Raw genomic sequence first — 144179 nt, 5'->3', positions numbered from 1 at the left:
ACATTCAGAAAAGGAAAATCTGGTGGTTGTTATAAGAGAAGCTTTGCACACCATGTACAGTAACGAGGGCAAGCAGATTGCAAAAGCAGAAGCATGTGGTACAAAGCCAAAGCTTTTATGACCAACTGTAAAGAAGTGGTGAAATGCATTCCATCTGGAATGGATTATGACCCAGAAACTACTAAAAGCTGGACAGCCATGAGGACCTGACCATGTCTGACCTCTAAGTTTTTTGCAGAAATATTCAACTGATTCACTGTAAGAAAAAAGTTAAATACTTGAACTATAGACTTGTTTTGAGTCTTTGTATCCATACAGAAGTTTGTCAGGGGATCAACTGAAGGATTGTGCAGTAAAGAAAAAATTTCACTCCAACAGTGGCTAATCTCAGAATCTAAAATATATATTTTGAAGTGTTTTTTTAAAATCTTATTCCCATTATTAACATTATTATTGATCATGACACTGGGAGCTTTGTTGGATGAAAGACTTTGTCCTGAAATAACTGGATGGAAGGGAAAATATCTCTCTTCCAGTACCACTTCTTAACAATATATCACTGAGATATTTATAGATGTTTCCACCACAGGCATCACAGAGAAGACCTTTAATGATTTTCTTTAGAAGATGTTCTTCAAAAATAGTCATTCTGGGGAGAGCAACTGACCTCTTGCCTAGCGTGAGAGCTCCCCCTCATATGTCTAATGGGTTTATTGTCTTCAAGGCTGGTCAGAGAAATGTATCTGTGGCTGGGTATAATAAAAATTTCCAACATTAAATCCCAAGAAACAGAACCAAGGCATAATATCTTGGATGTTGTATGTAGTAGGTCCATTCAATTTCCTGAAGGTTTTCAGTTTCAGGGCAATTTCCTTATAGCTTTAAGCTTTAACACTTTCAGGTACGGTTTTTCTTATGAAAAAAAAAAAAAAAGGAAGGAATAAAAAGCCTTGAAAGCAAAGAAAAATAGTACTTTTTCACCAGGGAATGGTAGGTTATAACCCAACAGTCTATCATGAAACAATATTGTTTGATTGCATCATAATCTGTTTCAGTATGATTTATGTGTTCCCAAACCATTCAGTACTATGCTGTAGGAAATATAATATATTAATTCCAGAATAAAACACTTTATTAACCTGCAATTAAGGTACAAAACAACTAGTATACATTTGATCAAGGATCTCTTTTCAAAACACTGAAATACATCCAGGAGAAAGTCTAGGCTTTAAAATTTAGGTTCCATTTCTGAGGAACAAAATACTAAAATAATGCAAAGTACTAGTACACAACAGCTCAGCTTTTACAGTTTATTTATTGTGGTCTTGATCCTCTTCTTCAAATAAATGTAAAAGATAATTTATTTGGGGGAACTAATTCTTTGAAAGCAGGAGAAAACTTACAGTGTCACTTAGCTCAGCTTAGATTCATCTCACACTGGAATTTAAAGTGTAGAATGTTTTGTTCTTATAAAGCTTCATTGTTCTACAACCTCCACAGTCTCCTGTAATCCTTTCTCATACCTAGAAATCAATGTTCTGTCTTGGAATAGAACATCTATCTCCACCAAAAGTTCTATTTTGTACATGAAATGTTGTATATGAACAGATCTTGTCAGTGCTGTTGTGAACTTGTAAGTCAGGTCTGATGGTGAACTCCATCTTGAGGGGCTTGTGTGTGGGAGGTGAGCAGATTACAAATTGCTATTGATGAACACAATAAATTATGAATGTACAACTCCCAAGTCATTTTTCAGTGATAAAACAGACACCTCCCCCCTCCTGTCTCTTCACTCCCCAATATGTTTAAGTTTAAAATCCTTTTTGTTCTAAATGCATCTCCAATTACAAAAAAAAAAAAGAAAAAAAAAAAACTCATTTGGTCTATGAAATGTTGGGTATTTTACTTCAGTTTAGATCAAGTTATTGGGTAGTGAGGAAAAAAAGGTCAGAATGCAAAAGAATCTGCCTTCATGCAAAAGCTGGAGTCTTTCCACAATGTAATATTTCATTGTCCTATGTACCACACTTTGTGGTACACAGGATTCTGCAGTGAAGTAAGGTAGTTCAATTTCTTTAGAGAGAATTCATTATTTATTGACCAAAAGGTCAAAGGGGACCATGTGGTGCAGGGAATTTTCGGGAGGAATGGTGATCATTTGTCAAGAGAGAAGAAATGTACATTGATATGCGAAGTTATTATCCCTTTCCTGATCACAATTTGACCTTTGTCTTGCTAGGACTATATATCACCCTAAGGGAAAGGAAAGCAGGACACAACCCACAAACAGACAGGAGACTGAAGATTATTAGAAGAGCTAAAATGAATGGATAAGCAAGAAAAATGGGCCATTTGTACACACAAACATTACATGTGTTTTAAAGGATACAAGACAGTTTTATCACAGAGGTGATATGTAGTCCTTTCAAAATCTGAAGGTTTATACTAAAAATTAAAGAACACTTCTCTTTTTCTTTTTTTTTTTTTTAATTATAAGTCAAACACTTCAAAATATTGCAATTCATAGACCGCTTCATAAAATTAACTTTTCTACTAAACCCAGTTTATTCTGTTTTAATTTTTTTTCCTTTTTACCTCTTTCAGGATGTGCTATTCACAGGTATATGATAAGAATAGAGGGGGAAAAAGGACAAGAAATGGGAAGTGTGTGAAAGGTTGAATAATCCACACATGGAAAAAAGCAATTATGTTTTGTGACCTATTGGAATACAGAGATTGTACATGTGGCAAGGGTAAGAACAAAATACATCTTCTGTTATGATTAAACTCGCAGCACACAATTCAAATGACAGGTTGTAAGGCACATAAAAACATGGGGCAGCTGTGCAGAAAGACAGGTAGAATTTGTCACTTTGGAACTTGTATTTCTTTCTCTTTCCTATCATTTTCAAAACACTTAGGATATGCCCAAAATATTAATTGTTGAGAAAAAAATATATTTAAGGGTAATTTTTAAAACCTCCCTTTAAGCTATGCAATTTTGTAGTAACAGGAGTCATGGGAGGCAGAGATCAATGATACCTCTACCAGTGTGTACTTAGATAGATAGTTATTTCATAAAAGTTTTACATTCTTCTAGTGGGTTTGCCCTGGCTCCAGCTAAGCCTCACACAGCTTCTCACTTGCCTCCACCCCTCAGCCCAGAAGTTTTACCTTAATACCCTCAAACATGTATTTCCATTTCAGCAGCATAGATGGAGCTTATCCAACTCTAATTTTGCAGTTCTTTGTCTCCTGCTCAGGTGCTTTAGCAAAGTGCAGGAAAATAGAAATTAGTAAAATACAACATCATGGAATATTCAAATGCATCATTAAAGTAGAACAACTGGGATCGTTGAGTTATTTTTCCCATTAGTTGGTTCTATTTCCAGAGTCCTTAGGAAACCAGTCTTTTCCACCAAGCATTTTATTTCTAATCCTAAAATCCTAACCCTAGTCAGTAGACAGTGTATCTTTTGTCTAATGTATTCAAATTACAACTTAGAACCTTATCACACACAAAAAAATGCTACCTATGTAAAAAGAATTGTCTTCACACTCAGACTGAAGAGCAGTTTTTCTGTTTAATATATTGCCAAGCATATTGGTGATTAAATGCTGATAACTGTACAGAATCCCTTATTTTACTGGAGTTACTGATGATCAGACTTCTTTCTGGCAAAGTATAGTAATAATAATTTTCAATGTTGATTTAAATTTCATTACAAAGCCCTCTGAGGAAAAAAGGAGAGAAATGCCTTAAGCATTTTATAGTGAAAGAAAGGCAACAAATTTAGTTTACGGAACCTCTTAGCACCAGCCATTGCTGAGGATGCCATTCTAAGACAACCTGTGTAGTAACCCACTACTTAGTCAAATCTTTGGATGGAAACTTCCACAATGCAGGCCTGAGAGAAGCTAAGCTTTTCTAAAAGAGGTAAGTCAAAGCAGATATTCAGCTTCACATTCATAATCATTTTGCCTATGCTGAGTCAAACAAGTAAACTTTTTGTTTGCAAAATTATAGTTCACAGAAGCTTGGGACGGGCAGTCTGTAGAGCAGATCAATCTTTTCTGTCAAAAATATGGTTTTCATTTATGATAGCTGAAGTTTCAGTTAATATTTTATTATTAAAGCCTTAGGCCCAGGTAAGCTTAAAAAATCAGCAGTGCTGAGCCTGCACTCTATGAGAGCAAGAAACCGTTTTTTTCCCATTCTTTCAGCATTTTTTCTCCAGATTTCAAGAAAATTTTGGCAATAAAGACAAAATTTTACTGGTTGGATCAGGATACACAAAATTCAGAAAGGACAGTGAATGAAGAGACTGAAACTAGGTGGAGGTTGGTCAAGGGTTATCCCTGGCATCCACCAGAAACTATGACCAGATGAGTAACTGGCAGAAGGATTACTAGTCCTGGGAGTTGTTTGTGAGTGAAATGAGAAGTCTGAACAATCGTATTAGAAAATACCATACTTAAGCCAATTCACTGAATAATTCCCAAATAAACAGAACTTTTCCTAAGGTTGAGAAGTAACCCTAAAGTCTCATCATTTTTATGCTATATGAGTGGTGAATTTTATGGGTTTTTGCTTTTTGGATATTCTCTGACAAAATGTCTCACCCATTAAATTGGCCTCTAGAGACTTAAACAAAGGAGCCCTCCAAAGAGTCCAAAAGCTGCAGGAGAAAGAATTTTGTGAGGTAGATTCCATCACTTTGGAATAATCTCCTAGGAGGATGTAATATTTCAAATAAGAACAGCAATCCATCTACGAAGACACTGTAAGTTTGAGTTTGTGTAAAACATTTAAGACCAGAAATTGTAAAAAAAATGTTTCTGACATGGCAAAAAAGAGATAAGCAGTATAATAGGTACCATAAAACTCTGAAAAGTGTCATATGGTATCTGTATTATGATGCATACATACCTCCTCCTTCACTGCTTTGCAGTCATTCTGCAATTTCACATTTGTTTCATATCCCTGCCAAACACTTCCAAGATTTGCCAGTATTCAGGAAAGACTAGAAGAACTTGGCAACATCTGGACTCAAGTGGCAACTTCGACGAAGTTAATATCTGTACACACTATCTCAAACTTTCATGGTGAATGAGGTAGAGAGAACAGAATTCAGCAGGAGTAGCTATCTATTTTTTTCTTAATACAAAAGTCAGAATTACCTGAATTAAGATCAACTCCAAAGCTATCATTTTCCCCATTTTCAAATGATTGATGTATCAGTCACAGAGGACTCCTGCCTCAATCAGGAAACTGATTGTAAGAACTGAAACACTGTTGATGATACATTTATACTGCAAAGGTTACAAAGGAAATATCTGTAGGTTTCAAGATGAAATTTTAAAAGAGATTCAGACATAACAGAGGCAAAAAGGAGAAAATTTCATCCTGAATAATTTATTAATTATTCAAGATTTTTAATGAAATAATATGAATTGACTTTTTTTCCCTTTAATAAATTAATTTTTAAAATTATAGATTAATTGATCTAGAATGGATGGAGGTTTAGAAAAAGTTGAAATTATATGTTTTGGCATTTCCAAATAGAAAATGAAGAAGAATTCAGTTTTTTTAATTAGCTGGCTTCACTTAGTTTCATTTTCTGTTAAATTTTCAGTGAAAAATTATGTATTTGTAATACTGCCCCAAAACATTAGAGCTTTATGGCTGCCTGACTATATATATCCTAGAAACCATCTTGAATGGTTGTATTCCCCTCACCCTTTTCTAAAGAACAGGTATCCAAATATAATATTTTAAAAATAGGTTGATGGGAAATTCAGTTAAATTTTAGTTTTGAGGACAATTAGCACAAAATATTTTAAAATATTCTAAATTGACAAGCTGATAGAAAGTAATTTAGAGGCTGTGTTGTGGGTTTTTTTCCATAAGCCATGGCTGTAATAAATTATAATAATGAAAAATTTCTATCCAGCATATTGTTCTATGTAAGATAGTAAATGTAGTATGTATTGGTTGACTACATTCTAATGTGAAAAATTAAAAATAGTTGAGCCAAGAAAGAAAGGAGATAGCACAGATTCTCCAAAGAGAAGTGTCCACTATATTAATGAGGTTGTCTGGGAGGACTGAACACAAGGTTCCAGTATTTTGGTGGAAATTTGTGCCTTTTCCCCATGGGTGCATGATATAGTCAATGGCATCATAGGTCTTTAGAAGTGTGTAGTACTGATGTACATAACTTTTATCAGTGAAGAAAAAAGTAGCAAATAAGTAAGAGAAATTAAACAAGGAATATTAGTAAGGAAGTATTCAATAATAGTTTTAATCCCAGACTATGAAAAGTTAAAATTCCAGTTTGAGGAATTCCTGGCCACTTCTTCCTAATCCTACTTACATGTCTGTTGTGGTCTAATTTTGTTCTTTACTTACTATTGTTTTTTGTTGACAAATGGTTCATTCCATGTTCCCCTGTACAGTTCCTTAATGGTTATACCCTGAAGTTGTGTACACCCTTTTCCCTGTCAATCTCCCTGGTACCTCCCTTCTTTCTGGACCCTTCGTTGCCAATCCTCTAAACCCTGCCCCTGCAGTATGCCTGTCATGGTTTGCTACACCCTTTCACCCAGAAGCTTCTATGTCATTTATGTTATCATAATTCTCCCATTGGTAGGTTATGTATGCACTCCTCCCTTTTCCTCCCTCACTGGTTATATTACAATATAATCCCTCCTCATGCTTCTCCCTGCTAGCTGGCAGTTGGTTGTGAGGCAGACTCCTCCCTGGAGGCTGGTCCCATCTTTAAGTTGATGTAACCCTCTCATTTTGGTGCTTTTCTGTGTTTTCTTGTTCCTGGCTTGTTACTTTGTACCCTCTGTGTTCTTCTGCCCTCAGGGAAAGAATAAATGGCCTGGAACTTACAGCCAGAGAGCCCGTATCTTTCTCATTTGCTGCTCTACCACAATGACAAACTTCTCTGGGTGCATGCTTGGCCCAGGTCAACTAAGGGAGGGGTGTCCTGCCAGCAGCAGAAATGCTACCTTTGGCCCCAGCCTGTGGCTAGAGGCAGGGAGTGGCCACTCGGCATCACGCCAAGGTCCAGGAGTGGAAGCTAGGCGGCACCAGTGTCTCTCCTGGCACCTGTGATTGGCATCAGTGGTGTCACATGTCTTAGTCACGTCTGTACCATTTGGGACACTGTGCCATGCATTGGATAGTTCTAATGAATCACATCTAGTTGCAAAAAGTTAGATTCAATGCTGTTGTGCTGGGGATATATAAAGATGGTACCACCTCTAAATTTTTTTCAGACATAGAAGTGCAGATTCTGTAATTCAATTAAGTAAAGATGGAATTCATGCAGAATTTTTAAGAATTCACAAATTGAATGGGTAGGAAATAAAATGCAGAACTGATGAATGCCACATTTGACAAAGCACTGTAATAAGAGTCCTTCTGTTTTCTCTGTGGGTGAAGAATGACTCTATGAGAAAAGATAAAGGGTGCCTAGTAAAAAAAGTTAACCATATGTTCCTGCAGCCCTCCTACATCACTTGCAATTTGTATAAAATATGAGCCTGGTCAGATGCAGCAAATGGATAAAGTGACTGCAGCAGGGTACTCCCACCCAAGAGTGGGTACCATTAAAAACCTGAGCTCTCAGAATCACAGGTGTGGCTTTACAGCCATTTACACATTTATGTGTGATAGATAACTGTGCATAAGATCCTGCATGGAAAAAGAAGCAAGAGAAGATTTTTACAAAGGATCAAGGCAGCAATGTCACCAGTGGAAACATTCTAGGTTTGGTTCATCTGTGGTGTCCTATGCTGTCATGTCATTTAATGTATCTACTCTACTGATTTTTATATAAAATGGGATAGTGTTTGATAGCTTTATGGAAGTTGAGTTTAGAAAAAAAAAAATAAAGAATTTGGTCTTGTTGATTGTTACAGATACAAGTCATAAAACTGGAAAAAAGGAGTCTTTCTAAATGGAGAGATACAATGCATATAGAACATTAATTCAAATTTCATAAATTGCTTTGGCTTTATTCGCTTTCACTTACATATTTTCCCTTATTCAGAATGAGAAAGAATCAAGAAAACCCTGTAGGTCATGGAGCTGTTTCTGTTACCAGTGTAGTATTCAGAAAAGTAAAAGGATGCAAGTATAGCATTCCTGACCATATAAGTTGGAAAAACTAAAATGCTCACTATGCTACAGAAAAATGTTTAATTTTAATCCACTTAGGCTTGCTTAAAGCTCTTGAATCATAGTTTCATAATGCTCACAAAGTTTAGAGTATTAGATTGTGAATTTGGGTGAGGGGGCATAGTTACATTGACCTAGTAGTTACAGCAAAACATGGGGGTAGGGCTTTCTTTGTTATTTTTATGGTTTCCTACGTTCACAACATAAAAGTCCTCCAAGGAATACTGAGGAAAGCATGACACATTGAGGTCTTTATGACCACCTGATGTATGTGTAAGACCTAAGTTTGTACTCATCCTGCTATGAGAGCCCTAATATCAGCTTTGAGAGAGCAAGATGCATCTGAGGAATTAATTTAGCCATTTTGGAGTTTGGGCATGTAGATATCAAAATGATTCAATGAATTTAAATACTAAGTCCACCCAACTTCATTCAGATGTCATAGGTTCACCGTCTGAGAACTGTGACTTTTGCCTTACTGCTAATAATTTCAGGAAGTTTAGACAGGGAAAAAAAAATGAAGATCTTGATACAAAGAAGATCTGGGGCATCAAAAAGGATGAGAAACATGGGAAGCATAGGTGATATAAGCTTTTTCTGAGAGTAAAATTTTTGTGTCCTTAAATTTTGTTACATTTGTGTTTTCTCCATTTATTATTATTATCCTGTGAAAAGATCACATGAAAACCTTGAGTTGTGAGTTATGCAACTCATCTTTTCTTTTTAATTACTATACACTTGTTAAATGAATTTCTTTTTTCTTTGTCTCTCTTTTGGTCTTACTATGCTACTATTCAAATGTGGATTTTGAAAATAACTTTATTTTCAAATATGTATATTTTGACTGAAATATGTTCAAATTCAAGTCCATCAATTTGTAAAGTTAAATCAAAGCAAGAACAATGAGCAGTTTCTACTTTTCACCATTTGCATGCTTTTTATCCCTTTTTGCAGGACTGTGTAATGACAGGAAGATTGCTGTTCTACATATTTACATTAAGGACGGAACAGTAGAGTAGTTTGGGTTCAAAAAGACGTGTAAAGCTCATCTAGTCCAATGTTCCACATTTTTTACTAGATCAGGTTGGTCAGAGCCCAATCCAACCTGACCTTGAATGTTTCTAGGAATGGGGCATCTACCACTTTTCTAAACAAGCTCTGCCAGTGTTTGACCACCATCATCATAAAAATCTTCTTCCTTATTTCTGATCTAAATGGACCTTCTCTTATAGTTTTAAATCGCTACCCCTTGTCCTATCCCAACAGGCCCAGCACAAGAGAGACCTTGACCTGTTGGAATGAGTACAGCCAAGGATCATTAGGTTGTTCACAGGTTTGGAGCCCCTATCCCACGAAGACAGGCTGACAGAGCTGCAGCTGTCCAACCTGGAGAAGAGAAGGCTCCAGGGACACCTACTAGAAGCCTTCCAGCACTTGAAGAGAGTTTACAAGGGAGCCAGAGAATTTTCACAAGGGTATGGAGGGATAGGACGAAGGGAAATGGCCTTAAGCTGAAGGAGAGTAGATTTCAATTAGATCCTAGGGATAAATTGTTTACTGTGAGAGTGGTGAGGCACTGGAACAGGTTGCCCAGGGAAGCTGTGGACTCTCCATCCCTGGAGGTGTTCAAGCCCAGGGTGAATGGGGCTCTGAGTAACCTGGTCTTGTGCAAGGTGGCCCTGTCCATAGCAGGTGGATTGGAATTAGATGATGTTTGAGATCTCTTCCAACATTAACCATTTTATGGTTCTATGATCTTTCCTATAGCCCCCTTTAAATACTGAAAGGCCACCTAGGTGTTCCCTAGAGGTTTCTCTTTTGCAGGCTGAACAACTCATGTCATGCTTGAGTATATTGAGCTAGGCTTCTTTGCAGAAATCTCTCATCTGGGGCAAATACCTGCATTATTTTCAAAAAGCACAATAAGGAATTTTTGTGTTATGTGTTTATATTACAGAAGTTAAAGTAACTCTGCTATTAAGATTTGAGCACTATATCTGAGGCTGGTGCAGAAGCAAAGAAGTCATCTGGCAAAACTATTTTAAGCAAGAAAAATGTGGGTATAAATATGTTATATGTATTATATTATAGTTCAGTTGCCTGCTTCTCACACTACACAAGAAAGAATACTAATGAATATGAGCATAAATAATCAGTACACTCATCAAGCTATAGTTCAGTAAAAACCTGAATTAATGAATTAATGCAAACCTAAAATAATGACTTTCTATTTAGTTGTTATCCCATGCAGATTAATGCATATATGATTAGCAAGTATTTATGAACATCAGTTATTTTTTCTCCTCCACAGGAACAACTCTGTAAGTAAAATGATTTTCTATATTCTAGGATTGCTAGAAAAGGGAAAGATGCAATGCTAGCTGAGTGCTGATGTCACCAGCAATACAGGTGTTCTTTCTATCTGTCTTATTTGCAAATAATGATAAATAAATAAAATGCTCTCTTTGGGTAAAGGCTGGAATTCTTTGTATCAGTGTTCAAATGAATACTTCTGTAATGAGGAATGAGTAGAACAAGTTGAATTTCTGTCTGCTGTACAGATGAAAGTAACAGGAAAAGTTTAGTGTGTGAATATAATTTTCCTAAAAGATAGAAAAATGCAGTTAGTTATTTATCTGAATTTCAGATGGAGCATGGAATAGTACCAGAGACTATCTGGAGACTAAAAAGCAACATAATAATGAAAGAGGGTGTTCATTGGTTTCAGTTAAATTGATTAAACTGCTTCTCAGATAGATATTTTGGTCTGTAGCAGAGTAATTGAAATAAAGGGTCTATTGCAAAGAGACCAAAGCACTTACTAAAAGACAAGACATAAATAAATCATAATTTATTATGCTTAATAAAGGGGTAATTAAATAAAATGCAATGGGGTGTCGTGTTATACATAAGAAGTCATGACAGATTGCCTACTGATGCCATCTTAATTTAAACTTCAATGACAGTCTAGAAGGTGAAAATCTGAAGTGTTCTATACCTCTTCTCCATTTCAAATATGACAGAAACATCCTGTAGATGCAAGCACTTAAATAATTTCAGAACTCTTTCTTAATTTTTTTCCAAACTAATCTACTGGTTACCTTGTAACTAAAGCAAAAACATTTAATTTTCCTATAAATAATGCTAGTAAAAGCTGAGATATAATAATGCCTTCAGCAGAATAACAGAATAAGCTGATTTGGAATGCACTTATCAGGATCATCACATCCAACGTTTAGCCCTGCACAGCACACTCCCAACAGTCACAAAACATGTTTTACAGTGTTGTTCCGATGTTTCTTGACCTTTGTTAGGCATGGTGCTGTGACCATTTCCCTGGGGGGTCTGTCCCACTACCCAACTACCCTCTGAGTGAAGAACCTTTTCCTGATATCCAACCTAAAGCTCCCCTGACTCAGCTTCATGCTGAGTTTCCTTGGACTCCTGTCACTGGTCACCAAAGAGATCACAGTGTCTGCCCCTCCTCTTCCCCTCGTAAGGAAGCTCCGACTTGCAATGAGGTGTCCCCTCAGTTTCCTCCAGTCTGAACAGACCAAGTGCCCTCAGTCATTCCTCATGTGGCTTCCCCTCAAGGCCCCTCACCATCTTTGTGGCTCTCCTTTGGACACTCTCTAATAGCCTAATGTCTTTTTTCTATTTTGGCACCCAAAACTGCCCCCCAGCACTTGAGGTAAGGCTGCCCTGGTGCAGAGCAGAGCAGGACAATCTCCTTCCTTGTCTGGCTGGCGATCCTGTGCCTGATGCACCCCAGGACAGGGTTGGCGCTTCTGGCCAGGGCACTGCTGACTCGTGTTCACCTTGCCATTGACGAGATCCCATTCCAAAGCTCTGCTTTCCAGTGTCTGCTTCCCTCGTCTATAAGCACATCCAGGGTTGCCCCATCCCAGGGGCAGATTCGGGTACTTCCCCTTGTTAAATTTCATATGATTAGTTATTGTCCATCTCTAATTTGTCAAGGTCTTTTTGCAGTAGTTGTATTAATGATGGGCAAACATTTTAGCCAGCAGTTAACACCCTACTAAAGGTAAGAGAAAACTTTACACTTCCAAAATTTACCCAGAAAAATAATGTATTCTGTTAGCTATGTAAGGAGTTTAAAGTTAAATTGAAATTGTGGGACTGATAGCATTTCTCAGAAACCGTTGCACATTGCTGGTGTTGCATTTTCATGAGATGAGTGAGATGAGTCTCAGTGACATAGAACTTCATCTCCCTTCCCTTAATACAAATAATGCAGCTGAAATCAGGTTACAAGGCAGATAATCATAGTGTGAGCCAGCAGATTTGTAAAAGCAGAGGGTCATGGAGCCAGCACTAGTGATTTTATGGTGTTGCATTGATCATGACTCCCCAGTTTAAATGACTGGTATTGAACAATGTGAATGGTAGTTGTGAACTTGTGTAATTAATCTGTATTTCTAGAACAGATTAAAAAATTATGTATGTGTATTGCACCACTCAGAGATTTTTATAATGTTGTAGGATAAGAGTATGAATTTTCATGAAAAGTTTAATAAGAATATTAGAATGTTAGAATATTTTAGAATGCCTTTTCATCCAAGAATTCCAAGCTTAAGCCACAATAATAAAAACAAAAAATAATTAGAAAATTTGAATGCATTCTGCTTGCAGATTCGTGTTTGAAGAGGATTACCAGGTGAATTTCATGTGGTTGCAATTGGGATTTTCTTAATTTCTCATTAGAAGTATTAGACTACTTTTTAAACATACACTTAATCCTCATTAAAAGCCTAGAAACAGTTTCTCCAGCATAACTGCAGGTTGATTAGTATTCTGAGAGAGTGTGCATGTATCCTTTTACAAACTACACAAGAGAGTATTAGAGAATATTAGGATCATGGAGTACTGAGCTTTCAGACAGCCAGAGAGGCACTGGGTCAGTATGTCAAACACTTGAACAGCTCCCCAGTGTTTAGACACCACATTTATTTGTCTGCACCCTCATGGTGGGCTCCACCTCCCTCTGCCCAAGCCCTGACAGTGAGGCTCAGGGGAGGTGGGGTGGGCTAGGGGTGATGAGGGTCTGATATGCGGCCACAGCCCTGGGTGTCAAGCTGTCCCCACACAGAAAGGAGTGACAACAGGCCGTCCATGTTGGTCGCTGTCCTCATATGCCTGAGTTACCGTTTGCTCCTCTGCATTCAAGCAAATCTGACAAACAACAGAAGTTTTTCTTGAGAAGCCAGGGGCTGGGCTGGCACCACTCTCGCTCGCCCTGTTATGATAGCAGTTCTGTCACAGCAGGCAGAGCATGGGCAGAGGCTATGTCACCAGGGGCTGGTGACAGGGCCAGCCCAGCAAGGGTGTAAAAAGAACTGCACTGTATAAGAGATTTATTTTATTATTGCAAGGCTCAGTCTGGCCACAGTAGTCATGAACAAGTTGTAGAAGCAGGGAGCTACATTCATCTTCCCCTTTCCCAGCTTCAACTTCACTCCTAACTCCCCTAACATTCCCAATCCCCCATGGTGTAGGGCGGTGAGGAATGGGACTTACGGTCACTAAGTAACAGTGGCTCTGCTGGTCCTTCCCATGCTCCTGTAGTCCACCAGGAACTGCTCCAGTGCATGTCCTTAACAATGACTGCAGTGTGAATCTCTGCTTCACCGTGGCCTCTCTGTGGGCTACCCGGCAGCGCCTGTTTTAGCACCTGGAGCACCTCCTCCCCCTCATCCTGCTCTCTCCTTGGTGCTCACACTGCTGATGCTCACTTTTCACCCCTCACTCCTCTGCTCTTCCAGTTTTTTTTCCATTTCTTAAATACGTTTTCACAGGGGCACCCCACACTTGGCCCAGTTATTTCTTGAGATGGGTCTGCTGGAGCCAGCTGGAGCCAGCCTGCCTCTCCTCACAGAGCCCATGCAGCTCCCCTCGCCAGCGTCTCTCCAGAGACAGCCAGCGTATGTGTCACATGCGTGCAATTTCATGTGGCCCAGCTCTGTGCTCTAGAAACAGTTTTGGGGTTCTGCGTGACTGCATTGGAAAGCTTGAACTGCTCAGTTCCTAACATGAGCAAGAGCAGAAAAAAGTATTATTTCTTGAGTCAGAAAGGATTGTGACAAGAATGATGATGCGGAGTATACCAAAACTTCTGGTTGGACAGGAAGCATCTAGTCAGAAAAGAAATAGCATATCTATCAACTTGCTGCTTTAATACCTCAGTGACAATGTTTCTACACCTCACGGAGGTTTTTATGAAAACATCACCCATGTTTTTTCATCTTAAACTGAAGTGCAGTGAGATTGGTAGTGTAATATAGAGTGGCACACATACCACAGGCTTACAGATGTGCATAGCAATTGAGCAAAGCAAGAGCTAGTTGATGCACTTTTAAATTACTGTTTCAAATCCAGGCAATTAAAATCACTCTTACTGAGATTTACTGTGTTTGCTGGTATTTCCCAGAAGTGTGGGATATGAAAAACATTCAAAAATTATCAAAGTAACTTTTTAAACCACAATTTAAAAAAGACACTAAGCTATTAAAATATTATCCAAAGTAGGGCCAGGAGGATGAAGAGAGGTCTGGAGGGGAAGCCTTATGAGGAGCCCTAATGCCATTTTTTTTCAGCTTAGAGAAGAGGAGCCTGAGGGCTCACCTCATTGTGGTCTTCAGTACCATTACAAGGGGAAGTGGAGGGGCAAGTACCGATCCCTTCACTCTCGTGCCCAGTGACAGGACCTGAGGGAATGCCCTGAAGTTGTATCGGGGAGGTTTGGGTAGGATATCAGGAAAAGGTTCTTCATCCAGAGGGTGGCTGGGCACTGAACAGGCTCCCCAGGGAAGTAACTCACTGCACCAAGCCTGACAGAGTTCAAGAAGTATTTGGACAATGCTCTCAGGCACATGGTGTGACTCTTGGGCTGTCCTTTGCAGGGCCAGGAGTTGCACTTGATGATCCTTGTGGATCCCTTCCAAATTAAGATATTCTATGATTTTATGGTATTGATAATAGTCCTTAAGCATTACTTGAGTTCAAACTTTCTCCTTGCAGCATATCTGCCCTTACAAGATGCTGAATTATGTGGTTTCTTAACAGCAATCTTCTCAGTCTGTGGCATAGGAGAACAAACAGTTCTTCTCACTGAGGTGTTCTTCTCGTAGCAGTCAAGGTAGCTGAATGCATATGTCCAGGCAGCATGTTAATATGGGTAAAGAAAATATTCTTCCTCATCACCTCTGCTAATACCACTTTAAGAGGGTGGTTTTTTACTGCAGATGTTATAGGTGGAAGGTTTTGCTAATATTTCTGAAGGTGAACTAGAGAGCTTCTCAGACAAATCATTTGTGTTCAGCTATCATTCCAGAACAATGACAAAATCTGTCTTAATGGCTGTTGTAAAAAAGGGTGATAGCAATTCTTTAAAAGCAGTGCAAGGCAGCAAAATTTAAAATCCAGTTTTTACAGGGAAAGCAATGTTTTCTAATCTCTGTATTTTCTTTCTTTTTGAAGGTCTGTTAAGCGCAATTGTAGATTGAAGGTTTTTCTACAGAAAAGCTATAATATACTGTAAAATAACAGAACTTCCAGAGCAGCCTGAAAAGAAAAATCCCTAACAGATCTTACATCCAGAAATATTAATTTGATTGTGTGCAACTCCTACCCAGAAAAGTACATACTTGACATATCATGGACCAAAAGAGATGGCCAGTTATATAGAATTCTTGAGTATTAATATGCTAAGAATATATCAAGAAAGCTGATGCAGTTGCAGATGAGAACTACATACGTTCCTAAAATATGCTCATCACCAGAGTTTATTAAAATTTAAACAAAGACAAGGGAATTTAATTTTAAATTGGTCCCACAAATGGTAGTTTTTGGTAAAGGTGGATCAAGTTGTAATGTCACTCAGTTCACACTTAATTTTGAATAATTCTTCACTCCTGGGTTTTTTTTTCAGTTTTGCTTGTTATATGCACTTAATGTGATGACTTTAAAAGATTTTCTAATTAACCTTTGTTACCATGGAAGCAAACAGTTTAACCTGTTCAGTATGTTCAGGAAAAAAGAATGATTTGGTCAGTTTCAAAGAAAGAAACCATCGCTCTGTTCATCTAAAAGCTGGAGACATTCCTCTTCAGCTTAAGCACCGAAAAAACTAATTAACTTCAGTGTTAATATTTATTTTACAAATTCTATAATAGAACTGTTCACTTAACACATAAGAAATATTTGTTTTAATCATAGAATCATGTAGGTTGGACTACATCATTCAGCCCAGCCATTAACCCAGCACTGCCATGTCTGCCACTACACTCTTTTCCAAATTGTCACATATAGGCATGTTTTAAACACCTTTGGGGACAGCAATTCAACCACTTCCCTGGGCAGCCTTTTCTAATGTTTGCAACGCTTTCTGTGAAGAAATTTTTTGTAATACCTCATCCAGACATCCCCTGGTACAAACTTGAGGCCATTTCCTTTTGTCCCACCACCAGTCACTTGGAAGAAGAGACTGACACTTTCCTGTAATCTGTCAAAATACAGTCTTCTTTAAAACAACAAAAAAGAAAAAAAAGCCCACCAATTAATCACCAAAAAAAAAAAAAAAGTGTTTCAATGACTATATCTGTGTATAGCCAATTTTAACACTAACAAAAGTGGCTGTAGTTTTAAATATTTATTTTGGATATTTAGAAGCAGGTATACATATATTGAAATATATATATTAATATGTTTTACATCTGCAACCTGGGGCATTACATTATATTTAAAAGACATGTTTGAATTAACACAAAGTCACAAGACATTGAGGAAACTTCCCTTTAGCCAGGTAAATTCAATCAGAATTGATTCTAGTTTTCTGCATGCTGGACCAGCATACTGTACATATATGAATGAGTATACTCTACAAAAGACATCTAATTCTGGTCTCCTGTTTTTATATTTGTACATTCTGAAGTAAATTTATCTATTTGACTATCAGGCAAGATAAAATAAGCTTTTTTTTTTCTCTCACTAGAAAATGTTCTCTGTTCTATGACCTGAAACAAACACATGCCTTCTAAGAAGTCTCAATTATCCAAACCACATGCCACATTCATCGATATTTTAATAGATTTTTTTTTAGTAGTGTATTTCTTTAATTCAGACTGGTAAATGTTGAACCTAATAGATGGTATGGAACCAGGAACTCTGAATCAGGAAAAGTTAGATTCAGAGCTAGTGTATCTTCAGCTTCAGTGATTCAAACACTTTCAGTTGTGAACTGCATCCTGCCCTTTCTTTTCTCTGGAAGGTATAAAACAAACTGTATAAGGATAAAACCAGTTCAATTAGCTTTACTGCAACACATCTAAAAGTTTTGGGAGCAGTAACTAAGTATGAGAGCCTTGATTAAGGCCAAAGTCACTGCCAAGTAATATTTTCACGTGGCCTACAGTTCATTTTTTGTGTACTCTGCTATTTGTGGTATTATTACGACAATACGGTGGTTAAAACTAATAAAACCCCTATGTATCTCAATAAACTTATTGAGTACTTGATGCTACTTGAAGTGGGCCATATTACTTAATTCTAGTCTTAAGGAGTCACTCTAAAAATGTGACTTACATAGGAATTCAGGCATAGAACAAAATAGATTTAACAGAACACTTTGTTCCAGTGAAGGACATCCCGTATAAAATGAAACAGTGTGGGTAGTGCAGAAGATCAGGGCCCTGATGACCACAGCAATGCTGTAAGGCCTTGAAATTAGCACATTGACAAAAATCAGGAGAAAATTATACACCTCAGATTTAGACTGTTAATATTTTTATATTCTCTGGTCATCAAAATGTCCAGTTTCTTTATATCTGATTTCTGTGTTCAGCATTGACAAGTCTAAGATTAAAACAGAAAATAAAAGTAAAAAGAGAAAAAGAAATTTTTTTTTCATAGTTCTTGGATGCTGCTTTAAAATTGAAGGGAATATGTGTGTCTTTACAGTTCAATTTATAGACTAAAATAAAACCTTTATAACAAGGAAACAGTCTCCTCTGCCTTCTACAAGATGAAATCCTGGCTCCATTATGTCACAGAGGAGCTGTTATAAATACCTTCACTTACATCCAGATTTCCCCACAGATTTTCAAATTAGTTTTAATATTCAGTAGATCACTATGTCATTCCTACTCAGTTCTGTTTTATCTTCATGCACTTCTATGAAAACACTCAGCAGAAAAGGACATGCACTCATATTTTTCTGGCCACAGTTACCATGGAGCTGTCAGTCACAGGAGCAGAGCCATCACAGGTCAGCATCTTAAAATAATTTATCCTTGGCCAGCTGTGATTAGTGAGTTTACTACTCTGTCTCCTGCACATGGAAAAACTTACACGGCTACATGGAGGCAAGAAACAGTTAATAATCTTCCTGTTCCTGAAAATGAGAAAGGTTTTATGCCAAGTCCCTAAGGAAGTATATTGCTTACTAAAGAATTTGAAAACGTCGCTATTTCTATTATGCTATTTTTGCGTTAGCTGCCTAATTGATAGGTTCATTAAAAAGGAAAATAAAAGATGCAGGAGTATGCAGGAAAAAAATTTACATGCAAAAGCAAACACAGTGTATAATGCTTTTGGAAGGTCCCAGTCTCTAAATCCTGGCTTCCCTCTGCCTCCAAGACATGACTGCAGAATAAGCACTTTCAACAAAGCTGTTCAGCCAAAGATGGAAGGAATAATTCAGGATTGTATTCCCTTCCACTGAGGCTGTTGATGACAGTTCCCATGAAATGGAAAGGCTCAAATAAGGACTGTTGTGACTTAGGTGTTTCTTAGTTCAACTGAGTGTTTTAATTACTAATTTCCTAATAGTTGGTGATTAATGCTCCCTTGGATATTTAAGGTGGAAATGGTAATATTTCAGTGACAAATAGAAAACCTCTCAAGGTTATAGTTCTGGAACAGAAAATGCATTGAATTCAGTAGATAACCAAGGATGATGACAGGTTTCCAGTATTAATTCTCATATTCTTCAGAGTGAAACTGTTCTACTTTTTGCTTCAAAATAGGGATTTTCCTTTATAAACTGTTCTAACTTCTAAAAATTCAGCTAAAATTCTTACATCAGTTCAAAAGTAAATAAAAGGGATTTGGGATGCCACTGTGAAATCAAGCGGTGGGTGGGGGGAGGGTTGGTTATTTTTACGAAAAACAAAGGAAAAGTTGCATTTTCGCTCAAGACAAATAACTATCCCCTGGGAACCTTTATGTTGACCCATCAAGTTCTTTGCCAAAATCATGGGACAGTGAATTGGTGCACTATTTTTTCTGCTCCCTATTGCTCCAAAATACTGTTTGGTGTCAGTGGAATCATATTCTACACTCTTGTTCCAATTTTGGAACATCGGAACATTTGGAACAGTGTGCTTATTTAAGTTAGTGAAAAAAAATAATAAAAAATTTTAAGATGGCTTTTACCATCTCCATCAGCATAAAAGTAAGCAGAAAATTTCTAAATACCTAGGACTTTTCTAAGAGAACTGAGAAGTTTTCCATGTTTCACTAAACAAGAGAAAAAAAATATATAGTTATTTCAATGAAAGAAAAATCATCAGTTCTAACCCCTTGCTCTTTCTTTTTTTTTTGTGTTTTGTACTCATACTAAATAAAAACAACCCCAAAACCAACAAACATGGAACTTGAATTTATTGCTTCAGTTACTGCATGAATGGTGTTTATTCCATGTAGACTCTTACATACATGATAAAGTCATGTTAAAAACTGATACCCTAATCTACAGTCAATGTGACATTTCTTCAATATCAGCAATGCTCCTAGTGTTCCCAGCATTATGTCCAATCTGCAAAACTCCTTTTCCCTGGTGTCTGCCTCTGGCAGGTCCCATCTTGCAACTCTAAAAAGATCTCACTTTTTTCTGATATTCTTCCTCTAATTCTAATCTGTGATGTTTTTCAAGTACAGAATATTATGTCTGAATTCTAACCACATTAACCAAGCGATGGTAAACCACTTGGACAGACACCATTTAAAAAAAATTGTTGGCAAATAGGATGCAGCAGGGGTGGACCAATTTCTTGCACTCAGTGTGATGGCTGAAAGATATGATGAAAACTGTAATTTTGCTACAAAAACATTCCTGAAAAGTTTGACTATCCATTAAAAAAAATCCCCAGGTTACAGCTCATATTTTCCTTACCCATACTTGGGGATACAGGTGGAGTATGTAAGAGACAGCAAAAAGGAATGGTGGGAATGTGAAGAGTGTATAATCTATAAGGGTGTGGAATTATGTTTTATTGCAAATGCAGAAGAACAGAAGGCTTGTAAGGTGAGGACAGATTGGGCTAATATGCTGAGTTACACAATGAAAACAGGAAATATTTGGGCTCTTTGTTATCATTATAGAAAGCAAAGGTTTGATCAGTATTAAGAATTTATTTTTATGTACTCCAGATTGTGAAATTGTGGTTGACTGCTAGACAGAGAATGTGATGAAAAGTAATCTACACAGGCGTATCATGTGGGAAGTGAGGGCACAAAAGGAATCTTAGCTACCATTTCAGTACTTGTACTTTCATTAACATGAGGGCTCTTCTTATATCAACTCTAAGGCTGATAATGATACTTTTTGCTCTACTGGTTGCTCTCTGTGGCTGCAGAGGTGCGGCCACAATTTATCACAGACCTGTTACATTTTGAGGGAAAAAAGCAAGCTGAAAAAAAGTCAAGAAATGCCAGGACTGCTTAGGGGATGCTGGGAAGTGCAGGGCTATGGACCAAAGTGTTCCACACTGATCCCCATTGAAATCTTGCAAAACAGAAAAGGCCCACAAACAATCTGGAAAGGAGATATGATCAAGTGAAAAGCAATTGAGAAAAATAAAAAAAAAAAAAAAAAAGGAAAATTGGGAAATGCAGTGACCACAAGAAAATGATCTGGGAGGGAATGAGGTGCAGTGGAAAGGAGCAAAAAATGCCAAAACTAACCACAGAGATACTGAAAAATCAGGGAAAAAATCAAGGAGGAAAAGAGAACACTGAGGGGAAGACAGACGTGAAATGACATTGATGCTGAAAAAAAAAACCAATCTTATCCAAATTGAAAACCATCAAAGGGCATGGGATGCCAGCAAGTGCGGGGCTATGGACCAAAGCTTGCCAAACTGATCATCCTTGAAATCCTGGAAACAGAAAAGGAGGACTTACTCTCGGCAGGAGATATAATCAAATGAAATTCAAGTCAAAAAAAAAGAGGTGAATTGGGAAATTTAGTGACTACAAGAAATGAACAAGGATTAAATCAGTTGCAGTGAATAGGAGCAAAACATGGCCTTGGACAGAAAGTTCTTCTGTTTAGGAAAGGAAATGAAAGAAAACAGAAAAGAAAGCCTTACAAACAGTTTGGACAGGAGATATTATCAAATGAAATGCAATTAAAAAAAAAAAAAAAAGAAAATTTGGCAGTTTTTTGACTACAAAGAATTGGTCTGGGAGGAAATGAGGTGCAATGAAAAGGACCCAAACATGGCAAAACTAACCTTAGCAATGTTTCAAAATCAGGGGAAAAACGTCAAGAAGGAATATTGTGTACCACATCCCTGATGCTGTAGCTTTGACTCCATGATTCCAGAAGGCCGATCAATTGCTTAATTGTACTATACTATACAATACTTATTAAGAAACTCATTGCCCTTACAGACAGTCCAATACAGATAGACCGAATTGGTCCTTGAAATACAACAATATCACCATTGGCCAATTAAGAAATCACCCTTTGTTAAACAAATCTCCATAACACATTCCACATGTTCACAACAGCAGGTGCAGCAAGTGAAGACAAGAATTGTTTATCATTCTTTTCTCTGATCTTCTCACAGCCTTCCACAGGCCAATGCCTGGGAAAGTTGTGCCTGCTCTCTGTGGCCAGAGAGCTGTGGCCACAGAGGAAGACAGAACATTGAAGGGAAGATATTAATGAATAGGCATAGATACTGAAAAATTTTTTTTTAAATTTTGCCCAAATGAAAACCATCAAAAGTCATGGGATGCCAGGAAGTGCAGGGCTATTGACCAACACTTGTCAAATTGATCCTTATTGAAATCTTGGAAACAGAAAAGAAGGACTTAGGCTCTGGAAAGGAGATATGATCAAATGAATTGCAATTCAAAAAAACAAGAAAATTGGGAAATTTAGTGACTACAATAAAATGGACCAGGATTAAATCAGTTGCAGTGAAAAGGATCAAAAAATGCCAAAACTAACCTCACGCATGCTGCAAAATCAGGGGAATAATCAAGGAGGAAGACAGAACACGGAGGGGAAAATATGAATGAAATGGCATGGATACTGAAAAAAAAAATCTTCACCGAAGGGAAAACCATCAAAAGGCAGAGTCAGCAGGCAAAAGCTGACTCTCTCTGAGAAATTTAACTTAATTCTAATTGTTAAAGAGAGGAGCAATAACAGACAGCTGCTCCTATGACTGGCCATTCACTTTTATAGAAGAAGAAATGTTTCAGCTTTCACAACACACAAGAAATTCAGACAAGGTTGGATAACAAACATTGGGAAAATTAGCACAACTTCCAGTTTTACTCTCTCTCAGTGAGGAGTTGTGCTATACTTATATCCTCCAAGTATAGTAATGATACTATAGTTACAGTGTCATTAGGTATTGGATTAATTTCTATTCTTTCAAAAATACAATACTTAGAAGGAGACTAAAACTAACGACATGAAGGGTATTCATGATGTCAAAAAGTGTATAAGGACCAGCCCAGAACTCAGCCCAGAACTCCTCATTCTTTTGCTAAGTGACTCAATGAAAATATTTCAGAGTGCAGTAACATGCAGCAAAGTCCTATGACAATCTCCCAGTGTAATAGCAAAATGTAGGGAGAGAATGCCCTGATATCATTAAGCAAGCTGCAAAGTAAGATGAGGCCTGATAATTTCATACATTTGTTTCTTAATAAGAACTGAAGAAACAGACTATTGCACTGAAAATCAGAGTTTTGCCTTCACATAGATAAATCTGACACATTCTTTGCAGAAACACATCAGTACTGCTGCCTAGGGGAGCCAGCATAGAAGCAGAAAACTAGAACTGTCTGTGATCTGTCAAGAAATGAACAGAAAAAAAAAAAAAAAAAAAGATTGGCTCAGAAGTTACAAGATTTCTTTAAAAATAGGAAGTATAAGTTATCTCCATTTGTCTTCTGCTTTCTTAACTTTGATTCTAATTTTATACAATTTTTGCAAGTTATTTTTTCAAAGAAAGCTGAAAATGTAATCACATTTCCCAGATACTGGGCTTTAAGGAAACACAGAGTATTATTATTCACATTAATAAGGTGAAAAAGTACTACAGTGACAAGGTAATCTAACCTCTTACACAGCATAGACTCCTAGGAAATCTTTGACCAAATTCAGCATTTAAATTATAAGCAGTCTTCATTTCAACCATCGCAACAATGAAGTGTTGTTGCAAGTATTAGTCACACTTTGGTTTAAAAATGAGAGCCTAATTCCTATTTTTCTATATTTTAGACACCAGTTTCATCCACTGGACCATGTTATAGCTATACCTGCTGCAGTAAGGCCATTTAGCCTCTGGAAAGAGAGAACTACCAGAAATCCTGTATGAGAGGAGCTGGAGAGAATGGCTGGCATGAAGCAGGGGAAAATACGCATCCATGAGCCTCTCAAAGTCACTGCTTCGAAGGGAAAGTCCCTTCAGAGAAGTGCAGCTTTCCCTCTCCTTGCATTCAGAACTTTCCATCTCCATGTAAAAAGCCTTTACTTATGACCTACTTACTAAAAGAACTCTTCATCTCGTTCATTATTTATTATTTTATCAATCTTTCAGTTTCCTCCATATGGATTGGTAATAATTTCATGGGGTTGTTTGGTTTTGTTTTGGTTTTTTTTTTGCTCATATAAGACATGACTAAAAACACTGGGCTGTGAAAGGGACAAGAACCAAGACTTCTGGACTACTGTGTGGTTCCAAAAGATACGGCACACCCCATCTATTTTCTGTGAGCTATTTATTGAACTTCAATAAGTGCCTCTGTAGAATAAAGTAGAATTCAAAGGAAAATTTGTGTACATTTATTTACTCAAAGTTTATTACATTACAGTACATTGTTATTTGTATCCATCTGAATATTACTTTAACCTAAACAAGTTAGTCAGCAGAAGTCTTTTCTATAATTCTATATTGCTTGCCATTACTTATAATGTCTTCCTTTACTTTCTTATTAGTCAAGCCTCATACCAGCTGTTTCATTGTTTTGCCTAGGCTAAATTTGAGACTGATGAGCCTGTAATTTTTTGTGTCTTTCCCTTTCCCCTCTTTTTACATTTGGCACAGCTTTAGCTTTCTGCCACTTGGTTCCCCACAGCTACTAGGTTTAATGAAAAAAAGCTTAATTTAAAAAGAAAGTTTCTTAGGAGCAAAATTAGAATGTATGCAATTGTTATTTAATTCTTGGAACTGTATTTAATTCCTTCAGATTAAGAATTGAATTACATATAATTCCTCTGTACAAAGAAATTGTCTTTATATAATATTATAAAACAAGTAAACGTACTTTAAAAATGTATTTCACTAACAAAGTATATACATAAATAAATATACCCACAAGTAACTTGATTTTGTGCACTTACATGTATTTTGTCTGCTACAGTATTTCTGAAACAGATGAACTGATTAAAAAAACATGAAGTGTTCATGAAGACACAAAGTGCCTCCATGTTGCTTCATAAAGCAAAAAAGAAATCTAATTTTTTACGAAATAGAAATGTTCTGCAAAGCCTTTAAATGTAAAGCATGGACATGTCAATAGAGATTCATCTGACCAAATGCAACATACTGAGATTTTTGGTTTTTAAATGTTTCTTAAAGTTTTAAATGTTTCATATCAGGCCCTAGAAGGAGAAAAAAAAAAGAGTGAACAGCTGAAGACTAATATTTTAGTCCACTCTCCTAATTTTTTATTATTTTCCCTTTTTTTAAGAAAGAATGAGAATAACACCATCTTCAATGGTGTTGTTACATGTATAAATTATCATACTTGGTTTTGGGCTTAACTCTCCTCATGTACTGCTGTTTCCATAAAAGTTATAATGTCCTTAGATTTCCATGTATATTTGCTGCTAAATTTTGCCCACATGGCTGGTTTTATATATTATTGTTTTGAACCTTCCACCATTGCAACAGGTAGAAATACCTAGAGATAGATAGATTACTGGATGCATTTTTAGCTGTGTGTATGAAAATATTGTATATGTATTCAAATATATGGAGATTAAGGGAAATACACACCATGGTTTTTGTGTATCCCTTAAATAGCAACATTAATAGTAGGTAATAATTCCTTGTCAGCTTGCCCCTGCAATATGAGGGATCAGATCCAATCACATACAAAATTTTGATAAAAAATGAAGTTCTGTAAAAACAATGGAGAGACAAAGCTTGGAGGATATTCTTGGGGAGGAATCACTGAGCAGTGGCTGCAGTTGAAGAATCAGGCTTTGACAGGCAGATATGAGAGAAGATGAGCAATTTAGACCTGATTCATTCAAGGGTGAAGCAGGGATGAGTTACCTGCAGAGTACTCAGAATTACTATAATCAGGATTTGTCCTTGGTTAACCCAAACTTGTTTCTGTCTCCTTCTTAGTAACTATGCTTTCTCATTATTGGTAGCCTTGTACTTGTTCTTCCATTCTTCTCTTTCTAGACATTTGAAAATGGATCTTTTTGAACTTGGACAGCTTTTATGTTGTATGGTCCAGTGTTGACCATTTTTCTTATTTCATTTTAAGTTTTGTGACTTTGGGATTTTTTTTTTTTTTTTAACTGCAGGTCCTCAAAACAGTGTCTATAATTTTTAGTTGAGAAAAAATATGAAAGACCTACAAAGTATCCAACCCTGTTTCAAGTCCAGCTGGGAGAGATGATAAAAATGTGCTCTGAATGTGCAAAAGCTGCAAGACAATAATGAACAGTACAGAAATTTTCGCATTATTTTTAGTCCAAGCTTTTATCTGTAGTCAAATTCATGACATTTGAACTTCTCAACTGGAAACACTGGATTTTTTCAGTGAGAGGACCTGCACTTTTGAAAAGTGTGTGAACAGCTGAAAGCATGGACTAGTGCAGCTATGCATGGGTGGAATCAGGCAAGAAGTTAAAGGAGTTTTAAATTACTTCTTTATCACTCAGCTTCTACCTTCATGTTCTGGTAAATTCCTCTTTCCCATGGCAGGAGACTTGCTTTCCCATGTGGTGAGCTTATGAAACAGATGTCAACATCTCTGCCAGGAAAAAAACTGTAATGTTGCACCTCATACAAAAAGTGAGCACCTCTCCCAGTCTGAAATCTTGTGGATCATGATCTGTCTTACTTAAGCACATCTCCTATGAAAAGTATGTCTTTACACTGGATGCAAGGCAAGAAAAAGGACAAGAATGAGGTGTACAAACAGGTGTTACTTGACCTAAGCAAGCAAACAAAAAATCCCAAACAAAAAAACAAAAAGCATTGAATCATCCATCTCCATTTATAGCATGAGTCTGTCTCTCCTAGTTGTGTAACAATAAAACTGCAAAGACCAAGCTTTATTCATATTAATATTACCCTGCTATTTATACACATGTAGGGTTTATTTTTCTTGCATCCAACATGCACTCGAACTTCCTTATATGTATTGTCATTTTGTCTTCCTCCATAATTACACATACATATTTTTATGTTTTCAATGCTTCCATATATGCACACAGATGGAGGCAGAAGGGCTGGTTCTCTGAATAATCACTGCAAAGAATGTCAGCTGCTAGTTTATGCAGCTTCTGAGCTGGCTGAATGGAAATAGTAGGATGGGTCCTCTATCCATCCACCTCAGGTGAAAAACTAAAACATTGGAGAATTTGTATAATCTCATCAGAATACATTGACAACTTGGTACAGGCTTTATCTGCAGTGCATGTCGGGTGTATCTTAGGAAAAGAATTGTCTTTTCATCCTATAACTGGAGGATGAAGTGGCAGCAATGACGTGGAGCACAGATTTGGATTAGGCTTTATAACCTACAAAGACTGATGTACACAGTTCTAGGAACTGGAGGCTGAAGAGATTGCAGGAATCATAGAATATTTTGTCTTATATAAAACTTTTAAAAGGCATCTAGTTCCAACCCCAATGCAATGGCCAGGGGCATCTTCAATTAGATCAGGATTCTCAGAGTCCTGTCTGCCCTGATTTTGCATATTTGCAGGGATATGGCATCATATTTCACAGTTTCACCACCCTTATAATAAAAAATTGCTTCCTTATATCTGGTCAAAACCAAACTCTTTTAGTTTAAAGCCATTGCCCCTTGTCCTATTGCTAGAGGCCCTGTGGAATTAGTCTGTCCCCATATTTTTGTAGGTTCTCCTTATGTACTGAAAGGCCTCAATAAAAACTGACTGGAGCCTCCTCCAGTCTGAGCAACCCCATCTCAGCTGGTCTCTTAATAGAAGGGAAGTTCGGACCATTGGCCCTCTGACCATTTTTGTGGCACTCCTCTAGACCCACTCCAATAGGTCTTTCCTGTGTTAAATGTGCCAGAGATGGACACAGCACTGCAGGAGGGGCCTCTCCAGAGAGGGATAAAAGGGAAGAACCCCTTCCCTCGCCCTGCTGGCCACACTGCTTTTGATTCAGCCCAGGACAAAGCACACTTTTTTGGCTGCAAGGCCATGTGGTTTTTTGTCAGCCAGCTCCCCTAAGTCTTTTGCCTCAGAGCTGTTCTCATTCCCTTCATCCCCACCTTGTAAATGAAGTAAAAGATGCACCCAGACTCTACTATCTGTAAGCTCACTGTTACCCATGCATGGTACAATGCATCTAGAACTGCTGTTCATGCAGCAATCTAACATCAGTTTTAAAGAAAAGGCAAATCCCTGGTTGCTGAGGTTATTCCACTCATTAGATCATGGAGAAACTCTCATCAGGCTTTTTAAGCACTTCAGCTGCTGTAGTACTTTGGGTTCTGCAGAAATGAGAGATAACAGAGCAGAAGACTCTCAAGCTTATTTCACAGAGCTGCCAAATCACAATCCTTAAAATGGAGACATTTATAAAATAAAATGGTAGCAGCTATTGACACTTGCCAATAGTGCTGAAGCATGACATGAATGAATCTATGCATGCAGGACTTCCAGTATTGCGCATCTAAGAAAAAAATAAACTTCTTATGTTAAACCCCAAATGCAAGATCAACAGATCATTTCCAACCATCGAACCATCAATTTGCATTTTCCCTCACTTTTTCTGCTGACAACAAAACATTTATTAATTATATAAGATGAGCTGTGAGCTGTGGTGCAATTATGCCAAATTTAGTATTTGACAGAATGTATTTGGGACACTAATCATTGAATTTGACTGTAGCTAAAAAGACAGAACATGTTTTTTTCCCTTAATCATTTGTATGTGCACACAAGTATGAGAAATAGGTTCTGCCATCCAACTGGGAAGCTATAAATTCACCCTTTTAATCCTCCCAGCAACAGCATGTGTGGGTCTCCAAAAATAGCTTGTTATGATCAGTGGATTGGCACATCACTGCAAGGAAAAAAGAAAGCAACTGAAGTAAAGCCATATTAAGAATATGGGTGAAGACTATCAGGCCATTTGAATTCCAATTTGTTAAACATGCATTACTGGATAGGTTTAGGGACCTTCAAAATGTAAAAAATTGTAACAGAAATGAAGTAAAATACCACTTATTTAGATAATTTATTATTACTTGAAAAGACTGAGGGAGCTGGAGAACTGCCATAGCAAATGGAAATTGTCTTTGCTAATATAAATTAATTATGATTCCAACTAGGCACTAATGGGAACAAGCAGAAATATCTAACATCACTCTGTAAGACAACAAGCAGAATGACATCCAAGGATCCAGCTTCACTTCAAGTGACAGCATGGACTAATGAGACCGGAGTGGCCAACAGAGCTCAATTTGTCTCAGCTTTTCTTTTCTCTTAGATCTTGCAGACGGCTGATTTCACACATCAGATACTTGCCAATTGTGCATGGTAGCCGTGGTCTAATTTAAGATAAAAACTCATAAAAGATCTTTCAAATTTTAATGCACATGTGTACGTGCATAGTGGTCTGTATGTGGACATGATACTATTCCCAGGCCAGGCTACTTGGGTGTCTTCTATTATTTCTTCCTTTGAAGAATATTTTGTAATGTGTATACACAGATAGAGTTGTGCTGTACATGTTTCTCTTCATCCTTGCAAGACTGACACAATGCCTAAACCCTCCCACCCATTCCATTTTACAATATTGCATTTGTTACAGTCCAAGCTACAGTTTGAACATACTACAGCAGACTAAAAAAAACATGTATGCAGCCTATAGAGCTTTAAAATTTATGTATCCTGGGATAATTATTTCAAACTTACTTGTGAGAAGAACCTATCAGTGTTCTTGCATATGTTCGAGTAATTCCAGGCTAGCTAAGCAGATACTTGCAACATGTGGTGGACCACAGTTCCAAGAGCAGGGCAGAGCAGAAATGCAGAGACCCCTTGACCAGGTTTTGAAAGCAGTATGTCTCCAGTAGCACAACTCTGCTCCTGGCCGCATGTACTCCTCAGCAAAGATAGTCATGCTGGCTACTGTGTCAGGATCACTGGTCCCCCTGACCACCTGGGACATGTTGGCTCTGTTCCTATTATCAGAGCATAAATGTTCTCTTTAATTCCTCCATACCTGTTTCTGCTGAAAACTGGAATAATTATAGAAATGTAAAACTACTTCACCTCCTTTTCAGACATAAGTCATTAATAACAATTTAAGGATGATTCTAAATCCTATATACTTGTATTCTGGGCTATTTTGGGTGATGAAGCAGATAAAGTCTTTTTGGAAAAACTCTGGGAGGTGGTTGGGCTTTTAAAATATTTTCTAGATATGCTATAGCTCCCTACACAACAAGTGAGAATCAGAAAGACAAAACCAAGGGGGAAAAAAAAGATGGATTGAGATAGAGACAGGTCAACGTGTGAAGGTAACAAAAAAAAGTGAAAAAACCTGTCTAAAAATAAAATTAAAAAAAGAAAACTGAAAAAAAAAAAAAAAAGCCAGTAATGCAAAGAGAATTGTGCACTACCTCCCTGTACCACCCAGCAGACTGATGCCCTGCCAGTCTCTGAGAAATGGCTACTTTGAAAAAATGTGGTCCTCACTCCCCCTAAGGTTTATTGCTGAGCATGATGTTAAACTGTATGGAATACATTTTTGGTCAGTTTGAGTCAGTTGTTCCAACCGTGTCCCCTCTCTGTCTCTTGCCCACACCCAACCAACTCACTGAGGGGGCAGAATGGAGTAGAGAAAAGGCATCAGCACTTATCAAATACTGTTCAGCTGCAGCCAGAACACTGGTGTGTTATCAACACTGGTTTGGCATCAGTGAAAAGCGCAGCACTATATGGGCTGCAATAAGGAAAGCTTCATCCTAACCAGACCCAGAGCAGTGGCTTACCACATATGGTACAGCTGTGGAAAAAATAATATACAATCATTTAAAGTCATTAGAGGAGCAGCTAAGGACAATGGTGCTTCACACTGTAATGCACCCTGATGTCTCTTCCAGTGGGACTACCTTCAGGAGTGCCATTTCTCTGGGCTGTCTATCCTACTGACATGCAATAAGTTAAGAAAATAAATATTTCTAAGAATATATGAAACTGAGTATCCTGCCAAACTTTCATACACTACAAGAGACATCACCTCATTTTTCTGTCAGTATTGGGAAGTTTCTTGCCTGAGCCTGTGGTTTCAATGACTGATTATTCTCTTTCCTGAAATAGCTGGATGAAGACTGGTTTTGTCTAGAAATTGATATTTCTTGGAGATTTCCTTTGTCTCATAGTCAAGCAGCAACATGCACAGAACTAGTGAGAACAGCTTTCTATTTTATTAATGCCTTATTGGGTCTCAGCACATCAGGAGACAGTTCAAAGAGCCAAGAGTAAAAAGTACATAAATATGGCGCTTCTTTGCAATCCACAGTGTTGAAGGTACTACATTTGTGGCAATATTTTGAAGTATTTCAGAGGTAAACCCACGAAAGAAGAATCATAGAATAATTGAATGATGTGGAATGGAAGGGAAATTAAAGATCATGATTTTCCTTTCCTAAGCTCCTGTCGTGAGCAGGGACACCCTTCCCTAGACCAGGTTTCTCAAAGTTCCATCCAACCTGGACTTAAACAGTTCTTCCCAGAACTTAGGCATCTAGTGCCATTTTAGAACCTCAAAGATTTTGAGACCTCTACCAAGGAGTAAAGGATATAAAACAAGGTTTAAGGGAGATGCATGAAATAGATGGGACACCCTGCAACATCCACAGTAACTCAGCTAAAATGAGGCAAGTGCTCCAACAGTTTGTGCAATCCAGGCATATATTCAGGTTGAGAAAAATGAAGAGCTTTTATTATAGAACAACTTCAGGTAAGAGGTTGAGATAATTTTAAGAGAAGCCAGAGGGTTTTCAAAAACAATTCTGTAGTTATTAGTCCTAAATACTGTAAAAGAACAGTAAAGAAGACTTTCCAAGTCTTTCCTAAGCCAGACATTTAGTTTCCTTATTCCTCAGTAAGATGATGTATCTGGTTATCCAAGATTACATAACCTGGCCAAAGGTACAGCCTATGAATCAAAATAAAAACACGCAGAAAAAAAATTTCAGCTTCCCTCAAATACCAAAAGTGAATAAGAGTTTTATATTTAGGTCTTTTGTAAAACTTTAACCCCTTCATGGAAAACATCGTGCACAAGGAAGAAAAATAAAAAATTGAAGGCGAATGGAAAGTATACGTAAGAGATTATTTGCTGTGTTTCAACCAAAGAAGTTCCTTTAAGCAAGCTACAATACATTCCTTTTTATCAATGTGATTTATGTTTTATTTCACTGAATTAAATGAGCTCAGGCAGAACTACATGCTTTCATAGTCTCACAAAAAACAAAAGAGGAGAAAGAAATGTTTCTTCAACACTAAAAGTAAATTCCACCCTGGCCTGAGATGTGCACTTATTAACATTAAACAGAGCTAGCTGTATGTCTCGCAAAGTCAGAGTTGTTTTTTGTCTTCAAAATTACTTCAAAAGAGACATGAGGACTATGTAAACAAATCTTCATACAAATTTGCTCTCTAACAGAATCCTATTGTAAAGACCAGAGAGATGGGGAAAGTGTGGTCACCTCTAGGCAGCCCTGAAGAATTAGGAAGGGAGATAGACTACAGAAACTAACCAAATGGAAGAATGCCTGTTTAGGATGTTTATGAACTGATCACTCTTAGCTGTCTCTAAAGTATTAAAAAAGAGAGAGAACTGTCAAGGTGAGGTATCATTCCGTTGAGGGGAAGTCATTTATCATTGTATTTAAGAACTTCTGCTGTCAGCCTTGATAAATGAAATGGTTCATTGATATAACTCAAATCACTGATGTGTGGCTCCAATATATAATGCTTAATTAGGTGTACTAGATTAACTTATTTCTCTGTAAAGTGTTTGTGTTTTATGGAATGAGCCATTTAATTAAAAAGACCCAGATAGAACATTGGCTTTTGTCATAGTCAAGCCCTTTGATTACCAGTAAAATCCTCAAACTGAAAAATCAAGTCAAGGAAACTTCAGCTAAATTAACAGCTGAGAAGGCTTTTGTCTCCCTGATATATATGAAGTTCTTTAATTATTCTATATGACATGTTTGAAACTACTCTTTGAAAGGTGACTCCTTTCTTTGGTCATTTCAGATCAGGAATTTAGTATGTGTAAATGGGCAGAAACTCCTATTATTACCTCAGCTGGTACTGGCTATAGTGAGCTGCGAAACAAACTTCTCTAGTGCCCATCCCATTCTAGAATATGTATCTAAGATAAATGTGAATAGTTGCCCTTTTGGGATGCCTTCTCTTTTCATTTACTCTAGAGTGATTATGGACAACAGATAACTACTAGGTCAGACAAGACATCTCATGTACTGATAAAAAAATTCAAGTTAGATAAATACCAATGATACAAGCCAGTGAAACAAAAGCTTTCAAATAAGTTATAGGAGACAGTGAATAATTACAATTTTTTTTTTTTTGTCGAAAGGGTTGAGCATAATAGCAATAGAATAATCAACATAGGGTACATAAATATGACCACACACATTCATCAGGCTTATGACAAGAAGGAATTTGGAAAGAAGGTTGAAAGGGTAAGCTATATGATATGCCTTTTCTGATAAGAGGATAGAAACATTCCATATGTTTATATATTTCCCTGTGACAGTTTCCTTATAAAAGCCTTTTTGTAACAATATCATGACATCATAATTTTCCTCCTACATCATCCTTATGGTTAATCAGCATAAATTTAAATTAACACTCATTAAAAATTGCACTTGAAGTCAAGAGTCCCTAATGGCTTTTTTTTTATTTAGTGACCCACTATATCTGTTTGTAGTAACTGTGACAAAGTCTTATGATAAACAGAAGGAACTGGGATATAGAAACTATGATATTACACCAGGTTATTTGCCTTTTTAGTATTTCATCTATCTTCAGATTTAGCGACCCTCAGGAAGGCACCTGTATCCACTAGCACCAGTGACAAAACTTCTGGTGATTTTACTGGCTTAGGATATAACTCCTAGAAAACAGTAATATGTATCTCTAGGCAACAGAAAAAAAGCATCTCAAGCCTATTCTAGTGAAGTTTTCAGTCATTTCAAAACCTTCAATATTGGTAACTAGATGGGAAAAATATATAACTAAAGCCAGTAAAAATCAGATGTAAGAGTAATATTTTTTGATTAATGGGTGAGCCTGTAGCAGGTAATTTGCATGGATTAAAGCATTTATTTTCTGAAGATATGTTTAATTAAACTTAGATATAAATTCAAAATAATTTATTTTCTAAAAAAGATCATAAGGTGTATCTTCTTACTCTCATGTTTCTATCCCTATACATACTTACTTTACTTATCAGCTTCAGTAGAAATCTTTAAATTCACAAGTACTCTCTGTTGCTATTACATTTTGCCTGAGAGTTTCCTTGGAATTTTATCATATAATTCTGCCCATGTGAGTGGAACCTAACTACCACAGACCAGAAATTCATCCCCATGGAGCAAGTCAGAAGAGGAATGGAGGCTTTTACTTCTAAAAAAAACATAGATAAGTTTATAAGTATATAATTAAATTAAGTCCTCCTTAGCAAGAGCAAGGTTTTTTAGTGTTTTGTTTTGGTTTTTAGTTTTTTTTAAATTTTAAATTGAAAATTCATTTTCAAAATGACTGAATGACAGGGAAGCTGCTTGGAGGTAATATTTCATCAACTCCCAATTAATTTTCTTTTTGTTTGATTGTTTATTGTTCTAATATTTTTGTAATGGTTCAGTGTAATGTCTTTTTTACTGCTCTCCTCCAAGTATAACTTCCACAGAGGAAATTTTGCAGCCAGGCATCCTCCAGCTATTTTCCATCCAGGATCACAATGTTCTGTAGCTATAAAGCTGTGAGAACACATCTATGGAAACTGTGTTATTTAAATTATTTAGTTGATCAGGAGTATTCTACTGAATATAGGTTAAATATTAAGCAGTCACCTGTTCTTCAAAGAGGGAAGGAAGAGTGAAACACTGGTGTATGAAATGAGTACAAATGTCAATGAAAACAGTTTAACATGAGAAAAGCTAAAACATAACACTGCAGTCATCATGTTAAGTGTTAAAAATGTGTATCTCAAAAACTCAGTTAAAGCTTCCTGCTTAAGATTTAGAATGAACAGATGTATTTTTCAGCTTCTCTGGAACATAGATCATAAACTGAGAAAAATCAAAACTTTCTGTGCTTGCGGAAGTCTCCCTCTTTAAACAAAGAGAAAATCAATAAGAAACCAGTGTTAATCTTAAGGCTTTTCTTTCAGCTTTGTTTTTCTTCTTTCTTAGAATTATTTTACTCTCATCTGCAGGGGAGCTGTGCTCACTTTTCTTATTCAGGTGAGGAAGACAATGCCTCAATCATTGCTCCTCAAACACTTGAATTTACTTCAATGTTTTTTGCAAGACAGAATTGTGTTACCCCCATTTTACAGGTGAAGAACTGAGGCATTGAAAATCTAAGGGAGAGATCAAAACACCTAATTAAGTACTTCTTACTTAAGCATTTTAGTATCTCAGGACTGGGATTCAGATTCATCTTAATTTTAGCAAGCAAGATGAAGCTCCTAATTTAGAAACCTATTTATCTTCACTGGATTTTGTTGTCAGCCATCCGAGATAGGTTTCATCTGACTGAACATTTGAATGACCCCCAGAGGACAGTTAAGCTCCTGTATGTGATTTCCTCACTACAATGCCCAGTGTGCAGTGGGGTGAATCTGTTTGATGTGTCGATCCAGAGCACTCAGAATGGCTATGTAGGTGTCACATGTTTCCTCTCACAAAGAGTATCAGGAAAACCCCTCTGCTGGGTGCCAGGCGCTCTTGAATTCAAGCACTCTGGTCACTGCCAGTGGATGTGAAACCTCCAAATGCCATCTGAATGCCAAATCACTAAACTGCCTGAGAAATGGGAATCAGAGCATGCGGTCTCCAATGCTTGTTAAGTAGTCTGACAACTGAGCCTCTGAATTACATTCATTCTTTTTTTGTCATCCTTCTTGCCTCAGGGTTGTAGCATTTTGCCACTGCTTCCTAAGAAGCTACCAGTGTCCCCATGAAACCTGCTCTGTAGCCTACTGCTTTGAACACTGAGAAGGGACATAAGACCAAGGAGGACTGAGAACCAACTGATGTCTCCTGCTTTGTGAGTGCTCATAAGTAGCTGCCTCTTTTGCAGTAGAGGATTTCTTTCTCAGTAACAAAACAAAACAAAACCAAAAAACAACCAACCAAAACAAAACGAACCAACCAAACAAACAAAACAACCACACAAGAAAGACAAGGATCTGAAATGAAAACAATTGTTCACCACCAATCAACTGATGCCTAGCCAGTCCCAGAAGATCGATCCCCAGAGGACTGACCCCCACAAACCCTTTCCCCTCGTTTATTGGCAAGCATGATGCCATATGGTATGGAATATCCCTTGAGTTAGTCGGTATCAGCTGTCCTGTCTTTTCCCCCTCCCAAGTCCATGTGCACCCCCAGCCTCCTCACTAAAAGGCTGGGAAGGGGTGAGAAGCAGAAAAGGCCTTGACACCGTGCAAGTCCTGCTTAGCAATAAGCAAAACATCCTGAGTCATCAACACTGTTTCCAGCACAAATCCAAAGCACAGCCCCCACACTTGCTACTGTGAAGAAATTTTGCTCCACTCTGGCCAAAACCAGCATATTTTTATTCTAAGTGGATTTTTATGAATGAATGTTTTATGTTCTGTAACATCTCAAATGCTTTTAGTAGAATTCTTTTAACATGTGTGCAAAGTGCATTTATTCAAAGAAAACAGGTTTGCTGCATATGAAGTTTTATTTTTGCAAATGTTATATATTATGGTAATGCTACTGTTATATGTTAAACAAGTATCAGTTTAGTAAGACAGTGAGAAAAATTTTCACTGTATTTTTAATGTTAGAACTATTCTGCTAGCTTTCCATGCATCATGCTGAGTTCCATATTTAATTTGCACTAATGTGTTAATCAGAAATGCAAGAAACAAGTTTATGAATGGAAGATTGTTCTGGAGGTTCTAATTGCTTTTTCCTGTCACTCATAGCAACTAGTGGGAGTATTGCAAAATAGTGAAAATTCTCACTTCTCATATGTTTAAAATTTCACAGACAACTGAAGGTGATATTTTCTATTGTTGAAATATAATCCATTGGAGTCTATCAAACACAAAAACATATGTCTAATTGTCAAATAATCTTTGCTGTTAGATTTTTTTCAGAGTGGCAATTGGGAGACTAGGACAGGACTTAGAAAAAGGAGAAAAGGATTAATTTCATCATTGTCTTCCTAGAGGTGAGAAGAACAATAATTTTCCAAATCCCATGTTTTATGTAGATGACTAATCTGTAATGTTCTTTGATGTTCTTTAAAATGCTCAGAAAAAGTCTATATAGTCACTCAAAATCACTATAAAGACAAATAAAACTCTAGTAGAAACCATTTACACCATGGGCAGGCACAAGGCAGTATCTTTGCTAAGGGTTAGTTCATTTCCAAAAGCTGTGCTCCAGTGGGTCTGAGAGGTCAGTTCTAGCTCATAGCTGAGTAGCAGAGAGCTGCATCTCTATGGAGTGAAGATACAGGGCAGGTTTTGTCTCAAACATAGCCTCAAGCTGGTGCATTAAATCTTTGCCCTCATGTAATTCATTATTCATTACATTTAATCTGAAGACTTCTGGGAAGAGAACTATTATTGTTCCTTAGGGTAAGTGACCAACAGTCTTTCTCATTCAAGGCATGTTTTGGTGTTTAAAAAATCATTCTTGGACACTGCGGAAAGCATCCTGAAACAGAGACCAACTCAGCTGTGTTCTAAGAATCAACAGTGAGAGCAACCAACAGAGATATGAGAGAAGTAGAAGTAATCTTTGGTCTCTCTGATATATTATTTCCCTTTTCTATTTCAGCCTCATGTACAGCCATGTGCAAGACGTTTACTTTTCAAACTTGTTTTTAAATTCTGGAAGGATTTATAGTTTGACCAGAAACCATATCCATTTTTCACGCTGATACTTATATTCTCAAGGGAGATACCTAGTTTCAGCTAGTCAAAATTTTCTGATTATGGAATATATCTGGGAACTTCAAGGCAGTTCTGCTCACAGTATCAGTTTACAGAAGAATTATTAGACAAGTCATCTGGTCAGGTTACTTGTAGTCAAGGAGCAGCAGACTTTTAAGTCAATATTACTCTCTAGCCTCTTGCTGCTGACACATCATCCTAATTAATACTCTTTAGTTCAACTTATTTGCTTTTGTGTGCCCAGTTGTTGATTTTTCCAGCAGATAGCATCCATGAAGTGGGGAGGAGGAGAGAGGGGTGTGTGGACATGGAAGGAATATCAGGGTGGACCTACTTTTTCTTCTCAAACATGTGATGTAGTCTGCTGCCAGTTCCTTTGGGACTCCTCTGAAAATCCCTGACACCCGCTGACACTCAGCGATGCACAGAAGTTACCTGTGTCTGCTTACATTGGCCCTGCGACTGTAGCTGTGAGTAGCAAGTGGAGTCATTCATATCACAGAGACTTCATAAAAAAGCATCAATGTCAACAGTGCTGTCAGCACCCTTCTGATGGTGTCCTGCTCAGTTGGGCTTTAAGGAGTTGCCACAAATGCTTCTCCATTGCACTGTACTTACTGTTACTCAGCAATAAATTGAAGTCTATTGGTATGTTTCATGCACAGCCTAAGCCGTAAATGACTTTGCAAGGCAATGGGAAATCAGGCCTCCTCGGGAAGAATGAAAGTCTCCAAAACTTAATACTCAGTTTTCAACAGAGGCTGTCTGAAAACTTCCCAGCATTTTCATTTTGTACAAAAGGATAATGACCCTTCCTCAGAAAGCACATACCCATAGTTTCTTACTCTGGTATTCTTGGCAGACATCTCTGTCACCCCTACACCTTTAACAGGACAGACTTTGGGCCAAATTCTACCCTGGCTTATTGACAAAACTGATGTACAACTCCACAAAATGCACAGGAACTCTGCAGATTTCCTAATGAATATTGGAATCCCACACTTCTGGTCTGTCAAGCCTTCTGGAATTTCCCCAGTTGTGCTTCTGAAATTGTTTATGGTATAATTATTCTCATGTGTGCTCTCATCATTACCTGCCTTGCACAGCCTGTTGGGAGGCAGTATCTTGCAGATGTTCCTGCTGTCTCCCTGTGGAGCTGAAAAGAACAATGGTCTTCTTGCCATCCAGAATTTTTATAACTTTGTAACTAGCTTCTTGAAATTAAGTAATTAAACAGAGAAAAAACTGACTTCTTAGGTGGACAAGTTTGCATATTTATCCCTGAAATAGACTGTGACTGTTATGGCCTCTCAGTCACTCACTCAAGGTCTCTCTGTGGTTCAGTCATAAATATTTGTTGCATCGCGGTTTGGGGTTTAGGTTAGGGATTCTGATCTGTTAGCTAGCCGTGTTCTGTGTACCCCCGCGCACCCCCTGTGTCTTCCCCACCTCGCGGCTGTTCACTCTGGGTCCCTGACTATTGGAGCTTCCCCTGTCACTCCTGTGACCACTCCCCGTCCTGCCCAGAGGGTTCGGTGCCCGTCACTCCAATCTCCCAACCCTGATCGCCCCAGAGCCCGGGGTCCGCCCTGGCCACGTCCCCATTGGGCACCATGGTCCACGTCATCGCCACGGCGCCTGCCCACATTGGACGGGAGGGTCCCTGCTCTCCTCACCCTGCCCCCAATATAATCCCACGCCTCGGTGTGTTCGCAGCTGTTTTCCTCACGCGCCAGCTGGGAGCAGGTTGCGGCACCTCTGCGCAGCTCCTCGCGGCAATAAAAGACTTTCAGCCTTCCACGCGTGGGGAATACGGACGTTCCTTCACTCTTTACTGGTGTCTCTCACTTGTAGTGGCGAGACTCCAATGCCATCCCTGCGTGGACATTGGCACAGAGCCGAGTCCGGAAACACGCAGCAATCCCGGGTCCCGGAGAGAGGCGGTACCACTCTAGGTGCCGGAGTTCCCCAGAGACCGGGGAAAAACAGCAGGACACCACAAATATTGCTGCTGAAGTATAAAGTATTTCAAGCATTTGCCAACATGTAACTTTCCTAAAGTGTGTTTACAGGTTGCAGGAAAACAACAATCCTTGAAAGCATGAAGTAAAAAAAGATTATTCTCATTATGCACCTGCTTACCTTTTAAAAAACGAGTGAATCTAGGGATTTCATTCAAGTCTTTAAAACAGTATTACCATATAAAGCATTCAGTAGCAGACTGAGGTGCTGAGTTTAGAGCCTAGATTAAAATATTCAGAAGAAAATGGCAGACAGCTGGGAAGGGGAACTCAGAACATGCATGTTAAATTGTAGTTATAACTCTGCTTTTAATGATAATATTAAAGAGAGCACATAAGATAGTTACTTGAAACAGGTCCATTCTACTTACATTTGAAAATTTCTAGGTGTTATATTACAAGACTTCACGTCATTTTTGTCTGTGCAATGGATTCTTGGCACTAAAGAGAGGTAGTCCAAGTCTTCTCCAGTTCCTGCCTTCAAACTCAGTCCTTGAAATTACCGCCAAAAATTCAGGTAAGTGTAAGAAATTCCACTCTAGAAAACCAGAGAAAGGAAGTGATTGATCTTTTGCAATTTTACTGTGTTGATTAAATGTTGCTCCTTACTACCTGTAAACTTTTCCAAATTGAAAATGAAGTATCAGGTTTAATAGGAGATGGAAGTAGCGCAGAGGGACCACAACTGAGGTTTTACATCTGCTGTTAGAAAATAATTACAGTCTTCTCTTAGCCATTTTGGGTTTTACTGCCTACATCAGTTCATTCTTCCTTTCATGCTAGCTTTTTTCATATTTAGAAAATTTTTGTATAAAAGATAACAAATGCCTCTCAGTAGAAATGCCCACACATGGAAAGCAGCTGATGAAACCGCATCTTACAAGCAATGATTGTGTCTGTGTCATTCTAAATGGATTTCAAACCAGGGTGCCCTGAAACAGACCTAGGCTAGTTCTTGTTTCACTCCTTGTCTAACTGTCCTCTGCTTAGCATGCAAGCCCTCAGGGCTTGGAATCGGTCTTCACTGAGTACGTGTAAAATTTTTAGTTTGATAAGGCTCTGGGCCATATTGTGATCAGGCAGTCCCTGCAGACTGCAATCACCAAAGTCATTGTATCTCCGTGGTTCCATTTAAGTGCCTTCCTTGAGTGGGAATCTATGTCTACAGACATAGTCTATATGTTTAAACACAAAGTCTATGTGGTTTTTTGGGCTGTGGGTCTCCAAACAAATTTGACACACATTGCTTTTTCCTATATATAATGTATACACATTAAGGTTTTCAAAGACATTTACAAGCAGCCATAATTCCAGAAATTATTATTTTCTATTTGTTGGGTTACAATATTGAATAAAATGTGCCACATACTCTGCAGGCAGATACCAGTAAGAACATAGCCACTGTCTGGAGATACTATAGTCAATAAAATTCAAGACTGCCAAAGGGGTAAGAGTGGAAAACAGGAGAAAAATAACAGATACATCCTGCTAAAAGCTGTTATAATAATATTAGAGCAATTTTAAAGCCATTTTATATCGCATATAGTTGCGTCCAGACTCTTCTATAACTGAAGCTACAGGTTACATTCACCTTTCGTTACAGTGAATAACTAAGTTCCCATTCATTTTAGATTCCATTAGGTTATTAGGGCAAAGGTTGATTAATGGATGAGTATTTTTTCTTTTTTTTCCTTTTTTTCAGAACAGCACAAAAGTCTGATAGTCCAAGCATCTTCACCCTGCTCTTAAGCTCTGAAGAGTTTTAAAATATTAACTGGACACTTAGGTGCCCACATAGTAGTCATCCATGTACATTTATTGTTTTCTTAAATCTAAATAGTGACTCAGGTTTGAGTATTTGCAATTCCAAATTAAGAAACTCAATGACTATTTTTTGTAAATAAATTTTCCTTTTTTTAAGCATGACTAAGAATTTTAAGATTTTTTTTCTTAAGACACCAAAGGTACTATCTGAGATGGATGGCATCATGAAGTAAGTGAATTCAACTCCAAGGCCACCAAATTTTGCATGCCCTAGCTTACATTTCTTTCTTTCTCATGGGCATACCTAAACTCAGAGCAGTCTCTTCTAGAGAAGTCTCTTCTGGCTGCAGCCATTGCTTCTTTACTGACCTCCAGAGTACTGAGACCACCACCAATTTGTCATCCACAAAGCAATGCAACAGATCCACAGCAAGAGATGAAGCACCTAAATGGAGATAAGTGGGATAAAACCCGTCTTGCTACTTGTGCTTCTCAGGATGGAGGGTGAGAAGGTCTGTGGTGTCAAAAACCAAGGAGGAGATGGGCTTATTGAGGGATGCATCTTAAGAGAAATGTCTTCATCACAAATCTATTATCCCCATATATTGCTTTGCCTGAGCTCATTCACTTTTGTCTATACTACTTTGGAGATTTTCCTTCTGCTCCAGAACAAGAATGGACAATCAAGACAGTTTATCTGTCTTCACTTGTTTTAAAAAGTGCTTCCTACTATTTAGCATAAGTGATTTTAGCGCCTGAATTCCCAAAGCAACCGTCCATTGCCCTCTTTCTCCCCTTGAATCTTCAATTTAAAACTGTATTTATTTCATCAACCTCTTGCCTTATACCAGCAGTAGGTTGTAATATTTTCCATGAAATTGCACATTCTGCAGGTCTGGATCAAAAGATGGGTTTTCTGTTTACCACAGGGAAGATGTTATTAAAACATTGGGGTTCATCCCTGCATGTCAGCTTTCCATGTGTATATTCCAAAAGCATAACTTTCCCTATTCTATTTATTTCTACATAGCAGGTAAAACATTTGCTCCCACAAATTGCTCCCAGCCCACTCCAGACATCACCTTTGCAAGATGGAGACAAAGACCATTATTGTCTTCCTAAGGCGAGGAAAGTGCTCTAGTGGTGCAGGAATAGACAGAGCTGAGACTGTGCAAAGGATCTCAGATTCTTCAAGCTGGGCTCAGACACACAGTTAATGAACATTGCTGTCAATGTAATTCATGGGCTTAGTTTCTCTATGACCAAAAGAACTAGAAAGGTTGGAGTAATGTTTTGAATTCCAATGTCAATTGTAATTTATCTTATTTAAAATAGGAAAGCCTCCTTCCTGGGTGATCTGAAGAAAATTCTCCACTGGAAATCAGACATGATTATAAATCACTTTTTGGTTTTCTCACATGAATAATTTGTGTCTTGTTATGCAAAGCCTGGAAGCTAATTTAAAGTTGAGAGCAGAAATACACTAATAATCAATGTCTCTCATTTCCAGATTTGCTTTTCACAGAGGCAAAGACACTGTGTAAGAAATCAAATAGAATACTGGAAGGGGAAGGAACAGATCTCTGACATGTTAAAACTTAGCAGTTGTAATGCTGCAACACAACAAGTAATGTAGCAAATAATGTGACTGGGGCAATGTCACCTTGAGCTTCAGTTCCTCCTTCTGAATTTATATGTATCTTAAGGAAAAAAGGAATCATAGTATATCTTACCTTTACACTGGAAAGGAACTGACTGCATAACAGACAAGGTCAGGGCACTTTAAACACTGAGTTATAGAAGGGAGAAAATTAACTTTTTTTTTTTTTTTGTGGACAGGTAATTTTTCAGTCTGATCAGCTCCCTGGTCATTTCCATTGCACAACAGTCAAATACATGTGCCAAACACAAGATCAGGAGTGGAAGGTGGAAGGGGGCTACAAATAAGCTGATGCAGTGAGAGCGGCTCAGGACTGATTCTGATGGCTGCTCTGGCTCATGTCAACTGGGAGCATACATCAAACTGCATATGAACCATTGCCTGCCCTCACTTTGGACAAGCTGTGAGAAAGAGTATGACCTTTCGTTGTAAACACAGAAATCTGCCAAGTGATTTTTGCCTCTGGAATATCACATTGTATGGACCACCTTCAGGTGGCCTGTTCCACAGAAATCTTTCCACCAGATGTTTCCCATTGGTCATCGTGATTGCATCCCACTCAGCACCTTACTTAGCCCATCTGAAGGGCTCAAGTGTAGAGTGCCAAAGGTATTACATTCCATTTTCTGACAGGCTCAGAAATACTAGTGAAATAAGCATTGCCTGGGTATGTCTCTATTTCCACTGTCAGCCCTACAGACCATTAAGTTTTCAATGACAGTTTCAGAGACTCTTCTTTGTCACTTGCAGAGAGAAAAGTGTATTTTCTGGTTGGAAAATAAAGTTTTCAGTACATAACTAAGAATTTTTAACTCTCTTTAATATCCAGCAGACAATCAGGATGGCATATGGGGGATAGTGGTGATGTGTTGAATGGCTTAGTATTCCAGTTTCTCTGTTTTATACAGTGTGAAGCCTTTGTGGATTGTATTACTGCATGCTTAAATCTAAAAGTTGAGGAGATGGTACACAATCTGTTAACTATGTGCAGGAGGAAATAGCAGTTTCTGGGGTTTGTTTTGTGTTTCACTTGTTTGTGGGTTTGTTGGGGTTTTTTTTTGTTTTTTTTTTTTTTTCTTTTACCATTGAATAATGAAGGGTTTAAAAATACCCTGACTCTGAAAAGTAGTTGGCAAAAATGCTATTAATAATGTAGAAAGAAAAAAAAATCCTCCTTATCTTTTTGAATCATTAGAAACCTGGGGTCTGACTCAGTAATTTTTCTTTCCTTGTGTTTCTGATTTCAGCTCACTATTAAAAAAATATATACCTTGCTTCTACTAAATAATCTAATTCTGTTCATACAAATCTGAGCTCAGTTCATTAAAAGATTTTATCTACCATATTTCCTTACAAATGTACAAGGCCTGTTTAATTTTAGTAATAAAATTAATTATGAGTGATAACATTGCATACAAAAAGACTTATAATAGAAAGGTAGATAGCCTTGTAGTCCAAACACTCCAGTTCTGTCTAGGCAATATTGGTTCTAATTTAGGTTATGTAACAATTTTATTATTTGTGATTTAGCAAATCCCCTACTCTTGTTGGTTAACATTTATCTTACAAGTTAATTAGGTACTAAAGTAAGATGTTATGAAAATTCGCAAGTGACCCTTGCTGACAGAGGAAGGAGGCTAGGATGAAAAGTACAGATGTACATAGGCACATATTTGTTAATGTGTATCAGGTATCCCAGCCAAATTTAAGCATCTTGATTATAGTTTTAGGTAAGGTTCTTATACACTTCAAATATTTAGGTAAACATGATTTGGCTGATCATTCACATTCATACTACCGGCAATTAATATTGGTAAAACTTTGCAAAGCAACCATATTTCTGCAGCACTTTTGCTGCTTGTCTACAGACCCAGACATCCCTGGAGTCATTCTCTATATAATTACTTGTCCACAATGCCAGATGATGCTGGGAGTTTTTCAAAGACTTGTTAGAGAAACAGCCATAGTGTGGCCAGCAGGACCAGGGCAGTGATCGTTCCCTTGTATTTGGTACTCATGAGGCCACACCTCAAATCCTATGTTCTGTTCTGGGTCCCTCACTGCAAGAAAGACATTGAGGGGCTGGAACATGTCCAGAGAAGGGCGACTGAGCATGGGAAGGGTCTGGAGCAGAAGTGTGATGCGAAGCAGCTGTGGGAGCTGGGGGTGTTTTGCCTGGAAAAAAGGAGGCTTGGAGGAACCTTTTTGCTCTCTATAGCTGCTTGAAAGGAGGGTGTAGCCAAGTGGGGATCAGTCTCTTCTCTGAAGTAACAAGCAATTGGACACAAGGAAAACACCTCAAGTTGTGCCAGGGGAGGTTTAGATTGGATATTAGGAAAAATGTTTTCATGAAAAGTTTTCTCAAGGCTTGGAGCAGGCTGTCCAGGTTAATGGTTGACTCACCATCCCTGAAGGTATTTCTATGACATGGCACTTGGGAATATGGATTAGTAGTGAACTTGGAAGTGCTGGGTTAATGATTGTACTCAAGGGTTTAGAGCTGTTTTCCTGCACCACCTAGAGGAACTATGGTGCTGGTGTTTATCTTGGTTTTCCAGGGGTGTCCTTTATCCTTCATGGGCCTCTATAAGCTTCCAAGAAACAATATCCTTATTTACAGAGTTGGTCTGACCTTTAGGTTTTTTTACTTAAGAATGGACCATATCAAATTTCACTACTTCCTTACAGTGCACTGGGTAATATGGACTAATTTATGTTAGCAAAGTTAATACACTGTCATCCTACAAAGACTGGTTGATAGAGATTTTTCATAAAAAAGGCTGGCACAGATTGCAAAGTCAGTGGAGGAGACAGACTTTCAATGGGTGCTCACATCTCAAATCTTCTGAAGTGACGTATGAAGGTGCCATTTCCTTTCTGTTGACAGCAGAGGATGAATGTGAGTGCGTACCTAATGACAGCACCTTCAAACTGACTGTATACCCTTGAACAGTTCCTATCACAGAGAACCTGAACTGGTTCTTAATGAGAAGAGGTGGCTTTGAATAGGCAGCTCTTTCTGGATGAATCTCCATCCAGTGAACTCCTTCTCTAGCCACCTTTGTGTGTTTTAGGAAGTATTACTTGCCGTGCTCTGTATATGCAATATGTGTATCTTTTTCCATACACCCTTATAGCCACACACATTTTTCTCTCAGGGAGAAAAAGTAAGGTGTGGCCACGAATATTAATTATCATCTAATAAGGCATACAACTTACTCTTCATTCATATTTATCACTACTATATTTCAGTAATGCAGGTTGTTATGCAATTCTATTCATGAATATCAGATAAGAATAAATTAGACAGTGGGATTTATCTGACACAGTATTAAACAACTGCAGTGTTAGCAAGCATGTTGATGTAAATTAATAATTCTCAGCTACTTCCTCTAATACAAGTGAAATTAAAATAGGCTTGGGTGTAGTGAGCCACATGAACTGGTTTAGATGGCTTCTTTTGCACTGTTTGTATTCTACTCAGAAAGTTAATCTTTTCCACTGAACTGGGAGTGATTAGCTCAGGTGTAGATATTTCCAGTATGGATGTCTATATTTAGTGACACTCATGTCTTCCAAAATGAGTGAAATGTTGAGACTGTGGTTCTTTCTTACTCCGATTTTGACAAGTCAGCTCCAATACACATATGCCACACAATATTCCATACTCCATACAGTGTGCTTGTCAGGTCTAATATATCAACCTCACAGTCTTCTATATCACTATCCTTACTCAACATGGTCTGTCTGCTGGTAGGAAAAGGTGATCGTGTCTTTTCTGCCTGATTTCTCTCATGAGACTATCTGTCAAAAAAGCAGTTATGTTTGAAAGCTGAGCAGTTTGGAACATTTCTACCTCCTCAATCATTACCTAAATGTTTTTGAAACAAGAACGACTTCACTGTCTCTCACCTGTTATTAAGCTTTTATCACTTTCTCATGCCTGATGTTTCAAAAGAAGTTTGGAAATCTCTGTAATGTATTTAAACATCAGGGTAATGTAGCAGTTGGTGAACACTTTCCTACCTGGACTACACAGATAAATGGCTTGTGATTCCAAGATGAGATTGATCAGTCTTCACAAGCTGATTTTGGATGGATCTGTGCTGTGCATCATGCTGGACTAGCTGGAACATTTGTATTATATTACCCAGTGCTTGGCAGAGATATCCAATTGAACCTTGCACACAGGACAGCATTAATTCATCACAGCACATAAGTTAATTACCCTGGTCTGCTGGCAATGCTAATTAACCAGGGCACAGAGACACACTGACTTGGTTATTTCTCTTCTGTTTTCAGAGCTAGCTTGCCTGGCATAGCTCATAAATTTATACACCTTTATCTTTAGCCTAAAGGAGATGTGCCCTGGAGTGTCCTGGATCATAATGAGTGTCATTTCCTGGGTAGCCTTGTTAATTTCAGTGTGTTATAAATCCATTAAAAGTATACAAATATACCTGTGCTTGCTCATAACAGAAAAACATTTTGTTCTTACTGCTACCCAAAAAAACTATTTGGCTATGGGCACAATCACCTTTTCCTTGGAGAATCTCATCTTAGAGTAGATAGAAACTTAGAATAGTTGGCCATTTTAGCTCAAATCATTTATGATTTTTTAGTAAAAAAAGCCTTTAGAACAATTTGCATTTTACAGAACTAAACGTTAGCAGTGTGTTAATTTTTTTTTTTTTTTTTAATTTACATTACTAAACATCAAATATATAGCTGGGGACTAAGGCACTGTTGTGCAAGGAGCTGTCTGATTATAATAGAGAGAGACAGTTTTTGTCTTAAGGGAGCCTGTACTTGAATAGCCAGGAAAGATAAAAGAGAAACAGAGACTGAGGATGAAATAACTCACCTAAGCTCATACAGCAGATCAAGGACAGAGCTATATTTTACTTCTCTTTCCAAATGTTCTCTGTCTTTCTTTATGTACTTTTTTTACAAGACACTAAATTAATTCATTGATTTTTAAACTCCATGTGAATTTTTGGCTCAGGAGTCGCTTGACAAACTCAGAGACTAAAATCTTCTCAACAGCTGCAAAGAGAAGTAAATTCAAAGTTGCTTGCCAAATGCAAGCCTGCTGCTGGTAGCTTAAAGCTCTCAGGGGCTGTGTGTAGATTGTCTCCACATCACCATTGTGGGAATCCTTAAAATCAGAGGGTTTTAGGCAAGTTACAAAAGGCAGGCCTCAGGGACAGCAGAACTGCGATTAGAGCTAAGCAGTAGTGATAAGATTTGCCAGCAGAAAAATTATACAAGAAGTAGAAAGTAAGGACAAATAGAACAATGGTCAGTGTATTAACACTTGGCTAGAATAACTCCATAAGTTACAGAAAAGTATATCTAGCAAGATATTAAGAAGTTCTAAGCTTTATAATGGATCTCTTTGCATTGTATCTTATGGCTTACAAGCAGGTATTGTATTCTAAATAAGCGAGCATTGTTTTAACCAAAGCTATGTGTGCTTATAGTGGTTGGATAGAATTACTGTCAATATGCTTTTGCTTTGTGTGATTGGTCAAAAAGTTTTTTAAGTAAGTTGTAACATTAAGTTCTTGGTCTGCTGCTGGGGATGTGAGCTGCTAAAATCTTCCCATTGTCATAACCATGTGATGAGACTGATGCTGGACAATAAACAGCTCAAACACATTCCTCAGCAGTCCCATCCCGTTCGTGATTTGTACATAGTCCCCCAGCCGGCGATAACCCTGACCTGCTGATTAAGCAACACACATGTGGTTGAGTCCATTCAGACTTTGAGACACATAGAAAGCTTGTCATATGGAAAGCTCTAGAAAAGCAGGGAAGAGAAACAGATCCAAAACCCACATTTACTTCATATTTTAGCACCAATTCAACTTACTTCTCTCCAGAGCATGGAAAGTGAGTGCTGGCTTCTCAATGGCTGGCTCAGCATGTACATTGGAAATGCTCCTGAACCTTCTTCCCTTTGGCTCCAGACAACCACAGCAAACAAAGCTGAGCACATTTTCTGTACAGTATTTTAGGAACAGGGAAAGGCAGCATATTCCCTCTTGGTCAGAGTTTCATTCTCTTTGTGATTGATTTAGTTAGAAATGTGTGTTTATAAAGGTGAAGAAATGACTCATGGCAAGGAAAATCCTAAACATCTGACCTTGTCATATAATCTTTCCTATTCCTTAGTTTCATATGGCTGAAGACCAAGGGGAGTTATTAAAGTAGGAGCAAGGAGGCAACCAGTGTCACAATTACAGAATTAAACACAAAACAAAAGTGATTTTTAAAATCCAGGATGATGCCCAACTGCTCAAATGCCCAAATCATGCAGTGGAATAAGTGCTGTACTGTACGGAACAGCTGTTTTGCTATCAGATTATGCCTGTCACAAGCCATCAAATATCATCTACTTACATCCATACAGAAGTCAGTCATGTAGTCTCAGATCACTATCCTGTGTCCCTCCAGAGGAAGAGAGAGAAATTGCAAGGGTATCAATGCTCTCAGCCCAAAATAGTTTGAAACCCTACCTCTTCATCTGTCTTTTTAGTTTACTACAAGATTGATCAGATGAACTGATATAGCATTTCTATTAAACTTATGTAGCATAAAAAAGGGGGAATGTAGAAATACTGAAGAAGGTATATGTGGAAGGTAATAGATTCACATATATTTATGTGTAAGACGTTTATGTACCAGAATTTAAGTAACTTTCATCTCTTGCTTTTGTCCTCAGATTAAAGTGGAGTCTATTTCCAAAAATTTATTCTTTTAATGCACTTTGGGATTCTAAGAGACAAAAGACAGAAATACTGAGACACCTCCTTAGTTTGGGAGCCTTTAAAAAGTAAACAAATCAGCTTGTTAGCAGTTCTTGAATGGTCTAAATTAGACAAGATTTAATGCTGGGAAAAAATTCTGGCTCCTGACAATGCATGATGTCTTATCTTCCATGCTCTTGACTTCCCACTAAGTGAGCCTTCCCTAACCTGGATGACATTAATTGTCTCTTTCCCCTGCCTGACACACTTAGAACATTTCATACTAACAAAGATTCAAGAGCTCATTAACACTCGGGATCATGGGGCCTTAAGTATTAATAGCAACAGAAACCTATAGTACAAGTTTATTCATAGATTTAACATGAATATATATTACTCCACAGTAACTTCTTGTGCATGCCATGCAAACTACTGAAAGCTGCTTTTTTTTTCTACTAAAAATTTAAAGTTCTACTTTTCACTCAGTTCTGTTTATCTAGAGCCCATATTCACACTCCTTTACCCTGAGGACAACTGGCTACAAGCTTAATGCATGAGCTTTGATTTTCACTGCAGTCTTAACAGTAAGCCTGGAGTGTTAGCAGTATTCTGAGGACTTTGTATGTTTTTCTACCCCTCCATGACCAAACCCAGAACTAAGTAGAGTACTCACAGATGTAGATCTTCATTAATTTATTCCAGGGCCAGAAGGGGCCATGAGACCTGTACAAACTGTAGCTAGATTAAGGCATCTGTCTTCTGACTGACACACAATTTAATTTGAAATAGATCAGGAGACAGTAGATCCTTCCCAGATATAGAGATATAGGCTGGATAAAATGTTTCAAGGTTTTAATTATCTTCACTAATAGGTTATTATATCTTAAATTGTATAACTTCTGTTTTCAGGTGATGAATCTTGTTTTTCCTCTGCCAGAAATGTTGTGGGGAGAAAAAAAAAAAAACACCTCCTCCCATCATCATAATTCAGCACAGAATAGAGCTTAATAGAGCACAGAATCTACCTTCATGTTGTAATGTCACTTTCTAATCTGTGGATCATTTTACAGGGATCTTTTTGAGTGCAAGTATATCTGCGCTCTTTTTGACATGGACAATACAAGTTGGCAAGATACAGTGATACAGTATCACTGCCATGTGAATAGAAACCAGTGTTGAAGGGATTCCCTGTTCACACATCTAGAATGGTTTTAATCCTTCAGATGACAGAAATCCACTGAGAGCTCACACCAAGGTAAGTACAACTCCAAAGTCTTTCTTTAATTTATTTCTTTCCAGAGTATTTATTTCTTTCCAGTTTCCGCAGTTCTGCGAGTATAAAGTGCTTTTTCTGTTCCTGTATTTAATCCGGCTGTCTGCATTACTTCTGTGTCACCAATCTGCTGTCAACTGCAAGTTTTACCAATGGATATTTTCTATTCCTTTATGGATCATTCATCCTCACAACACCCTTCTGGAAGAGAGGTGTACCTTTCCCATCCCCGCAAGCTCTTTGAGTAAATAGTAGAAATACTAAGGCTCACAAGCAAAAAATAAACATCCAGGCTTTATGGACTTCTGGTGAAATGACTCTATGTTTTGCTTGGGATTAGCATAGAATTAGGTCTCCTGGATTGTACTGCCTAGGCAAGATGGACAGGATCAAAGACACTTTAGAAGTAACCTGGGCTTGAAATGGCTTACTCCTTTCAGGGCTTATGTGTCTCTCCTTACCTGTCATTGAGACTTATGGAAAATCTTCTAGCAGAAAGGTAAACACTTGGAGAATTTAAGCAGCTGAGTTCAAGTTCTGAAGTCAGTCTGGAAAAAGGCTATTAAAACATGTTCAATATTTATGGATCTACCTTATACATCTGGATCTTATGATGCAGATAGTAATAACTCACGTGACAGCTAACTCTTGTGTGGGGCAGAGTGGCTCAGCTGATAGATACCCAGGGTACATCCACATTCACAAAAAACAGAACCAGGGATGTCAGCACTGGACCCGTGGCTCATTACCTCTGCTTAGTTGCTAGCTCACTCACTGGCTTTTTTTTTAATGTTTCAACCAGCTCTACCAAGGCCATGACAAAAAATGTTCTGAATTAGCTTCCTGGAGAGAACTAATAAACATCAGTAGGAGAGTAACAACTTTCAATTGGCCCTTTCTGCTGTGTCTAGGTCTTAGATATTTATCCCAGCAAACCTTTCTGCCTCAGATACCCCAGCACATGCAAGAGATGCTACCCAACACTGTGCTATGTAACCTCCACTCTGATAGGCTGATACACTGACCTCATATTATTTCAGAAATTTTTTTAAAAAAACCAAACCAAAACAAAAAACCTACTTCTCTGTTTGGGTTACCACCCAGGGTACAGAAGTGCTAGAGAGACTTGGTAAGTAGTATGAATGCAGCTAGGCCACGCAACTTAACCTCAGTGCTTACAAAAAGGTCCTTGCTCCTCTTTTGTTATTGTTACAGGTGTAGCCAAAACTACATCATCCACTGAAGCAATAAAAGCCTATTCTTATCCACTTCCTCTGTTCCCCTGACTGTTCATGTGCTGATACCTCTCAGCAAGAGAGAAATCTCCTGCAGGGAATCTCAGCTTTAGTTTGTAAGCATTTGCTAAATACAGAGATAAGTTATCCACAAAACTTATTGTATTTTCAAGTGCTGTTAACCACTTTTTCTCAGGGGTAGAGATCTTTTCCTGCCTTTTAATTTTTTTTAAAGTAGAAGCAAGGCCAAAAAACCCTGAGGTGATTGTACACTAAAACTGTTGCCTCTTACCCATCATATTATTTCTATGTCCCTTCTAAGACGCTATCAGGACCTTCAGGTGCTCTAGTTATCCTAATTGTCTCCAGGCCTGCAGCACAACCCTCTCTCTCTTCTGGACCCTGTAGGTAGTGAGAATATGCTGCTTGTGTCTTGCCAAGGAAAAAGCAGGAGTGAATTGAAAAAGCACACTGACACTGCCTGTAGCTAAACAGCAAAGGGCTGCTTAATTCATAATTTATCTATCTCTCTCTGTTCACACTGCATTGTCTCTCTTTACAGCAGAATGAGGACTTAGAGAAAACAATAACATAATGGAATTAAGTGGGTGTTTTCTTGAAAGGACTAAAACATGACTATGCTTCTTGCCAAGTTGTAGAGAATAATTTACTGGAAAAGTGACCAGTCTGGGACATCAGAAACTTGAAAATGTTGATGGTGTAGATTCATTCAGCTCTTGGGCTCCCCAGAGTTCTGCTGAACTCCAAGACTACTTGGAGTAGTCCTCAGCTTGTGTCCAGCTTTCCAGGGGAAAGGCTGTCTTGCACTTAATTGAAGCACAGGAAGAGATGTGTTCTCTGTCACCTTCTCTGTCAAGTGACAGATGTGCCAATAATATAATGCAAGCAATCCTTGCATGCATGTATAAAACAGGGGATGAACTGGGACCATCAGTGAGGAAGGTGTCAGGGAATGAACTACAAGGCAGCAAAGGAGCCCTTCCCTCCTTTCTCTGCCCAAGGAATTTGTGGGGACAAGGCACCAGGGATCCCACCACAGCATAGCTGTGTTGCTTTGAGCCCTGATCACCAATCCCAGCCTCAGCTGTGGATCATTCTGTGTGCAAGAATTCAAGTTAACTGGTGTTAGTCCCCAGTTTTCTTGTTCAGTAGAGCTCTAAACATCAGAGCTGTCCCAGACATTAATTTTGTCTCTTCCGCAGTGGAATTCCTACTCACTCGCTAAACCTCTATTCCTATTCTTCTGCTTTTACATCTTCTCACAACAAGTGTCAAATGAGAGAAAAAAGATAAGGTACACAGTATAAAGTATCTGATTTTAATTTTTTTAGCTTTCACACTGTCCTCCATTCACCTGTCTATAAAAACCAGTTTTAAAGAAAACATACAATGTCTTTCTTCTCTCCTTAACATACTTTTAAACTTAGATGTCAAATAAGTCATATTTTTCTTCCCAACAGCAAACTCAGTACTGCTAAAAATATTTGCAACACTTATGTAACCACTCCATGATTATCCATGTGAAGGATTACTGCAGGTCTGAGTACATGCTCTGCTGCAGAGGTCAGTCTCCACAAACCCATTCATCCTGATGATGGCATTGTTCTGACACGTGTTAAGAGCTCCTCATTTGAAAATGCTAGCTGATGCATTTTAATTTCCTTTCAGCTTTCCATTTCTCTCATGAAAGGCAAGAAGGGAAAAGTTGTGGGATTTTTTTAAAATCCATTTCTACCGCCTTCTAAGGCATTTAACAGGCTACAACCATCTCTGTTTTATTCTTAGGAAAAACAAGAGTTAGCTAAACTGATAAATTAATCAATCCTTTTAATCCTTTACCTGCCACCTGTACTCTATGTCCTCTTTCAGATCAAAAGTAACATTAATCTGAATGCTACTTTTGAATGCTAACAATTAAACAATTTGTTTGTTACTAAAAGAGCCAAAGAAACATGATGACAGTGAGGTGTTAACATCAGTACCTAAACTAGGCAACGAAGTTTCCTTCATTGATATTATGCTGATATTAAGAAGGATCATGTATTAAGAAAAGGCATTTTCTTTTCCAAGGTTTGATTTTTCAATCCATTCTTTTGTTGTTGTGGTAAACTATTGATTATGTAAAGCACACATTTTTTTAATGAATATTTTTTCTATGAAAGGAGAATTACAAAGGCAATTCTACAGAGAAAGAGTAGACAGTAACAGCTGATACATTTGCAGAATTTTTCTTTCCTTCCTGCAGCATATAGTCTGATTACAATATGAATTATTGCATTGTGTTACAGTACTGGGAGAAGACAGCTCCAGGGCTGAAGAGGAGTGTCAGGGAGGAAGTAAAGTTAGGTGTCTCCCACCCTAGTTCCAATACCTCAGCTGCTGGAAATGAAAGTTATAGCCATGTCTTTTTGCAGAGTTTGGTCTTGTCAACATGTCTGACTTCGTCTGAAATTCATGGGCAGACTGGGTTACTCAAGCAAGAATTGTTTAAGGTGAGGTTTATCTTCCCTAGCTGGAGATCTTTCCAGTATAGGCATTTGATTCTGAACTCACCCCATGAACTCCTTTTAAAATCAGCTTAAAAAACAGGCACCTTCAAAACATGGTTCACTTGAACCATTTAAAGTAATATTTTTTCATATTGTTTTCTGAGCTAATTCAGCTCACTAATGTGGAAGAAAATGACCCTGTCACTCTTTCTCAGTTACTTCCTAGCCAGGTTAGTGAGTTAAATTAACTCACAAAGGGGTGCCAATAAGAGAGATGAACAGAGAAACAGGTAGATGTTCTTTGGTCTGCAGCCCTTGACACCCAAACTCTGTTACCTTCCAATTTAGATGGGAATTCATGTCATATATTTATGAAACAAAATGCCCAACTGTTTCACTGATGGAGACATAAGCATTCTTGTTTAACATAAACAATGTGGTTTCCAAGTCAAATGAATGTAGAGAAAGCACTGAACATTGCAATTTTAGCAGCTGAGATGAAGGTATGAATGAAAAAGGAGAATGGTATTAAGTTGATTTAATGATAATACATATAAAATGTGGGTTAAATAATGTAGATGCCTATGAAAATGCAGTGATATATTTGGGTTTTTTTAATTTGTGGAAAGAGAGAGGTAAAAGACATTGTAGACTCAAAACCAATCATAGTCAAACTCTCGAAGACAACAGATGAAATTTCTTTAATATAAACTGCAGAACTGATTTTAAAAGATAAATAAAAAAGCACTTCTTAACTGAATTAATATGGATTTGTGTTGGGGTTTAACCCCAGCCAGCAGCAAAGCATCACAGAACTGCTTGTTCAGTCCTCCCACTCCCAGCAGATTAAGGAAGAGAATTGAGTAGGTGCAAGTAAGAAAACTTGTGGGTTGAGATAAGACCAGTATAATAATTAAAATAAACTATTAAGAAGAAGTAATTAAAAGGAAAATAACACAGAGAGAGAGAGAGATAAAACAAGGAAAACAAGAGATGCAACACATAGAGTTGCTCTGACCAATGCCCAGCTTGTTCTTCAGCAGTGAGGCCATCAAATTTCCCCCCATTTTATATGCTGAGTATGTTGACATATGGTGTGGAACACCTCTTAGGTCAGTCAGGGTCACCTGACTCTCAATTGTGTCCCCTCTCAGTCTCTTGTGTCCCTCAAGCTCCTCACTGGCAGGACAACATAAGAAGATGAAATATCCTTGGCTTTGGGTAAGCACTACTAAGCAGCAACTAAAACATCAGTGTGTAATCAAGATTATTCTTGTTCTAAATCCTAAGCACGGCACTGTACCAGCTAATAAACAGGATGAAAATTATTTCTATCCCAGTCAAAACTCGGACAACTTAAAAATCCGTTTATAATATACTGAGTCAGAACAAACAGATCACTTTTCCAACCAAATATATATGGTATAGAGATGTAAAAAATTTACTTTGATTTTAAATAGGAATGTAGCTTTAGGACATAGCCAGAGATACATCTATAGTGTATTTTGCTGATGGCATGTCAAGTTGCATTTATCTCACCTGTATCTGAACTCAAAAAATTAAGCCACAATTCATGCACTTCTGAAAGGCAGGCTGTACTAGCTCCAGCTCTGAAATGCAGCCACATGTTCCTTACAGGCCTCTAGTTTAGTGCTGGCAAGAGCTGCAGTTCAGTAATTTCAAGCACCTGAGGGAAAAAAATAATACTGGAAAATTATCATAGGGATTTATTCTGCGCTAAACTGACTTCAGGATTTTTTTTTCAAGGCTATAAATATATCTGAGTAACTAAACACAAGCCCGGAAGAAAATCAGTCTTTAGGGTATATTTATTCACCTCTCTCACAAGGGTATTAGAAGAACTGATTTGATCTAGACATGTAATATACATCAGAGTTTCTAGACAAAAGGCTGTATAAATTCAGAGTTCTAATGCAATTAACTAGCTGAGTATGCTGAAAGTGCTGTTGCAATTTTAATAAAATTAATTTAATTTGAATTGGTAAGCAGTTGTTGAAAGACAGCAGTTCCCACTCCCACCTGTGAAGAAACCAGACCTTAACAGAACTTTGTAAGATATATAAGTGTGATAATGACTGCATAAAATAAGTGAACAAATGAGTTGCAAGCCGAGCAGAAGAATACTCGAATTACATCTCTTCCCAGGCTTGATTTAAGCTAACTCTAAAAGAAGCTTCCCAAAAGAAAGTACAGTCCTTTTTAGATAGTAACATTAAAGTATGTTAAATACTCATTGTAGGCATTAGTCAGGTTTGCATTCAGCCAGCTCGCCATTAAAGGTATACTTACATGAATGCTCTTTGTCTGGATCTCAAAGCCAAGGCAGTTGTGAAAGGATGGATAGTTTGAATAGTGTGATTTATTGTACTCTGAAAGAAATTGTATTGAACATAATCATCAAGCAAATCTAGACTGTAAAGGGAGGATGGTCTAAGAGATCAGAAAGAAAGGAAGCATTGCCACTCAGTGTAAGAGAAAAAGTAAAAAGGATGAGATGAAAGATCAGGCAGAGGAAGAAGTTTGCAAAAATTACGTGGAAAATGGAAAGAAGTTTTTTTGAGAAACATTAAATTCTACAGATGTAGGAAACAGGAAAAATTCTGTCTTTTTCCTTCCTATGCTATTTGCAAATTGGAATGGCAGCTTTCCAGGAAGTAAAGTTACTCTACAAGAGGCAGAAAGGCCTTGTTTTTCAAGGCCTTAAATGAGGAGAATAAGCTGAGGAGAGTAAGTAGTAATGGAGATAATACAAGAATCAGAAACTGCTTAAAATGGCAGGTCTTTAGGGAAGCACAGAAGTCTTGTGTCCAGCTTCTCCACAGCTGCCAAGAGAATGCTTGATCCAAAAGGTCTCTCTGAAAGGATTAAATATCTCTCCTGTTTGGCAAGGAAGCAATTCAGGGCAAGGAAAAATACAGGGAGAAAGCCACCTGTTATAGAAATGGCCCGAGCTTCACACCTCCTAAGTCCATGAAGCAACCCCGGAGCTACTGAGCCAGATTATCTTCTTCTGCCGAGCTCCCATCCTGTGGAAATTGTGGTGTGTGTTTTTTTTTTTTTTTTTTTTTTTTTTTTTTTTTGTTTGTTTTTTTTTTTACTTCAGCACAATTTCAGCAGAAAAGGTGGAATCTCTGATAACTGTGAAACAGTTTTATGCTTGGTAATTGTGATTCTCCCTAGCAGACAAAAGATGTTGAAATGCACATCAGCTGATCAAGAACCTAGAGGTTCATCTTCCCATCAGCAGACTGCATGGACTGTTGATTTAGTGTAGAAGTCTAGGAAAGCTCCACTGGAAATGCAGCTACTGTGTTATAAAATAAAACCAACAACATCTTTCAGTCGCACAGCTGAGAGCTTGTAGTCTGTGTGCAGTAGTCTGTGCTCTGGCAGCAAATTGTAGCTAAGCTTCATAAGAATTTATCTATCTCTAGAAAACTGCAAAGACCGGGGTCATAGTAGCTGTACAGTTTGACACCAACCTACAGTCTGTGAAGGTTTAGGAAGGTTTAGGAGCTGTTCTGTGACTCAGTACTGAGACACTCTCCATTGTTCTCCACAAACAATTGTCCTTTCCTCATCAGTCCCCACAGTGTAGCTTCAGCTGTTCCTCACACAGCTCTTCTAAAAGTTGGGATTCCCATTCAGAAGGGCTTGTCTCTCCCTCCAATGACAGACAGGCGTTTCTGCTCAAATATTCTCATACCTAAAGGTTAAGTGAATTATCTAAGTCAGTTTGTCTCATAAAGGCATTGTCACAATAGATTTAGTAATGACTCTGAGATGCTTAGATAATTTGGAAGCGAGAACTCTCTTCATGCTGTAATAGGTGTGTTTTAAGGCACAAACTCCATTCCAATTCCTTTAGGACTCGCACTTCCTTCAGACCTCTTCCCAGCCCCGTGTGAGCAAGGGAACAGGCCATGCAGCTGAACAGCCCTGGCATTGTCTCCCCTTGTAAGCTGATGCCATGGCTCCTACTGAACCAGACCAACTCACTTTGGAGGCTTTGGGTCAAAGCCGTGTCTGTTGGAGGACAAAGCCACTGCCCTAATGCTTTTGTCTTAATTGAACAAACCTTCATAAACTCTCTACCAGAGTAACACCTGGACCCACTACATGTTCTCATCTTGTTTCTACATATTGCTGCTGATGCATTTGTTTTAATCTCCTATGACTCCCTGTATTTGCACAGCAACTGGTGCCATTATTGCTGGGCTGTGTAATTGCACAGTGGATCCCTCAGTAGCACTAAATGTATAATTATGAAGTTCTCCAAAGTAGAAGGACAAAACAACTGTTCAGTGTTTGCAGCCAACAGAGTTTTACTGTATGTGGTTTTCATACTGCTTAGTTTGCTGCCTACTTAACTTTCCATAAAGTGTAATTATTTTCTGGGTAGGGTTGGAAGACACATGGGGTATAATATATTAACTGCACTTCTTATTCATAAGGTAACAAAGACTCTGCATCAAGTTAATGCCAACAGTTTCCCTTGGAAATAGCACAAATAATTTGTCACTGTTCATTACTCTCCTGCTACTATACCACTGCTGGCTTTAGGACAGTTTCTAAAATTATCCAGAGGAGCTGATTGCTGGTTTTGGTATTGTAATGTTTAAATGGACCAAAACAATTCAAAATCTATGCAGTTAACCCAAGCAAATAGAATTTTTTTTGCTTTTGCATTTGTCTTTCTGGCATGTATGGATTGTTTTCTTTCTTTCTGAAGGATAAAGAACACCCAGTGGAATACAGAGAGCAGAGAGCCAGCACAAGTGGGGTTCAGACATTTGTCTTTTGAACAGAAAGCAATCTGACCTAAGCCTTTTACCAATGACAGGAATATTGTCTCTCTGAAAACAGGGCCAGCAACAGGGGTATGGCCAAATTTCATGAGAGGCTTTCACAAACCAACTGAGGTTTCTTCTTGAAGGGACAAGCTGGACCAAAATAGATAAAGTCTTCAAGGTCACATATAACAGCTTTGAAGTGAAAAAAGGAATGGAAGTGATATTTCCTAAATGCTGTGGCAGTGCCAGGTCCACTTGTACACACAGTTTAGACCCTGTAGCCCACCCAAAACTCATTAAGACCTCTTGCCAAAAGAAGTGTGTGTTCCAGTGAGTCTAGATTTGTTCAACAGTCACTGGAAATTTTGATGCTTCCTTTGGAAACACAACCATCTATTCTTCATGCCCAGTGTTTGCACTCAGCAGGGCTGGAAGGGGGAGAACTGGTGCAGCCACAGCTTTCACATTCACAGGACTGAGGAAGCTGATTCACATGTCACTTGTGGTTTGTCTGGATTGTAGGAATGTTCCTTACAATTGAAATAGTATTATATCTAAATCCATAAGTCTTCCCTTCCAATAAACATCCCTGTCTGTGATGGCTGGGGATTCACTCCCCTTCTCTTTCACCTTAGTGCATAACAGGCTTCAGATACTGTGCTATTCTGGGAGCAGATCAGAGGCTGTTTGTGGTGGGGAGAGTTATTTCCTGCAATCTTGGAAGGTTCTGTTTAAGACATAAATATTCTCACTCACATTTCCAAGTTTGAAGGGCTGGCTGGAGCCAGGGTTCCCTGGTAGGCTTCCTTTTTCCCCCTCCCTAAATTTGGAGCTACAGACTTCAGTGAGAAGAGAAGCAGGAGGGCTTTCTTGCATATCTGAACAGAGATGGGAATTATTTTCCCAGCGAGCTCACTATATTTATTGTCTTGCAGAGAAAAATGAGTAATAGAAGACTGGATCTGCAGTCTTCAGTCTTGCTCCCATCTGTTTGGTCTTCTGACATGAAGTGGACTGATGAAATCTGGATCTCTATTAGTATAAGTCTAGAAAACCATGGGGAAACTTGAGGAAATGGCAGCTGGGTTTGAAGTGATATTTTATAGTACACAGATAAATGCTTTTTTGGAATATTCTGAGGTAGCTAGTACTGCTCCACTCCAGGTTTCCCCAGCTGTAGTGCCTGCCTTTGCTCTATTAAAGAACTTCACAACAATTCTGGAAGAAACGGCTGTTACATAAAGAGATCCAATTTGAAAATTATTATCCTAAACAGTAAGCTGTAATTTTCAAAGCTGTCAATCTCCTCCATTTCATATGTGTTAGGCACAAGAGAAAAAAAAAAAAACAAAACGGGGTTTAGATTCTGTTTTCTAATTCTTTCCTTCAGAGATGGTATTTTTTATGCAACTCACTTTGCCTCTTCTTTAACTGGTTTTTTTTTTTCCTTTACAGAGTATTTTCATTTTCAGAATCCTCTCTTTTCCCCATTGTTGCTTGTCACTTAAGTGCTCACACAGACTCATTGTGGTACTAGTTCTCTTCAGTAAATTTTTGTTCCACTTTCAGTGAACTACCTTTCTCCTATTTGAAGGGCTAATCTTCAATTTGTTAAGACAAGTTGATGACATGCTAAGCAGAGGCATATTGCAACTCTCTCCAAAACTGCAGGAAATTCAGATAATAGACAGTAACTTCTCATTTCAAAGGCCTGCTAATAATAATTATTTTTCTTGATCCTGATCAAGAGAAAAAGTCATTTAATTAGCTCTCTTGGCTTACCTGCCTTCCATCACACCCCAGTATATTATGTAGAACTCCACAGCTTTATGTACCACAGCACAGCCTCATCAGTAGTGATTACAGTTCCTTACCTGTCTGCAGTATCTTTGTTCAGCAATGGATCTGAAACACAGTCAAAGCTGAAACTGCTACAGCAATGGCACACGAGGACAAAAGACTATGAAAGCCTTGAGAAAGCTTCAATACCATAACAATGCTTCTCAAAAGCATGACATAGCAATATGAGGTCCTTAAAACGTAGTTTAGAATGATAAATAATAGCCTTAACCCCACCAATAATATATATAACAACGCTGAACTGAACAACTGCTAACTTCAATAGCTTCTAATTATAGATGTTTGTCTTTTCCCATTAAAACCAATTTTATTAGAATAGATAATTATCTGTTTTCTTCCAAAAATTATTTTTTCTACATACTCCTTTGCTTTTCAAAATAGTCCTCACTCTATTCCTGAATTTATTATTCTGCCCTGCAAAATAGAATTTTATTTGAAAAGCAAAAAAAAAAAAAAAAAAAAAATTGTCATTTTTAAGTAATAATTTTCTGTAAGAAAGCCATATCCAGATTGTTTTTATGCATTTCTAATTCCTACAAGCAATCCTTGTTCTGAGGCAAGAATTTCTTGTGTCTGGTTGTTATTCTTCCCCAGGCATCTGAATTTCACATACTGTGTTTAATCCTTACTGTTCTTACTGTTGCTTCAAAAAAGTGTACTTGGATCTGTACTGGAAACTCTGGATCTTCTCATAGTTTGGCCTCAGCCCTGAAGGTTTATTTGCTTATATAATTATATGGGATAGGAAAGTTCAAATTCCATAAAATTTCTCAGAAATATTTTCAATACTGTAACCTACGATAGGATTTGACCAGCCTTTGATATCAGACTGTTAAGATAGGCCAAAAGGTAAGGCAGAGGTGATGACAGAATTACAGGAAGAACTTAATAGAAAGTAAGAGAAATCCTGAAGAATGCTAGCCAGGTGATGCTTGAAACAAGAAACTTTTAAAAATAAAGACTAAAAGATGTTTGCGGGGGGAAAGGGCATGCAACAAATTCCCTTTAACTACCCTAGTTTTTAAAACTTTTCTATCAGCACTTAACAACATATATTTTCCCCAGCTGTTTTTTTCCAAGCATTCCATCACACACTCATTGCTAGGATAAATTTTGCAAGGGAAGATTCATCTTCATGTTACATGGCACAAAATAATCCCTGCCAGGCACCAGGAATCAATGGCTCCTATTTTACCTTGAGATGACAGATACACATTCAGTTTCCTTGCTGGCTAGAAAAAGCTTAATGAGAGAACCATGTTTCCTGCTTAGCATGCTGAATAAACTGCTGTCTTGCCATGAGATGCAGAGGAAAACTGCTACCATTGCAGAACTTCAGTGGAAAAAAATGGTAAGCAAACAGAAGCTGAGCCTTGTGAAAGGCAAGGTCATTTGTAGACTGGAAAAATATTTTGTCTTGAAGCCTGACTTACTTTTAATTTAAAAAAATATAATCAAACAGGCATAAGGTTCATTATCTGCTATTTAAAGACTCTAGGTTCAGAAAGGATCTCTGTAGTAGAATTGCTAAATAATTTTAAATTTCATGTGTTCTAGTTCAGTGTCTACTACATAAGACTTTGGTCTTCTCAAGAATCTTCCAAAAAAAGACTAATGCCCTTGACCAGCACTGCAGAACATGGGAAGAGGGAAGAAGACAAGGACAAAGCCATTCCAGTTATTCTCTTTATATGCTGGAGATCATCCTTCTCTCTTCAGTGAGAGCAAAAGGCTATTCCTAAACATATGCTGAAGACCAAATCAGGCATAGGACATGATATTTATCTGTTACTTAAAGATGGTCAGTATGGGAGGTGAATTCTTTTTTATACTCCTTAGTGGCCAGATTGATGCAATCCAGTCTACAAATTGTGTCTCCTACAAATGCCATCATCATAGACAGGATAGCAGTAGTCACTGGTCTTTAGACCCCCCACTGTATTACTATTCAGAAAAAGAAATAACAAATCAAATTTTACACTAATGTTTAGATAAGATATCCTGGGTTTTATATCCAAAGCCCACAGACATCTAAGAAGCACAGTGGAGAGGGTAATCGTCTCTCACTGGGTCAGCAGACAGCTCGATTTACCGACCAGGGAAAGTTTAGACTGCTTCAGCACCATGCAAATGGCACAGCATCGTTTGGGAATATTATCCCATGGGGGAATGTCTATCAGTTAAGAGCATCTATCACAGAATGACAGGTCAAGTCAACAGAACCTGTGAAGCAAGATCATCATGAATATAATGAGTGCTACTGCTGCAAGGCTTTTGGCTTGTGCTGCACAGATCACACATCTCTCCCACAAATACCCCTGCCAGCCCTAGTACCTGGGTAATTTCCCACATGGAAATGCTGTGATGTTTGCCATTCTACAAACAGCAAAATTGCCTCCTTTAACCCAGAAAATGTCTTATTGCTCTGTACCATTTCTGTGCTCTCCAGACTGAGTTTGTCATGTCCTGGGTTTTCTCAGGGTAGAGCAGATCTCAGACCATGTAGGATCTCAGGACATATAGTAAGGGAGAAGATCAAGTTCTTCAAACTTGTTCTTAAATAGATCTAAGGCAGACATGTCAAAAAGGGCTTCTTCCTATCTGCCAGTCACCTTAGTCACACAGACCTGACTTCCCTTTGAGCTGACACTTGTTTGGCTGCATGGTGAGTGCAGGGTGTTGTGAACACCAAAAAGATTCTTTTATATTAAGTCATGGAGCTGTTTGCCTCACGTGAAGCAGCATAATCCATGAAGTGAAGCTGGATAGCAGTTGAAGCATAATCCTGTCTGTAAATTAAGGGAGGAGGTGGGAAAAGTATGTGTGAAGTGCTTCATCAGTAGCACAGTGAGATCACATGAAGCATAATGCACAACCATATTGCTGGTCTCTCTTGTGAAAGGCAAGGTCATTTTGCTCAAAACACAAAGAGAAGTTTTTAACCACCTTTGCACCCCTGATGTTGAGGATTTGTTTTACCTCCACTGTGAAATGGTATAATCCCTAGGCAGAGCTAATTATGTCCATCTGATTGCACTACACACGATCTCTTTTATCAGCATTCTCTTTTTAGCATAGCCTCTCATGCTGGAATCCCAGAAAGCACCACTGTTTTTGCATTGCATGACCCAGCTTCCCTTTCCACAGAAAGCACTGTAGCAGTTTTAGAAGAAAATGGATGGCAAATGCTTTCAAAAATGCCTTTCTCTCCTGAAGCAGTAACATTTTGCAAAACAGTGTTTATATAATATTTAGGAGTCAAATGCACTGAACTCAGTATGAGTTATACTGTGTAACTTTAAAAACTGCTGCCATAAACATGTTCATGGGCAAGAACTGTAGTTGTGCAAGGCAAATAGCTAAACATAACAGTGAAAAGCACAGGAAGGAAAACAAAGAGTTGTGATTTTCTTTTTTAGTGCCTCAATAACTAAGGGGAATGAAGCCAGGTGCAAAATCTGTTCTGTTTAAAAATTTTATTTGATAATATTTAAGGCATCACTTTTCAAAAGCAGCAAGTAATAAAAATGAGGAAATTTAATATCTTTTATATATATTAAAATTGGGAGCAATTAATTATGTCTAAATGTACCTCAGTAAATGTTCTCTTTAACCTAAAGGAGGGCTGCAGTACTGGGCTATAAAGGTCATTGGGGAAAGTAAGAGCTGAGAATTCTCCTTTGAGCAACAAGGTCCTTAAGTAATCCCAGATGCTACATGAACTGCTGTTTAAGATGAGAAATAACCAAAGAACAGGTGCTATTGCTGGAAGAGTGGGGTTCAGATGAAACAGTTGGAAGCTCTATTAGCTGTAACAGAGCAGATGCAGCTGGTCAGAGTGCCTGCCTGAGCAGGAACAAGATCACAGAATTACAGAATGGTGGTGGTGGGAAGGGACCCCTCGAGACCATCTGGTCCAAACCCTTGCTCAAAGCTGGGTCAGAAGAGAGCAGGTTGGTAAAGGTCATATCCACTTGGGTTTTGAATACCTCAAGGAGGGAGACTGAAACCTCTCTGGGCACTCTGTATAAGCTTCCAGTAATAAATAAATAATTTAAAATCATAATTTTCAAGTGGAATTCCTTAAATTTCAGTTTTTGGCCACTTATTACCACTGAGAAGTCTGGCTCCATCTTCTCTAATCCCCACCATCAAGTACATCATGTGTGAGTACTTTTGCCACCTTTAATTGCTTTCCTGCATATCAAGATGCTCCATTCTTGAGTTTGGAGGGAGTGATCCTTGAAAATAAAGCAACTCCCCTTTACTTATCATCTCTTCAGGACCATGAAAAAGGGAAGAGGACCTAGAAAAGGCCAAAGGCTACTCCCCTCAAGTTCATGGTTGCGATCCTGCTTTTTAACCTGTTTATTTCTCTCAGAATCCTGAACTCCACAATTAAAAAAATCACTGCATCCAAGACTGTATGCGGCTATGACATATCAGAACCATTCTTCCTTGCTTGTAAGTATCAGATCATCAGGCCATTTTTCATCATAGGCTAATAATTCATTTGCACCAGGAAGCTGTTGATCATGCACTCCTGAAACATCCTGCATTGCATTCCTGTTAGATTGTCCCTCCATAAGATTCTGGGTTAACTGTATTCCCCCATAAGGACCAGGGCCTGTAAAAACCAGGTTTCTCCACTTTGCCTGCAGAAGGCCTCATCTATCTCTACCTGATAAGATGGACTGAAGGAAATACCAACAAGTGTTGTTCTTGTTGATTTGTGCTGTAATCCTGACCCATAAACTCTTGACTGGCTCCTCTCCTGTGCACAGGCATAGCTCCATGTGTTCCTTCTGCTCTCTAATAAAGGACAAATCCCCCTCCTTGCCTTCCTATTCTGTCCTTCCAAAGAGCCTACATCAATCTACCACAGTACCGCAGCTGTGTGAGCTACCCCACTAGGCATCTATCAACCCACTGAGTGAGATGGCAGCCCTAAAACTGTGCATAGACCTCCTGGTTTTCCCTGCAGTGCATGGATTACTGTACAAGCACTTCAGAGTGGGATCCACTCATGCTGTCCTTTTCCAGAAGCCTCCAGAAGGTATCTGGATCTTATCCCATAATCCTTTCCTGTGGAAATTTTTTTCTTTGTGTAAGAACTCTTGGGATTCCTGTTTTGTATTTTTTTTCAGTGCTTCTTTTGTCCAAATCATCTGTACCCTTTGCTTGCCAACCCAATTTGCCACTTCTTCACTTGATTGTGTGTTGTCTTCCTCATCCCCTGTCAATCCTAACTTCCTTAAGGCTTTGATAACTATATGCAAGGTAATTTATTTAATCAGTAAGCTCTTTAATAAATATTAGTTCTCAATCTATTAGTAATTGAGGACCAATGATGCACACATACTCTTGAATGTCATAAATGCCAGATTCAGCCGCCTGAATCTAAAAATAAGAACCATTTCTTATCCTTATTATTCCTTAATGTATTTTTCTCCATTCAGTACTTAAAAATTTTTGTTTCATTTTGTGAAGACACCTTGCCATTCTGTGTCTACCAAACCATGAGAGACAATGAATGCTATTCTAAAACCAGTGTGACACAGTTTTGGAAACACTGCTTAACTAACTCAGAGTTTTTGTTACGAAAGTTCTTATCCATTTTTCTTGTTGTGAAGACACGCACCCAAACCAGAATCATACATGCAGTGAGCTCTTCCTATATACAGCTTTCTACATGTGGACAGCTGATGAAATATGCTGCAGGTAATGAGAGATGATAGAAAAATTCCAGTGTCCCAGTCCAGTAGCATTCTGCTAAGACTCAGGTTATTTGATCCGAACATTAAGAATGAGGAGGAGGCTTTTCATGTGACCTTAAAAGCTGTTCTGGGTTAGCTAGGAGTCAGTTCTTGCAGTGTCTCTTGCAGTTGACTGCCCAAAAAGGTTATTGATATATATATAATACAGTGAAGAGTTATTGTCACAGCTGAGAGTCTGCTGTTAGTAAATATGATCACTATGCACTAGAATTAAATTCTAGTTCTCAGCAAATGGATAATTGTTTTAAAATGTATTCTAATTTTTTTTTTTTTTTTACCATGAGCAATTAAGAATATGAATCAATTCTCCTTAAGAATTTCTAACAGATCTATCTGTACCTAGGGGACCTATGCTGAAAATATTTCATCAAAAGACTGGATAAGGCTCTCATGTAGACACAAATACTCATATGCTTGGATTTCAGCTTGGATATTTCACCAGAACATTTTGGTTTTTCAGGGTCATTACTGATCATAAAAAAAATTGCTCAAATCTGAAAAATTTAATATTTTAGAGACTTCAGAGGTCATAAAAGACACACACAAACTTCTTTGCACTGTATGTTCTTGCATTTGTCAGCTGTTATCAAAATCCTGAAATATTCATACGTTTATGTTCTGTTAATTATCATCCTTTAATTATTTATAGAAATCTCTATCAATTCAATTTACTGATAGAAAGGACAAAAAGATCTTACTTGTGCTGTGCTTTTAGCCAATTCGAATAGATAAAAAAGGTGCCAAGGGCAGAATAAAAAGGAAATATTTCTCATCAAGTCAGATGCTGAATGAAAGGTGAAAGGAGTGCAAGAAAAGGTAGGATCAGGCCACAGGAGAGAGAATCAGGCCATGGGCTGACTTCTTCTGACAAAGGTATTTGGTGGTAGAAATTTAACTTGGAAACAGCTTTTATTTCCCAGATGGTGGCTCAGGACTATTGCATTCTTGGTTTCTCTGTCAACAATTTCAGTGTGCATGGGAAGCTCAAACCAAGATAGGAGAGTGAGAAGAAGTTTGACATGTTAAGAACCATTACACTGATCCTTCATATTCATACAGAATACCCCAGAACTAACCTCACCTGGTTCTGCATTTGCTAGATTGTGCCGAGGAGGACAGCCATTCAAAAATGACCCTGAATTACATTATTTTCTTTACACTCTTTCTCCTCCTTCTCCCAACTTGCTTTCACTATAGCAAAGACTTTACTGCCAGAAATTAAGTAAGCATCAATGGTATAAAAAGAAAAATGGCACAGAAAGAATTCAGTGACAGGTATAGAATCATTGTCCTCATGGTGATACCTTTACATCTTTCAGCTGTTTAGGAATTCACTGAGCTGGAAATTGCACTTGAGCCAACATCACTGCCTTAAAAGTAGCGATCAGTTTTTTATTGCTTTAATCATTCATACATTAAAACCCAATGGACTAAGTCAAGAGATGGTAGCAATGATTGCCTTTTGTGGGGATGCAGCAACCAAAAGGAAGTGCACCTCAGTCCGCAGCAGAAAAGAAATACTTCAGGTTAATATTGATCTGAAGCCTTTTAGTGATGGAAAAAAACCTCAGTGTTTTGCTAGTTCACAAATTCTGTGACTGTTACAGGATATGACACAATGTTTAAGCAGCATATAATAAAACAATAGCAGGATACAACACATCATTATAGACAAAATATTTGTAACTGTATGTGAAAGTGCTCAAATCCCATTCCTCCCACTGTACACTCTGTTCCAGTCATCATCATAAAGATATTGACTGTATTTTTTATAAGTGCATTAGTGTTTGCACAATAATTTAGACCACATTTCCTTGCTAACACTGTGGGCTGGAAAAAAGTCTACAGAAGTCCCATACTACCTTTATCAGGCCACATCAAACTGCTAAGAGACCAATTTACAAGATTTATCAACTCAAAAATGGATGCAATAAGTAAGTTTCTACAGATTAATTTAAATAAGCATTGTGTTAACAGCATCTTTCTTTTCCTGAAAATACTTCATGCCAATGTGATTCCATATTGCTGAGTACTGACACCACCCATGTTAAAGAACATATTTTTAGCTTTTCTGTCCCGCTACCATGAAAGAGGAGAATAATTTTGAGATAATCTTGTTGTTACACTTCAAATCCTTTCTTAATCCCTCACAAGTCTTAGCACTTAAGGTATTGTGCTGTGTGCTACTAGTAGTGCAAGATTTGAAATGGCCAAATCTTTGTGTTTCAAATGTATCTGACCAGATTCTGCTACAAGCTTGTTATAGAGTTGGGTCAATATGGTATTATCCTCCTTAGGACAATTGGTTCATAACTATATTCAGTATCTCCAAATCTATCAATCATCTATTATGATGATCAGAGTACTGGAGCACCTCTCCTGTGAAGACAAGGTTGAGAGAGTTGGGGTTGTTCAGCCTGGAGAAGACGCTGTGGAGGTATTTACAGCACCTTCCAGAAAAGAGAAGGCTCTAGGGAGACCTGACACCACTTTCCAGTATCTAAAGGGGGCTACAAGAAGGCTGGAAAGGGACTTTTGACAAGGATGTGTAGTGAGAGGACAAGGGGGAACAGCTTTAAACTAAAAGAAGGGAGATTTAAATTAACTATTAGGAAGAAATTATTTATTCAGAGAGTAGTTAGGCATTGAACAAGATTCCAGAAGTTGTGCCTGCCCTATTCCTGGAAACATTCAAGGACACATTGGTGGTGGTTTGAGCAACCTGGTTCAGTGGAAGGTGTCTCTGCCCATGGCAGGGGGTTCATAAAACAATGGTTGCTAAGGTCCCTCCCATTACACATTTATATGTTTCTATTTGGTTAAGAGAAAGGAGTGGAAAAAACAAATTTTTAGCTATATTTGCTGGATTTATAAGAGATAATTCGGATCTTTAGAGCTTTACTTTTGAAAGTACTCATATTTGATGATATAACCACTTGTAATGAAATTTTTCAATAAAATAGAGGAGTTAGAGCAAAAAGCCAGAACAAAAGCTGCTAGCTACATGAGTCATCAATAGGTCAGCTCCAAACATGATTTTTTTTTCAGCTTGGATTGGCAAAATAAGTTCTTTCCTTTAACTAGATGGGGTTTCTATGCTAATTCAAGCATTCCCCCAGAGAGACAGCATTTCAAATTATTTACTTAAACAATTATAAAGGCATAGCTATACAGACTGTTTGATACATAATTCAAATAAAGATGTATCTTTGTATCACCTCAATCTTTTCTTAACTGAGTGTACTGTTGGTGAGCTTTTTATCTAACATTTCTGGATCAGTAGTTTGTTAAAAGAAATAAATTATTCCTAAGAAAAATACTGTTGTTTGGGTTTTGGTGTTTTTACTTTTTCTTAATAAGAACAAATTTTTTTGATTGAACTTGACAACAAGAACTGCAAAGTTGTTTTAGGGTCAAGACTCAGGTTCTTTTATCCTTAAGTTCTAGCAGATTCTTGACTTTTTCTTTTCCAGAGGCATGAGATAATAGCTCCCCTAGGCTTTGGCTATCTCCCAGAATAAAGGAGCAGAACTGCTTTTAATGATATTTATCTGTGCATACTGCCTGTATTGATTTTTTTTTTCCAATAAAATGTGGAATGAGACTTTCAAGTAAAGCTACACTCCTTCTTCAGAGTTCCTGATCCAGCTGGGAGTTTCATTGAAAACTACCCCATGTGAGAATACTGACAGTGTAAGGATTAATTAAGTGTTCTAAAACAATTTAAAGTATTAATCTGTGGAGAGAAAATTATTGTGGGAGAAAAAGAAAAAAGAATCTTCATAGGGCTTCTAGTTATCTACCTGCAGAAGCTCTCCATTGTTCTTTGAAATCATACATGTGTTTGGAACATTTATGCTCAAATTGCCAGTGCAAATCACACAGTCCCACATTCTCAAGAATTCCTCTTGCAACCTCTGTCCCAGTTTGTTTTTTCTTCTCTCAACACGACATATGGATGTATTATATACTACCTTCTTCCTGAACACAAACATGAAGCCTGACATTTTCCATGGTCATTTCATATTGATAAATCTTGTTTCTTTTTGAATTTGTTGCTTTTTGTCACAGAGTCTAATATTAACAATTAAAAAAAATTATCTTCACTTGCTAAGTCCTTGTTTATCAATCCTTTAGTCTCTTCACTTCAAATTCATATTTTCCTTTATTCTAGTTAGCAACCTTGTATTCTGACATCCTTCCAGAAAAAATTCTCTCCTGTGGGTCACTACATCAAATTCTTACTGAAAGTGCAGAATACTTATACATGTTACCTTTTGTCTTGAAAATCTATAAAATTATCAAAGATATATATCAAATTAGTGTCATGTGATTCCTAAAATTCTTCCTGTTTATTCATCTGAATGGGATTAATATATTAACAGGTTTTAGATTTTTAAAAAGTCAGAATATACAAACATGTTTTCTGTTTCTCTAGAAAAATCCCTTATATTTACACCCCAATTTGTCTAAGACAAATGTGAAACAAGGATTTAGGCCTCAGAAGCATGACATTCTAGCAATTTTTATGACAACTGGTAATATGGATATACAGGGAAATCTAGGATAAACTCCCATATTACTGGATCAGCTTGCCCCAAAGGTATGTGCTCTGTTTATGGTAACACAAATGCTGAAGCTCATGTTCTAGCAAACGTAACTGTACCATGTTTGGGGCTATGACTGTGTTGAGAAGCTTCTTCACAAAGAGATACTTGAGTCTTTCTACACCTGACTTCTCCTCCACCCAGCTGCTTTGAAACTGAGACTTTGAAAAGTCTCAGACTTTTCAAACAATGCATTTGTCCTCATTTGCTTTTGGAAATCAAGGCCCTTACTTTCAGCATAATTTTTTTCCATTCAGTGAAATTAGATTAACTTGCAATCCCATCACTAACATTGAAGTGTGTACCTGATCTATAATTCCATCATTATTGAATGTAAATAATATTTTCTTGTCATATTTTGCTATGTATTCCCATAGAAATCCCCCTAGTTTAAAAATGCCTTTAATAATGTGATTTTATGCACTTGTCAAAGGCTCTTCAGTGTGTAAACAACTTTTATATTGACAAAAAAACTTCCCTCAGCTATTCCTTAGATGGTCAGGGAACTACACTCAAATAATATTAATTTATTAACCCCTTCTTCTCTAAACTTTCTATATCCTTGCTCCTTTTGTAGGACTGGAAGTAGAATTCATATTCTCTGATGGAAATCCAAATGTCGCATTTTATTCAACAGTTGATTATTGCTTTAAAATAACATTACAAAAAGTTTAGAGAAAGCAGAAAAAGAAAGAACAAAAAATCCCCTCATGATCCAATTTAATCTGCAAGTGACATTTAAATAGGCAAAAAGTGAAGATATGATTTGATCAAGATTCAGAGATGATTTATTACTTCTCTTGTGATAAAAGCCAGAGGCTTTCAGCATGTATGAATACTCCATTGTGCTGGATGCTTTACATAGCATACTAAATTTCAGGCCCCTTCACTGTTCTGTATTAAGAAATTTTTAGAAGATAATGTAAGGATCATCCAGATTCTCACTCCCTCTGCCAGCAACAAATATCTTGAAACACTGCTGACTACTTCAATTTTAAGACTCCTCTTATTAACAAAGAACTGATATCTAATAAAACAAAAGACAAAAGGTAGATATTGACAGAGGAAAGAATGAGAATAAATGAAAGAATAATATAGGGATCTAAGAACACAAGGCACTGGCATTATCTTAGCTCACTTCAGATAATTTAGACACCCAATTTTGAACTTCAAAGCTACGTCTTTTTTCCCAGCCAGTGACAAAAAATCGCATATCTAGACTGAGTCATAGAAGTAATTTCAATAATTTCAACTCTAGTGTGATGTGTATTACTCCATACAAGTGTCCATATTTTTTCATAAAGCAAGCCTAAAATGACTAGCTGAGATTAAGGTATGTCCCAAGTAATCATTATGCATGATGCAGCCCTGCTTTCTTGGAGATGGCTGAAAACCTGCCTGCTGATGGAAAGTAGTGAATTAATTTCTTATTTTTGCTTTGCTTGTGTGTTCAGATGTTACCTTCCTTTTTAAACTGTTGAATGAAAACCCACAAGTTTTCTCATTTTTACACTTTCGATTATCTCCCACATCCCACTGGGGGCAGAGAGGGTGGTGTGCAAGTGGCTGTGGGGGGCTGAGCTGCCTACTAGGGCTAAACCATGACATAATACATACAATTTCAATAATGAAGCAGTTATTTATTGGCTAACACACTGACAATGGCTAAAATCTAAGGAGCTCCTTGCCTAAGCTTTGGTTCACCATCCTAGTAAGTTACCTGAATGCTCTTTGATGGCCAGTCAGGCATGAATCAGGAGAAAGGGTAGCCTCCAGTTCTCGCTGAATTGTATTTTCCCATATTTCTATATTCCACCAACTTTGTCAGCTCCCTGTGTTTTGCTTTGGGTTCTCATATTTTGTAATGTTTTCTGTCTTGAATTCTGCAATCTCCATGTCAACAACAACTTCTGTCTCTAATTTAACTTTGTTATCTTCCATGGGTCAGCTCTAGAGCCTTTCTCACAGTTCCTTTTCACAGCTTAGCTATTTCCTCCAAAGTCTGAGCCAAAGTTGCACAGCTGGATCCCATCAGACCCCAGCCTTGGATGCTTAGACCACAGAAACAAAGCCATAGAAAGAAGTAAAAGGTTACGGAGGGTTTAAAGACTGAAGAATATAGAGCATTTCTAGAAGAAAATTGAAGGGGAATTTATGGCGGCTATGTAGATATACATGTGGTGTTTCTCCTATCTGAACATAAATTTGGTGACAGTGAGAATTAGAAAATTGGAAAACATAATTTTTTGAGAATAAGGAATAGTATCTTACATAGTTTGAGATGGGAGAAAAATCACCTGATGCTGCCTTCCACAATGGTAAGAGATAATAAGGGAAAACAAGGAAAGATATGGGAAAGGATTTGAAAATTATGAACAAAAGGAGATTTTGTTTTTTATGACAGTGAAAAGGAAATGACAGGGAAAAAAAGATAAAACAATGTATGGTCTGGGTAGAATATGACCTTTTCTTCATTGTAGTGAAAGCAAGAGGGGTCAATGAAAAGCCTGTTGCAGTGGTGGAAAAGCAAATGCATATATGTGAGAGATTTTGTCTACAAAACACAATTTTTCCATTTACAGGTGCCATGGAAAAAAGTCATCAGCATTGAGAGAGGCCTTTCCAAAAGGAAGGCCAGATACTGGAGTCATTGGCAGTTGGAAATTATATTTTAAGAGTGTGTGCGCTACTGACAAAAAGTAAATAATAGACAAATTCAGTAAGGTAAAAAATATCCAGATACTTGGGCTGATTTTATACCAGGAGAGAACACTTGTGAGGAGATACTGTAATGACAGCCTAAAAAAAAGCACTTTTCCTTAGGATTCATTGAAATAATAATAATACTGATGAGTGATAAGAGTTGTATTTTGCCTTTATACAGAAAAATGCTTATGAATCTGCCTAACCTCAAACATGTTCTTATATATCTCTTGGCACTATAGTCAGCAATCTGCAGCAACTTGTCTTGTGATCCCAATCCAGAACTGGGAAGATAGTAGCAGGAATAAGCAAAAAACTGTAGAAGGAATGGACAAAATCAGGGCTTCCAAAACAGGAAAAAAATTAATCCTCTAACCATTCTCCAGGTAATAATTATGCATCGTACTTCCTTACTGCCTGATTAGTATTCTTTTATCATGCTTTATGAGAGAGACTAATGTAATTATAGTTTAGCTGCATTAGTTAAAAAATAAAAAAGGAAAATGATAAGATTAGATTAAAAATTATGCTAATTTTATCGGATAGAAAATTGCTTATGTAGCATACAAACTTATTGCTAAGATATATTGGCTGTCTGTAGGAAAAGTTTCACAGTGCTTAGGAGTATTTATTTTACAGTAGTTCATTCCACAACAAGGAACAGTCAAGGGAAAATATTTCTCTTGTAAGAGACAACATCTGTCTCAATTTATAATCAAGTTCAATGGAACCAGTTCTAAGAAAGAACCTGGAATGGCAATTTTGGTATGTTAACCTGCCGTGACACAGAGATACTGTGATACTAGCTCATTATGGACAAGCTGGTTTGCCTTTTAAGTGTAGGCAATACAACATCCACAGGGACAAGCCTTATTTCTTGACAGCTGTGATGAGTCCATGCTGAACACAGAGCTAATTTGGCTCTACTACATCTCTTTCCTTAGGCCTCGGAAGATTTAGAAGCTTTTCCTTGCGGCAGCTTCAGGCACCACATGTGTTTGCTGTGCTTGGGAGAATATGCATACTCTTTAGCTGTGTTGCAGTTTTAAGGTTGTTTTTCCTGTTTATAAGTGAATTCATGTGGACCTACCAATAACCCTGGTCTGTGATCTTGATCATTCAGCCTTACATAAAGACATGGTAGCAATTTCTGAAACAACTGCATACTCGGAAATATGCATAATATAGACACCTTGAGTAACACTAAGGTGCTTATGGCTAATAAGAAGCAAGATAGCATGAAAGGTCATTACATGATGTTCTTTAATTACTCAGTGTTCTATAATTCATATTTTACATAAAATTATTTTAAAATATGCTTTTGTAGAAACTTTATTTCCATTGATCCATAGCTTATGCCTGGGTGTCAGCATGCCTTAAATACTTAATCTACGATGTATTGTAGCCTGCAAAAGAAATAGAAAAGTATGAATGGAGCAAAACATAGTCTTTCAAAATTCAAAATTTAACATTTCCTACTCTAAGCTACTTCCAAGCATTTCTGGGAGATGAAAAACAAAGGAATCCTCCATGCAAGACAGAGTCTGTAGTTTCTTCTCTCAATGGGAAAACTCAAATAAAGGCTTGCCACAGCAATGTCATACAATCAAGTGAAAACACAGAGGATGGACTAGCAATGTCTTGTGTGAGTTTCCACTTTGCACAATACACCTAAGTATTAATACCAAAAAAGTAAAACCATCCAGACTTACAAACCAATCAATGCAAGCCACCTGCAAAGCAAAATTTGCCTTAATCTCTGTCAGCAAATCCAGAGAGTATGGATTGGATCAAGTGGCACTTGAATCCATTCCAAGAGATCTGGAAGTCCAGGGGCTGAAGCACTTCTGTGACAATGACATCTTGCTTTAAAGATCATCTATGAATCAGAAAGAAAGGAGATTTGAGCTTAGGTTTCCAGGAAATTTCTTTAACTCCTAGGCCACTTTCCAAATTTTGGTTTCTAAAATCTGACTCTTCCCATGAAACTATTTGCAGAGTGCAAACAAATTTGAGCAAAAAGATTTCAGAGAACTTAAATACCTTTAATTGACAAATGGATTAATTTATATGAAAAAGTCCAGTACTAGTCCAGCTTGGTAGAATTTATTTCATTTTACACAAGATACCTGAGAGCTCAATGCTTAATCTAAAGCAATTCCACTCTAGGATTACTGGAGAGAGCATTAATTTCAGAGGGCAATTTTTCCTATGCAGCTCACACACCTGTTATACAACACTGTGAATATAGCTTGAAGTTCTTTTCAAGTAGCAGAGAGTCACTTAGATATGTCTCTTGTTGGTGACTGACAATAGGGAAAACAAATATCACACAATGATTCTTATCACTGCCTGCTTTTAGTACTAGAACCAGTAGTTTATTTGTCATTCAGGCTCCTTCACCTGCAGAGCTGCAATTGCTTGGACTCATAGGAATACAAAGGAACAAGATTATCAGAATAAGAAACAATTGAGTCTGAACCACCTTCACATCGGGAGGGAAAAGCTGAGGTGAGAGACCTGGAAGAGAATGGAAGCAGCCATCTGCAAACCTGCCCTGATCTTTCAGGGGATATTATTGGTTGCCTGGAGTTCCCCAGGCTGTCAATTCTCGCTGATCATCCATGAGATTGTCACCAATACACTGCCAGGTTTGACCTCAAGAATATCAAGAGTGACCGCTGACGTCTGGAGTTGAGGGCAAGGCATCTCCAGTTTTTCTGAATTGCTGTACATTCTTTCTCTCACACACCTGCTGTGTTAGTAGGATGAACAGGTCCCTACAACATTCTCATCTGAATTTAGTGAATATTTGTTTCAGTTTCTGATAGATTGGAAGGGAAAGACTATTTCTGACAAACAGTTGAAGTTTGCACTGCAATTGGCTGTTCTGGTGGATCTATCGGGTGGGGAAATCATCCCAGATTTAAATAGATTTTGAAGATCTCTCTACTAAGTAAAGTCAGTCCAAAAATTCAAATAAGGACCTTCTAAAACACTTGCTATGATTTGCCTCCACCTGCCAAGTGGATATATCTGTTTGAAAGACGGAGAACAATAGGCACAATAATTTTTACATGATCAGCAGGATTCAAATTTGTCTATATGCTCTTTTCAATCAAGTTAAGTGCAAAAATGTGCTAAAGTTACTGTATATTATTCCCACCAACATAATTCTGAATAGGAAGGATTTCACTCATTATTTGTAGATTGCTGATTTACAATTATATCTTAATTGACTTGATCACCAACTTGAACACTTAATATTACAGTATCATTAGCCCATTTATTATTCATCTAAATAATACAATTACAGCAATTAAATTGGTTGCATTTTAAACACTTGGTTCAGTAATCGTTAATTAGACATCTATGAGCTGAATTACATGGAAAAGGTGCTAAATGCTACAACTGTAGTGAAAGGGGTTATTTGCCATATTATACGGGACTGATTTAGATAAATGTCATATGTCATATGTGTTAAAACATGCTACCTCCTAGATGCTTTCTGGTGATGGGACTACGTTCTAAATAGCATGGTGGGAAGATTTATCTTTTTAAAAACCCATTATAGGCTACATCTAAAAGGACCATAAACATAATGAAGCAATTCAAATCCAGAGTTTAACTTGCAATATAGTAAATGCTTGGTGGTTTTTTTCCTGTCATTCATTTTCACAGAAGAGAAAATCCTGGTTTCATGTTTACAGGCTAGATGCGCATCTTTAGACCCTGCCTGCATCCTCTCAGCTCTTAGTTTCCAGGCGTAGTATTCTTCTGTTCTAAGAAATTAAATTTCTAGTGTGCTAGGCAAGAATTTTTGCATTAAATACACAGAAAAAACCACACAGGGTTTTGCAGGAACCTCTTTCTGTTTCCACAAATGCAGCAGCTTAGTATTTCCTCTCAGTCATAAGGCCAAATTCAAGGTGCAGAGGATGAAGCAGAAAACATAATTATGCGTCTATAAAAATTCATGATTTGTTTAAATTTGTCTTAAACTCTGAGTGCAGCTATAACCCCCTAATCTCTAAGAAAATAGTAGAACTGCAAAACATTGCGGGAAGAATGATCAAAGATCTGTACCTTTGTTTCCTCCCATAAGAAGATGAACTGAGTCACTAAGGATCTCCAGTCTGGAAAAGACATGATCCAGAGGAGATGTATTACAGATCTATAAAAACCTGAAAAGCAAAAAGAGGATGAATAAATTATTGATTTATTGATTTTGCCTGCTAATACAAGAAGAATAGTAGGATCTATTAATCCAAGTTAGTTGAAGGAAGGTGCAAAACCATATAACTAAGCAAGACAGAAGTCAAGATGCATCAGACTCCCTACTTTGTCCAAACAGATTGCGTCAAGGAGGACAGGGACATAAGGCATCCAAAACATATTACAGTGTGTCTTAGCAAAATGCTTGGTTTTGTTTACTTGTTGGGTTTTTGGTTTTGTTTTGACTTTTTTGGTTTAGACTGTGTGTGAAAACAGATTTTGTGGAAAAAAAACTTTTAAAATTTGTCCATTAGAAACATTTAGCTTTCTACACTGCATAATAACAGATCCCTCCTCAACTGCTTCTCCAGTTTCCTCCAAAGTATTTTTTTCATTGTATTCATTGGCAAGGGATTTCATATGTCTGCTGCTTTTTCATGCATAACTATTCCTCTGGCTTGTTTTGCATCTTGCTTCAACTAATCAGTCAGAAGAAGGACACAGAAAAAAAACCTTTCTGCTGAAAGTTTACCCAGTAAAGAAAAAATTATTATGAATATTCTCATTCCTTAATCCAAATCTATGTTTTATGATATTTTGCTGCAAATTCAGCATTTCCTAAGTTCTGAAATGCTGAATAGCATGATAGTCAAGAGATATATGGTCAATCACAAGCTAAGATACAGTTTTGATTTTTTTATTTCCATATTATTTTGAGCGGTCTACATAATCTACCGTTTCAGCTCTCCTTACATGGAGTAGGGATAAATTTTCGCTATTTGCCATGGATATGAGAAGAAAAATCATTAATGAAAAAGAAGTCACCAGGTCTTATGCTGATGATCACACAAATGCTTAAGAAGATAATGCAGTATGTGCTCTCTTAATGAAGCTATTAACAATTCAAAAAAGTCAATGATTAAGGCATGAATAGAACTAATGGTAGTAAATTTCAGAAAATCATTGATAACATTCTCAAATTGCAAAATGAAGAGTATCAAATCATTAACAGGGTAGTTAATTAGAAGTGACACAATAATACAAGGAACATGATAGGTGAGATCATTATATGGAATCTAGTGACTTAAAGGTTCTCAAAATCAGGTTAATCTTTCTACTATTGAATGATAAAAGGAAAAAACCTTCTTCATTAAATTTCTTAGCTAAGACTTATCCAGTAGTGCAACAAAAACTTATAGATCACAAAAGTGATATCTAAGACTAGGAACATTTCCAAGAACCTCAGGGTAATTCAAGCTATATCTCAACTAATGACACATTTCCACCTCTTTTTTCCCCAACACCTTGTAACCATCTTCTATGACTTCGAATGGTGTTCACTACTGATGTCCCTACTGTGTCATTTCAGAAAAGTCTTTCTCAGATTATATTTCAACATAATTTTCTTTTTGCTTTTTTCTGTTGTGTCTATAATTTCTTTTTTATATGACTGGTCAAAGCAAACTTCAAAATTCCATTTATCTATTTGCATTTTGCGCTGCAGCCTTTCCACCATGACTTACAGACTATGTTACCAATGAAAAGGGCCTATGAGCCAAACCCTGGCCTCAAGGGCAAGCTATACTAACTATCTTCCATTTACTTTTGTTAACCGTCTTTATAGACAAGTTTTTTGCAGATGGGGAAAGTAAAGATCTCTTACTGACTCTCCTCCATCTAACAGTGGAGACATATCTTCTTTTTAATATTATTCCTGATTACTTTTAAATACTTTTTATCAAAAAAAAAAAAAAAAACAAAGACTTTTTATAAGCACGTTCACTGCAATAAGACAGCAGACACAAAGTTAGTGAAGTATATGCAAGACAAGGTTTATAAAATCTAACTAAAAGAAAGAAGATTATTGTAATAGGCTTTTTTATGAGTTAACTGTGTACTTATAAAAGCATTGCTTAATTAATTAAAAAGAAGTGAATAAAGTCATGCAGCATAAAGATTTTAATTCTTTAAAGATGGTTTCATGCACATTGAAACGTCTAACTTTTTTTCCTTACCCTCATAGAAATTTTGGTGAATTTCAAATATATGTGTGATTTTACTCAGGTAGCCCACTATCATTCGAACAGTAGTGTGAAGAAGACCTCTTCAACATATTAAAAAAAAATTGAAAATTTTGAATGCATCAATTTTCCTCTATTCTTATATTTAGACAGTTTTTCCTGTTATAAAAAGTTTCTTCAAGCAACATGTCACATAAAACACTTAAGCATCTGTAGATTGATTCAAGAGAATACTAAAATATCAACAGGTTATGTGCTCTTAAAAATTTCTTTCAGAACCCATACTTTTAACTACCTGCTTCTGAACTACCCTCCTGATTTTTCTACCAGAGGATAAGTCTCACCTTCTGGCCTATGTAGATATTGAGATTACCCTGCAGAAGTGTCTTTCTCCCATGCTCCCTACCAAGATATGGGGGATTACATGCTAGTTTTAGGCATCTTTAAACATATCTATTGTCATCTGGAAGAAATAGAAACCTATAAAGCTTTCTTTACTCAGAATATCTCAATAAATTACTTGCTTAGGCATTTGCTTATATTTACTTGGTTTTCTCCAAATCTCAGCTGCAGCTATAACCATGTAAAGGTATAAACTTCCTTAGACAGTTTCACTATGCAGCAAGATTTTCTGTGAATTGAGATAATTGTAACATTTCATCTTTCAGTCATCAACATAAGGATTAGGAGGGATGAACTGATAAGAGCACTAGTGGTCTCCTATTTGAAACCAAAATGAGCATGTGGGCTTATTTCCAGCACACAGCATTTTGACAGTGATCTTGACGTCATTCTGAGCTGCTTTGTATTCTATCTAGGACCAACATCTGTGTTTATTCATTTGCCTTCAGCTGTTCAGGTGTCACAGTGACACAAGAGTATTTTCATCTTTAAATACTGATGCAGAGTTAAGCTACAAAATAAAGGTCCCTGCATCCTTCAGAGGACACAAACTTTTGGGAAGCTCTGGAAATGAAGGATAACTTTGAGGCTATCATTAAAGGGTATGGCCTGAAAAAGCATAACCTGAAGGTAGGTAATGAGCAGAATCCAAAATCTTCTCCCAAGAAATTAAGAATGTGGTGTGCAGTAGTCCAGTGTTGTTCCTGCCACCTGTCCATAGTGGGAACCAGCAGGGACAACTTCTTCATGTAATGTGGTGTCCCTCATCAAAGGATAATCAGGCTGCCAGTGCTAATACAGAAACAAAGACCTTAAAAATCTACTCAAGCCCAATGCACATTCAATGTGCAAACAAATGGATGGATACAGCAGGATTCCCTAATATATTTAACATTACTTAATCACCATCCCTCCATTCCTGTTTAAAAGCAGTCTTCAGTCTCCCACAGACGTTTCAGTTAATACTTTGTTTCTGGTCTCATTATCTAATCATGTGTATTTTTTATTTCCTGCTATGATTCATGGGAAGTATTCATGCTTCAGTTGCTGCATTTTCATGTTCAGTGAATAAAAGCTAGTGTCCTTTGCGTGAACTCATGTCTTCTCTACCCTGCCTCCAACTAATAAAAACAGCTACCATTCTGCTGGACTTGCAGAACAACTGGATGATATGTTTGCTTCTAGGAGGTTACTTCTCTTTCACTGACTTTCCCACCTTCCTTAATTTTACAACTTCCACTTTCATACTGGCAGAAAAAGACTGGGCTGGTCTCTTGCCTCAGTCAGAAAAGTAGTTATCCATTTCCAGGAGTGCACAGGCATATGACTTCACTGGTGGATAACACAAATGCATAACTTGAAGTTCCCCCTCTCCTTACTTGCAATTCCATTTTCTGTACTTCCTCAACCCTCAGAGTGATAAAATGGCTTTCAGGGTTATAATGGTTCAAAAAGAGGCAAAATGGAACCACTAAGCTACCCATTCCAAACTGCTTTCTCTAAAGAATGCCTGAAGTCCTGTCCTCCAACTGATTGCAACACAGAACACCTCTGAACTGGCAGTGCAGGACACCTCTCACTGCTTACAGCCCCTGCTAGACATTCTGATGCACTTAGACTCCTTCCATGCATACACATAATTTGAAAAATGACTGGCTGAAGGGTTCTTCACTCCTGTGTGGAAGAAGTCACAGTGCTATCTTTAGGCTGACTGGCTATCTCTGCCCCTGCAACAGCAAAACAAATCATCCTCTAACCTATCGTGGTGTTTAGTGGACAAGACTAGCATTTTTATTTTTCTCTGAGGACATCTGAACTATATATCACTCAATATCTTTGCATGATCTTACAAAGTAGAGGGAAAAATCAAAAGGAAAAATATTGAAAACTCTTCCCTTTTTGAAATTTGAAAATGGAGTGGGAAAGAGAAGGGCATTAGAGTTTAAGACTATCTTAAGAACTCGTAGACATGGTCTTTGTCATAGCCAGCAATTTAGCTAAGAAAGAGCAAAGGAGGATCTCGAAGTAGTGCCAGTGACCAAATAAAAATATAACTTGGACAAATTTCCAATATTATGAAGAATATTTCATGTACCTCTTCCCCAAGTCCCCTTCCCTCTTCACGCCGCAGCTTTGAGTAGTGACAGTTCCACAAGTCTCAGAGATACTTCCTACACAATCCAACAGCTGTGGGAGCATCATTTCCTACCACATGGCATTAGGTACAGAAGCTTCTGCACTTTTGTTTCTGAATTTCTTTCCCAGTGAAAAGCAGTGTTTTCTGCTAAGGTTTTACAATCCCCATAGTTCCTCAACAGCGGCTAGGAAAAGAACAAACAAAAACAAGGTAGATGAATAAATATAAATTAATAGAGCAGTTACAAAGTGATATTAAAGAGTAATTGCAATAAAATTCAAGGTTGACCAGAGGCATCTTTTTTCAGAGTCTTTCCATTTTCCAATGTCTTTCACATTGCATCACAGAAAAATCTCATAATACCAACAACCCAACACGAGGGGAAAAGAAACCCCACTGCTACCCTACTTACCTGTCAGGTAATCGATGTAACAAAAGTCCCCATATCCTATGAGGAAAATCAGTGCAAAGTAATTCCCTTCTTTATTGTCCCAGTAGGCAGGCCCTTTGGAAAAAAGCTTCGGACTTTGTTCTTAAACCTCTTTGTTAGGTTTATTTTGTTGGCAAATTTCTCACAATAGTTATCTTTTGCAAGCCAAGACAGTAAGCACAAGGTGTAAATGGCCATAAGCCCACCTGCCAAGGTAGCAATTTTTGGAAGTTCTGGTTGACAAAGGTTTCAGAGTGTGTTAGAGAGAGCTCAAACAGCTTTTGGTTGTTTATTTACAGCTCTCTGATGTCTAGATTTTCAATAGCAGGCTGATCAACAGGGTATTGTTTACTCAAATATCTGAAGATATCTGAGGAGAGACCATCACCTGTACAGTAAGAAAAAATCTATTGGACAGTTCAAAGGAAACTACTGTGCCTGACCATCTGCGGAACTTCATGCCCTCATTTCATTCTCTAACCCTCCATTTCCCCTCTAACATTTTATTTCATCTCTCATTCTGGAGAGTTCTTTATGATGGCCTGACAGTGTGCCCAAATAATGCCTAGTAAAACAAATTTCCTGTCTTGTGGAAGTCCCAGTAGACTATTTGAATATACCAAGCAATAACTATGGCATTTGTTTTTAACAAGGGAAATTCTACTCCTACTTTCCATATTTCCCATGATAAAGATTGTATGCTTTTTAAGTACTTCACTGATTTTTCACTCAAAACCTGAAGAATAATATCTAGACTCCTACCTAACATACGTGTTTTTGGAAAATTATCCTAATTCCATTAATTCAGCTTAATTGCCAAATTTTGAAGCACAGTACCAGAATTGCTTTCATTCATCATTTGATGCAATCTTGAAAAAAACTGTTTGTGCACTCAAATACTACTGCATAATTTGTTACAGGAGTTTTACAGGTCCTTTTGAAAGTGTGACCTTGAATTCTTCTGTGTTTTGGAGAAAAATGTCAAGTTCTATTATTCATTTTTTAGTTAACATAAAGTGCAATACACTGACAAGGGAAGATATACTTAGACTTCACAAAAAAAGTTAAATTTCTGAGTAAAACATGGGGACCTTTGCCTAAATGAAGGGGCTGTCAAACTTTCAAGAACAACCACAACTCACCCACTGAGTGAAAGACACAGATCATCTCAGGCAATATTGCAGTGAGCATTAAATCACATATGCCAGAGGTGCAGATGGTTTTTTTAACTTTAACCTGTCTCTACCAAAATAACCTTTCTAGCCCTTCCATTTTACAGAGATGGGTTAATGGTTGCCTACTTGGTTGTTCATGCTAAATGCTAAATAAAATCACCACCAGAGATACAGAGTGAGGGATGAATATTGGAACATTGTTCCTTACAGACATGATGTGTTCATAAATGGCAAAAATAACTGCCAAGCATTGAAATCAAAATTACTGGTTTGGGCAAAATAGATGGTACTTATAGGCTTTTGAAACTCTTAAAAGTAACTGCAGGAGGAATTCAATAAAGGGCAGTTGATGAGACATATACCTGACATAGAAAAGCTCCGTCAAGCCAGAGGGAATCTATGGAAGTCTAATGCCCTGAAGCATAAAGCCATATTCCTTATACAATTTTATTACAGCAGATTCTTATGCCAAAATAGACACAGTACAGAGATAAAGTAAAAAATAAAATATGTTCTAATACATCACTTTATTACCCTGCAGGGATGTTTACTGAGAGGTGCTGTTGCTCTTCTCTGTAATCTTGTTGGCCACAGCACACCTTCAACACATCAAAGAGACACAGAAATTATATGTCAGGGTTGAAACCCTCACTTCTATCAGTTTGTGCAATGTGCATTTTAAGAGAGATAACTTCTGTCTAGAAATATTCCTGAATGCTTGTGTGCCACAATGGAAGGCAAGCAAAAATCTCCAGCGGCTCTTATCCCTCCTTGTGTGGAAGACTCTGCACCACAAATACAGGGAGACTGAACAGTAATCCATGTGCACATATCCACATGGCCATATAATAAATGCTCATTTATTCCAAAGTGTCTGATATAGTATTCACTGCATATTTTTGGTTGGCCCTGAGGGCCTGAAAACATGGTACAAGCACAAATCTTGGCCTGTCATTAATTCACACCATGGAGACAATAAAATGGATACTGCAGAAACTCTCTAAATATCCTGAGGAGGAAAAAATATTCTGTCATACAGCACAACATATCAAACCAAGGTGCATGGCTGTAACCTCGATTTCTTCATGCTTGCTTCCACTCCAGCGTGAGTTTTCTCCAGGGCACTGGTCTGGATTTTTGTGTAGTTGCTCAAAGCTGTTACATGCAGGCTATTATTTCAGTACTTCTTCCCATGGGTTGCTCTGTACATGCAGTGATTATTTTACCCTTGCTGTAGCTTAAACACTTTGTTAGGATAATTCTTCAAGCCTATGAAGGGTATCAGCCAGGACATGAGGATTTCTCTATAAGTGTCTGCAGGCATAATTATATTTTGATCATAACATAAGAGTGAAGGGAAAATATCTCATTCATACTCTTTTTCTTATTTTGTTTTGTAGAGTTTTTTTTCCTTTTTTGTTTTGTCGGGTTTCTTTCAGAGTGTGGGTCAAAAGGAATGCTGGCTTTTTTTTCCCTCACTGTTTCCATGTTATTCTCTAAAGAGAAGTATTGTGGCTGCAGTGATTTTGAGAAATAAGAGACTTATTTTACAGAGAGCACTCATCACAATTCTTTCATCCTGTCTCCAGCATTTGTCTTTCTGTCCATCTCTTTGACTTTAGGGAGGTACCACAGTCTTACAGATTGTATCACAGAAATTAAATAATAACACCAATTATACTAATAGTAATAATAGTAATAGTTCCTATTCTGACAGTTTGAAATTTTTTACCATAGGAAGAGTCAGTGTAATGATACAGAAACATTGAATTTAAAGTGATTCAGATTTGAACAACTTTTAGTGGATTCAAGGCAAAATTTCAAATAAACTATTGTTAAAGTCATGGCAAAAATCATCTGGTTACAAAATTCCAAAAACTAAAAGCTGAGGCCTACATGCAGACCTGAAAAACAGCAGTTGACTTTACCTTTCAGGGGCATTTAGATTTGAGACAGCTATTTGACACAGGGTCAGGATAACCTAAATTACAAAAGAAAAAGGAAAAAAAAATCTCAGCAGAACTAGACATTTCATCTTTGCTATGTCTAGTCTGCCATTAAATGCTTTGCTGCTACCTGAGAACACTCAAGTTCTCATTGAAAACAACCAATTTTTGAAGAAACACATTTTGTGAAGCTGCTACAGCGAATTCCTCCAGACCACTTGATTTGTCCTTTATGCCTTTGTGTCACTTGGCTCAGCTGATTCTGATATTATTGGTTATGAAAATAATGAAACATAATATTTCTTTGATGATCAATGCCAGGAATAGCCTTACAGTAGACATGTGAATTCAGGTAATCCCACTGTCTTTCTCTTTTCTTTAAGTTTCTAAGAAAAGTTTGAAAACATACCCTGAATATATCTTGTTAACTCAGATGAGAAAGAAACTAGAAAAAAAAGAATAAAATGCTGTAACACACCTGAAAAAAAATTACATTGCAGTTTCTATAGCATTCTCAAAACTGGGGTGTGCAGGAGGGAAGACAACTGATGATTTTTAAAAGGCCAGGAATACTGCAGCTGGAAAAGGAGGTTAAAATCACCTAATAAATTTGTGGTGAGTTTGGCACAAGGTGAATAAGGCACAAACCAGTCAGTAATACATTCAGGTTGAGCACTTGAAGATATTTTCTGCTCAGAAAAAGAGTGAAGAACTGGAACTTTCTTGTCAGAGTATTAGAAGATAGAAACCAACACGATTTCAAGCTAGGGTGCAATTAGCTTGTAAATAAAATTCTGCAGCATGGCTGCCTGGGAGAACAGAAAGTTGGCTCATGCACAGACCATTTCAGTCTTCTGCCTGTGACCTCATCCTAGTTCCTACCACTCCAGGATTACATAATCTTTTTTGCCTACATGGGGCCCATCACAAAAGGTTTTAGGGTTTAATTAAAAATGGAGAGTGGAATTTGTACATAGAGAATAGGAATTTTTGCATGTTTCTACATCTATTCATAGATGGTTATGTGTGGGCAGACTGGATGACCATGCTGCAACTTTTACAGTATTATTTTACCAAATTTCTTCATTTTAAAACATTGTTTATATTTACAGTATATTTATTCTAAAATTGTTCAGTTGGATCATGGGCAGGGGAAAAAGAGTTACTATTTAGTATACTTTGATATTTTTATCAGTTGTCTGGAAAGAACAGGAAATTTTCTCCCTATTCCACTTGCAGAAAATTTTGGTTTCATAGTTCCGAAAAGAAGCTGTGAGCATTAGGTTCTCCAGGTTTGAGTAAGCATGTGAATTGAGTCTGACTTTGTGTGCAAAAGGTGCTGTAGATGTGGACCACATTCCGCTAGATCTCGTTGCTCTGAGTATTTTCTGGCTGAGAATTTTGTGCACAAAAGTCAGACATGGGATGTTCTGATCACATCTAAATTTAAGCATCTACAAGAGAAAGAGGTGCACAAGACTCCAACATTCAGTAGGGATAAACCTTGTGTTAAGCAACAGAGCAAGGGATTTCTATGTATCCATCATTATCATTTAGAGATAGCTTACATGCACTCTTACAGATGTGCAAAAGACATCTGCTTCACACTGGCCTTGAAGTCCCTGCAATAGGACTATGCAAAAAACCAGTAATATAAACACTAACCAGGTAAAATAGGTTGAGGGGGGCATTTCTTTGTCTATAGTTCTTTTTCATTTGCCCCATATAGTGTGTACTTCTCTACTGGAGAGAAGTATATTCGGATCTTACAGTGCATCCTGGTCAATGCCACCTCTTCTCCAAATAAGTGCAAAATAGACAAAAGCATCTAAAATAAGCAAAGGGTAGAAGGAATACATTTCTGTTCAATGCTCTTTCCTGAAAGGAAACACAAATCACATTCAGAACAAAATCACCATGTCCAAGCAAGCCCCACCATATCACAATATTTTTCACCTACAGAACACCAGTCCCAGACCCCCACATCAAATCTCCATTGTCTCAAAATACCCAGGTCCCAGGCTTTCTGGTTTATAGATTCCCACATTTCCCAAATTCAACACAGAGCCGCAGTAGTCCTATTCTCATTTGTCCCAAGATCCCCATCACCAGCTCTAATACTTCCTATCTAACGTCCAGACCCGTCTAACTCTAATACCCCTACAGCCCTCTTCTCCTTCAGCCTTGACCAAAATCCCTTCCTATAGTGAACTTCTGCTCTCTCACCCCCAGCCCTGCTCCACCCCCAGCCCCAGCTTTGCTCACACCTGGGGCTCTGGGGACCCAGGCCAAGCACAGCAGCTGCCAGCACTTCAGATCCAGCGCTGTATGAACATCTCCTTCCTTCTCCTGCTGCCTGCCTCCACTCACTGCTGTCCTGCTGTTCCCTGCTGCAGCCTGCCAAGCTCTTTGCGAATTTTCTGCTGGAAATTCCCAAAACCCAGGCACGAGCTGCACTTGTTCAAAAATCTGCTTAGATGGTGCTCCAAGGACAGCAAAGGAAGACATATCAGGGAAACCCAGGCAGCTGATAGCTGTGCCCCTGCAGGGAGGCAACTCTGTTTAGTGGCAATAAGGACTCTTGTTTTAATAATAGAACACAGCACTGAGATTTAATTAGCACTTATAACAACATATGTCAGATAGCAATAGCTTTCAGTAGGCACTTGTGAGAATTGTCATGACTGCAGACTTGGTGCCAGGGCAATTCTCTGCTCCTGCTTGCAGTGATCTAAGTCCCATGTAACTTTCACTGTTTATCTTGTTTTTCACAGAGAAAAAGAAAGAAACATCTGGGATGACTGTTTATCTATTCAAACCATACTGTCTGTCAGTTTGTTATCTCTTCCTGTTTTAGGTGACACCTTCTAGCTTTCCACCCCAGTCTTGGCTATTCATTGATGAGTAAACAGTAATAGTGATGCTAATAAATTACAGCTCCTGAATGAAGATTTTATGGTTGTCAGTATCAAACTGTTTTCTGCCTTGCAGCAGAATATGGCATCACATCATTTTTTCATTTGTTCAGATGTATTCACTATCAGAAAATGTAATTAAATTGAAATATGCCATCTGTGAAACTCCAGATTGGTTTTAAACACCAGCAACATGGATGATGTGAAGCTTATCTGTGCTGTACCATTGATAAGAAAACACTGGGCAAACAACAAATCAGGAGTGATATTCATTGAATACTAGAATGGTTTGGCTTGGAAGGGACCTTAAAGATTATCTAGTTCCAACCCAAGTGCCACAAGCCAGGGACATCTTCTACTAGAAGGCAGCTTTGTTCTGAATGAGCCACAGGAAAAGCAGTCAGGGGATATTTATTTCTCACGGTGCATTTCTAAGCTGTATCTTCTCTGCTGGGCTACGGAGTACAAAGAAAACATTCACCCAATTATGAATCCTACTTCAGAAGTCACTTCAGGCCCCTGTGAGTGCCCTACCAGACACTAAGAACTCAGTATGTGAAGGACAGAAAAAAAGTGAAAAGACTTTTGTGTGGCTCATTGAAGTCTGATTCTTATGTCCATGGGTGACTGTCAGACAGAGAAAACCAGACTTCTTTTTGGAGGAATGTGATCCAGTTTGCAGCAAAGTTTTGTCTTCAACTGTGTGTTGATCTTCATGGTTTTGTTTTTTTTTTTTTAATTTTTATTTTTATTTTACACAGAAAACTGCAAAACATGTTCAACTTTTATTACTCCCTGGATCCATCTGATTCAGATGCTACAACTAATTCCATTTTTCTTTCTTGGCTTGTACAAAGCTGTGGAAGAAGCCTCAGAGTTTCTATTACAAACATATCTTCAGAAAAAAGAAAACTCTTTTGGAATGTTTTAGAAAGCCACCCTTTTTGTTTTATATCAAACTGTCATTCTGAGCAGAACAAAGTTTCCTTTTTTCCTATTTTCATCTAATTCTAAGACTTGTAAATAGACAGGATCATTGTGTGCACTTCACTTGCAAGATTTTGTTCCCTTCAGAACACACTCATAAAAGGGAAACTTTTTCCTCCCATTTTAATTTAATTAAAAGCCAAGATATGTTTGAAGCTTTGAGCTGATCCAGGGAGAAGATGAATGATCATGGATATGTTAGCACAGCTGTGGGTAGCAAGGTTACAGCCCTTCCCTCAGTGAACAGAAGTGCAGGCAACAGGTTAGAAAGCAGTCCTGTGATTCTCACAGAATAGGTTTATTAAAACTAGGCAGGAAGGTCAAGATAAATAAGAGTTTGAAGGCAATGAGAGCTTAAAGTATTTCAGTCTCCAGAGGTGCGTGGATTTCAATGGCCTACAATCATGCAGACAAGGGAGAAGGTTGTGATGCCTGGCATTAAGGCACATTACACTGGTTCTTTCATCATTATCTCATGAACATTTCAAGGCATTCTTCTCTCAGTAGTAATTTATCTCAGAGATTTCTAGAGCAATCCCTAACTAGACTGACTCATTCATATCAATTTAAATTTCTTCAGCAAACTGTGCACCATCTTGGAGGTTCTTCAGAAGTTGCCAAGTTTTGCTTTATTTATTTATCTCTTTATTTACTTCATGTTTACACCTTGGCTTTTTCTTAACAGGATGATGTATCCAGCCTGAGCTCCAAAAAAACTTGTACGTTTCTACAGGTAGAATATTTAGGTGCCCTCTTCTTTCCTTTGACCACTCTAGTTCCATCACCTTCTGTGAAAACTGTACAACTCTCTGCAAAACTTTGTATTTGTTGAGGTAGTCACACAGTTTAACTTTGGGCAACCCGCTTCAGATAGTTAAGTTGGGATCCCAGGCTTACTGTGTAGTGAAGAGAGACAGATAAGCTATGCAGACCATGTCCAGACTCATATCAGGATATGTTCTCAGCTTATAGTTCTGTTGCAGCATATTTTTCCTATCTGACCTGAGCTTCCTCCTTGAATTTTCTCTTTACAGAAACCAAGGCACCAAAGAGGAGAAATGAAATAGAACAGGATATTCTTGTATCACTGTTTGGCATTTGGGTCCATTCATGGTGCACATGGTGTTAGAGAACATTGTCAGATTTCACAACAAAGATTTCCTCTCTAAAATTCCTGTGGAAGAGACTAGTGTCTGCCTCGCAATATTGTTTATCCTCATAGAAACTAAATTATCAATATTATGTAAAGTTTCGTGGTAGGTCTGTGTCTTACTATTTATCTTTTCTGATGGAAATATTTAATAACAGTAAAATAAATATTCATTTATTTTATACTTTTTGTAGTCAAAGTAAACATTTATATATATGCACAGAACTTGCAATTTACTTCACATCCTTTGGGCACTTATTCAGATCAATAGAAAATATTCACCCGACAGAAGTTCTGCACTAACTACATTAGTGTCTTACAGCCACTTTGAACAGGTGCTGTGTTGAGCAGCTGTGCTATGTAAATTAGTTTACAAGCATTTCAATTCTATTCATCACTGACATATCTGCTATTTTTCAGCTAATCTGTCATCATGCTCCATAATTTACCTCAATCCTGTTCTTAGCATAGATTTCACTCCTGCTGCACATCAGTATAGTTGAAGTCTTCAAACCATCTTGACTCTCTGCAGTGGTACACATGAATCAGTTTCCAGACTGGCAGCTGCTTGTCTAAAATAGACCCGAGCTAAAAAACCTTACTCAAATGATGCAATCTCTGCTTTCAGTTGATATTGATTTGTCAAGATTAAGTGCAAAAGGCATCCTGCTTTTCAGTGGGCTGTGACTCACAAAGCACATCCCAGGTTTAAACATCAGAGTACAAAGGTATACTATTGCCAAGTTGGATCTCTTCTTCAGGAGTGGTTCCCAAAAGGAGATGATTGCTCTCCTTAATGGAGATGACAGTAAAAATGTTAAAAGTCAGAAGAAACTCATACTTTCGCTCAGCTGCTGAAATGTTTAAAAAAGTGTCTAAGTATTCTTGAAAATTTATTTCCAAGTATGCAGATGAATCTATCTGGAACTGTTTTCAGCACCTGTAAAGACAGCTGCAAGCCTATAGGACTGTGTGACAGCAGACCCCTGCGTGGAGATGCAAGCATCCTTCATTTTTCAGAGCATTTAGCTTCTTTAGCAGTCTCCCCCAGGTCCCCAAATGGTCACAGTTTAATCAGTTTATTAAACACATCCATGCAGCTTGAAGTTAATCTCTTTTTCCAGTCACCTCAGCAGTAACCATGCAGTTTCAGTTTTCTACAAAGACTCTGGGGTATCCGTGGTGTACTTTACATGGCTGTCATTCCAACTCCTTTTCTGTCAGCAGCACCTTCACACTGGGAGTGCTATTTATGGAACTTCCTGAATTTTTTATAGGGACCCACACCTCTGTTTTGGCAGCAGAGTTATACCCTGAAAATTAGCACTATCACAGCTGTCTTTACCAACTCAGTATATAATTTGCACAGGTGTTTTCTTTGAAACAACTTACCTTAAACATCAGATTGCAGCCTATTTGGGTGTACTAAAACAACCCAACATATCAAAATTTATGATTTTGAAAGGGAAATTGTACTCCCCTTCCTTTTTTTATTTCTTTTTTTCAATCTCAAAGCTACATTCAACAGGAAAAAGAAAGCATGCAAACGTTGCTTCCATGCTCTTTCCCTACCCATGGAATAATCTTTATTGATAGAAACAACAACTAAATCAGAGAAGGGTTACAGGGAGACATTTACAGTGTGCCTAATTCTGGAGGTCTTTAAAAATCTTTACATCTACAATGCTACAAAATTTTCAAACTCTGATGAAAGGAAATCTGTCCATGAGCAGAAATACCCCCATGTGGACAGCTAGACTCCTAGAGTTCCATTTAATAGCATAAATGTAGGATTCTATTCTGCTTTTTAATTCAGAAACATACTAGTGCGTCCTCTAAGGAATATAAAATGTGACATAGAGCACTTCACTCTTTAAAAGGAGAAAATTGAAGTTGCAGGGGAACATTCAGGATCTCAAATGACACTTGGTGCTTTGGTTGGAAAACTGTCAAAGTTCTAAATCTGAAATTCATCACACCTGTTTTTAGATGTCAACAATGTTTGAATCCATATATGAATGGTTAACTGACAGAAAGATGCATTTTTAGAGCAAAAGTTCTCTGATTTGTCTTAGATATCTACCTTAAAGTGACATTACTCATGTCCCACAAATGCCTCCTTTTTCTCGTGTGATTACTTAAAATGAGTTATAAGGCCAAGTCAGATGTGATGCTGACACTGTAATCTTCTAAATTAAGTGAAATTAAGCTAATCTGTCACATGTTTAATTGCAATGCAGAGAGGGGGCAGAGAAAGAGCAAAGTTTCATCTATGCTCCAGGAGATGACTAATGTGTCAACATTAGTCAACTGAACTTCAGAAAAGACAAAAAGAGGATACATCAGCTCTCTTCTCTTCCTAATTGCAAGTTTTTCAATCAAAATTTTCTATTTGTTTTCAGCATCACTTCTGTTGCAACTTCTGATCTGGAGATAATTTGGTAATTATCCATTTTCTTGTGTACCAAAAGTTAAAACTGTTTTATATATTACATGTCATATTTCTGATCTTTTAAAGGTAAAGTTTAAGATTTCTGACTATAACCTCAAGGAATGAGAATGTTCTGTGGTGTTTTCACGACATTTGTTAAATAGGTAAATGACATACCATATTCAAAGTGAGACAGAAGGCTCTAATGACAATCTAGAGGATTTTTTACCTTACCTGACATTCTGCTGACACTCTGCCTAGTGCTGACCAGGAGTCTGTGGATGTGTCAGCCATGAGGGCATATTGCTGACTCATTTTCAACTTCTTCATCAGGATGCCCAGATTCTCCCTGATAAAGCTGCTTTCCAGACGTCTGGTGCCAGCCTGGTGGCGCCTAGGATTATTCCTCCTTGGGTGCCAGACTTGCAGTTTCCCATTGTTAAATTTCTTGTTTTCTTTAGCCAAATTCTCCAGCCAGTCCAGGTCCTCTGAAAGGCAGTACAACTATCTGACGCATCACTCACTCTTCCCAGTTTTTCAAGACTTAAAGGTCAACTGGGAGTGCACTGTGTATTATCTTCTAGGTCTTTAATGACGATGTTGCACCAGTATAGCGCCTTGGGGTGCATAGACAGTGACTGGCCTACAGGTGAACTTCATGCAACTGGTCCCCTTTAAGCCCAGCAGACCAGCCACTTTTCAGTTCAACATTCTGCCCACTTATTTAGTCTGTTTTTTGTCACATTTTCAATGAGGATGTGTGGGAGAAATTTTTCAAAGCCTTGTTAAAGTCAAGGTAGAGAATATCAGCTGCTCTCACCTCATCTACCTAGGTCTTCCTCACAGAAGGCTGTCAGGTTGCTCAGGAATTTTTTCCTCTTCGTTAATATGTACTGATTAGTCCCAATCACTTTCTTGTTCTCCATGCTTTTAGAAACCTCTACAGCTTACAGAGAAAGGAAGAAGAGAGAGAGGTGGTAGGTCCCTTCTAACTGAAAAATTCTATTCTATTTGATTCTGTTCCATTCTATTGCATTCCATTCAACTTGCTTCCAGGATTATTTGAATCATCACCTTCCCAGGGATGTGGGTGAGGCTGACCAGCCTGTAGTTCCCTGGATCATCTTTTTTGCATTTCTTGAAAAAAGAAGGGGCATTTACTTTCTTCCAGTCTTAAACTGAAAATTCAAGAATTTAAGCTAAAATGATGGGTTTATCTGTAGTGACTAAAGCGCCAGCATGTGTTCAAAGAGAAATCCCTGGCACAGAGATGAAGTGGACAGAGACATCACTACAGTCTCAAGCCATCTGCAGTAATTGTGTGTCAGGGTCCCATTACTATTACTGCTTATCATAAAACATATGGTGAGAGAAAGTCAGGGCCGGGAGATTAAAGTTTAACAGAAAAGGTCTGCAAGGTTAATGCCTGAAGACAAAAACTGGCATGTCACCCAGTTCTGCTAATTACTAACCCTGTTAAGATGCTTAACTAAGACTAGATGGAAATGCAAAGCAAACAGAGGCCTAGCTTTAGTCATCTGTTTTAACTGAAAACAAACAAAGTACACAGAGCACTTCTGAATGAAAGCTTGTAACTGTCACTGATGCTTTCACAGGGAAATCTCACTGAAACTCTAAAAAGAAAGGTAATCCTGCTATACTCTCTTTCATGGCGTTTGTTCTCTTTGGTCTTTTCACTCTCTTCCAGCAGAAAATTTACTCCCTGAATCAATAACATGCTCCTGCAATCATGAAAATCTTCACTTATAGCCCAAATACACCCTAAATTATCCTAATTAATTAATTATTTTCTGCAACTATTACAGTGATGACAATTTAGAATGACAAAAAACCTTGTTTAAGTATTTCTGGGCATAGAAAGCAATTACAGAAGAACAGAGAATATTCCTCCGGGAATGTTAAACTGTACAAATTGTAAAAATTTTCAGGGTTAGAATCATAAACATTCCTCTTCCTCTTTACCTGATTTGCAGATATTTAAACACTTAAATTTATACAAAAACCTATGAATTTCAAATCTGCTGAATATCTGTTTTCTCTATTTATATCCAGTGCTAATCCTCTGAAAAGGAGTCTCTTTATGGTAAGTCCTTTAAATCAGAAAGAAGAAGTGGAATATATCTCCCCAAGTATCTGGAGGCAGATATAGCTGACAATGTAAAGCAATGTAGTAACATGTTGTTAACCACATCCCTTCCCTCTGCCCCTTCTGGTAAGAGAGGGACAAAGGTGGAGATTGTGGGTTGAGATAACAATTTACTGAAAGCTATGGAAATGGAAACACACTTTTTTAATCTTAAAAAACAAAAATATACATAAGAGAAGGTGCTTTACACACAGAAGGTGTTTACTGCTTCATCTTAGTTCCGCGAGGCTATTGGAACAAAGACAAGATGGTGTCTGTTCCTGCACCTAGGGCCACTAGACTTTCCACAAACAATGACAAGATGGTAGCTGTTCCCACAAACAGCTTTCACCCTCCCCAGACCCAAGACACTGGAAAAACAGTGATGGACAAATCCTCAAAAGCTAGATCCTCCGCATTGCACTGCACTGCTGCTTCAGAAGCTGGACTCAATTCCATGCAGCTGCTACCAGCACCGCTGCTTCTGGCTGCTCCACCCTACTCCACCCAGCTCTGCTTGGGTTCTTCAGCTCAGCTCCTTTTGGTTCAGCTCTGCTGGGTTCAGTTTGGCTCCTTTCAGCTCTCACTGGACTTGGAAGGGCTCAGGCTTACCTCCACCCTCCACCACTTGGTTCCACATGGCACTTCCCACACTGGTGCTGCTTTTCAGCACCACATCTTGGAGCCATGACTCAGAGGAGTGGGCAGGGGACAGGCAGAGGTGACAGAGTATGCAGTCCACAAGACTGATCCCAACAACTTTCCTGGCCATGGAGAGAGGGTGGCAAAATGATCCACTTCCAGGGTGTGCTCACCTTTTCTTCTCCCTGGGACCATGCTGCCAGCAAATATGTGAGTGGTATAGAGCAGCAACCTGGGCACACTCCCATGGCTCTTAATGCTGCTGCATGTCTGCAACCAGAGCACACATGAAGGGTACTCGGGTATCAAACACTTCTGCGTGGGGCTGGCAGAAATGACACAGGAGCTAGGAGAGACCTGTGCCCTACTAGACTGACAGTGTAAGGCAAAGAATACACTTGTTCCTCTCAAATGACAGTAGGGCTGTGGGTGAGTTCAGCCCCAGTTGTCCAGATATGAAAACAACACTGATTGTCAATGCTCTTCTCTGTTGTAGACACAGTCCACTCCAGAGGACAATTCACCTTGTTCTGTAACAGAGACAAAAGAGGTGGAAAAAACCACAGTGTAAGGAATTTCTTCAGAAAATTGGGCCACTAGACTGCATAATTACTGTTCAGGCAACTAAATATGCTGACATTAATGCCACTCAGGACTTGATTCAGTTTCCCTAAGAAAAGTGTTTTTTACTGTTTGAATAACCCCAAGGAATCTTGCATTGGTCTCCACCTGTTTTTTCAGAAGGACATGATTTCCTCAGGCCTCATCTTCCATTCACATGCGGCAGTCTGGTATATCTGAGATTCTCACAAATGGCACCGGTGCCTGTGAGAGCAATCAAAGCTGGTCAGGTTTAGTAGTGTAATGGAAAAACAATGCTCACCATCAGTGTATACAGAATTATTCACCCAAGCACCTGAACTCAGCCGGATAAATGGAGACAGAATATATTGCAGAACTTTGAAAGGGTCTCATGCCCTGGGACTCCCAGGTCTAATTAGCTCTCACAGATCAGAAAATTATGTATGACATAATGAGTACTATCCAAGGAGTCAGAAACCTAAGCAAACCCAGAATTCAGAAGTCGTGACTTCCAAACTTGTTAAAATATACATCATAATTTAACATGGACCAGGTGCACTACTAGTTAAAGATGTATGTGGAGAAGTTTTCTATTGATTTCAGATATTGGTCTGACTCATTATGAGTTATTCCTTCAAATATAAATACTTGTGTTGTACTTTCAAAAGTCCATGAGGCAGCCTGAGAAATATTCCATGCTTTGTGATGATTGCTCTTTTTGTTGCTTTCCTCTTGTTTTGGAGATCGAGATTAGAGATTTGCTCTTATAAGAGTTAAAAGCCTGTTCTTAGTGATTGAATTATGCCATGATAATCTACCCCCTTGAGCTATTATAAAAATGGACTTAATTTTGTTGTCTTAATGACATTTGAATATGATGCAGCTGTCTGAATCATATTGTTATAATTACCTTTTGAGAGCCAGAAAAAAAATTCTAATCATTCTCCCACTATTCTAAATAATGTGATGAAAAAGCACCTCTGAAAAAAAACCCACAAAAAATCCAAGCCAAGAAAAGAAACAAAAATGCACAGAAAATTGAGGCTTCTGAAAACATTTTTTTCCTTAAAACAAATTGAATTGTAACATCCTTTCAACACCATTTTTTCTTTTGTGAGAATATTTTTGAATGCAGTGGAATGGCCTTGTTCAAAAATTCTCTTCTCTTAATCAAATCCAAATCCAGGTCATTGGAGAGGAAAATCACCAATAGTGTCCAAGTCATGATGGGAGCATGAATTCCCCAATTAATATAAAACAAGCCTGGGTACTAAGAGAAACAACTTGAAGAGACTTGTATCCAACTGCTTCTGACTAGGAAAAATAAGCAAAATTGCAAACAGGTGTACCCACCTTGTACATGCTGAGCTGAGACAAGTTTTCTGGAGATACCTGCACTTATCCCTGAGGACTGTATCAAGGACATCTTCATGACTAGAATGAAAGCTGAACACACAAACAACCCAAGCCTCTGATCAGATTGCTGTCACAGCTCACACCCCTGAAATGGTTTGTCTCTGTCATTTTAGCCTGTTTAAAAGAAATTGCACATTACAGCATACTCCAAGAGGCTGGCTGGCTGTCAGCACTCCACAGAAGGTCCATGTGGACAGGATGAGTGGCAAGTGTAATGTACCATCTGCATGACCATCTGGAGATCACCCTTTCTCAGAGTGCAGGAGTAACACCAGGGCCTCATTCTTCTACCACTGACGTGAAAGGAAATTGTATAGACTCATAGGATCCTAGACCAGTTTGGGTTGGAAGGTACCTTGATCATCTAGTTCCACTCCACCTGCTGTAGGCAGGATCAACTTCCACTAGACCAGGTTGCTCAAAGCCCCACACAACCTGGCCTTGAACACTTGTAGGGATGGGACATCAGCTTCCTTGGACAACATGTTCAGATGCCTCACCATCCTCTGAGTAAAGAATATCTTCCTAACTGCTGATATAAATATATAAATCTCTTTGAGTTTAAAGACATTCCTCCTTGTCCTGTCACTGCAATGCTGTGGGAATGAGGCCTACAGCTATAAGGCATGATGTGAGATAGGTGGTAGAGAGATTTCCATTAAATATGGTGTGCTGCGGGGCTGATAGGTTATGTGTTTCTGTTCCATCCTCATGCAAGACCTACAGTCTTCATAATAATCTCTCCCTCTGTAACTCTCAGTATCCCTAATTTACATATAAAGTGACTGCAGCAACAGGTTATTTGACTACAGTCCTGCCTCCACTTCTCCTGAAAGTATAAATTGGCATTTGAAATCTTCCATGGTAGAGGATGAGAATACAACCCTGCAGACAAGTTGACAGGATTGTTTCTGTCTCTTCCCCAAGGAAGGGATGTCTCTTTGGTAAGATTTACACCTCAAACTCCATCAGAGTGTACCTGGAAATACTCGTACACAGCATTATACACTCACATTTTCTAGGTCTAGTGTATTTATCACTGGAAATCTCACAAAAATCTGTAGACTGTTTCTTCAATGTGCACCGTATTTGTCAATCTGTGATCACAAAAGTTCTTAATGTACTCTCTCTTACTTATAGTAGCAAATCAGTAAATCACACTTTTCATGAATCTGGGATCCTGAATGTGACCATAATTATTGTGTAACCACACTATTGATACATCTGATATTTTACTGAATGTGACCAGACGTATAGTGCCAAACTGGTTATAATCAGAAGCTAAACTGAGCTGTACCCAGCCCCTTTGCTCTGTGAGGACAGGCTAGAAAGCAGTGGAGTTTATTTTCTGCCAAATTTCTATACTTTTAATGCAGCACATGCCCTGGTAAAATGTCCTTTTCTAACTTCCTTGCAACACCCATTAGGCCCTGGAAGGCTGCTAAAAGCCCTCCCCAGGGCATTTTCTTCTCCAGACTGAGCAACACAAGCTCTCCCTAGAGAGAGAGCCTTCTTCATAGAACAGGTGCTCCAGCCCTCTGATCACCTTGGTTGCCTTTCTCTAGACGCAAACTAATATGTCCGCATAGTTCTTGCCTTAGGGGCTGCAGAGCTGAGCATAGCACTTCAGGTGGAGTTTCACCAGAATGGAGTGGGGGAAGGAGGACCTCATTCCTTGCTCTGCTGGCCATTCCCCTTTTGATGCAGCCCAGGACACGTCTGGTTTTGTGGGCTGCAAGTGCACATTGCTAAGCCATGTTGAGCTTCTTGTCAACCAACTCCAAGTCATCCTCAGGTCTGCTCTCAAGCCATTCTCTACCCAGCCTATATTTTTGGTTGGGATTGCTCTGATCCACGTGCAGGACCTTGAACTTGGCCTTGTTGAACTTCATGAGTTTTTTACATGTCCACCTCTCAAACCTGTCCAGGTCCCCCTGGATGACATCCCTTCCCTCCAACGTCTCAACCTGACCGCATGGCTTGGTGTCATTGAAAAACTGGCTAAGGGTGCACTTGATCCCGCTGTCTATGTTGCCAACAAGATGTTAAAAAGTGCCAGTCCCAATATTGACCCCTAAGGAAGGCCAGTTGTCTCTGGTCTCTGCTTGGATATCGAGTCTTTGACCACAATTCTGGAGTGTGATCAGAATTCATTATCCTCTGCCAATTAATTATCCACTGCGTGGCCCATCCATCAATGCCATCCCTCTTCAGTTTAGAGAGAAGGATGTCAAGAAGGACAGTGTCAAAAATGTCAAACACTTTTTCAAACTCTCTGTCCATTTCTGCCCCATGAAGATATCATTAATGGAAGCAGAATCAGGGTCCTGATGTAGGCTAGAGAGGAAGATGCACTTGGCTGATTTTTTACTTTTTCCTGCTAGAGTCTATGATGTAACAGCACAGAAATAAAAGTTAGTTGACAAAAGTGTTTACCAAGCCTATTAATAAATAGGTAGGCAAGGGGTCTGGAAAGTATACCTACAATGTAAAGCTATATACACAGTAGTCCCTTATTTCTAGACATCCTTTTTCTGTGAAGGCACTTTCCAGAATACCATCTTTCATTGGAACCAAAATAGCCCCAAACTTCTTTATTTCTATTCTGGTCTGTATTTGATGGGTAATAACTAATATGGGATCAAAGGACACAGTGATATTAAAAACAAGGAGACACTAACAGAAAAAAAACTCTGATGCTCAAACAAGAATAGCAGTATTTTAGGAACATGGTTTTATTTCCTGTCTATAATATAGTCCAATTTAGGATTCCTTTCTTCTGTACTCATATCCTTTTTAAATTTCTCTGTAATAGCAATTAAGGAAGAAAATGTAATTTAAAAACCTTCCTTACAAAACCAATAAAACAGTAAAAAATCCAAAGGTTCTGATTCCATTATTTTTTTCCATGTCACATGCCTTTCCAATGAAGTCACCTTATGGCAGTGATGCTGCCTTTAATCCACAAATGTGCACATCCTGGTTATGCCAGTAAAATCTAGGTAACTTTAAGCATTCAACAGAGACCAATCAATAAATATTTTAATATAACCAGGAAATTACACCTTGAAAGCAAACTGTAACACATTTCCATAAATACCTTTGCCGTGAAGAAAATTCCCAGAAAGAATCTACAATCAAGATCCAAAAACCCACTTAAATATATTCCTTTCCTTTATTCTGTGGCTAATGTGGCAGGTGCATCCCACAAGGCATTCCAGAAACTCACTAAAAATTAAAGTGATAAGCATGTATAAACCTAAAAATTTGGCTTCAAGTTGAAGCAAGAACTTCTACTTCCTCTTTGTTCCTCAAGAGAGAGTAACATTTTCATATTACTGCTCATTACCTCTCAGGAATTGTCCGTCACAGGATGACTTCTTTTCAGGAAAGGTTCCCTCACTGCACCCACAAGTGACTTCAAAGGAATAGGAGATAATCAGTTAAGGGCAGGTGCCTTATTTCTGAATAAACCAAGCTCAGTGACATGATTCTCCAGTTATTAGTCAAAAGATTTTTTTTTCTAGGGACCTCAGTAATTACTTTCAAGGTTCCTCTTTTTTAAGTATAGACAGAGAAGTAATTCTTCACCCATCAAATATGTATATGTCAGACAGTAAACACATAATTGATGCAATCTTCCCTCTCCAGGCTGATATTCAAAACTATCCTCAATTTTCTGAACCACCTAGTTCCATCAAATAGCTTTCCAGATCTCTTTATACTTACCACAGTTCATCCAGAATTACTTTTGCACATGGGACCAGTCTCACAATTTTAAAGAATACTGAGTATTCCTTTAATAACCTAGAGTATTCTTTTCTCTGTTAGTTAGCTGCTCCATTGTTTCACAAAATATTTTAAAATCTGAATCTATGGAAGTTAATTCCCCATGTAAAGGCACTTTATTGATCATAAAGACCTTGGCAAATGACAACTGCAAAATCCTTCTTACCTGTGCTAATCTGTATTGCCAAATCTGAATGTCAGCTGCTTTATTCCACATTTTGTTACATGGGCAAAAAAAAACAAAAAAAACAAGGGTTTTTTTCTCATTATAACTGCAACTGCATTAAGGGGTTTTGTGCCCTGGCCAAAGATCACACCTTATCATATGGCTATTTCTAATAGCTATGCATAGAAAGAAAGAGTTCTTTCTTTGTATAGCTATTAGAAGCAATTAGCTTCTACTGAAGGTTGCAACACAGGCACATATATGAAGAGACAAAGGATAAAGGACAAATGTTTTACTAAAAGATCTAATGTTAAGATGGTGAGCATCCTTAACTCCCATTAATAAAGAGATCTGGCCAATTTATACAATGCATCAGTTTCAGCAAAGTGTATTTGCTTAACTTAAGCATTTGCTTAAATCCCACTGAAAACAGTAAGAGTTAAAAAGATACTTAAAAAATTATTGTAGGAAGACTGGATCACTCCTGTACTTTAAGGCTTTATTGTATCAGAACTTTTGACCACCACATAACTTCTAGTTTCATTGATCGCATATCTGGATCCAACATTTAAACTGTCTGGATAAATATCCACACAGGGTAACACAGCATATTAATACTTCATCCAGAGGGTAGGTTACACGAATTTTGTTTCAAAGGCCACTCCTTATACTTCTTTCAAAAGTTTTATCACAATAGCTTGTGGTACTGACTCCAGGAAATTAAAACCTATCAATTTCCTCTCTGGTTAGATGAAAACCATCACACACACACACACAAAAATTGGTTTATCCATATGCAAATGTTACAATTATGGATTATGGCTCTGGAAAATTAACAGCTTAATCAGTGTATCAGAAGGCTAAAGACATCTCCCACCAATTTTCTCAAAAATGCATTTTGAGGATATTATGATTTTATTACCAGACTGATAAATAAACTTTATCCTCTGAGCTCATATGAAACTTTAAGAAGGGGGAAGTACAGGAGTAGGAGAATGAATATGATTTTTTTAATACACAGGAGGAATCAGGGATTCTGCCATGGTTCTCCTTGAAAGAAATTGTATTTGTTCTTTTTCCCACTTTTGGCATTTCCAGGTGCCTGTCTGTTTTTAACATCTTCTTCAGCCTCAATTCATTTTTTGATACAAGACTCTGTCATACGTTCAGTGAATCACAGCTGAAAAACAAAAGTAATCCCTCAGTGATATAAATACACTCGAACTGGAGAACAGGAAAATAATGTATTGTTTCTTAAAATTGATGGTGATACACTTTAACAGGTTTTTTCCACCCTTTTTTGTTTTGAAACTGTCAGAGAATGTTCACTGAATGCTTTATAAGGAAAATTACTCTTTCCTAAGGCTGTACAAACAGTACTTAAAAAAAAAAGATACATTCCTAACACTGATTAAAAGAATTTGTGAATTCAGGGGAAACATTAGTTGAGGTCAAGCTCTTAGGCCACATTTACCCCTTAGGAAGTATCAATTATTTGTTGTTCTGATTGCCTGAGCCACCTCCTGACCAGGACAGACATGCAAGGTCAGAGAGAAATGGTGGTATCTGCTTATGGAGACAAACTCAGGGCTCAGGCATGAACATCTATTGTACACACATTTTTCTTTTTGCTGTTCATGTTAATTCCTTGCAGTCCCTCAAAATATCTGAATCAACCTCTCTTCATATGAACTCCCATTACTGTATTTTTGTTTGAATTTACTGGACTGTGAGAAGACAGAATGTGAGCCACACAGATAGCCATGACCATTTCATCTTTGAAAACCTGGCGTACAACTATTTGAACTGAAGAAAGTCAGTGACAAAATAGACTTGAGAATTTGTCTGAGGAGAATGTCCTTCAAACATGTCAGGTGAGTCTGGACCACGGCACAAAACACAGTCCTTCTGAAAACCCAGGGTGGCATGATTATTTGCTCAATACTCTGATTAGTTTCAATGGAAAATCTGTTTAAGCAGATGTTTGGTAGCATTATGTCACAGCTTAACCCCAGCCAGCAACATAGCCCAACAAAACTGTTCACTCACTTGCCCTCTGCCCATCTCAGTGGCATAGGGGAGAGAACTGAAAGGCTAAAATGAGAAAATACATTGGATTCAGATAAAAACAGTTTAATGGATTTAAAAAAAGCCACACACACACACAAGCAGAGCAAAATAAAGAATTCTTTTCTGTGGGCAGGCAGGTGTTCAGACTTCTCTAGGACAGCAGGGCTTCAGTGACTTGGGAAAAGAAACACCAGCAATCTGAATGTCCCCCCTTTGTTCTTCTTCACCCCACTTTATTAACTGGGCATGATGCTATATGAAAAATGGCATGAAAAATCCCTTGGATCAGTTGGAGTCAGCTGTCCCAGTTTTGTCCTCTCCCAACTCCTTGTGCACCCCCACCCTCCTTGCTGGGGTGGTGTGAGGAGCAGAAAAGGCCTTGGCTCTGTGTAAGTCCTGCTAAACAGAAAGTAAAGCATCCTTGTGTTATCAACACTGTTTCCAGCACAAATACAAAACACAGACCTGCACCAGCAACTGTGAAGGACATTGGTACTACCACAGCCAAAACCAGCACAGGTCAACTCTTAGTACTGGATTTAATCAGTAGTACCTTATTGTCAAACCAGAGATGGTTTGATGATTTGTATTGCAGAGTTGAGCCTGTGGAAATATGACCCAAGTCTCCCTTTTTTCTCCTATACCTCTACTCTCTCTTGCCATTGTTTACAGATGGTTTTTTCAGCATATTATCCATAGGTAACAGTAAGCTGCTCTTTTTCATACCCGCTCTTCTGTTTTATTCACTGTAAATTCTAGGTCTTATTCTTTGTTTCATCCCTCAGCGCTCCCCACATATTTAGCTGCTCCAGTACTTTCTAGAGTTGCTCCCTTTGGTTGCAACATTGCACCAGTTTACTTTTCATTCTTTTCTTTTCCTAATCTATGAAAAAAGATTTTTAAATACAGCTATTTTAGAAAACAGTAATTTCTCTAAGTTCTCAATACACCACAACAGACCTTTAAGGGATCACTGTCCAAAACACATGAAGTAACACAGTCAGTAGTAACATATACTACGTGAAAGGACAGAATCTCCTGTTGTACACCCTTTGTAGCATTGCCAAGATAGTTTTGCAAAACAGTGAATTTGAAACAAAAATATTACTATGTGTCTTTTCAGTAATTTATTATAAAATACAGGGTAGATTTTCATAATAGTACTCCCAACAGGGATTGAATATAACAAAATTCAACAGGATAGTTAGCTTTAAAACTTATATGATAACAATTTTTTTATATTTCATTAAACTATCGTAACCTGTTAAGAAACTCTCAGTCACTCTAGATGTCCTATTGTCTCTCTTCAATTGTACAGTTTTTACTGCATAATAAACCTATTCCAGCTGGAGGTCGTAATGCAACTATCTCTCCTTAATGAGGCCATCTCTGAAAATTCAGCTTCAATGGGTCAGATACATTTATTTACTTTTTTGCAGATGCTAAAGAGCTTTTGGCAAAAGCCTTTTGCTCGAGTACAGCCAAATTTACAATCCTGGTATTTCTGACCTAAATTCGAGCCAAAACTGAGAAGATAATTGAATTCTAATCTTGGAAGCAATTAATCTCATGTAATTCTAAAGATGAGATTCAACAGTAGGTATACACAGTTGACTTCAGATGTCTAAATCATTTTATTCTACATGTAAGCTCCAGCTGCTATCAATATAGACACCTACACTCAATCAGAGTGATCAGTCACTTTCTAGACTCCATTGATTGCAGTGACAAGAGATGCAAAACAACTGCCTAAACATATGTTTGTAGCACTATTCAACCCTCCACAGAGACTTACCAACATCTGTATAATACTGGCAGCTATGACACAAGATCTATGGGGGCCATCTGTCATCGTGGAGTAAAACACAGGCTGGCTGATACCCTTAGATATTCTGTGCCTATGTGCAGACCACTGAAGATTACACTAACCATACCCACTGGAGAGTTTAGATGAATGTACATTCAAACATATGGAACATTTAGGTTTAGGTTTCTTAATCTCATGCTGGAAGCCAACTTTCTTGTCTCCAACTCAGAATGAGATGTCCAGAACTGCTGTTTTGCATTACTCAGATTGCTACTCGTGATGATACAGAGGTAGGAGTGCTGAGGCTGAGGTCACGTTACCACTAACTCAAGGTTTGCATTAGGCATTCAAGCTCACTGTTGCAAGACACTGGCAATATATCCTGATTTTCTCCAGATCTTTTTATTCTGGCCTCAGTACTGAATTGCTCAGTGCTGTTATGGCCATAGCAGAGCATATGAAAAACCATAGATGGTTTTAGACTTCTCTCCAGCATAGGCAAAAGTTAACTTGCAGACTTAAGGATAAAGGCAAAATATTTAATATGCATCTCTTCTTGCTTCCCTCCCCTCCTAATTCACCACTGGAATGGTCCTCCAACAGTAGGAAGAGCAAGCCCGAGAAGGAACTGGTGTACTGGGTACACAGGTGGCAGAGCCACAACCATCTTTTGTCTCAGCTGGGAGGCTTGGTTGGTCTTTCAGCCTTCAGAGGCGATGTCACGTGGAGGTTCCACCAGTTTAACTGCTACATGTTATCTTCTTCCCTAAGAAAATGATTGAGCTATCTACACTAAAATCTGGAAGAGTGACAAATGTTGCACTGTGCATCAGTACCACTACTCGCTCCTCTAAATCTTCCTAGTGAACCTCTTTATAGCCCTCTAAAAATGTTGTTTTCACTCTAAAAAATCTTATTATTTTGGCATATATTTTACAAAAACATTAGCTAAGGATAAGGGGGATAGAAACTTTTGTCTATTCAAATTCCAACCCTTTTAATGAAATATTAATATTTTGTGTCACTGTTTAACCCTTGCCTCTTTACTCAGAAATGTTTTCAAAGAACATGAGTTGTTCTGAAGCAGTTTCCCACTTTGAACATAAGCCTATTCTTTATCATATTACACATTTCTGAAATGGTGCTTAATCCTCCAACTCTTATCAAAATTTCCTGCATGCTTTCTACAGACAAATCATGCAAGCTTAGGAGCTCCTCAGCATCTGGAGCTAATCTTACAAATATCTGATGTCTAGAGTCTGTCTGAAGCATGGACACAAAAACATGTTCCCTGATGGAGAATCTGCTTGACCCTTTTGATTGTCTGTTCTATATCCTCGGTCTTCAGCACGGTGTTTTAAACATAACAGGTGCATTACAGCTCCTATAAAACAAACATGACCCTCAGTCTAACGGAAAGGAAAACTTTTAAGGATAGTAAGTCTGGGCATTATGTGCTTTGTCCTGGGAAGTGATTTTAGCACATGTTATATCAATTTAATCTTGAGCATGAGCCACCAAGGAACTGTGAAAATCCCAACTGTATTAAAGGGGAAGCACTATGTAGGGAGCAGACATCACTTTGGCCTATCCAAGGTTTGCATGGGACTGCAGTGTATCATAATTCAATGAGTTGTTCTCCCAAGGTGTTATCTGACAAATACTAAATTGACATTCTTAAAAGGTTGACATTAGCTAGGTTCATAGCTTTTTTTGGTCATTATTACTTACACTGCAGGTGAACCTAGAAGGCTCTGTGAGTTTTATATATTATCTGCATTATTGTACATCAGAATCAGGCCTTCAGAACAATCGATTCTGCCACTTCAAGAACTACTCAGTTTTAGTTTAAAAGTTTTTCCCTTTTAAGATAAAATATTGATTTCAGCATTCATCTCAGGGTTGCCTTGAGAATGACCTGCTGTGACTTTGGAAATCCCAGCCTTTGATTATTTTACTGTATGGTTTTTTTTTTATTTATAAGATACTGATGCAAAGAAATAATGTTGAACAAACAACACTTTGTACTATTGAAATGTGAACACAAAGATAGATACTCACTGACCTGAGGAATTTGAACTTCCAATATAAAAGAGAAGAGAAGAGGTGGATACAAGCTGACTGGCAAGGCTGATGACTGAGCAGGATTTCTTATTTATCTGTCCAAGTCCTTATTAAACAATTGCAATTCCAAATAAAAGGCTTATAACATCTTTGCTTAATCTTACTTTGATTCATTCAAATAATTTTAAGCTGTGATCAATAAACATTTTCAATACTTTTCCTTTATGATATTTTAGGATTCTGACAAACTTATTTCTTCCTCCTGTTCTTGTTACAACCTTTTGTAATAGACTACTCACATGTGTCTGTTTTGTTTCCATGTTTATTAGATAACTAAAGTTTATGAACAACATAGTTTTTCTCTGAAAGGTCAGTGTCTCCCCCACTACTTTATCCCATTTCATTGGTTTGCATAAAAAGGTTTTGGTATCACAGGGGCTACAGGGGCAGCTTCCAGAGAAGCTGCTGGAAGCTTCCGACATCAACAGATCCAGTGTCAGCCAGCTCTGAGATGAGCCCACTGCTGAACAAGTCCAAGCCCATCAGTGATGTGGTGGTGCCTCTAGGATAAAGTATTTCAACAAGGGTGAAAAAAACCCTGCACAACTGCAGCCTGTACATGTGAGAGGAACAGCCCTGCAGACACCAAGGTCAGTGCAGAAGGAGAGGCAGAAGGTGCGCCAGATGCCAGAATGGAGATTTCCACTGCAGCCCGTGGTACAGCCCATGGTGAAGCAGCTGGACCCTGGCAGCCCATGGATGACCACTGGGGAGCAGACGCCCACCTGCAGCCCCTGGAGATCCCAGCCAGAGCAGAAGGCTGGGAAGGAGGTTGCGACCACACTGAAAGCCCACTCTGGAGCAGGCTTCTGGCATCTGTGGCACCATGGAAAGAGGAGCTCATGCTAGAGCTGGTTTGCTGGCAGGACTTCTGAAGCCCTGAGGAACTCACACTGGAGCAGCCAATTACTGAAGGACGGCAACCTGTGGGAAGGTCCCATGCTGGAGCAGTTAATGAAGAATTGCAGCCCATGAGAAAGACTATGATTGGAAAAGTTTGTGGAGGACTGAGAATATCCACACTGTCTACAGTAGTAAGGACCCCATTGGGACAGGGGAAGAGTATGAGGAGTTATCCCTCTGTAGAAGGAGCAACAGAGATATGGGATGACCTGGCCACAGACCCCATTCCCTCTCCCCCTGCACCCTAGGAAATTAACCCGGAAAAGAAAGAAGGGAGGGAGATTGTGGGGGCAAAGGTTTTTTAAGGTTGGAGTTTATTTTTTATTACCGTATTATGATTTTAATTGTAATAAATTAATTTTCCATAAATTGAGTTTTTTGCCCATGATGGTAATTGGCAAGTGATCTCTCCCTGTCCTTATCTCAACTCACAAGCTTGTCCTTTTATTTTCTCTCCTTTGTCCAGTTAAGGAGAAGAATGATAGAGCAGCTTTGGTGGGCATCTGGCATTCAGCCAGGGCCAACACAACTCACATAAGTCAGAAGTTCCCTCCATGCATTATAAGTTTACCAAAGTTATTTTTTGTTTATGTTACTACACTTTCTACTGATGTTTTTTCCCTCTATTGCTATTTCATGGTCTAGTTGTTCTTTCTTCTTATAGGATAGTCTGGTGCATAACCGTGTTTATTTTCTGAACTCCTACCTTTTAACAGCTGCCATCTATTCATTCCCAAGAGTAAGCAGTTAAACTGTGCAGCATTGTGTTGCACATAATAAGGGTAACAAGGACTTGAGTGACATGTTTCTAAAAACAAACAAGCAAACAACCCTCTGAATCACTTATAAAAAACTTCATTATGCACAATACAAAATTGACTTATTTTCTCTTGGAACTGACAAACAATCACCTTGTGTGAATTTTCCTTTTTTTTTTCCCCTCCACCTAAAAAAGCAAATAAAGAGAGCAGAGGAAACAAACTCCAATCAACACAAATCCTTTAATTAGGAAACTGGCATCCCTGACTAACATCCAGACTTATGCAATAATATTCTGCTAAAAGAAAAAAAAAATTATTACAAAGTTCATTTTTAGCTTTTCCTCATGTACTTTTTTAGTGTTTGAGGGGAACATGATATGCATGTGGGGCCCAGAGGAGACACATGCCCAAGTGGTATGTAACAACTCCTTTACAGCAGAACCACAGTCTGTCTGGTCTGTAGGACTAAAACGAAACTGTGTGGGCCTGAGCCATTCCATGGCTGCAGACATGCAGGACAGGGTTTAGTCCTTGTGCCTTTCTTATTTAGCTTCATAGAGATTAGCCATGGCATTTCCAGTTCTCAGAGCTCCCTACTCTCTCAACAGAAAAAAAAAACTCAGTAAATTGCCAAAATCCAAAACAAGATTATTTTAATTATTTTTTCTTGTAATGATCTCTTCCTGATACCTGATCACTTCATCCACCAAGATAAAAAATCAGTTTGTAAGTAGGAATATTGAATAACTAAAAATTAGCCAGATTGCTATTTCCTACTTCTCTGTAAGTCTATATTCTGATGGACCCTGGTAACAAAACTGTGTTACAAGAAGTTCCTTTTACTTCAAAATATTAACAATAGAAATGAAGTCTGTATATTTACTTACTTTTTTGTAACACATCTTAAGGATAAAATACCAGCAGTCCCTTAATCACATTCATAGCACAATTTTATCAATGTCCTAATCATACACAGCTCTTTTAGCAAGGGAACCAGAATAAAGTTGATATAACAGTTCATAATATATGCTTTAAAGCATTCAAAATTACTACACTTTTTATGTCTCATTAGCTTTCTTCCTCTCTTCCCATTGAAGTAAGTTGTCCATAAACCCATAATGTCACACTCTCCTAAAGTGCATGCCTGCTGTTATTATATCAATTCTCCAAAGCTCTTAGTATTTGCATATGGAAATTGCAGCCATGGTGATATTTTTTGTTGATGGACATAATCCTTCTGTTAATAGCCACAGAAGTCCTGATATGTATCTGTGGTTTTATCTATTGCCTCCAGTATACCATAAGTCTCCAGTCATATTCATTACATTCAATTAGTAGCATTCTGCCCTGTGAGAATCTGTCAATAGAAAATAGGCACAGTAATGCTCAGAAAATTGTCAAAATAAACATATTTTAAAAAGCATTAGATGACTGAAACTACAGTAGACTAAAATCCATCAGTACCCATGTACTTTACCGATTATTCTACAAAGTTCAATGGTTATATTCTTACATATATAAAAGTTATATTCTTATATAGACAAGAATAGATAAATAAAAGAAATTCAAATAAAGAAACCATTAAAAAATAGAAAATATGGAAGAAATGTGGCAGGGCCTAACAGCGGCATTTAATCCATTATTCTACTTTAAAACTGGAGTGCTGACCTCTAAAATTACATTGGATGGGTTTCAGTTTATTTCCTTTTGAAAATACAGTGTTAATATTTTTGCTAGTGTTTGTTTATTTATAGTTAGCATTTCTAGATTATTTCAGAATTTTTATCTTTTCAGAACTTTTATCTTTATCTAATTTCTATGCCTTTCAATATTTCCATTCCTCTAATTTTAACTGATCCACATTTGCCACTGCAACTTCTCTGTCTAAAGTTTTCAGCCTGTGATTGATTTTAAAGAGTGAACTTTTATCATTATTGATTACTTGGGTTAAAATTCTATTAAGGAATGGTGGAATATTTCTGCCCTTGTCCTGGATTCTTTCAGACTGTTTTTCTAATTATTAATTTGAATTTTAGTATTGTTTTCTGTCATACTTGGAGTTCCTATGAGTATGATGATGTCTGTGGATTTATTAAGCATAGTCTTGATTTTATTATGTAGTTTGTGTAATTAAAATCCATAGTGAAGGGAACTGTGCCTCCAGATGGATGGGGAACAAGTGATAAGTTTACCTGGTTATGTGCTACTCTACACTCTTCCCCACTGTAATTTTACTTTTGATATGTCTTCCCAGTTTTCTTTCAGGAATGCAGTGTAAGGCAATATAAAAAGCCTTAGTGAAAATGAAATATATTATTATTATTTCTTCTTTGCCTATATCACCCATTATTCCTTCATAAAAGAAAATTAGTTTGATTTGAAAAGATATCTCCTTGGCAAATTCATCTGTGCTGCTACTTTTCTTGTTATCTTCCAAGTGCTAACTCTTTGTTTTAGAATTTTACCAGGATTTGAAATTAAACTGACTTTTCTGTAAATTCACACTTTATTTTTCCCCCTTTATACAGATATAAGTTGAGTACTCCTTTCCAACCCAACCATACATTTTATGTCCTCCACAAGTTCTTAGAGATAACTACTACTGCATGAACTTTGGCCCATACAGAGGTCAGGATTACAAGGCTCAGACAAGCACAAAACTTGAAAATACCAAAATATGGTCAAACAAGATCTGTTTCTGTTCTAGGCTGAGCTCTTATCCATTGCTTCTAAGTTTTCCCATTCTCATAAGTAAGCTTTATAATGAACAGTGAAAAAAACCCCATCCTTTTCCTCTCCAGTTTGGTTATACCATTTATAGATAGCTATTCCTTTACACTGAATAAATTTCCAACATTTTTCTTTGAGTCTTCTATTGATAATCCAGTCAATGAATGATTTCTTATCACCTTCAGTTTCTCTTTCTAGCTACAGTTCATTCTGTATTGTTCATGCTAATTGTGTTCCTACCTTCTCCTGATGATCTGTGTGTGTGTGTGTAGCAGGCTCTGCTTGTCTCTCCTCTATCTGCACTATTTTGAATGAATAAATACATAATAATTCAGCCAAAAGTTTTCAATATCTTTTATAATCTTCACTGAAATACTGGACAATTACTCGATAAACTGCAATGTTTTTTAAGAAAAGTTTTATGAGATCTTCCATACAGTTTGTGTATATCTATCAAAGTCTCCTGGGATTAGAAGTTATTAGTGGCCAAAGACAGAAAGACAGAGAGAAAGGGAACAAGCTGTAGGAACCTCACTGGAAGTATCCTTGAGGGACCCCTCTGCTTGCACTAAAGCCCATTTGCAGGTAAGAATATGGTCCTAGCCTACCTATCCAGCTGAGTCAAGTCTGTACAGTTCCAGGGATTCCTGCTGCTGCACTAACCACTTTGGAGCTGTGGCTCCCCAACGCACTTGGCATCAACAAATGGAAACAGCTACAGCCTGCTGAAAACAGCATGTTCAGTTTTGCATTCAGTGTGTAAACTGTAAGCTGGTTTCAACCATATTTTGTTACCCTTTGAAATGTTTCCTCAATAGTAGGTTGCACCATCTGTTGCACTGTTTGCCTGCATGTTTTGCTTGTTAAACTGCTCCCCCAGCAGCACACAAAAGAGGAAGAACAGTGGTGATGTCTTTCAGGAAGATGTCCCTGTCCTCTGCCTACCTCCTCCCACTGCAGTGTTGCAGTGCACACAACAGATGCTTCCCTAGTCCTGCTTCATGCTTATTTATTTTAGGACCTAAGCCAAAGTCCACTATAAACCTATGAGACTTAAGAAATTATCAATCTGAAGCCTATAGGTATGTTTTATTTGATAATGGCACATGACCACACATGACAAAGCAAAATATTAAGATAAATCTTTTCAAGATTCACCAGGGAGTGTAAACTCTGACACATCTCATCCAGACTCTTTTAAACATCGAAGAAACATTGATTAGAAGTCAATAAACTTGATTTTTACAGTTTGCCTACTGGCAAACATTACTTAAATGGTCCTAGTATGAACTCTGTCTTCTGGTTAAGTGTTGGCATATTATCATGACAGGAAGAATACTATGTCTTGGTTCATGTAAAGAAGCAGGGCTTTCCTTCAGTTGCCTTTCGTTCTTCGTATCTAAGCAGCAGGAAAAAATTTAACTGCTTTTTTTCCTTCTTTCCTGGTACGTTTATTAAGCCTGAGCAAACAACATACAATGATTTTACATGAAATATTCTCTGAAACGTGTTGCCAAAGCCTTGCACTATTCTATGTAATCCCAAATTATTTTCTTCATGAACTGGATGAATGATGGGAAGAAGGGGAAACCCAGTGAATAATGCACACAAATAAGACTACAGAATACTCTGAGTATATTTTGCAAACCAAATGTATTCAGACAGTTCTACTCTGAATAACATGACATAGTTTTCCCATGACTTTAAGTCACCTCAGCAACAGGAATCAATGAGGAGCTGAGCTCACTGAAGGGGAAATGCTTTTCAGGATGAAAATCTGTCTTGAGCAATCAGGGCCTCTGTCCCAACTCATATAAAGGAACTTCATCCTGAAGGAATACTGTACCTCAATATCCTTACAGAGAAATGAACATTCTTCTTGTTCCAGCTTCTGCTCAAGCGTCATACCCATCACATGTGGCCTTAGTATAGGTGTGATACATTGATATGATTCTCTAATTTCTCCCTACTGCTGCTACTTTAGAAAAATATTGATAAAGCCTTGTTTTTTTCTTGAATTCCCACACAAAAGATTGTCAGATAGACAAACTAATACTTACCTACTACCAAATCTTGATAGCATATCAATTTTTAAAACTCAGTAAGGTCACCACAGTTGAGCTTGATGACAACATCTAAAATATTTCTTATGAAACAGAAAGGCATCTGATAGATGAAGGAGAGATGGCCATTCATAACTAGCCACTCCAGGCTTTCTTTGTAACAGAGAAAATCAGGCATCTCTAGAGTGAAATTAGGCTTGTTCTGGGTAGGAATTTGAAACAAATTAGATGAATCATACCCTTAAAGGCCTTTTACTATCCATTGGCTGAAAGTGGAAGCTAAGATGACTTGTTTCTGTTGCAGAGGCTAAACATGTATACTTAACCTGGAGTGAGTTCAATCCCACCCACAAGCCGGGCTGCACACAGAGGCAGGTGCAGGTTCCATAACAGAGCTATGTCATACAGTGTGGGAGCACACCAGCTGCTACTAATGATCCCTGAGCTTCCCTGGGAAATCTGTCCCAATATTTCTGTGTCCAACACAGTGAACCAGACACCAAACGAAGATCTGGCCTCTTGGAGTTTATTTCCTCTTCTACAATCTTTTCCAGGTGGCTGAGCCCTGATCAAATATTTATAGAAATAAACATTTCTCTTTTCTGTGGGAGGGAAACAGTAAAAGAACAGATCCTCATTTGTTTTTGCAGAGGGCTGGAAATAACAACAAACAGGTCATTAAAACTGATCCTCTTTTTCGTAGTTTTTTAATGTTTTTATTTTTTCATTCCTTGCAGATGCGAATAAACTTTCCAAGGACAAATATGAACCCATAAGTTTCTTTCTCATAAGAATATTAACAGGTGAGTATGGCTGTTTCAGGAAATCTGCACAGCCTCTTCTACCAGAAATGTTTCTTGGTTTTTTTATCCACAGAATTTGGTAGCTCCCAGGTGTCCTCATAAGTGAGCATGTCCTCACACATGAAGGTCTGCACAAATCTAGACACCAAAAAATGGCCCTAATTTCAAAATGTTGATGTTCTAAGGCAAGAGACAAAACCTGACAACTTCTCTTCAGAAAGTGAGGCTATTTGAGTTCCATTTCTGTAAAAACACATTGTAGGTACAGGTATTTTAATCAGTGAAATTGTATTAGGAGATGATCACGGACACAGGAACTCATTTTACTTACAGCACTAACACTTTTTCAGGCACGTTTTTGTTCTATGTCAAAGGAGTTAACCAAAAGTAATTTTTGGACAGAGTTCAAGTCAGCAATTGTATGTTGCCACCCTGTTTTGGAGAAGAACCAAATGCATGGTGCAGATGTGGACTGTTGCACATCAGTATCAAAAAGCTGTCCTAGGTATATTTTCTTTACTAGAAATGACATCATCTTATATATGCTTTTCCTCAATGCACTGACTAATTAAAATACAGATTTTCTTTTTTTTTTTTTTTTTTTTACTTTTATGAGGGGAAGAGTCTCGGCCATGGTTAGCTTAGGAATTTTTTTTTCTTTTTAAGTGACTGCCTGTATTAAAAAGCCACTCAAAAATCTCCAGCTTTCAAACTGACAAGGAGATGAGACACAGACATGTTGAAGCCTGTTTTGCCAACTGCAGTCCCTCCTGTTACATGCCACTTCCTCAGCAATGCAGCTTTCCTCAAGATGCAGCACTACAGATCTTCATCACTACAACATTGGTCAAAAAATCCTCTGAGGAATATTTTGATTCTCAGAACCCTGCAATTCACTTTTTTTTTTCCTAGCAGTTCAATATAAGTAAAAAGTGATTTAATAATCTTTGGGATAAGGTAATTTTTTTTTTCTTGCTTGGGGTTTTTTTCAGCACAGGCTACCATGGAACTTGACAAAAATCTAAAAACCCTGCTCCTAACAGCATATGAGGACAAAGGGCTATATTGTGACTATCTTCCCTAGTAGTCCCAATTTAGTCATACTGTCATATTGTCTAGGTGATGGAGCAATTCAGTTCACTGCCACCCACCACTGCCAGACACTTTAAACAAATTTAAACAAATTTAAATTCTGTGAAAACATGTTATAACACTATGTAAATTAGTTAGAAAACAGTGCTGTTTTCTCATAACATCTAGAGTATGTTCTATATATTCTAGGTCTCTAACTGGAAGCTTGGGAGTTTAGGAAAGTGGATAATATTGAAAATATTCTATGATCTTCACAGGAAAGAGAAATAAAAAGAAAGCTGAAATGTGATTTAAGTTTAGGCAGGACCTAACACTTATGTATTCATTCTTTCTACTCAACCTGCTGAAATAAGATAAACTATATTATTAAGTTCTTTTAAGCAATAAAAAATAAATTATTGGAGAGCTAGTATCAGCAGAACTTTCATTATCAATAAGTAAATTAGTAGCTTATTCTAATACTGTTGAAACAACAACAACAAAACCACTAAACCAGAGTATTGTAAGTCAAAATGTAGACAAGAAAATGATCCTGCACCTTTTTACAGTTGTGCAGGATGCCATTAGAAGTCTGTTTTCACCATGTCTTTTGTATGTCCCCAGAGGTTTGGTAAAGGATGTCTGCTTAGATGGAAGATACTGATGTTGGTACTGGGAGAGTGAAGAATAAAGACTGAGAATAGAAAAAAATTAAGTGTTGGATTAGTCTCATCTAATGTCACAGTTCTACGGTGGTAAGTCCATCTACACTAGTTGTCCTCTGGTAACAGAAAGTGGAAAGGATCACACACTTGTAGGTACCATGTAAAATTTGAGTTTGATTTTCCAGCATGTCAATGTCACATGACCCCCACCAGCTTGACCAACAGAATCTGAACAAAATGACAACAAGGAGCTGTACTAAGCAGTGATTTGCCAAGATATTTGCTGCCATCAGGTAACACCACAGTTTAAAGCATATGAAAGAGAAGAATGAGGTGCTATGGTGTTCAGAGGAAGCCTTGTAATGCTTTTGCTATGCAGAAACCAACATCTCAGGAACCATAACACAGCATGGAGGATGGGAGTAATCAAAACTAATCCATGTGTTTGCAAATGCAGATCTTAGGTTCTCAGAGGATTTTCAGAGGAAAAATACTTAACAAAATTGAAGGACTATTATTCCAGTTCTTAGTGTTTTTAAATCATAAGCTTGAAAAACACATACAACTCAACAAGCAGTGGCAGGTGCCATGTGTGATTTATGTTTAGATTTCACACTGTGCTTTAACTGTCACCTAATGAAATAATGTATCTGTTAAAAGCTCATTGATTTTATTTACTTTTCTGACAAGTGAGAATTCACTGCTCCTTGCCACCCCGTAGGACAGTATTTGCAGATAATCTTCTGTGGAATCTCATTTATTTTGATTTATGATAGTTCTGAAATCATTGCACTTGTGTTGATAGTAGCAAGAAGGGATCAGTCACCTGAAAAAGTCCAAGCTTCTGCTAAAAATGAGACGACATTCATTCTATCTAAGGAATTTTATTTCAACTTGAATCATCTTCCCAAAGCAACCCACACAAATGTCCCAAAGATCTTGGGGTAAGTAAAGCCAACAAACATCAGGGCATAAGAACTATAGTAGCTTCTATTTTAGGTCCCTAATACAACCTGAGCATATATATAAAAAAAAAAATTTAATTAAGGATTGAAGCATTTGTGTTGCACTATAATTGTTAGGAAGCAGCTGGCTACTCCCTAAGGGATGGAGACTGGAAACTGAGTGAAATGACTATGGTGAAGGAGGTGCCCAGCCATCCCAAAGATCTTCAGGGGCCAGGTGGGCCAAGGGGAGAAGAAATTATTCTGGGGTCAGCCCTGGTAGGAGCCCAGAGGCTGTGCAGCACTGGGGAGGTGTGGATGCCAGCCTGGTCAGGGATAGAGAAACGGCAGTCGTTTCTCACAGTGGCTTGTGAGAATTTTTAGGGAGTTTTAAGAATGTGATAACTTGTTAGTATAAGCAATCTGCAGGTGGTGTTTTTCCACTTCATTTTTCTGTTTTTCTCAAGGAGTGTGAGAAAGATGCTTTTATCAACTAGCCAATCAAGTAGAATGTATTGTATCGGTCTATATAAGCCAGGGAATCCTTTGTATTAAAGCTTCTTTTTCTCCTCTTGCAATTTGGTCTCTCATCTGTTCTTGTGTCATTCTTGGAGCAAAGGTGACAGGGAGGAGGGCAGTGAAAGATTAGAATCTGCTTCAGGGAGAGACACCAGTGTCAGACACAGCCCTCACGTGGCCTTGCAAGGGCACCAGGACAGGAATGCTGGCCTGTGGCTGGGCAGAGCAGGACTGTGGGACCAATGTCCTACAGTGTCACCAGGTCAGGGACTTGTATTCCTGGGAGGCTGAAATGGCGCCCTGGACCATGGGAAGGAGGAGAGGCCCTGGGCTGGGCAGGGCCATTAGAGCCTGACAGGGCCATCAAGGCCCTGGAAATACCTAAGTACCATAGTGCTATTTTTATTTATGAAAGATTGGTCAAGTCAAATGTGTCAAGTATAGATTCTATACATGTGGGAAATGCTAAAGAGAGATTTTTTTTCTGGCAGATGTCTGAGTAATACATTTCTCCTCTTCAGTACTGATTATATATAATCAAGGACATAGGATATTCCAAACCTGTTGAGATTTAAAGGCTAATGTTTTCTAACTGGGGAGTGATGAGGGAAGTTCATCTAGAGCAATGCCATTTATAAAATTGAACTTTGAATGTTAAATTCCCAGCTTAAATATAAAATAGTTTACCTTTTATTTTTTCCCCACTCTCAGCCTTAAGCTGACAAATTCAGAAATTTCAAAGTCTGAATTGGCACTGTTTTCTTGAAGTATTTCTAAATAATTGTCAGTGACACCTCTTTTCTGCAAGTTTTCTTCACTTTCTGTACCCAATCTGGCACTATGTGTGCCATGCAAGCAGCCAATGTACAGATATATAGGGAAGAGCAGACTGTAAAAGTGGATTAGCGGGACACAGGGTTGTTGCTGTTCCTCAGTGCACATTGACGCAACTGCAGCCGTGGGTGAAGGTCAGAGGATCTGATCTGTAAAACCTGGACAAACAGTACTGCTGTGTTTAATCAGAATAAATCTTTGTGCAGACGTTCACCTTCTATGTAGCTATGGGGAAGAGGATGGTGGTGTTAGAGCTTGTGGCATATCAATATCATAGCCTCAAGGAGCGCTGAATGGTATTTCAGAATTGTTTCTTCTTAGATAGCAAAGATGATCTTTTACCCATAACTTTGAATATTTAGTAGCATATAGAGAAAGTCAGTTTGCTGGTTTAAAACCTGCAGAAGATGCTAGAGATTCTTGTATTCAAATTATCACTGCAGTGGGGCTTTGATTTTGTTTTGCAGGTCTCCACTGAGTGTTGGATTAGAACACAGCTGTGATGTGCTTCTGAGCAGAAACTGGTGAACACCTGAACACAGAATTGTTCTTCAAAGTCAGCCCTTGCTGATGCATGAAACACAGGTGTTTACGTTCACACTAACCTATTTATGTCTGCCCCGCACAGCACCTCACCAGATTTGAATGTGCGCAGACATTTCTCATAGAAGGAGATTCCCCTTTGAAATAAATTGAATGACAAATTAACTCTGCCTGAGGAACCCCTTGCCACACTAAAGATTGCTGAAGCCTTGCCTCTTCAGGAACCAAAGACTCTTTCTTGTCCTTCACCTGATATGATGATAATTATATACCTGTCATCCTAGCTACTTCTTTTAGCACACAACATTCACATTTTCCTCAGCAACCTACCACTTAGTTCTCTTCCATTTTTTAAATAGTGCTGACTGGTAGTTTTTAATTAAGCCTTGACAGTTGAAATTTGCATTCCAAAAGCCAAAGGAAGGTGCTGGCATTGGATTTTCTAATATTTTAGAATAGGTTTGGATTGTCTATTATTTTATCATGCAGAGCATTATACTTGCACACAACCCTGCATGCATGCATGCATGCTTACCCAGACCATCCAGCTTCTACAGATACTGTGCGCAAAGTTTAAGGCTACTTCCCTGAGAGCATTCTAAATTTGCATTTCATGCTTTAATTCTTAGTTAATGGAGTATAAAAAAGCATGCTGAGTGATTTCTGTAGCTCTAAGAGGAACATTCTTCTTGTCTGTTTTTTTATTCATTTGTACATGCCAGCTGACAAAATTGCTGGGAGTAGATGGACAAATAGCTAAGAGAAGATTTATCAGTTTCAAGATTTAGGGGAGAAATGACCCAGGGAAAAACCTAAAGAATGGATTACTACAACATTTAAAGAGCTACAGTACACTTTTCTGTTTTCTGTAAGAGGCTCTTGGTCCCACTAGAAGTTCTTGACTTGACATGCATTTAGCTAAACAAATTTTCCCTTCGTATCCATTGACTTCAATAGATTTTGTGCTTGACAGTGGTATAAGTCAAGTCATTTCTCATTAGGTTCTACAAGCTAAAGTTTTAAATCTGCTCCAATTAATGCTTCTTTTGATGAAATGAGGCATATGTTGTGCTTCAAGCTAAGCCTCCAGCTTTTTAAGGATTTTCCATACAATTCCACTGATGATTAGTCACTGCAGGTATCTGTAGAACCAAATACCTTTTGCTGCCTTTATGACCAGTAGTAGCAGAAAATTGCGATTATGATAGAATAACCAGGATGGAGCTTACAAAGTCACCTCTTCTGTCTTAGCGTGAACTGTAAAGCCAAAGAGCATATACGTAATTAAATTCCTGGGCTGAGAGGTAGTTTGAGAAAACTTCAATAACAAGTTTATAGACTGTATTTCTGAAATTTCTCTTTTTTTATCTTATGATCTATGGACTCACCTTTATTTTCATTAATTATTTCTTATGGGTCCAGTATGACATCTGACAACAACAACAACAACAGTATGTCTGTGAGATGACATCCAAACCAAAAAGTGACTATTGGCCACCTGTAAAAGAAATACCACAGACAGCCTAGAAAAAAAATCTGCACACTTTATATCACAAGCCTTATTTATATTCTTTATTTTCATAGTATCTTTGGATCAAAATCCAGTATAATTTCTACTGTACTGCTTTCACAGCACTAAACATGCTGATTGGATCTTTTTCTATTAAAAACTAAAAGAACAGTAGTCCAGTTGATGTCTGGTTACTGCAAGATGGTTTTATCACAGCAAAAATTATATAAATAAAATAATTTTTTAAAAAAGTTTTTGATTTAGATGTTGCTGTCAGGCACAAGAGCAGAGATTTCTCTGCAGCCAGTTATGAAGACTGGTAATGCAAGTCATCCCCCTGAAGTACATGGAGCACCATGCTGGAGCATATACTCATGCTGCAGCCCATGGAAGGCCCCACTCTGGAGCAGAGGCACATGTCCTGAAGCAAGCTGTGGCCCACAGAGATTTCACATTGGAACAGGCTCCTGATTACACATTGGAACTGCCATCTGTCGAGAGAAGCCCATGCAGGAGCAGGTTTTCTGGCAAGATGTGACCCCATGGAGCACCCACATGGGAACAGTGATGGGAACAGTTTCTGAAGGACTATGCCCAGTGGAAAGGATCCATGCTGGAGCAGTTCATGGAGGACTGTGTCTCATGGGAAGGACCCCGTCATGGGGCAGAGAAGGAGTGGGAGGAGGGAAGAGGAAGGAGGAAGGAGGAGAGATTAAGTGTCATGAATGGAACTAAACCTCCATTCTTTTTGCACTGCTTGAAGGAGAGCAGATAGAAGACTCAGGAGTGAAATTAAGCCTGGGAGGAAGCAGGTTGGGGGAAGATGTTTATGGTATTGTTTATTTCTCATTATCCAAGTCTGTTATTAATTGTCAATCAAATTACTTAATTTCTCTGAACTGAGTTAGTTTCATTTGTGCTGGTGATTTTTGAGCAACCCTCCTATCTTTATCTCGATGCATAAACTTTTCATCATATCTTTTGCCCCCATGCATCTGAGCAGAGAGGCTCAGAGAGAATTTAAAATTATTCTTCTGACCTAATAATTCTGAGCTTTGTCTTTGTGAAAGATTTAGTAAATATTCTGCAATCCAGCTATCCATCCATGTTTCTAATTCCTTTTGTCTTAATTAGGATACACAGCATGAAGGAGAAACAGCCTACATGCAGGTGTCCTAGAGACCGGACTGCCTTGCGTGCCATTACAATCCCATTACCTCGAGCTGACTGAACACTCAGAACAGATGACTGAGTTATAATAATGTGTCCAGCCTAGTCATAGTTCTTCCAAAGACAAGTTTGACTTTGACTTGGAAACCTAGAAGTCAGATTTAAATCTCAGATGACCTATGGAAAAGATGGCCTTCCTAATTCACAAAAGTGAAAAAAAACCTCCTTCCAAAGTAGAAGTAAAATTTGAGATAAAAGAAGGGGATATAAAACCAAGTGTTTAATATGCAGGCAGCACAGACGGTGCAGAAGGCTGCAGTGAGCCAAGATGAATTAGCCTCCCCTAGCTTATTAAAAAAAAAAAAAAAAAAAGAAATGGCACCTTTCAAAGAAATCCTTCTGTGTAATAGAACTGGCCTTTGCAATGAAAATGGTGCCAAAAGCTTTCTCTTAGAGAAGCCTAGAGTTCATCAGGCCTTAAACAATTCTTTTTGGATTATCAGATTCACTGTGCTCCTGGGTAATAGCAGAACCACTGACAACAAGGTAAGCACAGCAAGATTATCATAGCCTTTCTAACAGGGCACCCATGCTTCAACCAATCAGCAAAACGAGAAAGGGCTAAACACCATATCAGGAAGATGCCTGGTTTGACTTCAGGAGAGAAAACCAGACCAGATCTTGCCTTGTCTTCTCCCCTAAGCTTTTGACAGTTGACACCCATTCCCTCCAGATGAACAGGTAAAACTTGACTGATACCTATAACAGGCCATCTGGATAATCTTTTAGTTCTTTTGAAACCAAAACCCAGCACAAATAAAGTAGGCATTGTGAGATTAGGGTCTTTTCAATAAGTTATCTTGGTTGGAGAAAGCCAGGGCCTTTAAAAGGTAAGTCTTAACAAAGATATTTCTCCACTTTATGACCTGAGACTCCTCTGGGTTCATCTATGTTTGGGTTTATGCATGAGACTCAATACTGTGTGTCCATAGGCCCTTCTATTCTTCTACTCTTTCCCTTCATGTTTCATAAATCATTGCCCATCTTGGCTGCTGAGTCTAGGGTTCATAATAAGAAGATGGGAACTACATTTGATGGAAAGAGCATCAAGATTCCTCTATGCAAATAACCAGAATTGTCAGATAGAACTGAGCTGTCAGTTAGAATTGTTGCCTAAGATTTAAGAAGATGAAAGTTAGAGATGTTGTGTCTTCTGTGAAGATATTAATCTTTTTTAATAATACATATCTGCCTTTCTGAGTCAAGAGTGAAGTGCTGAGAGTCCTGGGTGCTGCCACCATTTGGAGTCATTGGTACAATCAGCACCTCACTGGAGCGAGCTTCTGAAGACTTACTGAGAGCCTTTGATGGAAGTAAAACCTCTAAAAAACTTTATTGCTGTTGACAGCTGATAGGAAGGGACTAAAGAAGGCTTTTGAGGACAACTGAGCTGGTAAGATTTTGATCCCTCAGGGCCTTAAACCTCTAGACACCAAAAAAGTAAAGATCATAAGAAACTGTGTGGGGAATAAAAAAAGTAAAATATTTGGGATGAGATTAGTAAAATCAGAGAGGCTTAAATGTATTTGTCTGGAGAGGAGGATACTAAGTGGAGGGTGGATAGGGTGGATATTTAGATTAAGAAGATCATAGGGATTTAACAGTTTCTTCTCTTAATAATGTTACATATCATAAAGACAATGGGACAGATGATTAAATAAAGGACAGTCCATGTGGAAGAAACAGAGACAATAAGAACTATATGCAGCCTACAGAATCCTTCTAGAATTTACTCCCACATTAGATCATACAGTCTATGCCCAGATTTTTTAAGGAAGTGAGATAAGTTAGTGCTTAATAATGATATGCAGTATCAAGCAACTTAATATAATAAAATAGATAATAAAAGGTCATATTTCAAAGCATATACAACTCAGCCATGATGGTCAGTTAAAGGAGTGTTTTTCTGTCCCTACACCTGGTGTATTATTCCATAATAGCTTAGATATTTTACTAGAGAACCTTTTTTTTAAAGCCAAAAGTTCACCATTGTCAGAAATGTGATATGGATCTAGACAGAACAATGGCTTAACCTGGCATGCCAGTTTTTAGGAACCAGTGCTGATCTCTGTGAATGTAAGGAAAGCACAGAGCAGGAAGGCTTAGAGCTGTCTTCCCCTATAAAACCTGCAGTATGGTGGAGAAAAACAGAAATAGGTACAAGTGGGTGTAACTTCACCGAAGTCTGTTTCCAGGTGCTGAGGATCTAACCTGTTATATTTCAAATACCATCGTGGGTTTTTATTCCTCATGTATTCTTTACCTGTCGAACATGCATAATGGTGGGATAATTTATTTTGTAAATGTGACAATCAATGTCTTCTCCACACTTTGTAGAGGACTAAAAGCAGGAGCTGGAGGCACCAGCATCTCTGTCAGATTTCCCAACAAATCAGTCAGAGATGGCAGCATTCTCTATTGAGATAGCTCAGCTTTTAGATTCATCCTCCACATGCAATATTGAAAATGCTTGTAGCATCCTCAGCAGGTGTCATATCACTGTTCAGACCCAGATTATATTTAAAGCTCCTTATTTATCTTGGAAAGGTGAAAACGATAACTAAAAATAAAGCCCTATACAAAACTCATCTATGAACTTCTAGTAAATTGGAAGACTTTTGGGAAACCATATTAACAAAAAAATTATTTTCTCATCAGTAAAGTTGCTTCTGAGAGTTCTAGAGATAGCCCAAGTACTAACACAGTTTAAAAGGAGATAATTAACTTAATGGAAGAGCTTTGGTTCTCAGAGTTAGTTGATGACAACTATTGTAGTCTTGCATGAAAACACTATATGTGTATTGGTCTAGAACTGAAATTCTGGGGTACCTTGAAGAAGATTAATTGAAAATACAGACATTTGAGTTTCATGGGGAAAAAATACGTAATGAAAAATATTTTAAAACTTTTGAAAAAGAAAAACCCCCATTCACTTATCTTTACCATTGGTTATTTTTGCTTAAGGTAACCGCTAGCTTGTTTATTTTCCAGCTTTTTCTCCATTCTCTACTATTTGATTTTTTTTTTCTTAGAAGGGCAAGAGAAAAAATTTCCCCTTCTTATTTTAACAACTTGACATTGGTTTTGTTTTATTTTTGTTTTCATTATGAAATTAAGGAAAATGCAAAATTCTTTATTATGGTTTAAAGGGCTAAAAAGTGAAAATGAAAATGTAATTAATTTTTATAAAGTTTTTTTTTTCATTTGGCTTGTGGTTTTGGCATGGAAGAAATATTTTGATAAAGATTTGCATGTTAGTTCTCCACAACACTTTCTAAGAATTATACCATCTTTCCCAGAAATCTGAGTATCTGAAAATTAAGGATAATTCCAATCCTTAGATGCTTTGAGCAGGACACAATAAGCTTACTCCCTAAATTGCAATGTTGGAACAGTCATCTTGGAATCAAAAGAAGATGTGGATTAGAATGAGGATGAGATCAATTTACCAATGTATTGATATCACTGGTTTTTCTGAAAAGAAACATCAATAATGGATGAGGTTTCATTCATCCTTAGAGTGAATCTATTACCAGTATTGACAGGTAAAGCTCAGGGTCTTGTAATCCAGGCCCACCATCTTGCAGTTGAGGCAAACTGCTATCACTGCTTTGAAAATGATTTTTGAGATAACAAGGTAATCAGCCACAAATAAAATCACTTCACCCAGGGGAAACCAGAGTCTCTTGTCTACTTCTACTGATGTGGGGAAGGAAACTGATTTCACCCATTATTGACTCTTCCACTGTTTTCTCATAGATTGAAAGAACACTCCTTCTAATCCTCTGTGGAAGGGGAGATCTTCTTAAATGCATTAACTGTGGCTAGTAGCCTTTGGCTGATTCCCTGTACACTCATTTTGCTTTCCTGCAGGATGGTCACAACTGCACCTCATCTAAACCTTTATATTCTCTGGCAGAAATTCCCAGACAGGCATGGGAAGGGCTGCCAGGAGAATCTCAAATTCATTGCCAGTTTAATCATTGACTTTATGAATTCCCTGATGCTTTCTCATCACCCATGAACAAGTCAAAACTGAAATAAATGGAAGAACTGAAAGCAAGGTGTAATGTCCCAATCTACAGTAGTTAATTCCTAACTTTCAAAATGCTTCTAAAGATACTCAGAATTATCAGCACCATTTTATGTATTGAGAAACTGAGGTATGAGGATGTGATTTTCACAAATTCAACTCATACAGAAAGCAGTTTCACATTTCCTGAGTCCTAGCCCTCTTGTGCTGAAATTAATTTAGGAAATCCCAGAAATATTAAGATTTAGAGTCCCAAACTATGAATTCATAATGGGAAAGGAGAAAAAGTAGGATAAAAAATATTAGCACTAAGGAAACTTCCTAATATATAAGGAAGCCAATTTGTCAGAAAGGGAAGGTCAAGATGCTTCCTCGTGCACTAAGATATTAGGTTCATCTCAGTATACTGGAGCCATTGGCTACCTGCTACATTTGACATTAAATCAGGCAAGCTTCACTGATTTATAGTATAAACAAAGCTACACACTCAGTAATGACCTCTATTCACCACCAGCCCCCCCTGACAAGGACAGCCGGCTGTGGAGAGGCCATGGAGGGAGAGGGAGGATGTCTGAAAGTTTAGCTTTGATCCACCCTGCCAGAGTGACCTTGTCACCTGTAGTGACAAGCAAGAGTCCAAATCAACCAGAAAACACCAGAAAATAATTAGTGGGAATGAGCTCTAGCTTAGTCCAGTCATTGTCTTCTATAATCTGGACCATGAAGCAAATTTTTCTCCACCATGAAGCGAATTTTTGGGTGTTTTTTCTACCTCCTGTTGCTGTCTATGTATCCAGCTGGTGATTATTGACTGCCTTTTGAAAACAGAAATAGAGAGACATGAGCAATGCATAAACAGGCTGATGCTCAGAACATCTGTTCCTTTCTTACGGTAAGTCCAAGCTAATAAACCGTTCTGGATGATGGGACTTACCCAACACCTACTATTTCCCTTATATGTCTCACTGCAAATTCAGTGTTACCACTCTCAAACACATAGATAACTGGGCTGAAAATGGCACTGGTGTACTGATGGACACCATGCTAAGCATGAATCAGGAGTATGCCTTGATAGATGTGAAATATCTTGACACACTGGACTATATTACTATAAGGGTGGCCACTAGACTGAGGACAGTGATGATTTTTCTTTTATTCAGCACATTCTATGCTACATCCAGAATACTCCACTCAGTTTTCAGCTCTTCAGTCCAAAAAAAAAAAAAAAAAAAAGTTTGCAAACTGGAGGTAGTTCAGGGGAGGGCACTGAGATGATGAGGACTGAAGTGCATGTCCTGTGAAGAGAGGCTCAGGGAGCTGGGCTAGGTCAGCCTGGAGCTGAGAAGGCTTTGAGGGAACCTACTGTTTGGAAGAGCTTAGTCAGAAAAATTCTGTCCTTGGAGGTTTTCAGGACCTGACTGGACAAGGTTCTGAGCAACCTGCTCTGCATTGAGCAGATGTTTGACTAAAAGACAAACTAAAGTCTCTTCTAACTTGGTGAAATTGTATTATTCTATAAAACAAAATTATGCTCAAATAGGTGAGGCTCTATGTGAAAGATGGCTGGACTCAGTGGTCAGTTCTGCCACAGATTTCTTGTGCAGAGAAGTTATTTAACCAAAGACCCTGAATGGCATTTGAACATCTAACTCTTCTTACTTTCCTCCCTTCCGGAGGAGTCAGGTGATCATGTAAGAGTCAGAAACCTAGGTATATTTGTGGAACTATTTGTTCCATTCTGTAGGGTTTTAATGTTGAAATGGCAAACTACTCCAGGTGATCATGGTGATGGTAAATTGATTGATACTTTTACTACAGTGATGGAAAAAGTCAAAGAATCTTGATAATAACAGGAAAGATCACTAAGTGTTTCTAGCAGCAGGGTTGCTGATATATTAATAAATCATGCAGACTATAATTAAAGTGTAAATAAAAGCCCTAGACCTTCAATGTGTCCACATCACAGGTGATAGACCATCAAGCAAATAAAACTCACTAGATTTTCTGTATTTTGGGTCAATACACAGCCAGCCCTGTTTAAAGGTGAAGAAGTATTAGCAGCTACTGCTTGTTATCAGGAAGGCCTGACAAAACTGTTTTCAGGGGAAAAGAAAGCAATCCCTGAATTATAGTTAAGAAAGATGAACCTTGACAGATAAGAATTTGAGATATCAAACCTGTTTGTTTGACAGAGAGAAAAACAGGTGATAAAGCAATGAAGTTAAGATCTAAACATGACATGCTCAGAATTTGGAACTCTAGGTTGACCCCAAATTCCTAGTAGACACTGCAGCAATTGTTGTATTTAGTTCTGAGTGTTTCTTTAGTTATCCAGCCCAGTTTTGCAGTGTGCACCTCTCATTTCACCACCAAGAGCTAAGCCCTGGCATCTTGGGACAGAGCAGACAGAAGAGAGTATATAAAACATCATCTTTTCTGCAACCCCTCAAAATGTCCCAGTGCTCTTCCCTGTCATCTTGTCAGGTTTGAAATTGACTTGGAAAACTTGATGTGCTTTCTCATTGCCAGGGGAACTGGATGTCTAAGTTGTTTGTACCTAACAAACTGGACTCCACCTAAATATTTATAGATCTTAAAAAAGATCCAATTTTTTACACCAGAAATATGCTTTAGACAAAATAATCCTGACTGTGGGTCATATAGCTGGTGCCTGACTTTTATGTTTGTTCTGGTTTTGGGTTTTTTTTTTTTTTTTTTAATTGTACAACTGCAGTTCCAATAGGGAAATGACTGATTAATAGGCTTGGCAAAAATGACAAACCTTTGCAACAATTACAGACAGGACAGGAGCTGCTAAAAGACCAAGAGAAGTTTCTAGTATAGCCTCTTCTTTTTAGTTAGGGCAAGGTTGACCTCATTTATTCCTGAAAGTTCATTGACACAGATTAGGTTGTCCACCATGTTTATGTCATTTTCCTAACTGGATATATCTGATAATGTACCGAAACACAAGTATCTTTGTTTTTATTTCTATACTTATTTCTCAGTAATGTCTTTCCTACAGTGTTAAGTCCTTCCCTGGCTGTTCACCAATGCTAGAGAGATCACTTCCATACATGGAAAAGTTTTAACTACAGAAGGGTCAGTAGCACATTAACATTCTCTACCTTTTCTGCATGCCTTCAGATAAACCAGATCTTGTTTTTCCTATGCCTAGAGTTAAAGGTTTTACTCTCATCTTTGCTTCTTAACAGCAAAGTTTAAGTGGTAGGTACTTCTGAAAGGGAGACCAGATGTTTTTGACCACATCTGTGAAGAATCAGCATTTGTCTGTGAATTCTGCATGCACAACAATTTATTCCACAAAGCTATCTCATCTGAATTTCCTAGAAGAGTAGCCTGTAAAATAGATGAACTCATATATCTTCTTAGGTGTGATGTCTTTTTTTTGGCAAGAGAAGCAGACTTCTCTAACAGCGAGGTAAGATACTGCTTGAACTCAAGTCTGGCTATTTTTCATTCTGATCCTAGTTACAGTAGTAAAAGCCTACATGGTATTTTTTAAGAGCCATGATAAAATAAAGGAGACCATATTTTTACTTAGATCAGCCTGTGCAGTCTTAATTATGTTTAATTTTAACTTAATTTATTGGGTTTTCTTACATATAAACAAGAATATATAAAACTACAGGCGTTAAGAAAGAAAAAAAAAATCAAAATACGGGAGCATGTGGCTGTCATTTGGTCTGGAAGCTATCTGAGTTTTTTTTTTTTCACTGTAAGTAACTTCAAATGTTAAAAATGGGTTATTTTCCATGCCATGTGGAAAAGTGAAAAACATAATTACAGGACCTTCAACAGAGCTTTAGATAGCAAGACTCACTATGCAGACCATATCACTCCAAATGAAAAGCTGCCATCTCTCTGTGCTTTATGATTTGAGAGCCAAGCTGAATATCAGGCGGCATGGGCAACTATGTCTAGAATTAAACTTCTTTCGTGCTTTGCAACATGAGACTTTGAATTCTAATTGCCAGCCAAGTTTTAACACTAAAGGCTTACATTTTCATGCTGAGATTCTGCCACAGGTTAAATAATTGTGAATTTTTAACTAAAATAGGCAAGCTATATCCAAGTGCAAAGTACACTTTCCCCATAATCAAAAGAATTAAAAAGTGCATTTATCCTGTGACCACTTGACACACTTCTGGAACTTTGCCTTCATTCATCAAAAACTTGAAATTTTGCAGGGAAGGGAAGGAAAACCCCAATATCAGAGACATAATGACGGTTTATTCTATTTAAAATGAAAAGCAAGAAACTAGCAAGCAAACTGCCCTAGGTTTCTGCCTCTAAAGAATTCCAGACTGGGTTTTGGTTCAGTTTGGCAGATGCATTCTCCACAGACTGTAAGTCCCCTGACCAGGTTCCCACTGCTTCCAGCTTCTTCCTTCCATTAGGTTTTCCACACACCAGGCATGGCCCTCCTCTGGGAGCTGAACAAGAACTTTTCAAGCAGCCATTTTTCTCCTCAGGCACCATGCCATTTTAATGGGTGTTTTCTAAGGGAAATAAAGAAACTATACATATATGCACTATAAGTACTAAAAGTGTTAGGACACTTAAAAGTAAAGAGGCTGTAGAATTAGTACCGGTTTTGCAAATCGTTGTTCAACCCCAATGTGTAAATACATCATGGTAAGAAGCATTATTCAGTCATGGTTTCCTGGGATATTATTCATATCACTTCATGTTAACTGCCTCAAATATAGATTACAAGGGGAAATATACTTCTTTCATGAATAGGAAGAGACTGGCGCCACTATGGGCAACTTATCCCATACCATAATAAACATCAAAGGTATTTATTTGAGTAAATAGGGAAATTAGATGCTTCTGAAGAGCATTGAGTCTAAGAAGCAAGAGGTCCAGTCCTTTCAGCACCATTCAACCTGATGGGACTGAACTCATGTTGCTCAATAAATCATAATGTATTCTAATGCCAAGGAATATCCCAGAATGAAATGTTGCTATTCATCCTGTAGAATTTGGTATACCTGCATGACCCTACTGAACTCAGAAAAACAGAAAGGAAGACAACTCTTGGAGGCTTATAGAAGGGATTATAAACTTTCACCTTTCTCCCCAGAGAAGGCATTTTTCACAGGATCACAGAATGGGTAAGGTTGGAAGGGACCACTGGAGGTAATCTAGTCCTACCTCCCTGCTCAGGCAGGGTCCCCTAGAGCAGGTTACTCAGATTTGTGTCCACTTGGCTTTTGAATGTCTCCAGGACAGGAGACTCCACAGTCTCTCTGAGCAGCCTGTTCCAGTGCTCAGTGATCCACACAGTAAAGTTGTTCCTCATCTTCAGGTAGAACTTCCTGTGTTGTAGTTTGTGCCCATTGCTTCTTGTCATATTGCTCGACACCACTGAGAAGAGCCTGTATCCACTCTCTTGGCTCTCCCCTTTAGATAATTATATACCAATGTATATACTTCTACGTGATGTATGTAAGAACCCCTCTCAACTTATAGTCCAGGCTAAACAGCCCCACTCCTTTGGCTTTTCCACAATAGAGATTCTCCAGTCCTTTAATCCTCTTTAAAGGCCACTTTTTGTCTCAATGGACAGCTGAAATTAGAAATTTCAGAATAAGTAGGGAGAATCTCTATAAATATAGTAGCTTATAGGATTAAATAAAGAGACGTAAATTACCTTTTGAGACCCCGGGTCAGTTCAGGGTGTAACCCTATATATGGAGGGGATTTAGGCATACTGTAAGCTACCTCCAGCCGTTACTAGTTAGGCATACTGAATTCCTGACAGTGGGATGTTAAGCATGCTGATTTCCTCATAAGTCAATGAATTTATTATTTTATACATCTCTGTTCTTAAACTCTTCTTCCCATGCTTTTCATAGAGATGTGATAAGCGGAAATTATTTCTGAAAGATTTTTTAGAATTTCATTACAATCCCTTTGTGATGTTGAAGTAGTAATGCCTCAAGCTCTGCTGGAACATGCAGGAAATGCTAATCTAGATACAAATGTCTGCATATCTCAATAGAAAATCATCTCAAAGCTCCAGTACCAAACACCTGCAAACAAATGTGATTTATTTTGAAACCTTAATCCTAGCATACAGAATGGAAATGTCTAGTGAAGGAGTGCAGAGTCTGGAGAGTCTGAGATGTCTGTACCAGCCAGCTGATGGAGGATGGAAAATAAAGTATATTGAGCCTGAACTTTACAGGTGAGTTAAAATACTCTTCTTTTTTTCTTATGACCTATGAAAATCCCAAATCCCTTTTCTGGAACCTTTATTTCGTAGAGCTTTTCACAGCTACAGTAAAAATGCTTTTCTCTGGGATTAATGAAATTGAGCAGACAAAAGAACCATTTCAAAGTCTGTTTTTTGTGTGTGTGCTGGGTGAAACAAATAGATCAGGTCAAATATTTCCTATGTCTAAGAAGTTTAAGATATTGATATACCATCTTACGTAGTGCAACCATCTCTACTTTCCATGCTAAGTAAGTTGCAGGAAGACCTTTCATCTTCTGTCTCCATTTCATGAAAGAAAAGCATATGTTCATTTGTTTAAATATATGGATTTCACAAGTTATAGTTATGCATTTCTGGCAGTTCTGCAAAGAGGCTTACCATTTCTCTGCATTTTGCTTCTGTCTGTGCTTTTCTACTCTGAAGAAAAAAATATTAAAGGTTTTCTTTGAGAAGAAGAATTTTAAAAAAGTTATCTGTTACTTCATAAACAAATGATAATGTTGTATAATCATCCCGTAGAATCTAAACAAAGTCATTTATTTTGGCACTGTGTTAAGTGCAAATCTTTCACACAGAGACAAAATTTCACCAAAAAATCTTGTCCAGGGATAAAATGTTGTCATAGTCTATATCCACACAAATAAATTAAATAGGACCTGTGCATAAATTCAAGCATTCGCACATGATTATTACCAAATAATCCAGGTTAAAACATAAATTCTTAGCACAGTGTTTGTCTAAGATATCTTTCCCAAATAATTATAGAATCATAGAATAGCTTGGGTTGAAAGGGATCTTAAAGATAATTTAATTCCATTCTCCCTGCCATGGGCAAGGACACCACCACTAGACCATGTTGCTCAAAGCCCTATCCAACCTAGCCTTGAATATGTGTGGGAACAGGGCATGCACAATATCTCTGGAAAGCCTATGCTAGTGTCTCACCACCCACACAGTAAGGAATCTTCCTAAAACATAATCTAAACATCTCCTATTTTAGTTAAAGACCATTCCCCCTTGTCCTGTGACTATCTGTATGTGTAAAAAGTCAGTCTCTCTTCTTTTATACCCCCACTTTAAGTACTGGATGGACACAATGAGATCTCACCAAAACTTTCTCTTCTCCAGGCTGAACAAAGCCAACTCTACCTTTCCCTTTAGGAGAGGTCCCTCTAATCATCTTCATGTCCCTCCTCTGGACTCATTCCAACAGGTTCATGTCATTTTTGTGCTGAGGATCCCAGAAATGGAAGCAGTGCTGAAGGTGGGGTCTCGTGAAGGCAGAGTAGAGGGGGAGAATCACCCCCCTCAAGCTGCTGGATGCACCTCTTTAGAGCTAATTTTTTTCTGGCCTCTCTCTCAATACACCTTGCTGTCCGCCAGTCTAGCAATACAAAAGGTACAACCTCTATTTTGAATCTCAGCAAGCTCTTTTTTCTAATGACTCTGGCAGTTAGGAGATAGCATAGGAATACTAGCTGTAGTCCCAAACATACTGCATACTCAGTGGATGTCAAAAAGCCTTTGGAGGGATGCTTTGAAAAGTGCCTGGTTACTTGTCAGTTTCAAGGTGAAAATGCCATTTTCAATAATAGGAACTGGACAAAAAGTCAGTGTCTTGTTCTGGGATTCCCTGTGCCTTTGAAAATTTATTTGCCGTACTCTGGGTTTAATGCCATTCAATCAGCAAACCTGCCTGCATGGATTAACTGTGGTCAGAGTGCACTCTCCAGAGCTTTGGGATCCTGTGTACCCAAACATACCTGTGCACCGGTATTCCAGCAAGCACACTGGAGCAGGCAGGCCTGTCCTTTGGAGGGCTGCAGCCAGCATAGTGACTAGAAGCCAGGGCTTGCCATGCTTGGATATAGACTGGAAACTGCTTTTTTAGTGCAGCAGGGTCTTTGGACCAGGTTTTTGTCAGCAGCAAAGAGCCCCTCGTCTTAGCTCTTTCAATATCTTTTTTGAAGAAACAACATGCACCTCACTACTGTGAGCATAAGCTAATTGTAACTTTGTTTGCTTAAAGAGGAAAATTCAACAAAGGAAAATTGTATTCCATACATATGAAATACAGAGAAAATAATGTATTAACAGGGAGGGAGCTTTACTACTCTATGGCTCTGGCAACATGACATAAAAAGAGCTAAGTTTCAGAAGGAGCTGAGAAATATTCTTAAGGGAAAATGTTTTTTTCACAGACCCCTGTCTTTCTTGGTACAAAACCAGTATGTTCTAATTACTGAAAGTAATTAGAAGTACAGTCACACTTCAATGTCAGGACTGAAAGGGGCTAAAGAACTTTCCAGCGGGAAGTGTACCGGATTTCTTCCAGGTGCTGCAGAGCATAAGTGTTCCGTTTTGTTTCCAGATTTAATTCATGACTTTGCTTTTGGTTTCACACTGAATTTGTAAAAAAAAAAAAACAATGTCTGCTCATCTCTGACAGTCAAAAATATCCCATGGAGCAAACACTCCAAGACAATGTACTTGTTTCTCTGATGGATCTATTCATCAGTTTTTCATGCATCTTGGTCTATTTTCTCCCTTCTGTTTTTCCTGTTATTTTATTTTTAAATTCTCCCTCAAACTAGCCTTAGAAATTCGATCATAAAATTCATATGAGATTTTAATGATGCCTGACAAAGTGCGGAGAATTGCCACAAGGCACAGGCACAGGGGCAGTGCCCTTTCAGAATGAACGCAGGGAGCAGAAGTGCTTCAGTAGTAACATTTTCAGAACTAGCTGTGACTTTTTAAAGTATTCCACATGTTAAGTGCTCTTTATAGAAATGAAATAAATACCTCTAAAAAATAGGCCCATAAAAAGGATCCACAATAAGGAGAGGAGATACTGAGGTTGTGTGTATTCACCACATTTAGCCATTTTGTTCTCCTGCCAGACTTTTCACTTGAACTCCCCACTGAAAAGGTGACATTGAGAACCACTGAATGAACTCAGAATTTTTCCTGTGCAGCCCAATTACAGAACACCTGTGCTAAAACACTCTCTGCTGATTCACTGTGATCATTCAAAAAACTCAAGAGCCCTCAATATGTCTCTTTCCTCATCTGTAGTGAGGTGGTGATGGTGAGCAAATGGCTTCACTATGAAACATGAAAGATTGCTTCTTCAGATTCTCCTAAAAGGGCTTTTATTCTATTTCATTTTCATGGCAGCGTTTGCCAAGAACACCTGGGATACTCCACTTGTCTCTCATATATAATTTATTTTTGTGTCAATTTTTTAACACCCTTGAAAGAGGACAAGAGCTGCTGCTGGCATAATCATACGTCATAGTTCCAAGTCAGTATGAATGTTGATGGTGTTCCCACACCAGAACAAATCCATATTTTTCCCAGTGCAGATTGCCAAAGTAACTTCCTTTGGATTTGCACTCATACTCTGGAGTTCTGAGTTGCCATGTAGGAGGACTAACATCTTATTTCAGCTAGCTGATCTGTAAAGGTCTATTTTCAAACTGAGAATGTGAATTTCAAACTGAAGTGTGGAGCTCACTTAAGCCTCACAACATGCTTGTACCACGTCCTAAAGCAAATAGATTTAAATAGGATATAACTCATGATGGAAAGAACATGGTCTCTACATAGAATAGTGATTTTCAATCTTTTTTCCTCTACTTTGAGAAACCTTCATAATTTTGCAAATAGCAAGTTTGTGTTGTCTGCCAACAACTATTTTTTAATATCTCAATTGTAATTACTAAGAAATTGAAAACCACCATTTCATTGTACTTTAACATCTTTTTTTTCTTCACTCCAGAAGGAAATATGGGTTTGTAACAAGAAGTATCCCCTGTAAAACAAGATTCAGCTTTGAAGTGCACATGTTTCCAGGATTGTGGACAATCAGATTTTCAATACCACCATAGACAGAGACTCTGCAACTTTTCTGTGAAGCTTGTTCCAGAATTTAACTACCCTCACAGTAAAAACATCTTTTCCTGTTGTTCAGATGGAATGTCCTGGAATTCAGATGGAATATGCTTAAATTTGTGCCCCTGGACTCTTGTCTCATTAGCAGTTAGCATGAAGAAGAGTCTGGATTCCTCTTCATTTTGCTTCCATCAGATATTTTTACACGTTTCTAAGATTCCCCTAAGCTTTCTATTCTCCAGATTTAGAAGGATAGTAGCTTACACAAGGATAGTAGCTTACAGGTTTGTGGTCAGCTTACTGTCTACCAGCATCCCAAGGCTCTTCTCTGTAGCCCATCCTCCCAGCCACTCACCCCTTTCTCCAGTCCATCCAGATCCTTCTGAATTGCAGCACCCCCATCTGGTGTATTAGCCAGAAACTAATGTTGGAGTTACATTTTTTGACATTGGAGACGTCTCATATTTTCCAAGAAAAAAGGCATTTACAGGTCTGATTAGTCTACAAGTGCAAATGGCATGAACTCTATAATCACACTGCAAGCCAAAGTAGTACCTGCTATTAGGTCTTTTCATTGTCCTCTTTATTTATTTGTTGATCGATCTATCTATCTATCTATCTATCTATCATTTGTTTATTATCCCCTGCCTTTATGTATTTATTTTTGTCTGAGATCTGACACTTTGTCTATAATAGGGACATCTATGCATGGAAATCTTGGTCCCACTGACAGCTATGACAAAATTCAAAATTCTGCAATTCTGCAGTTCAGTGTTATGTTCAATGTCCCACCACATTAAAGGAATTACTTTTTTCATACTCTATTGGCATTGTATACTGCACCCAACATGGTGGAATCTCAAGTCCTTGAACTGTGTGTGGATAAATTAATCCTAAAAGCTGGGTTTTTTTAAAGGAGCAATGAACTGAAAACAAAAGATGCAAGAGTTTTTGGAGGCAGACAGTAGGAAAAAAAATCCATCTTATGCCCTCAGGAAAACAAGAATCAGAATTTCACAACGTGCTTTGAAAAGACAATGATTAGAGTCAGATGCATTTTTTTTACTTTAGCCAAGAACAATTCTTTGCTGATAAATCAAGTTAGGAGGTGATGATCAGACTACTCTTAACAGAAAGTGACACCCCAGGAATCACACCATGTGCCTGAGAGCATTTTACAAGCACCTCTGGAACTCTGGCAGGCTTAGTGTCATGACCATTTACCTGAGCAGCCTGTTCAATGCCCAACCACCCTCTGGGTGAAGAACCTTTTCCTAATATCCAACTTTAACCTCCTCTGACACAGTTTCATGCCATTTGTGGCATGAAGAACTATGTGGAGATATGTCTCTCTCCTTTGGGTATAACAATAAGATGTAGAGCTAGCTCAGACCAGACACGTACATTTTAGAAAGATAAAGTGAGGTGAACATGATCTAAAGAGATAGCACCATAGTCTTATTGGTCTTGTTTTGTTTTTTTTGGGTTTGTTTGTTTGTTTTTTGTTTTTTGTTTTTTGTTTTTTTGTTTTTTGGTTTTTTTTTTTTTTTTTTCCCAATAGATCTTCAAAAAAGGAATCCTGGTCAGTATTTGAGTGGGTGGCTTTTGGGGATCACAGGAGCTGCTTCAAACAGAATTAGTATTAAAAACACTCTTCATGAATCATCACTGAAACACCATGCCAAATTGTTGGATCATACATCTCTGTTTAAGGTGAGCAATTAAACACACCCAGTGAGGCACTGTTTGCTTAACATTGCTGCTCTATTGTTACAGGCTGCTACAAGGTTGGGCTTCTTCAAGAGTATGTCCTGCAGTAAAATCTGTGATCCAAGAAAAGACAGAAAACAGTAGACTCAACAAGAGGTGTTTCTTTTTGTTATTACTAGAGGAAGAAATACTGGTTTTCTTGGTAAACCATCTCACAGATCCACTGATCTCTGGAGTCTGTATCACTGAAGACTTTAACTGATCACATTTGTAAGATATTTATTTCCTACCCAGTTCCTTCAGAAACAGAGCTGCTGTTGGACACATGCCCATCACAGGCCCCAGTGACATCTGCATCAATTAGTAGTGCTTTTACAAGCATTAACTCCAGCATGAACTTTGAAATTTTGGAAATCTGTTGTGCCTACAGGGTAAAAAAAGACAAAACTTCTCCAACGTATTGTCTGTTCATCTCAGTAATTTCAATCCCATTGCCTCTTGTATCAGTCAGGAAAGAGAGTGTTTGGGAATTGAGAGGAATATCATGAAGAAAAAAGATAACCTTTGGACTTTAATTTCTCTTTTCTCCATCCTTGAATTGATTAACAGTGAGGAGTGGGGTTTGCAAGATTTTTTTCCAGTTTCTATGGCTCAAAGAAACCCTCCCAGAAATGTCTCTCAGCCATTAATGCCTGAAATTCCCCCTTGTATAAAATTGTATAAAATTAATATAGGCTGTAGCTCTTTCCAAAATGTGTTCATCCAATATTTAAGCTTTCAAAGTGATTATAAGGTTGGATAAGGTTCTTCTTCAGCTTCTGTCTCTGAAAACCAGAAATGCTGCTGTATAATTTGGAAAAGAAAATCAGATGTTCCAATATCTAAACCCCAGGCACATGTCTGTCTTTGAATAATATATCAAGGATCTCAGAATAAAATCTCTTAATAATTTAACCATCAACCCAGAGTCTTTCATTGTTGATATCTACCACAAAGAGATAAGGTGAAGATGGATGTTCAGATACACCTTTGTACCCACTGATGTTAAAGACACATCTAGGATATAAACAATGTTTAGTGAGATCTCTATCTCAGATCTTGACTGATGGCAGTTTAACACAGTGGAATATGGTTGGGAATTAAAAGCAGCATAGGTCACTGAGCAAACCACTGATCTGGAAATGGGAAAATCTGGGCTGTATTCCCAGGCCTGTCATCTGCCTATTGCTCAGCCATCACCAATTAATATTTTCCTTCTTGCCCCTTACACAATTTCTCTATTTAGCTTAGAACAGAGTCAAGGAGAAGGACTTCTGTACTTGTGGGTGAAGACTGCTCCCTCAGCCAGTGCTAGTCTGTCTAATGTAAAATGAACATGAGGTCCTGGAGGAAGGGGACAGGCAATGGCACTGATCAGTGGAGTCCAGGATCCTTCTTCATCTCCATCTCCTGCACTGGGCCTATTGCTGGCAACATGGTTGTTCAGCTTCAGGAGAGGAGCAAGAAAAAGTTTATCTCCTATCCTAACATGCTACCAGATCCATTTCATGCACAGCTACCTCACTGCAAGGCTATTACATGGCTCTGTGTAGTAGCAACCTACCAGGCACTTAGCAGTTACAGAAAATATTACTTAAGCTACCTAATACCAAATCCATTACTTATTTTCCTGAACCAAGGAACATTTTCAGGCTCTGAAACTCAATTACACTAGCAACATGAATATAACTTTATATTTTGCTTAAAGAAAATGTCTTAACCTAGAAATCTAATTTCACGCACTTTCTTTTGGGTATTTCCTATTGGGTCATATAGTTAATTAATCCAATATGCTTGTTTTGGTGTTTCCCTTCTGCTGTCCTTCATCACTGTAAGCCTTATGAAGAGACAGGTAGTAAATAAATCTGATTATGGAACAATCTCACCAACAGTTTTAATAGCACCATTAAGACAGCAGTGAATTGGATTATGATGTAAGAACAAGCAACAACATGAAGTCACACATGTGGGCACAGTTTTGGAAAACAACAGCTCCAAGAAGCCAGAAAAGGCAAGGGAATCAGATGACCCACATACATTCACAGAAGAGGAGAATTTGTTTCTGTGCAGGCTTTCATTGTTCTGCTGTATTGACTATTGCCAAATTGTTTGTTTGTTTGTTTCTGTATTCTTAGATTTTTATTTACATTTACATTTATAGATATATTCTTACCTGTCTAAATTTTCCTTTTTTAACACTCAGGAGCTTATTCAAGACTAAAGCAAAATGTTTAATTTCAGATTCAAGTTTTTTTGAAATGAAAGTGGGTCTGAAGCAGAACACTTCATCTTGAATCAAAGTGATTTTGCATTATCAGAATGGCTTTTGCTGCTTTTTATATCTGAAGCTACTAAAACAGACAGCTGAGAAAAATATTTTACCATTGACAAATCTTCATCTTTTCTTCATGAAAAAATTCATTCAATTGATAGATACTGTCTAGTTTTATTATGATTTCACACAGCTATCAAGGTCTGTCCAGAGATACCTGAGAAAAATTGATTCCCATTGCTCAACTGTATATCTGGAATTTGTATTTACTGTGGACATGGCAAAAAACCACTAAAGAATTTCCCCTCAAAAGGCACAGAGGCCCTTCTGTATCCTCAGGTATGTTTAACTTGTTTCTCACAGGGTGCATAACTAGAATTCAACCGTATCCAAAATAAGTCTCCTTCGTTTAAGGATGGCTCTATCTTGTCACATTTGACAGGATCTCAGTTTTGTGCTTCAAGAAGCAAAAGAATCAACTGCTCCCTATTCCAACACAGAGACCACTGACTGTTTAGGTCTCCCTGCTATTTCCTACTATTCTCCAGGTGAATTCAACTAAGCTTAGCAAGCCCTGAGAGGAGCATTGCGAAGTCTGGTAGTAAACAGCAAATAACAGATATTTTCTAGGAGTGATTCCAAAATATGCAAAGAGTTAGAGGAATCTTTTCAATGGAAGTTAGTAGCATCATCTATTTTTCTTATATCAAAGAACAGTTTGTTTGCTTTGTATTGGCCTGCTTTTCTTGTTTTCCTGTGTTCATTAAAATCAGTGATTACAGGCCGGTTCTGGGAATGGAATAACTGATTGGTATGTGAAAAAGAGACTGTAATGCCAAAGTCCATCAAGCAATGATTCCAGTAAAAAAAAAATTTCTAGTGCTGTAAATGTTGAGAGATGTCCATATCATTTGTATTTGAATAAATCTATCTGGAAGTGACACAAAAAGAGCAAATAATGCTTGACGGGGAGTAAAGGTGTTAGACAAAATCTCCCACAACTACACATATTAGTACTTTTGGAGAGCAGAGGGATTAATCAACAGATGGTAAATTGTCTGACATATATGCAAGCTGACAAGGTTTTACAACCTTCAAATATTGTACTAAATAAGTTTTTATTTAATGTGAGATTTCTGCCCCATAACTTTGATTTATATCATTATTTGTTAGAGGACTGTTGTCAGCTTCAGGGCTAAGGTGCTTTTGAGACCAAAAAATGCCATTTACAGATACTGGCTGAAGGAGAGAAGATAAAATTAGAATCTGAGATGACTTCAGTTGTTCAGGTGAAATCCTAAATCTGCCCTGGGGGCAGTTACTCTGGAACAAAATCGACGAACAGAAAATGTTACTGAGCTGCTCTTCGATCACATTTTCACCGCAGTCAGTACTGTAAACACCAAGCACACAGATGGCAGAGCATCAGCGTCAGCTGCGAACACTGCCTGCGAGCTATTGGAAGCACTCATTTTCTCATTCCTCCCTCCACCCCAGTGTAACTCCGCTTCCTCAAAGCTGGCATAGGCAGCAGGAGGGCCTGCAGGAGGGGAAACAAGTTCACAGCACAAAGCCTAGGGAGCTTTAGTTTCAAAACACGGGATGAGAGAATTCTTGCTGTATTTTAAAGTCCAGGTCAAAACAGGATATTATTTCATTCTTTTACTTGTGAAGAAGATAGTTCTTTGGGGAAAGGCAGATTGGATAAACACTTTGCAAGACACAGCTGCAGTGAATTCCCAGGGGCACTGGAGAAAGATCCACTTGGGAACCTCAGAGGACTAAAGACAGCCTTGGGAGACAGGAGCTGCTAAGAGCTGCTGTAAATGTGAACCACAACCTTTTATCTGTCATGAGGCTCTTCTGTTGTTCATATAGTAAAAGTCTTGCTTCTGTGTGTGTTCTTCCCCTTAGGAATGATCAGAATT

Source organism: Anomalospiza imberbis, chromosome 2, assembly GCF_031753505.1.
Source record: "Anomalospiza imberbis isolate Cuckoo-Finch-1a 21T00152 chromosome 2, ASM3175350v1, whole genome shotgun sequence".
In the NCBI taxonomy this organism is placed as follows: domain Eukaryota; kingdom Metazoa; phylum Chordata; class Aves; order Passeriformes; family Viduidae; genus Anomalospiza; species Anomalospiza imberbis.
This window is presented reverse-complemented; position numbering follows the sequence as displayed.